Source organism: Sorex fumeus, unplaced genomic scaffold, assembly GCF_029834395.1.
Source record: "Sorex fumeus unplaced genomic scaffold, SorFum_2.1 ptg000030l, whole genome shotgun sequence".
NCBI classification, from domain to species: Eukaryota; Metazoa; Chordata; class Mammalia; order Eulipotyphla; family Soricidae; genus Sorex; species Sorex fumeus.
This window is the reverse complement of record NW_026606087.1, coordinates 7,062,893-7,184,788: the sequence shown is the minus strand read 5'-3', so window position 1 is coordinate 7,184,788 and position 121,896 is coordinate 7,062,893. Positions and strand designations below refer to the sequence as shown.

The window sequence follows — 121,896 nt, the reverse complement described above, 5'->3', positions numbered from 1 at the left end:
AGGCTCTAAAAATCGACCAGAGGTTCAGGAGTCCCCTCCAAAACTCTCCCCCACCACCCCACCCCCACCCTATTTATCCCACAACGGAATCGTGTCGGGAGCGCTCTAGGTGGGGGAGGATCGGCGCGCTTAGGCCGCTAGGCGCCGGGGGTTCCAGAGCCCGGGCAGCCGTGGGCGGAGCCTGCTGACAGGCGGGCCCGCCCCCCGGGAGTACTTCCGGGGCGGGGGCCGGGGTGGCGGAAGTGGTCAGACGCCGTCCGCGGTTCGTTGTCTCCGAGTGCAGCCGGATCGCCGGCGACTGTGTGAGGCGGGTCTCTCCAGAGCGGAGCCGCGGCCGCGAGCCTCTGAGGAGCCGGACGCCGAGAGCCGCGGCTGCGTGGCGGCGGGGCGCGTCGTCGCCCGCTCCCCGTTGGAGTTCACCATGTCGCGAGGCTCCATCGAGATCCCCCTCCGGGACACTGACGAGGTAAGTGTGGAGGAGGAGGAGGGCGGGGGCCCTTCAGGAACTTGCTCGGACCTGACCCCAACCCCCCCAACACACACACACACACCCCGACACTCACCTTCCTCCTCGCTCGCTTCCCACCGTTTGCGAAGCCCCAGCCCGCTGCAGACTTCCCGGGCACGGCGCGTCTCCACTGCCCCCCGCGGCCGCCGCTCGGTGGAAGACTTGGTGAAAGTTGCTCTCCGGGCGGTTGGGGTTTGACAGGATGGACACTTTTTTTTGCGGCTCCTTTTCCAGAACTGGCAGACGGGCGCGAGGATGCGGGCGAGCGCGCGCCCGTCTCGGGTTTAGAGGTTTCTGAGGAGCGCGGCACGGATCGCAGGTGGGCGCTCGCGCCCCTCCAGGCTGCATTCTCAAACAGCCTCTACCTGGGACGGCAGAAGATGCCGCCCCCCACCCCCTCCCCGACCGCCTTTCTCCCCTGCACCACCCCCCCCCCCGGGGCTGTCGTGCTGCATGCGCCGCGTTCATCGGTGCACTTGGGGACTCCTCTAGGATCAAAGGTTACCCGCGCGCCCCCTCTCCTTTCCCCACTTCTCCTTCCAGTTACTTTATGCATCAACCCGGTTTGGGTTGGGGTATTGGGGTCCGGGGTGCACCCGGCGGTGCTCGCGCTCGCGGCTTCCTCTTGGCTCTGCACTCGGGGATCACTCCTGGCAGGCTCCGGGAACCATCTGTGTGGTTCCCGGGATTGAACCCAGGTGCAAGAGCAAGCGCCCTGCTCGCTGTGCTCTCATCATCGTCCCGGTCCCGATATTAGTGTTTTCTTAAATAATGTTCGCGAAGCTTGTGTGTGTGTGTCTGAGAGACAGAGACCATCACCTCCCCTCTTTCTGCGACCTGGGTACGCACCCACGCGCCACGCGCCCACGTTCAGGGGTGTGGGTGACATGCAGGTACCGCCTCTTTGATGACATGCTGACGTTCAGCTTTAACATTGTCCCCGAGCCGCTTCTCCAAGTTGGGATCTAGGGCCACCACGCCAGATCCTCTCTGACACTTGTCTGCACTTCCCCTGCACAACAGGGCATCGTGGGTTTGAATCGCTGCTTTTGCGTGGGCCAGACTTTCATTATACCATTTCACAATTCCAGTATGTTGAGGGTGACTCTCAGGAGTTGTTTACTTCACAGTGCTTTTTTTTTTTCTTTTTTTTTTTTTCTTTTTGGGTCACACCCGGCGATGCTCAGGGGTTACTCCTGGCTCACGCACTCAGGAATCACTCCTGGCGGTGCTGGGGGCACCATATGGGATGCTGGGAATCAAACCTGTATCGGCCATGTTGCCTGCGTGCAAGGCAAACGCCCTACCCGCTATGCTATCACTCCAGCCCGTCACAGTGCTTTTTACTTCAGTAGGTTACCATCAAGCCTATTTGTCATGTGAACCATAGATGTTTCTTATCTTTCCGCCCGATTAAAACTCTGCATAGGCATAGTAATGTTCTTATTTCTTGTTTGTTTGTTTGTTTGTTTGGAGACCACACCTAGCAGTGCCCAGAACTTACTGCTGTGTGTGCACTCAGGGATCATTCCGGGCAGTGCTTGGGAAACCATATGGGGTGCGGGGGATCCAACTGGGCTTGACCCTGGCAAGGCAAGCGCCCTGCTCACTGTACTATCTCTCCAGACACTATGTTCCTATTTCAAGGACCACAACAACTAAATAAGACGTGTGAATATAAAAGTGAAGTATTTGGGGCCAGGAGGGGGCCGGGGACTGGGGACACTGGTGCTGGGACATGTACACCAGTGGAGGGATAGGTGTTGGAACACTGTATGACTGAAACCAAATTCTAAACAGCTTTGTAAAGATCTCTCTCACAGTGATTCGATAATAAAATCATAAAAAAACAAAAGTATTTAAAACCTCTGTTTTGTATTTCAGGTCATTGAACTTGACTTCGATCAGTTACCGGAGGGAGATGAAGTTATCAGCATTCTGAAACAAGAACACACACAACTGCACATATGGATTGCTTTGGCGGTCAGTATTAAAACAACAAATACTTTCTGTATATTGACCAGGAAAAATAGGCGGTTTCTGTTTTCAGTTACAGTCACAACCAACTTGGGTACATGGTAAACTACTCATTGTGAATACAAGTTGTAGTATCATTTATGGAGAAAAATGACTACTTTCCTATATGATGTGCTTCTCCACTGGCAAGTTAGTGTATGTTACTAAAGGCAAAATCAAGTAATATTTTGTAAGTCAGTATTTGATGATGATGACGATTATTATAAATAACAGTAAATACTAGATTATGATTTACAGATATGCTGAGAAGTAAAAACAAGCCACAGTGTAAATGTTGCTGCTCAGTATATTTCCATAACAATATTTTTCATAATATACTATAGAATATGATTAGCTGCCAGAATAACTCAAAATAACCCCTTTAGAATGAACTTTACCTCAAGCCTAAGTTTTTTGCTAGTTGATCCTTTCTATAACATGAATAGTAGTGGAGGTTCTTGGGAGGATCGGATCAACTCAGATACCTTAAAATTCCAAATCCTCCCCAGCATCCAGTTTCTCTGTGGTGCTTCTCTTTTATTCTTTGCTGGGGGAAGTGAGTTGGGCCCATACTCCATGGTTCTCAAGGGTTATTCTCGCTCTGTTCAGTGAACCATTTGTGCCCCATTTTAGGTGGAATGCATGATGGATGAACGTTTTCATTATTATTAATAAAATCAATAGGCCAAGAGATACAAAGAATTTTTTTATAAGCCTCACAGTGCTCATGACTTACTCATTCCTGACAGTGCTCAGGGACAATATGTGGTGCTGGAGATCAAGTCTGGGTCAGCTTTTGTGCAAAGATAAATGGTTTACCTGCTATGTTGTCTCTCCTTCCCCATCCCAATTTTTCTGTTTAAAATTCTACCTATCATGGTTGTTTTTCTTTCTTTGATTCTGAATTTTTTTGTTTATAATCAACAGTTAGTAAGATGAAAGTTGGAAGCATTTGTAGTGATTATAATTTATTAAAAGTCTTGTTAAGTAAAATTTCTCTACATTCAGTACACTTACATGAATTGTAAATGAGAAGTTCTAGCATATGTATGTGCCTCTGAAACAAACACTATATTCAAGATAATGAATATTGGGGCTGGAGAGACATTTGCCGTGCACATGCATGACCCCAGTTTGATCCCCAGGCATTGCATATGGTCCCTCCAGTCTCTCCAGTAGTGACTCCTGAGCACCCAGAAACCCAACTCTCTTCCACAAAAAAAAAGATGATACATTCATCAAAAACCCAAAACCTCCAAACTCTGCCCCACTCACTGCAGTGAGTAAACAGGCAACCCCTCATCTGCTTCTCTTACTAAAGATTTATTTGCATTCTAATTCTATATATGAATTTACACAGTATATGCTTTTTGATCTGACATTTTTCATTCAGCATTATTAGCTTAATATTTATTCATGTTATGATATATCTGAGTAGGTCCTTTTTTTTTTTTTAACTGCCTGAGTGGTAACATTGTGCAGAGGTAAAATAGCTTGTTTACACATTCACCTGTTGATTAGTATTTAAGGTATTCCAGCTTCTGTTACAAATAAGATTTCTATAAACATTTGTCTTAGACTTTTTTGTGAATATATGCTTTAGTAATTCTAACTTGATTCTTTGCCTTGTAGCTGGAATACTACAAGCAAGGAAAAACAGAAGAGTTTGTAAAGTTGCTGGAAGCAGCACGTATAGATGGCAATTTAGATTATAGAGACCATGAAAAAGATCAGATGACTTGCTTGGATACATTGGCAGCCTATTATGTACAACAGGCTCGGAAAGAAAAGAATAAGGACAATAAAAAGGATCTTATTACACAGGCGACTCTACTATATACAATGGCTGATAAAATTATCATGTATGATCAGGTAAAAATAAATCATTTGGCAGGGCTTGGGGTTCGGATGGAAATGTGGTGGGAAGGTGTAATGGTGGTGAGATTGATGTTCAAATATTAAATGTAATCAAATATTGTGAACAACTTTATAGAAGCACTGTAACACTGTCCTCCCGTTGTTCATCGATTTGCTCAAGCAAGCTCTGTAATATCTCCATTATGAGACTTGTTATTGTTTGGCATATCGAAGATGTCATGGGTAGCTTGCCAGGCTTTGCCATGTGGGCGAGATACTCTCGGTAGCTTGCTGGGCTCTCCAAGAGGGGCAGAAGAATCAAAGTTGGGTCGGCCGTGTTGGCTGCATGCAAGGCAAATGCCTTACCCACTGTGCTATCGCTCCAGCCCAACTTTATAGAAATGAGAAATAAATCACATCTCTTTGAACTTATGAAAGGGAAAAAGTAGTACACAAAAGACAATGTATATGATAGGGAATAGGTATTTTTCTATTTTCTTCTTCTTTTTTTTTTTTTTTTTTTTTTTGAGCCACACTGAGCAGAACACAGAGGCTGCTCAACGCCTGATGCTGGTGTGTGGGGGTTGCTCTGACAGTGTTTGGCAATGCTGGGGAAAACCTGGCCCTCCGACAAGCTCCAGCCCTTTGAGCTATTTTCCCAGCCTCTGAACAATATTTTTTTTTTCCTTAAAATAACAGAGACTGGATTTCTGGACTGGGGATGTAGCTCAGCGGTAGATACATTGTTTGAAGCCCTGAGTTCTATCTCTTTGAATAAATAGGCACATTTTTGAAAAGTGAGAATTGCTTAGGTTCTTGTACTGTTAAAATAATATGGGCAAATTTATCATATAAAAATGGTGAGTATGTTGTTGTAATTTTTCCAGGTAAATTGCAAGCATAATTTAAGGAATACTATTGTTACTCTACAAACTTGCATTTTTGAATGATTTTCAACTTGTAATTGCAGATTGCTTATTTTTAGGAACATTAGGGTGGTAGAGGGATGTGTATGGTTCCCCACCTATTGTTTTCACTTCAGAGTTACACATTTATGTTAAGCTGTTTGCTCTTGGCAAAGTCAACTCTAAGATGTTCCATTACTTTTCCAGAACCATCTTCTGGGAAGAGCCTGCTTCTGTCTACTTGAAGGTGACAAAATGGACCAGGCTGATGCACAGTTTCATTTTGTACTCAATCAATCTCCAAATAATATCCCAGCTCTTCTTGGTAAGTTACTTTTAGCAGTCATGGGAATTTTTTGTAGCATATGCATAGAGTTATTTTTTTGTAATAGCTCCTTAGGTATTGGACTAGAAATTTAAAAGAACTTTGCCTTACTAAAAATGAAACTTTGTAGGGGCTAGAGTGATAGTACAGCGAGTACAGCACTTGCCTTGCACATGGTTGACCCAGGTTCAACTGGCAACATCTAGTACCCTGACCCCTCCAGGAGTGATCCCACAGTGCAGAGCCCGGAGTAGACCCTGAGCATTGCTGGGTGTGGCCCCAAAACAAAAACTGTAGCAACAACAAATAAAACTATAAAGCATAATGATTTCTGTTGAAATTTTAGAAACAAAATATACCTATTAATAAGTTGCTATCCACTTCTAAAAAACTTCAATAAACAATCTATTCATATAACTACAAGCTATTTTAATAGTTTTTTTAACATTTAGCCAAGACTATCCTCTTTACAAGCACAAATTAGTATACCTTTACAGAAAACTGCTGTATCTTTTACAAAAAAAAATTTTATTAGAGCAATGTGATTTGCGTTTATTCATAGTTGGGGTTTAGACATAGGATGTTCCAGCATTGATCCCATCACCAGTGTCAGCTTCCCTTCACCAGTGGTCCCAGGTTCCCTCATATGCCCCTACCCCTACACACAGGTACTGTTTTTTAAGTTTGGTTGTTAAATTTTGGGTCTCATGATTTGTGTCGTTAGCTTTGTGGTTCCTAAATGCCCTTTACTTCTGTCCACCATTCCCATCTGTCTCTTCCCCGCCCCACCTCCCCTCCTCTCTCTTTCTTTCTTTCTCTTCCCTGTACTCTGGGGCCAAGGGTGATCTAGGTATCCCCCCTTTAAATCTAGGCATTCCCTTACCCAGTTAGTGTAACTTCCACATATAAGTGAGATCATCCTGTGTTTATCCTTTTTCTTCTGGCTTTACGATCATGATCATCCTATTGTTTGTCAATTGCCTCAAGCAGGCACCAGTAACGTCTCCTTCGCCCTAGCCCTGAGAATTTAAAAAGTGCCATATTCAAGGTTCTTTCAGGGCTAGGAGAATGAGACCCATCATTGTTACTGGTATTTGGCATATTGGGTACACCACGGGGAGTTTGCCAGACTCTGCTGTGTGGGCACGTTGCACTCGGTAGCCTGTCAGGTTGTCCAAAGTAAGAATGAGATAATAAGATAAACTCCGCTGCCTTTGGGAGCTGAGTTTTATAGTCTCTGGGTCTTTGCCATTGATGGGATTACCTGGGGGGGGGGGGGGGGGGCGGGCGCAGTTGGTGGGTGTGACCCTGCCTACTGGAACATGGAGGATCTGGGTGGAGGATGCTCAGCCCCAATCTGAGCAGCCTTGGAGATCTCCACCCCGGGACCTGCATGCCTTTTCTGGGGGTAGATACCCAAGAGTGGAATTGCCGGGTCGGATGGCACCTCAGTTTCTTCTGGCTTCATTTTAACATGATATCCTGTAGTTCCACCCATGTTACTGCGGATTGCATGATTTTATCATTCCTTACAACTGCTTAGTATTCCATTGTGTATACCACATCTTTTTAATCCACTTGTGGGCCATTGGACATCTAGATTGTCTCCAAATCTTAGCTTTGGTACTGAGTGCTACAGTGAATGATGGTAAACATATGTACTTTTGAATGAACAGTTTTCTTTTCTGGGGGTAGATACCCAAGAGTGGAATTACTGGGTCGGATGGCAGCTCAATTTTAAGATTACCGAGATCCTTCCATATTGTGGAAAACTACTTTAATATAAAGTAATTTTCACTATGTTCATATATTCCTGAGAGTTCAGTTTAATTAGTTCAGCTACTGTGTAGCATACAAAACTTGGGTTTTAAATTGGACCGTCTATAATTCTAAAAACTCATTGCAGGTAAAGCTTGCATTTCTTTCAACAAGAAGGATTACAGAGGAGCTCTCGCATACTATAAGAAAGCATTACGCACTAATCCAGGATGTCCAGGTAAGAGAAAAATCTTTTAAGTTCTAAGAAATGTATGATTTGGTTTTTGTTTGTTTGGGGGCCACACCCAGTGATGCTCAGGACTTACTCTTTCTCCATGCCCAGGGATAACTACTAGCATAGTTTGGGAGACCATATTTAGTGCTGGGGCTCAAACTGGGCAGACTATGTGCAAGACAGGTCTCTGTCACTTTAATTTGACAGGGCACTGTCAATTTATATAATGAGGGTCTGAGCCTGGAACATTAGTATAGGGAATCTTTACCTTCACATGGAAGACCCAGGTTCAATCCCAAGCACCCTATATGGCTCCCCAAACCTCCTGGGAGTGATCCCTGACTGCAGAGCCAAAAGTGAGCCCTTAGAACTGCTGGTTTTGACCCCCAAACCTGTCACTGTCACTGTCCTCCCGTTGTTCATCGATTTGCTCCAGCAGGCCCAGTAACGTCTCCATTGGAGACTTTATTGTTACTGTTTTTGGCATATTGAATACATCACCCGCACGGCAGAGCTTGGCAAGCTACCCGTGACCCCCAAACCAAAACAAATTAAAAAATTAAAATAAGAGGATTGTTTGGGCATAAGATTGAAAACGAGTATGGGGTCCAGAGGCAAGAGCAGGAGTAGGGACACCAAGTTGAAGATATTGCAGTTACACAGGCCAGAGGTAATTGTGTCTTTTGCCAGGGTGGTAATAGTAGATTTACAAGTGGTCAGATTTTATTCCTGCTTATATATTGGAAGATTCCTGGGGGTAAAAGAAGGCTCTCTAGGGATACTGGGGGCCACCAGAGCTATACCAGGTGGTGCTAGGGAGGCTCTACAGTGCCAAGCATGTGCTTCTGTCTCCTGAGCAATCTTCCTGACCTGTCTAAATATGTTTGGAAGGGAGAACTAATACAGTAGATACAATGTATATAACATCTGAATAGCTCAAGGTAACTCCTTTGGAAGAGTAGGGTTACATTTTACTGCATTTGGAAAATAGTCCAAGAAGAACTAAGATATTTAAGTTTGATGGGGCCAGAGTGATAGTATATCAGATTGGGCACTTACCTTGCACGCATCCAACCCGGGTTCAATACCCTGCACCCCATCCTGGTTCCCTGAGCCTGTCAGGAGTAAGCCCGGAGCATTTCTGGGTGTGGCAGAAGAAAAGATATTTAAAATTTGAAAAGCCTTTTAAAAACACAAGTGGAATTTCAGAAGGGCTGAGTTCAAGAAAAAGGTGTAGGCCAAAGTAACTAATTTGGAAACCATCCCCAGATAGATAATGTATAAGGCTATGAAAGTATGAGGAAGTCAGGAGTGAATGTAGAGAGAGAAGAGGCCCGTGCATGAATACTGTAGTCACAGTGATACATAGGGTTTGGGGAGATGAAGGAGAATCAGCAAAGGACTCAAAGGAGCAGCCAGAGATGTAGGAGAAAAAGAGAAAGTGCATGTCCTTAAAGACAAATGTAGGATGTCTCCTGGAGGAAGTATCCAGCCATGTCAAATTTGTTTTTAGGCCCGTAGAATAGGAGTGAAAACTGATCCATAGCTTTAGCAGCAAACAAATCATTAGTGACTTTGATTAAAGGTAGTTTTACAAGAATGATCAGGGTGAAATCCTCTATTGGGATGGTTTGAAAGCAAAGGAAAGGAATTAGTGAAACTAGTGTAGACAGATTTCACAAGGAATTTTTCTTCCAAAAGAAGAAAGTGAATGTGGTGGTAAGGGGACTAGAAATTAAAATCAAGAGGGATTTAAGATGGTAAATGAGGGGCTAGAGCGATAGTACAGTGGGCAGGGCATTTGCCTTGCACGCAGCCAACCCAGTTTTGATTCCCAGCATCCCATATGGTTCTCAAGCACCACCAGGAGTAATTCCTGAGTGCATGAGCCAGGAGTAACCCCTGTGCATCTCCAGGTGTGACCCAAAAAGCAAAAAAAAAAAAAAAAAAAAAAAAGAAAGAAAAAAAAGATAAATGGTCCTTTGTGGATGAGAATGAACTATTCCAAGAAAAATTTGATGCAGGAGGGTTGCTGAAGCAGTATCCTCAAAAAGTTGAAAAGGGTAGAATCTAGTAACCTCAGGAGAGCCTGGCCCTAGAATGTGAGAGGAACCTAGGTCTTAGATTGTATTTTGACATTGGATATGTGTAAGCATATATAAATTAATCTTTGGGGTTTTTTGGTTTTTTTGTTTGTTTTTATTTTTTTTGTTTGTTTTTTTGGTTTTGAAGCCACACTGAGTGGGTATTTGGGGCTTTCTTCTGGCAGTGCTTGGGGACCATGCAGGGTACCAGGGATTGAATCTGGGTTAGTTGCTTAGAAGGCAAGCACCCTACCCACAAGCACCTTGTCCAGCCCTATAAATAGATCTTTGAAGAAAATGATAGGGGCCGGAGTGATGTACATTGGGTAGGGCATTTGCCTTGCATGTGGCTGACCCAGGTTCGCATCTCCAACATCTCATATGATTCCCCCAGTACTACCAAGAGTAATGCCTTATTACAGAGCCAGGTGTAACCCCTAAGCATTGCTGGGGTGACCCAAAAAGAAAAAGAAAAAAAAAACGATAGTATGTGTATGTTGTTGGTCACAATATTTAGAGCCCCAGTGAAACTTTTTCTTCTGTTTTAAAATTGTTCTTCAAAAATTAGTGAAAATGCTTATAAGCAACAGTGTTGGAAGGCAACAAAAATGGGCTGGAGAATAACAAAGGGATATAGTGTTTGCCTATCCTATTTTGATCTGTGGGCACTGCATGGTCCCCCAAGCACCACTGGAAATGACTCCTGAGCTCAAAGCTGGGAAAAGCCCTTAAGCAACTCCCGGTGTGATCCAGCCCACAGTCCGCAAATAATGCCAGTAACTATCCATGAAAAAGGGTAAGGATGCAGGGATGGAGAAGTGGTATGATCTAACTTCAGCAAAACCAAGTTTGTGATATATAATCAAAAGATTTGGTATTATAGCTTAATATAGGGATTTTGCAAATCATAGAGAATGCTATAGCACACTGTAGCACTGTCTTCCCATTGTTCATTGATTTGCTCGAATGAGCCCAGTAATGTCTTTATCGTGAGACTCGTTCTTACTGTGTTTGGCATATTGAATACGTCATGGGTAGCTTGCCAGGCTTTGCCGTGCAGGCGAGATACTCCCGGTAGCTAGCCGGGCCGGCTGCACTCAAGGCAAATGCCCTACTGCTGTGCTATCGCTCCAGCCCTAGAGAATGTTATAGCATTTTTTAAAACTTGAACCTGAAAGTTTCTTAGTGTGACAGACTGAATGACTTGATTTTACTTTTTAGCTGAAGTTCGTTTAGGAATGGGCCATTGCTTTGTGAAACTTAACAAACTGGAAAAAGCTCGTCTGGCATTCAGCAGAGCCCTGGAACTCAATTCGAAATGCGTGGGAGCATTGGTTGGATTAGCTGTTCTAGAACTCAACAATAAAGAGGTATGTGAGTGAAAATTTTCTACTTCCTGACTGATTTGCCAGGTCCATAGTTCCTAATCTGAAATACTTAAGCCAGACTTTATAAAAAATCGGGATTTCAGATTATAACACCCCAGTTATTAGGATACTACTCCAAATGCAAATTTCTGTCTCTGTTACGAACAGTGAATGACTGTTCATACTAATAGGAGAGCCTTTTAATTAAGATATATGCTACCAATGGGTTACCCAAGTTTGCTTTTTTTAGTTAATTTTTTTAGTGAAGCAAAATAGTTTTTATTGAAACTATTTAGAAAGATATGAGGAAAGAAAGAAAGAATGAGAAATTTGTGTTCAAGAGAGAACAGAGACTTCTCTAGAGTGGAAAAAAATAAGCAAAGAAACAAAGAGGAGAGATAAGTGTTCAAGGGAAAACAAAGGCTTGAAGAGCAAAGCACTGTCTTTTCATAGGTATGTGAATTTTGCCAATGCAAATGAGTGATTACCGGCTGTATAGTTAGAAATATGTTCAGTTACAAGTAGCAGAAAGTAGTAAAACAGCAACTTTTAAACTTAAGAATTCTTTTTCTTTTTTTTTACAAATTAGATGCCTCCTCCTCCAACCCAGGTTTTCCCTTTTCTACTCATTATGTGGCCTTTCTTCCTATTATGAATGAGTCTGTCACCTTATGGTTCCTGCACCTCTAAACCACTGCCTCAGAAGGAAAGGTGAAAGAGACTAAAAGACTTTCTTTTAGGAACTGGAGTAATAGTATGGTTGGTAGAACACTTGCCTGACATGTGACAAACCCAGGTTCATTCCCCAGCACCCCACAGGGTCCCCCAAACCTGCCAGGAGTGCTCCTTGAACACAGAGGCAGAAGTGAGCCCTGAGCAGGGTGGTATGTGGATCCCACTTTTCCTACCCCCCCCCCCCCGCCGCAAGTCTTTCTTTAAGAGAAGTTCTTGGGGCCTGAGAATACAGGAGCCAAGGCACTTCTCTTATATGAAACCAACTCCTATTTAATCCCCAGCACTGCATATAATCCCCTAAGTTTCACCAGAAGTGATCCCTGAATACTGCCAGTTGTAGCCCCATAACAAAATACTAAAAAAATAGAGATGTTCTCCAGACTGAAGCATCCCAAATTGCTTCTTTTATTTTTATTTATTTATTTATTTATTTGCTTTTTGGGTCACACCCGGCAATGCACAGGGTTACTCCTGGCTCTGCACTCAGGAATTACTCCTGGCGGTGCTCAGGGGACCATATGGGATGCTGGGAATCGAACCCAGATCTGCTGCGTGCAAGGCAAACATCCTATCCGCTGTTCTATCGCTCCAGCCCCCCAAAGTGCTTCTTGTATGTAACTATCTAGAGAGTATTCCCATGTTTCTTAGACTCTGCATATTGCTATTTGGGAGCTAGGTAATTCTTTTTTTTTTTTTAATAACATTGTGATTTGTTCATAATGCAGTTGTCTCACGCATTCAATGTTCCAGGACCAATCCCACCACTAGAGTCCCCAGTTTCCCACCCACCACCCAGTCTGTCCCCTTATTAGACACAAACAAATTTATTTCATATTGTTTGTTACCACACCAAGGCAAATGAAATTTCAAAATTTAGATCAATAAAAGTTAATGTGTGATATTTGTTCTATCTGACAATGGTGTTACTGAAGTCATTGTTTAAGGTTTTACCGGTTTGGTTGGTGCTAATTGAATCTTCTGTTACTGTTTTTGCTCATTGAGTTTTGTGGTCTTCTCCACAACTTTCCCATCAGATTTGCTGTGATCCTGTTTGGTAGACAGTACCATGAAATTTAGAGGTGTTGCATTTGTAGCTGCACAATCCAGGTTGTGTGGCGCTGGAACAGTTTGGTGGTGGCTTTGCAGCTTGATGAAGTTCAGTTGTGGAGCTGGGCCCTTTCTATGTCCGAGGATGTCGGTTGTGGCTGTGGGCTTCTTTGCCTTCAGGCCGAAAGGGGACTCTGCCTACTCCCATTCCTAGAAGGCCCCACACCTCTATCTGGGAAGATTGAGTGGCATCATGTTCTTTTTGTGATTAGTTGTGGAACTGACCGATTTCTCTGACCGATTTCTCTGCTGGCAAGTTGGCAGGTAGATGTGGGGACTGCCACGTTTTCTGATGGTCGTGATGGGACTCTGCCTGCCCCCATTCCAAGAACCTTCCAGAGTTTTCAGGGCTGGGTAGTTCTTTATTGAAGAGAATTACCTCACTCACTGTAAGTTGTGTAGCAGTATCCCAATTCTGTCCACTACGTGCCAGCTCCTTCTCAGAGCTGTGATAAAAACATCTTATCTCACTTCTTCCCCAGTTGAGAATTTCTGCAGAAAAGGCAAGTAGATTATCTTCACTAGTTTAGCTCAGTTATGATTTATCCTGTAGGATTTGAAGTAAAGTAAAAGGGGAAGAGCTTTCCTTGCTGATATTAAAAGATCTTCAAGGGTACACAGTCTCAATTCTGTAAGCAGGATAAGGGTGGTTAAATATATCAACAACTGTTTTACATTGTACTATTTGAGGCTAAAGAGATAAAATACAATTCGGGGGGTACTCGCCTTGCTTGTGGCCAACCTGAGTCCAATTCTCAGCACCCATATGGTCCCCTGACCCTCACCAGAGCACCGAGCCAGGAGTAAGATCTGAGCACAATGAATATGTCCCCAAAACCAAAATAATAAAATGCATTGTTGGGGTCAGAGAGACAGTACAGGGGTTAAGGCAGTTGTCTTTTGCAGGGCCAGAGAGATTGTACAGGGGTTAAGGCAGTTGTCCTCAACACTGCATATGTTCCCTTAAACACCTCCAGGAATAATTCGTGGCATAGAGCCAAGTGTGCCACCCCCCCCCCCCCACAAAAAAAGTGCAATCATGGCAATTGAAGAATTCCTGGCAATATATGATCCCCAAAGCACCAGATGCTGCCTTAGAGAAGGCCCCTGATCCTCACCTGGTCCAAGCAGTGTCACATCTTCACGCCTTTACATTGAACTGCCACTTAGTTGACTAAGAATTACCAGGAGGAGCCACTGGAGCCTTCTGAGTACCGCCTGGGGTTCTCCTTCCACTCTGCCCCCAAAATAATAATGCAGTCTTAGGATGGGGATATGATTCAGTGTAGAGCTCATGTCTCATGTGAGGCTATGGGTTTGGTCTCACTAAGAATAAAAATACAGTCTTACAGGATAAAAAAAAACAACCCAAAGAATGAGAGAAATTATTTACCAACACTCATCTGATAAAGGGTTAATATCAAAGCTGTATAAGGCACTGGTAGAACTTTACAAGAAAAAACATCCAACCCATCAAGAGATGGGAACAGTTGAACAGAAACTTCTCAAAGAGGAAATACAAAAAGCACATGAAGAAATGCTCTATATCACTAGTTCTCAGGGAAATACAAGTCAAAACAACAATGAAATGTTGTCTCATGCCACTCAGACTGACATACATGACTCACATCAAAAAGAATAAAAACAACCAGTGCTGGTGCAGTCGTGGAGAAAAGGGACTCTCGTTCACTGCTGGTGGGAGTGTCAAAAGGTCCAGCCTTTCAGGAAACAACAAGGAGATTCACAAAAAAATCTAAGCATTGAGCTTTCGTTTGACCTAGCAACTCCACTTCTTGAAATATACTCCCAAGGGCCCAAAAAACAAAATGGAGAGAAGACACTAGCACGCCTGTGTTCCTTGCAGTACTATCTACAATAGCCAAAATCTGGAAACAACCCAAGTGTCTAAGAATAGATAACTGGATAAAGAAACTGTGGAATATTACTTGGCCATAAGAAAAGATAAAAGTCATGAAATTTGATGCTACATGGAGAGACCAGGAGAGTATCATGTTGAGTGAAGTTAGAGGGAGGGAGACCAACACAGAATGATCTCTCTTATAGGCAAGACTTAAACAGAATGGTGAGCTAATGAATACCCAAAGGCAGTGGGAACAAAAAAATATGAGAACTAGTATTCAGTAGGAAACATGCCACTGGAGCGGGCTGGGAACATGACAGGAAGTTGGCAGCATCTATGGTGGAGGGAAGCGCTCAACTGGGAGGAGGAGGTGGAGCTGGAAGATGATGTCAGCTGTTGTAGATGAAACCCTATCAGCAACAGTAGTATACATCTTTACTATAAATCACATTGCAAAGATGTATATATATATTTTTTTTCAAAGTGTTTCTTATGATAGAGCGGGAGGCAAATGGCAGGGGGGGGCGGCAGGCAGAAGGGCATTTGTGGAGGGAAGTGGGCACTGTTGAAGGGATGGGTTTTGCAACATTGTATCTGAAATTCAATCATGGATAACTCTAATTTCCATAGTGATTGAATAAAAAGAAACAAAACTCACCACTAGAAGTTCAACTAGAATTTAGAAAAAAAGACAATATTAAAAGTATTTTCTTTTATTTGGCTAAAGTATTAGCAGTAAATTAGGGGTCAGAGATTTTTTTTTATTTTACCTTTTTTAAAATAGGTGTCCAATATCAGAGGGCAAGAATAGGTTGCTTCTGCAATTGTTCGTTTAAAAAATAATAATAAATTATAACAGTTTGCCTCCAAATATTTTCTCTGTGGTGAAGGTTTATTAAAAATGAGTTATTCTGGAATATAAACTTCAATTTATATAACCTTATTTCTTGAGAATATGTAGAAAATCCTAGTTAAGTAATGTTTTCAATCAACCCTGCTATTGTCATTTTTCTTCTAGGCTGATTCCATCAAAAATGGTGTCCAACTTCTTTCCAGAGCCTATACTATCGACCCCAGCAACCCAATGGTATTGAACCACTTAGCAAATCACTTTTTCTTCAAAAAGGTAGGAAAGGTCACTTATCACTCTCATTTTTGTTTTTCTGTACTGCAGTTGATACTTTTTAACCTTGAAGAAATTTGAAAATGTCAAGTTGGGGTTTTTTTTAGTTTATCCTCTTTATCTTTTGGCAGGCACATTTTTTCATTCTTCTCATGTTCATTGACCCTTTAAATGCTACTCAGCACCTGGTTGGGTGCATGTAAATCAATAAGACCCAATATCTGCACTCAAGGAATTCAGTTTCATGGGAGAAAGAGATATGTAAACAAATGTCAGTATTTCATTGCTCTGAGGTAGAAAATGAAAGAGGAAGTGATCTAAAGTGAAAGAGGAAGGGTTTTCACCAAGTAGTAAAACCTCTTGTCTGGAGATATAGTACAAGGGCTAACGCATTTAAACCTTGTGTGGGGGGGGCTACTCTGGTTCAGTCCTGGCACTGCATATTCCCTTGAGCACCACCAGGCATGCCCCAGAAACAAAAAACAGTGAAAGCTCCTAAACTAAATTTTCAGGAGGAAAGTTGTTTACTTTTTTAAAACATGTACCAGTATAGGTAGTTGATACAGAAAGGCACAGATCTATAAAATCGTTTTAGTAGTTTGATTGATCTCTTTTGTTTATATTTTTCAGTAGCTTTGTTTATAAGATTATAGCATATGGTAGGCATTTATTAGCCAGTGGAATCTGGGTAATGGGCCATTTAAGTAACACAAAACACTCTTTTTTAAGTAATATAGAATACTCTTTTTGTAATGATTGGTTGATTAATATTTAGGCTAAAACTGTTAGCTTTCAGTATTGCAATTTAGTGAGAAATTGGAAATGTATCTTAAGAAAAATGAAATGTCATTGTATAAAATGAACACTACACAAGCTAATTTGATCTTTATAGGAAGGCAATAAGGGAATGAGGGAAGGAGGGAGAGAAAAGTCCTAAATCTAAATATTTGACTGTATACCAGTTTCCCTTGTATATAAGGAATGTTCCTTCTGATCTGGGGCACTGGGAGTACTAAGAAATTTGCCATATAAATAATGATAATGTCATTCTTAGAGGTAATCCTTCACTGCTTGTTTGTCTTTAAGATTTACAGAATATGTTCACATACATTTTCTCAGTTTATCATTACAGCAGCCTCACGATACTTTGATTTCCCTTTCTGTAGCTAGAAAAAGCTTAATATACTGATCACCATACTGCAGTGCCTTCCCTACAAAATAGTAATTTAACTGGACAGAAAAAGGTATTATTAACACCAAGACACTTTAGTAATTGAGCGTTAAAGTGTGTTTATGGATTGTAGCAATTATGATTCCTGGAGTATTTAGTACAGACCTCAAGAAAAAAGCTCAAATTAAAACTCGGTGTCTTAGGGGCCAGAATGATAGTATAGCGGTTAGGGTGTTTGCCATGTATTCAGCCAACCTGGTTTCTGTCCTCAGCATCCCATTATGGTCTCCTGAGCACTGCCAAGAGTAATTCCTCAGTGTAGAACCAGAAGTAATCTCTAAGCATTACTAGATATGCCCCAAAAACAAAAAATTGAATTAAAAAAAATAAAATTAAGTAATCTTTTGATGGAAAGAGAATTTAGAGTGGATTAAGAACAAGAAATGGTGGGTTGAAGTGGTGGGGAGTAGATTGAAAAGGAGAAATCTCGATTGTGCTGAAGAAGATAGAAGTAGTGAGGGTTTTGTTTTGCTTTTGGAACAACACCTGAGGGTGCCTGGGTGTTTCTTTTGGCAAGGTATGCAGGGAACCATGCAGGGAACCATTCATGCTCCTATGTGCAAATGTGCACTCCAGCCTATTATGTTATTCCCCAGTCCCTTGAATGAGATTTTTTTAAATAGAATCTAATCTTGAATACAGTGATAATTAAATTTCAAATAGAATTGTCTAAAAGATGTGCTGTGAATCAGGGACTAATAAAAATTGGGAAATAGTGTTCTTAGCAAAACAAACTGAACATTTTTCCTTTACTATTATTCCAATGAACAGTTACAGTTTTTTTGGTGAGGGAGAGGAATCACTCCTTACTGCACAGGACTTACTTATGGCTCTGCACTTAGGGATACTGTTGGCAGAGCTGAGGGGACCCTACAGGGTGCCTGGGATTGAAACCAGACCAGCCGCATGCAAGGCAAACACCCACTGTACTATCTCTGATCCCATAAATTACATTTTTAAAAATATTTATTTATTTATTTATTTTTCTTTTTGGGTCACACCCAGCGATTAACAGGGGTTACTCCTGGTTCATGCACTCAGGAATTACTCCTGGCCATTCTCAGGGGACCATATGGGATGCTGGGAATTGAACCCGGGTTCAGCCGCGTGCAAGGCAAATGCCCTACCTGCTGTGCTGTCAGTCCAGCCCCTAAATTAACATTTTTAACCAAAAAAAGTTTTTAATCGACTTCCTCCATCTTTCCCTTCAGATGTTGTTGTTGCTTGCGATGACCAGAGAACACACACGTGTTGCTTAAACATTTTAGTTGTAGTGCTCACTGGTTGTGGTGCTCATCAGGTTGCAGTTTGGGTTTTTGTAGATCACACCCAAATGATGCTCAGGATTTCCTCGCTCAGGAATCACATTTGGTAGGGCTCAGGGGGCCATATAATAGGTTGCCAGGGCTGGAAACACGCAAGGCACATGTACTACCCACTGTACTATTGCTCTGGCCCCAAGTTTTTGTTTGTTTTTAATAAAATTAGAACTGGGCTGGAACAATAGTACAGAGTAGGGTATTTGCATTGCACTTGTCCAACCCGGGTTCGATTCCCAGCATCCCATATGATCCTGTGAGCACCGCTAGGAGTGATTCCTGAGTGCAGAGCCAGGAGTAACCCCTATACATCGCCGGTGTGACCCAAAAGGAAAAAAAAAATTAGAACCACTAGAAGTGCCTTACCTAGAATAGTGCTTAGAACATGCTAGATCTCATTAAATTGCAGTTGCTATCATTGCAATCGATAATGAACTTAACCTCTTAGGTTACTCATCACAAAGTAGGGCTACGACCTTAAAACATTGTTGTGGGGTTTAAGTGAAATATATATGATAGGCATATGTTAAAAGCTGCATAAACGTTTACAATTTTTTTGCATTTACCAGCAGTAGAAATGAGAAAAAACTGTTAATTATTACTGTTGATTCAGTTAATGAAAGACTGTTAAGCCCATTTGCTTTCGGGTAATTGCTGTTTGAATGCTTGTCTGTTCAGGATTATAGCAAAGTGCAGCATTTGGCCCTCCATGCATTCCATAACACGGAGGTGGAAGCCATGCAAGCGGAAAGTTGCTATCAGCTGGCCAGATCATTCCACGTTCAGGTAAGGTAATTGTATACTTCTCTGAATACCTTATTCTTCTGTTTTATTTATAGTTTATTAAGTCTTCTACAAGTTTTTGTGCCTATTGTTGGTAGTTTTATTTTTCCTTTTTTTAGGAAGATTATGACCAAGCTTTCCAGTACTACTACCAAGCCACACAGTTTGCCTCATCGTCTTTTGTGCTGCCATTTTTTGGTTTGGGACAAATGTATATTTATCGAGGTGACAAAGAAAATGCATCACAGTGCTTTGAGAAAGTTTTAAAAGCTTATCCTAATAATTATGAAACTATGAAAATTCTTGGCTCTCTATATGCTGCTTCAGAAGATCAAGAAAAACGAGATATAGCCAAGGTACATTTTTTAAAAACCTTTGTGATTTTCTGTTAATTCGCTCTGGGCTCTTCTTGTTTCTTGTTATTGCTAGTAGAAACATGCTGGAAGCAATATTGATAGCCGAGCTTGTTCCAGTTGAGGCAACAACTTGGTTATTAAATATGTTTAGTGGTTTTCAACCTCTGGGTATATATTGATATACCCAGTGTATCAAACCCCACTATGCTTGAGTGTGAACATGTTAGAGGAGCCACTACTTTTAACTTTGACAGCCCATTAGTGTGATGTTTTACCTTCTAAACTATTTTACCCCAGGGACATTTGAAAAAGGTTACGGAACAATATCCTGATGATGTTGAGGCTTGGATTGAATTGGCACAAATCTTGGAACAGACGGATATACAGGTATTTTGGCAATGTGGTTATTCTCTCCCCAGTGTATGTTCTATAAACCTGGAGTAGACTTTCTCACATTTCACTCACTGCTATCCTGTCCACTGTGAAAATGCAGGGTGCCTTGTCAGCCTATGGAACAGCTACACGGATCCTACAGGAGAAAGTACAGGCTGATGTTCCCCCAGAGATTCTGAATAATGTGGGTGCTCTCCATTTTAGACTTGGGAATCTTGGCGAAGCAAAGGTAGGAAATAAGTCATAGTCCCATCTTTAATTCTTTAACTTGATTGCATGCCTTAGCTATATCAACTTTTTTTATTTTGAGATTCTGTAGTTTACAGTGCTATTAATGATGATGATTTCTCATGCATATAATTCAACTAAGTTATTTAATAATGTAATTTTCTTTCCTCATAGAAATATTTTTTGGCGTCATTGGATCGGGCAAAGGCAGAAGCTGAGCATGATGAACATTATTATAATGCCATTTCTGTTACAACATCATACAATTTAGCCAGGCTCTATGAAGCGATGTGTGAATTCCATGAGGCAGAAAAACTCTATAAAAACATCTTACGAGAACATCCCAATTATGTTGACTGTAAGAATTTTAAACTTTTATCTATAGGTGCCACACAGCTGTAAACATTTAGCCTAGAGATGCTGGAGAGTTGACTCAAAGGACTGGAGCACAGACTTTGCCTGTGGGAACCCCTGCGTCAATGCCCAGCACTGACTAGTTCCAAGGCACTACTGGGAGCCACACCCAACATTTACCCAAAGAAGCCCCCCAGGTCCACTGAGTGTGGCCCAAAAACGATAGAACATTTTTGCCTGGAGAAAAAAAATAATCTCTGAATAAATAGATTTTAAAATTTTAATTTTTTTTTTTTAAGGAAAATTTGTTGCCAGAGAGAGAGAGAGAGAGAGAGAGAGAGAGAGAGAGAGAGAGAGAGATAGTACAGGAGTTAAAGTGCTTGCCCTGGAGCAGGAGAGATAGCACAGCGGGTAGGGCGTTTGCCTTGCCTACCCTGGTTCGATTCCCAGCATCCCATATGATCCCCTGAGCACCGCCAGGAGTAACTCCTGAGTGCAGAGCCAGGAGTAACCCCTGAGCATAGCCAGGTGTGACCCAAAAAGAAAAAAATAAAAACGTACTTGCCCTTCTATGCAGCCAGCCCCTGAAAATCCCTGGCACTGTGTATTTTCCCCCAGATACTACCTGAGCATAGAACCAGGCACTGATGACCACTGCCAGGTGTGGTATAACCCTCACCCTTTTAAAAAATGTGTTTTTGGGGTTGGAGCGATAGTGCAGCAGGTAGGGCATTTGCCTTGAACGTGGCCGACCCAAGTTCGATTCCCAGCATCTCATATGGTCCCCAAGCACTGTCAGGAGTAATTCCTGAGTACATGAGCCAGGAGTAACACCTGTGCATCACCAGGTATGACCCAAAAATCAAAAAGAAAAAAGTGTTTTCACTTATTTATGCTAGAAATGTTATATATAGATAGATAGATACACACACATGCATACATATATGTATACATATATATGCATATGTGTGTGTGTATATATATATATGTACATATATATATATTGCTCAGAGAAATAGTACAGCAGTATGGCACTTCCCGTGCACATGGCTGACCCATGTTCGTTCAATTCCCCAGCACCCTATATGGTCCCTGAGCCCTGCCAGGAGTGACTCCTGAGCACAGAGCCCGGAGTAATTCCTGAGTACATGAGCCAGGAGTAACCCTGAGCATCACCAGGTTTGGCCCAAAAACCAAAAGCTAAAGTCCAGTTATTTCATATTTCATAAACTAGGCTTTTTTCAGTGAACATATGTTAGACTGCCTTTATTAGACTTAAAAATTTCTTGGTGTGTGGATTTGGTGATAGATTTCCTTTTATGATAGTCCTTCTTTGATTTCACATAAACATTTTTGTAATATTTATTATTGTGAGAAAAAGCATATTTTCCCTTGAAATAATTGTTATCGAAAATTGTTATTGAAAATAACCTTGGATTTTTGCAACATAGATGTTATAAATTGTGAAGTTTTTAATTAATTAAAATAAGTTTACAAACCATACTTCTCATAAAGGAATCTAAAGCTGAGGCCAGAAAGATAGTATAAGGGGTACGGTGCTTGCCTTGCATGTGACTGACCCAGCATTCAGTCCTTGGCACCCCAGATTGTCCCCTGAGCCTAACCAGTAGTGATCCCTAAACATAGCCAGGGAGCAAGTCTGAGAACTGCCAACTGTGGCACAAAAACAAAAAAACTAAAGCTGTGATGTTTTACTCTGATTAAGTCAGGAGCTATTAACTTGATGAGTCATATAGGTATATATGCTAATGTGATTTAAAATAAGTAAGATTTTTGTTGAGTGCCAGGCAGAATTCGAATCGATTTTGATAGGTAGTAATATTGGTTTCTTTGAGGAAAGTGATATTTTCTAGAAAAAACAACATATTTATGTGGTACTTACTATTCAAGTAGAAGAGTAACTTGAAATATTCCATATTTCAACTTGAAATATTCCATATTTCACGTTCTCAAGTCAGCAGTCCCTATACCGTGCTTTTGCTGTTTTCCATAGCTTAAGCAGCTTTTTAATTAAAAAAAAAAAAGAAAGAAAATGTCAGTGAGTACACAAGTGAAATTGAAATATAAAATTACAATTGTTTTTATCATTTAGCTTAAGACAAAGACTGGTACCAGGGTGCTAGCACTAGAAATGGAATAAAAGAGAAACCTGAAATTCCAAACAGTTAAAGTGTGATGGTAAAAGAGTTGCTCTCTACCTTGTAGACTATTAGTTATAATGATACTTGAGACTTTCCTCCATGGCACTTTTTCACCTAGTGTATGAATATTTTTCATTTGATATTTATTGTATGACTGTACCAAAGAGTTGTTTCGAAAGTCTGACTTGAAAAGTATGATCCTTTTTTCTGCTAATGTTGGAAACTAAAAATTTTGTGTATTTTCAGGCTATCTCCGCCTGGGAGCCATGGCTAGAGATAAAGGAAACTTTTATGAGGCTTCGGATTGGTTTAAGGAAGCTCTGCAGATTAATCAGGTTGGTATTTTAAGAATATTGAAAACTTAATTATTTTACACTTTCCCCTCACGAAATCAGTTACTCTTTCAATGGCTATCATTCTAACACCTTGGCATCTCCCTGTACTGTATATTTACTTATTATAGATGCCAAAGTGGTAGAGAACATATCTTGCATGTACAAGGCACTGAGGTTTTGCTCCCCCATACTTCATGGCCCCCAACATCACTGGGTTTGGTTCTTTTGTGACCCTGGCATGCCCCCTTCTTGGCATTGCCAGGAGCACCCTTTTTAGCAAAAAAGCAAAGAATTATATTTCATGGGACCTGCAAGATTCAATCATGTGGGCAAATGAAAAGATATCTTTTGCCTACAAATTGCTGTGGTCCTACAGAAACATGGAGGTCTCTGTCTGACTTAGAACAGCCTGCTAAGTCTGATCGTTCCCCTCCAGACAAGACAAAAGGGGAGGGAGGGAGGGAGAAAGGGAGGGAGAGAGGGACAGCAGGGAGAGAGAGACAGAGACAGAGAGGGAGGGAGAGGGAGGAGAGGAAGAGAGGAGAGAGAACGGGAGACAGAGGGAAAGAAAGAGGGAGAGAAGAGAGAGAGAGAGTGCGTACACTGTATTTCATATTATACCCTAGTACATACAACTGTGCATGCAAATAAATGAAAGTTTTCCAAATCTATTTGCTCCTGTAACTCCATTACCTCATTGATATTTTTATTGTATTCCATTATCTTGCATTTCTTATGTTGATAACAACTGATTTTTGTGTGTGTGTGGCAGGGGCGTAGCGGAAGTTGTTAAAGTTGTCTCCCAAGCAGTGGTCAGGGGGCTCTGGGACCACTATGGGTGATACTCAGCCCAGTATTGCTTGAAATCCACAGTGCTGAGGAGGCCACAAGGGCAACCTTGGTAATAGTGTTCAGAGGCCCTTCTAGTTCCGGCAACCAAATCCAGGGCTTCTGCATGCCAGGCACGTGCTCCAGCCTACTGAGTATCTCCCTTGGCCCTGTAAAATCTCACTAACTGATTTTATAATCCATCTCAGCTCAGTTTGGAAAACACTGTTGTCAGTGTAACTTGTCAAACCCTCCAGTGGGAGCCAGGGAGAAGTTTAAAGAGCTGAGTGCCTGATTTGCATGTGGGAGGTTAGGATCTGATCCCAGAACAAACACTGAACACCATGAAAGTAAAAACGAAACCTCTTAATTGTCAGCTATTGTAGAAAGATGATTGATATTTCCGATACAGATTTTGTTTCTTTTATTTTTGTTTCAGGACCATCCAGATGCTTGGTCATTGATTGGTAATCTTCATTTGGCTAAACAAGAATGGGGTCCTGGTCAGAAGAAATTTGAGAGAATTTTAAAACAGCCATCTACACAAAGTGACACTTACTCTATGCTGGCCCTTGGCAATGTCTGGCTCCAGACTTTGCATCAGCCCACCCGAGATCGAGAAAAGGTGATTCATTTTTGTTTCTTAAAACAAAAACCAGGGGCTAGAGCAGTAGCACAGAGGGTAGGCATTTGCCTTGCACGTGGCTGACCCGGGTTTGATTCCCAGCATTCCATATGGTCCCCTGAGTACCACCAGGAGTGATTCCTGAGTGCAGAGCCAGAAGTAACCCCTGTGCATCGCCAGGTATGACCCAAAAAGAAAACAAAACAAAACAAAACAAAAAATAAAGGACAGAGAGATAGTTCAGTGGGTAAAGATTTGCCTTGTTCAGTGGGTAAAGATTTGCCTTGCACATAGTTACCCCTGAGCCCATCAGGAATCCCTGAGCCCATCAGGAGTGATCCCTGAACACAGAGCTTGGAGTAAGCCCTGAGCACCATTGGTATAGACCCCAAAACATACAAGCAACAACAAAATGATAGTTATTTGATTCTTTTTTGAAATTTTAAAATATATTTTGTATCTTTTTATAGGAAAAACGTCATCAAGATCGTGCTCTGGCCATCTACAAACAAGTACTCAGAAATGATGCAAAGAATCTGTATGCTGCTAATGGCATAGGTGAATAAGAGTGGGATGTCCATAATGATTTGTGAAATAAATGCCTTGAAAGTAATCTTTGCTAATTATATTCTCTCTAACTATAATGAAACAAATTGCTTTCCAGGACATTTAGTTGTTTTAGTGACTCTAAAATTAGAAGTTTCTTTCATATAAACATTTTTTTATATATATATAAAACTTTAGGTGCTGTTTTGGCTCACAAAGGATATTTCCGTGAAGCTCGTGATGTATTTGCCCAAGTGAGAGAAGCAACAGCGGATATCAGTGATGTGTGGTTGAACCTAGCACACATCTATGTGGAACAAAAACAATATATTAGTGCCGTGCAAATGGTAATGTCTCAGGTTTCAAAATATTTTTATAACATGTTCTTTGTTGAGCAGATGTTTTCTTAACCAATCTGGCCCTATCGTGGATTTGCATGCTCTTGTAGTACTGTCTATTCAGAAGCCTATAGATATATAATCTTAAATCCAGTTTTTGGTATCCAAATAGAAATGTGAGTCCTGCTTCTGACTTTGATTTGCCTTGGGTAAAGGACATCTTCTCCTGGCCAGTTTCCTTTTCTATAAATGGAGATAATTGTACCTTAGTATAAAATTGAGTGAGGAGGGGCTGGGGAGCTAGCTCAAAGTGCAATGCCTGAAGGAGTGACTGATACTGAATGCAGAAGATCCAGCTTCAGTATCCTTAGTACTGCTTCTTGTGGCCCCAAAATAAAAAAATTCTGTGAGGATCCAGTTTGAAAAGTGTGTCAACATATGTTCTGTAGCATATGTGCCAGGTGTGGTGGAAAAAAACAAAAAGTTTTCTAACTTGTTTTCAGTCTTTTCAGTGTTGTTCCATGTTCCAGATGGAAAATTCACTTTTTTCTATCTCTGGGGTTTTTTTTTAACTTTTAAATTTAAAAAAAAATTTTTATTTATTGAATCACCGTGAGAACAGCCACAAAGCTTTCCAGTTTAAGTCTTGGTCCTGCAATGATCAAATACCCATCCTTTCACCAGTGCACATTTTCCACCACCAAGAACCCCAGTATACTCCCCCCACCCACCTCTCCCCCTGCCTGTATGGCAGAAGATTTCCACTTTACTCTCTCCACTTTGATCACATTCAGTATTATGACAAAAGACCCACCGTTATTATTTGGAATTTTCTTGAACAATCAGACTTGCCAAAAAGGCATCATTAGATAATTTGTTTTCTATTGCTGATTATGAAGAGCATATGATACTGCATGGTCGCAATAGCCGTGCGATTTTGGATTTCTGATTTTTTAGTAATAAGTCTGGAGGGATTTCTGCCAAAAGCTGCTGGGTTCTGAAATTGTGTGTGTGCCTCTGGGATCATGGCCGTTCAGGAGCCAGAGGTGTTTGTGGGCGGCAACTAGGGGCCTTGTCAGGGCAGGGAGCAGGGCCAGTTCCATCCCCTATCCCATGAAGTCCCATGTGCGTCGTCACTGCAGTTTCATACCTGGCTGTCCATTGGGCTCTGAAAGATGTTGACCACCATGCCGCTGCCATCAGGGGGAAGAGGCGGAGGGACAAACAGGGTTTCTTTAAATTTTTGGTCTGATTTTTGTGGGGGGGAGGTGAGGGGACATGCATTTTTGGTCACACCTGGCGATGCTTAGGGGATACTCTTGGCTCTGCATTCAGGAATTATTCCTGGCTGTGCTCAGGGGTCCATATGGGATGCCAGGGATCAAATACAGGTCGGCCACTTGCAAGGCTACCCGCTGTACTGTCACTCTGGCACCCTATTGATCAGATTTTTCTGAAAATATATCCTGGTGAATGCCAATAGTCATCCTTAAATTACTCTTTGCAATTAATCATTCAAAGGATAAAAATAACTTTTCGTGTAGCTTTAGAATCACTGAATTTTGTTTCAAAAAGATCATCATTTGAGGCTGGAGTGATAGTACAGTGGGTAGGGCGTTTGCCTTGCACGCGGCCGACCTGGGCCTTGAGCACCAGCAGGAGTAACTCCTGAGTGCAAAGCCGAAGCCAGGAGTCACCCCTGTGCATTGCCAGGTGTGTCCCTCCCCTCCCCCCCAAAAAATCATTTATTTCTTGTAACTAATTTTATTTTTGATTTTAGTATGAAAACTGCCTCAGAAAGTTCTATAAGCATCAGAACACCGAAGTTGTACTCTATTTGGCCCGAGCCCTCTTCAAGTGTGGCAAGTTACAGGAATGCAAACAGACTTTGCTAAAGGTAAAAAGAAAAATTTGTTATTCTGTGTTGCACTGTATTTTTTTTTAATTCTGTCTTATTTCTGCTCAAATACCTAACACTTTGACTAAAATTATTTTCGTATCATTAGATCAGATGAAAAATGTGTGTTGTTTTTTCATTTTTATAGGCTCGACACGTGGCACCCAATGATACAGTTCTTATGTTTAATGTGGCATTGGTCCTGCAAAGATTAGCTACCTCTGTCCTGAAAGATGAAAAGAGTAATCTGAAGGAAGTACTTAATGCTGTGAAAGAACTGGAGCTTGCACATAGGTAGGGGTTTTGTAGAAACAATTTTGGCTTTGTTGTTTTGAAGCTCTTTTCTCAAAGGTGCTGAAAATCAGATTATCCCAGAGAGGGAAGCCATTCTAGCAGTTTTTAAGCACTGAGAGCTACCACCAGGTGTCACCAAATCATCGCTAAGATCCTACCAGAATTTGGTCCCGTAGCTTGACCCCTCCTCCTGACTGGCTAGCATTGTAAGCTAGACCAAGATGACCCAGCATTTTACACTTTGGAAATGTTCCTATTCCACTCATGGTAGCACTGTAGCACTGTCCTCCCATTGTTCATCGATTTGCTCGAGAATAGCTTTACTTTTTATATCTTTGGGAGTATATTAATTTACATGAAGCTCTTCTATTTTGCTTAATAGGTTTATTTGGTTCAGCTCAAAATTTGTGTCACATTGTTGTGTTCACTATATTATGAATTTACTGTGGTCAAGTTAAAACCTGACATCTTAGATTTTATCTAACCTTACTTGAATTCTTTGGCATTTTAACCTTACCAAAATATCATTTAAGTTATTTTGAAGGCTTAGTCTCCTAATTCCAGGCTGACAAATTTGTTGATTTAATATTTAATAAATACTAATTGTTGGAATTGATTTTTTTGTGAATTTACTGATAATATTAAGTATCTTCAAAATTTATGTGTTTATTATATTTTATATTTCTAATATATATTTATTTTTATATTAACTGATATTACTTTAGTGAAAGTCTTTTTTAAGTGAATGGCATACATAAGTTTCTTAATGAAATGCCATCCTTTATGTATTAAATATCTTATATAATTGGATTTCAGTCATACAATGTTCCAGTACCCATCCCTTAACCAGTGTACATTTCCCACCAATTTCTCCAGTTTCCCTCCTACTACCCTCCCCACCTGAAACCTAATCATGAGCAACCTTGTAGCTGTGTATCTCATGGTTATTCGTTCAAAAAATTAATTTTTAAAAAAATTTTAATAGAATAGCACTCTAGCTGCAACTGTCCTCCTGTTGTTCATCAATTTGCTCGAGCAGGCCCAGGAACATCTCCATTGCAAGACTTGTTGTTACTGTGTTTGGCGTATCAAATACGTCACGGGTAGCTTGCCCGGCTTTGCTCTGTGGGTGAGATACTCTCGGTAGCTTGCTGGGCCCTCTAAGAGGGGCAGAGGAATTGAACCTGGGCCGACCAGGTCGGCCGCGTGCAAGGCAAACACCTTACCCACTATGCTATTACTCCAGCCCTTTAATAGAATCACAGTCACGGTCACGGTCACGGTCCTCCCGTTGTTCCTCGATTTGCTCTAGCGGGCCCAGTAACGTCTCCATCGTGAGACTTGTTGTTACTGTGTTTGGCCTATTGAATACATCACGGGTAGCTTGCCAGGCTTTGCCGTGCAGGCGAGATACTCTCGGTAGCTTGCCGGACTCTCCGAGAGGGATGGAAGAATCAAACCTGGCTCAGCCAGGCCGGCTGCGCGAGGCAAATGCCTTACCGCTGTGCTATTGCTCTAGCCCTTAATAGAATAAAGAAAAATATTATAAAATAAGTTAACATGTAAACTTTTCTTAGGTATTTTGTAGAACAAAATCTAAAAAATCTAAGAAACATGTTTCATTACTCTTTTCTAAGTAAAGTGTTTTGTTTTCTCATTCCTTGTAGATACTTCAGTTACTTGAGTAAAGTGGGAGATAAAATGAGATTCGATTTGGCCCTTGCTGCTACTGAAGCCAGGTACTACTGTTACTATTTATGGAGGTGATTTTGGGCAGCAGCATTACATTTCGGGCTGGGAGCGTGACAGGCATAGTAGTGAATGGGCTTCTGGCCTTCCAGGTGTCAGTCATTTCCATTCTTCTCAGGGACTCTCCTACCTGTCCCACTGGTGTTTCCTAAGGGTCCTTTCTAGAAATGTAACAAAACTGATTTTTAGTTTTATGGGAAAATCCTTTTCTCTCTGACTTCAAGATAGATTCCTAAATCAAGATTTAATTCTTGGCTCTTGAATTACTTGTGAAGATAAAGTTGGGAATCTTTTTAGTTGTGTTGGGGCCAAGAGGGGTTTTTCTCATTTAAAAACTTAACAACATAGCTGACAATATTGGTTTATGAGAAAATGAGTTAATTTTGTTAAGATTCCCCATAGATTATTGTGTATGTGTGTGTGTGTATATGTGTGTGTGCGCGCGCGCACGCTTTTTAAGTCACACCCAGCAATGTTCAGGGGTTACTCCTAGCTCTGAACTTAGGAATTATTCCTGGTGGTACTCGGGACCATACGGGATGCTGGGAATCAAACCCTAGTCGGTCACGCACAAGGCAAACGCTCTACCTGCTGTGCTATTGCTCCAGCCCAAGATTCCCCATAGTTATTAACTAATAGTTTATGTAAGGAGAACTGATGCTGAGTTGTTTTTTTTTTAAAAAAATTTATATATATATATGTATATATATAAATATATATATATATAAAATTTATATATATATATATATATGCTAGGTGCATTTACGTTTTTCTGAATCTGAAATATTCTAGGCAGTGCTCTGACTTACTGAGCCAGGCCCAATACCACGTGGCCAGGGCACGCAAACAGGATGAAGAAGAAAGAGAGCTTCGAGCCAAACAAGAGCAGGAGAAAGAACTACTAAGGCAGAAACTTCTTAAAGAACAGGTATTTGTTGTTCTCAATTATACTAGAGTTAAAGAATATATTTTGCATGTATATACTTTACATGTTTTGTTTGAGTTTTCGGGTTTTTTGTTTGTTTGGGCGGGTTTTATTTTCTTGGGGGAAGCACAATAAGATGTGCTCAGGGCTTACTCCTGGCATTACTTGCTTTGTGTATTAGATATAGTACCGGGGTTTGAACCAGGTTGGCAACATGCCAGGCAAGTATCCTACCCACTGTAGTATTTCTTTGGCCTCATGTTTTGTTTTTTAAAGCCCACCAGAGGCTCGATGTGGCTCCAAAACGAAAAATCCATCCAATGATACCCAGGAATTTTTTTTCACCACAGGTTTATTTTGATGGGGTTTTCTTCTACTCTTCTTTCTTCTTAGGAAGAAAAACGTCTCAGAGAAAAGGAAGAGCAAAAGAAACTTTTGGAACAGCGGGCTCAGTATGTGGAGAAAACCAAAAATATTCTTATGTTTACTGGAGAGACCGAAGCAACAAAAGAAAAGAAAAGAGGTGGTGGTGGGCGGGTAAGATACGATTCCTGGGCTGGGGATGGCTCATGGTAATGCACATGCCTCTCGAGTGTGAGGCTCTGGGTTTGATTCCCAGCACCACACACAAACAAAAGGATGGTTCCTACTAATACTAACGATGCCAGTCCTTGTCAGTTTTTTTCAGAAATGAGCATAATAGGAAATTCACTCAGTATTTTAGTTCTTAGCTATGACTTCATTCTTTGCTAAGAGATAAGGTTCCAAACTTAGCTAAATATATCCAGCCTTATACTAATCTTTTAAGTAATTGATCATTAAGTCTTTAAAAGATGGGCCTCTCAATCATCTCTTCCTTGTGACTTGGTAAGATGCTTCATTTGTTAAATGCTTGATAGTCCTCTTTCTATACCTTAGCATTCTAGCCACATTCTGCCTCCCGGGAAAGAACTGATTCTTTTTTTTTTTTTAATTTCTTTTATTAGTGAAACACCATGAGGTACAGTTGTAGATTTACAAATTTTTGTGCTTGGGTTTAGATTATACAATGATCAAGTACCCATCCCTCCACCAGTGCCCATTTTCCACCACCATGGATCCCAGTATCCCTCCCACACCCATCCCCCCCATCCCACCCTGCTACTGTGGCAGAGCATTTCCTTTTGTTCTTTCTTTCCTTTTGGGTGTTTTGGTCTGCAAAAGAGGCATTGAGTGGCAATCATGTTCAATCCATAGTCTACTTTCAACATGCATCTCCCCTCCTGGGAGGATCCTCCAAACACTCTTTATTTGGTGCTCCCTTCTCTATCTGAGCTACCCTTTTCCCTAGAATGCCCGGCTGGCCTCTAAGCTATGGAGTAATCCTCCTGGTACTGATCTCGGCTATTCTTGGGTATTAATCTCCTATTTTGTTACTTTATGTTCCCCAGATGAATGCAATCTTTCTTTGTCTATCCCTCTCTTTCTGACTCATTTCGCTTAGCATGATACTTTCCATGTAGTACCACTTGTATGTAAATTTCATGACTTCATCTTTTCTAACAGCTACATAGTACTCCATTGTGTAGATGTACCAAAGCTTCTTTAACCAGTCATCTGTTCTTGGGCACTCAGGTTTTTTCCAGATTCTGGCTATTGTAAAGAGTGCTGCAATGAACAAACAAGTGCAGATATCACTTCGACTATACATTTTTGCCTCTCTGGGATATATTCCCAGGAGTGGTATTGCTGGGTCAAATGGGAGCTCAATTTCTAGTTTTTTGAGAATCGTCCATACTGTTTTCCAAAAGGGCTGAACTAGTCGGCATTCCCACCAGCGGTGAAGGAGGGTCCCTTTCTCGCCACATCCACGCCAGCATCGGTTGCTTTTGTTCTTTTGGATGTGGGCCAGTCTCTGAGGTGTGAGATGGTATCTCATTGTGGTTTTGATCTGAAAAGAACTGATTCTAATGTTGTTTGGATTTCAGCGTTCCAAGAAGGGAGGAGAGTTTGATGAATTTGTCAATGATGATACTGATGATGACATGCCTATATCCAAAAAGAAGAAGAGAAGAAAGGGTAGTGGTAGTGAACCAGAAGGTGAAGAAGAGGAGGGTGGTGAGAGAAAGAAGAAAAAGAGGAGAAGGTATTGTCATCAGTATGCTTTCAATAACCTTATAGAAGTGTCAAAAGGCCATTCACCTCTGAATCACTTTCAGTATGTTAGAATACTCTGTGATCACTTGATCTTCTGATACAATGAGACCTTTTGTTCCCCTATTTCTTACTTCTATCCCAAGATGAGCCCCATTACAAAGTCTCCTGAGTACTTGGAATTTTCACAGATCTCCACAGCTTTCCCTCTGCGAGCTATGCATTATTTGTCATTACCTTTCTTATATCTTTAATATTGGAATATTTATGTAATATTTATTGGAAAGTGGTACACTTTAGAGGAAAATGGTTGTGTACACTTCAATGACTGTTAACAGCTTAGGAAGAAGATCCCTGCACCTTTATCCTCTCTGTGAATTGGGGACAGTGCTGGGTTCTGCTGTAGGCAGAAGATGAGGATTTCAGATCCTTTTCCAATTTGTAAGCATGATTAGGTGTTCAGGCATCTGTGTGATTTGTGCCTCCCTGAAATGTTGTTACTCTGTCCACACATCACCCATCTGACATTTAAAACAAACAAACAGAAAAAAAAAACGATGAGAATTTGTCCTCCCAGTGTCATCTGCTGTTAACATCAGTGGTGCTTGCTCAGCTAGCACCAGAAGGTCACTCCCATGGTGCCTCCAGGTACAGGGACCTCCAACTGGCCATCTCACTGTTCTTCCCAAGTTTTGGTTGACTTTGCATGGGATCCAACACAGACTGTGGAAGCTGTGAAAGCAGTGGCAGAAGGCTGGAATGAGTAGTTGGAAAGGAAAAAAAGATCGAAGGAAGATGTTGGGGTCTGAACCCAGGGTCTTACCTCATATCCTTTCCAACAAGTGCAAGATTCAAACTTATCTTAGATCATAAAAGGACTCAACTTTTTTTTCTGCTATTACCTAAAATATATTTTTATTAATTGTGTAGACCTATAGATAAAAGAGGTCGATTATGTTACAGTGTTGGAAAAACATCAGTACTACCATAGCTTTCAGAAACAGTTTGCAAATTCAGCTCAGATAAAATGTTTATAGGTTAGATTTCTTTTTCTACAGTTAAAATCTGAGGCAAGGGCTAGTTGTAGATTAATTAGTAGATACAGCATACAATTTTTGCTAACTCCTGAGCCATGTGTGGTAAGAGTGTGCCCCTCCCTTTGAGGAATTTACAGTGTGGTTGACAACAGTATTAACTCAAGAAGGATATTCCAAATGAGTATTTTATCAGCAAGGTCATCTTAGACTTCATAGACATGAGTGAATATTTGCAAACTCTCTTGTGTTCACTGTTTAAGACCTACAAAAGGAGAAGAAGGGTCTGATGATGATGAAACAGAAAATGGCCCCAAAACGAAAAAGCGCCGTCCTCCGAGATCAGAGAAGAAAAAGGCTGTAAGCTTGAATTTATTTCTTCCCTTTTCCTCACTTTCCTTTGTTGTTTCGATGACAAGGGCTCACACACTGGCCAAGGTACTCACCAAGGGTCACACTTCTGTAGTCGTTGTGCTTGCTAGGATCACAAACTTTAATTATACTCCCACATGTTCTGCTTATAGTGTACACAGGGATTGTACTTCCTGCCTGTGGTGTTCACACATCTTATAGTTGAGGTACTCACCAGAAGTCGCATCCCGTAAGTATTCTTGCTCACAGTACAGCTGGCTACAGTGTGGCTGGGAATTGCTTGAGTGACCTGGGCTCACAGGCAGCAAGGCTGCCAGAATTGTGCTCAGTGCATGTGGCAGCCTTGGTGCTAGGGAAGGTATGATCTTAAATTTGCCATGCAGGTGCTCTAAGCCATTGAAGTACACCAGGTACCTGCTGTAAATGGTTGTTGTTTTTTTTTTTTTTTTTTTTATGTAGGAGTACTGCTATTTATTCAGCCACTGATTAGCTGATTGATTTGGGCATGATCTCCACCTTGCTCTCTTTTTTTTTTTCCCCACAGTTTTATTTATTTATTTATTTATTGAATCACTGTGGGAAAAGTTACTTTTGGTTTTAGGCCACACCTGGCAGTGCTCAAAGGTCTGGGGAAGTAGGGAACTATGCCTGGAATTAAAGCTAGGTTTTGGCACAGAAAACATGTTCTAGCCTGTTAGCTAACTCTCCCTCTGGGCTGAATTTTTCTTTTTGTTTCATCTTTGTATTTGAGCCACACCCAGTGGTGCTCAGAGGCTACTCTCAGCTCCCTGCTCAGGAAATGCTCCCAGCAGTACACAGGGAATCAAGCAGGGCTAGGGGTTAAGCCCAGAACCACTCTGACCCTCTGGACTATCTCTCCAGCCCTTGTGAGATTTTTTATTTTTGGGAGCCGGTGGGCATTTTGGGTCACACCTGGTGCTGCTCACAGGTTACTCCTCTCCTGGCTCTGGAATTACTCCCGGCAGTGCTCGGGGGACCATATGGGATGCCAGGGATCAAACCCAGGTCGGCACATACAAGGCAAATGCCCTGCCCCCTGTGGCCTTCCTTGTGAGGCTTTAATACTTTATCTTTTCTATCTCCCAGGAGGCATAAAAGATTGCAGCTCATAGGTCTGAGTGATAGTACATCTCCTAAGGTATTTGCCTTGCACATGGCCAAGCTAGGTTCAGTCTCCTAATCCTGGTTCAATCTCCAGCATCCCATATGGTCGTTCCCCTCCCACCCCGACTGAGCCCCTTACCCTACCCCCTAGCATCACCAGGAGTGATCCTGAGCACAGAACCAAGAGTAAGTACCACCAGGAGTGATCCTGTGCACAGAACAAGAGTAAGCCCTGAGAACCAGTTTTGAAGCCAGTTGTGACTAAAAAAGAAAAAATAGAAAATGTAACTCATCAGAATACTTTTCTTCCTGCAGTTTTTTCAAGCATAAACTTGTTTTTGAAGTTTATTGGCTACCATTTGATTATACTAATGTAATAGAAAGCAAATTTAATAAGATGTCCTAATATAACAGATTTACAACTCTGTGTATTATGTTTTATATTCTTTCTTTAGCCCAAGCCAGAACGTCTGCCTCCTTCAATGAAAGGAAAAATAAAATCCAAAGCCATAATATCATCAAGTGATGATTCTTCAGATGAAGATAAACTTAAAATTGCTGATGAAGGGTAGGCATTTTACCATTAGTAAATTTTTTATGATGTAATTTGGTAAATTCTTTTTTTATTTGGTTGGAAAAATTTAAAAAGTAGAAAAAATTTAGAGAAAAAACTTAACTTTTTTTCTTTCTTTTTTTTTTTAAAAAAAGGGAAAACCAGACTTTTTAAAATTGGGAGGAAATCAAAAGCTGAGAGTAGTCACTGTACTAAATTATCTTTTCTCCCATTTTTTCATAGAATCCATAGAAGAAACCTCAGCATACATCTTTTTCTAATCTGTGACATTTCTTCCTCTAAGAGGACAATCTTAAAACCTCTTGTTTTCTTGTGTATGGTCCAAAATTTTCTGAATAACACTTTTCTAAATGAAAGGCATCACTTTGCTGCACTATTGTGGTTGAGAATTCTGTCATCCTCATCCTGGCATGTAGATAGAGTCTTCACTGTTTCCTCTCTTGGATGAACAGTCACCTGCCTTTTCTTGTTCAACATTCTAGCTTTATGGCCTATAGGATGGAACAACACTTGCTCTTTCTTTTTTGTTTTGTTTTTTGTTGACGCCCTACCTCTCTGCTTGTGTGACGTTATAGAGCTGGGGATAGAACCTGGGCCTCCTGCATGCAAAGCATATGCTCAGCCCATTGGGCTATCTCCACAACCTTCAGTTTTACTTTTCCTAAATTTGTCCCTCAATCTGAAGGTGCCACCACCAACCACCATTTGGACTGCTAGATAGGACTCTCAAATTCTGCTTCACCAAGGTCTCCTAATGGCCATTATTTCATTCATTTAGTAGACTTTTGGACAGTGTGCATGCAGAGTGCCAGGAGTACAGAAAGAAAATACACAGACTCTATCCTCAATAAATGGTTATGTTTGGGGGCTGGAGTGATAGCACAGCGGGGCACTCAGCTGACCTGGGTTCAATTCCCAGCATCCCATATGGTTCCCTGAGCACCGCCAGGAGTAACTCCTGAGTTCAGAACCAGGAATAACCCCTGAACCTCTGTACATCACCGGATGTGAACCAAAAATCAAAAAAAATAAATTGGGGGGGGGGGGCAGTGGAGAATAAACAGATAAACCTCCCTCAGAAAAATCACATTATAGTTGGATAAGTTGCACTAATGTTTCACATTTTTCACTCTCCTACTCTGGAGTTATGATACTAGGGGTGAGTTGTAAGAAACTTTCTTTTGATAAAGGAAAGGCTGTTTGAGTTGAACTTTAGAAAAACAACTCTGCTGGATTAGAAGTGAGGCAGAGGTGAGAGAGGTTAGCATGTGGAGGGGTGTGAAGATGCTCACTTCTCAGGATAGAAATCTGTATTTATAATCATCTTTAAACAAATATTTTCAGTTCCCTTTTTCTCTGGAGACATTGAGTTCACAAATTTGGATTGCTTTATCCAAAATCACTGTTTGGTCCTTGACCACAGAATTTCTCTTATCTGTTGGTTAGGGTATTTGTGATCAGTGTTTAACAGTGATTTCCAAAGATTGAGCACTGTTCAGAAGTATAGACAGAAAGATCTACTGTGATAGTAGGAAAATAACTAACACCCAAAGACAATAGACACAAAGAGCAGGAGACTTCGTCCTTAGAAAGAAATCTGGAGCAGAAGATGGTATTGGTCAGGAAAGGGACCTCTATGATAATGATAGAGGGAAGTAGTCACTCTGGACCAGGACTAGTTGCTGAAATGAGGTAAAGTGACATGCAGGATACCCTGTAAGTAACAGTGTTGTAAACCATAGTGCCTAAAAGGAGGGAAAGGTAAAAAGAAAAATGTGTTTCCAAAAATGAGAGAGATCGAGAACATTAGTGGAGGGAAGTAGACACAGGTGAAGGGATTGGTGTTAAAAGGATATACCTGAAACAGTTACGAATAACTGTAACCCACAGTGATTCAACTTAATAAGTTACCCCCCAAAAAAGAAAATAAAGGTCTAATATGAGAAGCTGGCCTGCCAAACCTATACCTGAGGTCAAGAGCAAGTTGATTTGAGCTGCTCGGTGACTTAAACTGTCCTGACTGTTGAGAACTGTTTGCTTATTTGGCCAGAGCAAGGGAGTGATTTGGATCTCAGGGTTCCCCCTGGCCTTGCTGAGTTAAATCCCAAATACAGTATCCTCTTCTTAGTTACTCTTCATATTCTCTGAGTGGCCAAAGTACTGGTAGGGGTCCAGATCTTTCACGGTTCATCTGAAAGAGTCTTTGTTCAAAAAGAGAAGACAGTGATACATTTCTCTTCCCTCACCCTTGTAAACTGACCCTGTAGGATACATTGTTCTTCAAGTCAGAGAAGTAGACCCCACTCTTCGAAGCTCTGGGGGTGTGACAGCCAGCAGGAGGTCCTCCTACCCCCTGCTGCCTTTCCTCCAGGTCCTCCATGAGATCAAGATTCCATGGGTGCCACCACCATTTCAGTCATCAAATGCAAGTCCCCTTCCCTTCAGACATTTAGTGATAAGTCAGGGGAACTTGGAACGAAAGTGGAGAAGTTGTACAACCCCTTTAGCTCTGTCATAGAAGGCACTCTTACCTGTGGCAGATCCTGGGACAGAAATGGCAACTTTGCGCTCAGGTATCTGATAGGACAGGGTAGTGTCCTGCTAAGCCCAAAGACGGGTAATTCTTTCCATCTAAACCAAATGAAATTTCTTTTGTTTGTTTTTAAATTAAGGTACCACCATGATGTACAAAGTTATTATACTCATAATTGTGTTTCAGGCATGCAATGTTCTAACATCCACCATCTATGCCAATTTCCCTCCACCAATATCCCCAGGTATCCTATTCCCCCCAGCCACTTTAAGTTTCTTTTTTTTTGCTTTTTTTTGGGGGTCACACCTGGCGATGCACAGGGGTTACTCCTGGCTCTGCACTCAGGAATTACCCCTGGCAGTGCTCAGAGGATCATATGGGATGCTGGGAACTGAACCCGGGTTGGCCGCGTGCAAGCGCTATTGCTCCAGCCCCTTAAGTTTCATTTTTGCTGCAGTAAATTTGTTATAAAGGTGCATCTGTTTTCATGATTTTGTGTATGGAATAAGGAAGTGCTTCCTTCTGATAGAGGTATCTTATACATAAGGAATGAGTGAAAAAAAGGAATGAGTGTTCCTTCACTGTGGATATTCTGTCATATAGTTCAAGTGGGGGTGTATTTTTTTTTGTTGGTTTTTTAAATTTTAATTCTTTTGTGCATATGTGGAATAGATCACATTTACAAAAAAAATTAATAACCAATCATGAAGTAAATAAGTATCACCTATGCTAACATGATAGGGGTCAAGAAATGCAACATAAAATGTCCCTTCACCCTATTTAAATTTGTGTATTATTTTTCTATTGGGAATAGCTTCATGTTAAAAACATTATAGAAGTTTCAGGTTCAGATACCTAAATGCCCGTTTTTTGTTATAAAGGTGTCATAATTATTTACAAAATTGTTCGTTATAGAGTTTGTTTCAGGCACACAGTGTTCCAACTCCAGTCCCACCACCAGGGCCAACTTCCCTCCACCATGTCGACCCCAGATTCCCTTTCATCCCCCAACCTGAGTCCTTGACAAAATGCCTTTCTTTGGGGAAAGCACATTCTCTGTTTGCCAGAGCCCAGCGGGCCATAGTCCCATGGTCTAACCAGTGTTTGTCTTTGCCAGACATCCCCGAAACAGCAACAGCAACAGCGACTCCGACGAGGGTGACCATGACCGTGAGCGGCGGAAGAGACAAGACTCTTCAGAGAGTGATTCTGATGAGAACCAGAACAAGTCTGGCAGTGAGGCAGGCAGTCCCCGGAGGGTCCGAAGAGCTCGGTCAGATGAGGATTCAGACAGTGACCAGCCACCCAGAAAGAGGAGGCCCTCGGGTTCTGAACAGTCTGATAATGAGTCTGTGCAATCGGGGAGAAGCCGCTCCGGAGGCTCCGAGGTCGACTCTCGCCCCGCTTCTCCCAGTGCCGAGTCAGATCACGATTCAGAGAGAGCCTCTGATAATGAGGGTTCCGGCCGAGGCTCTGGCAATGAGTCAGAACCAGAGGGATCCAACCATGAGGCCTCGGATCGGGGCTCAGAACATGGGTCAGATGATAGCGACTAGGTTTTAGTTGATAAATTAAGCCTCCTGTCTGGAGGCAACTTTTTTAATATATGAAAGCTGTGATTTAAAAATGTATCAGATGTTTAGTCAAATGATTGTGAAATTTTTCCTAAGGTAATGTTTTTTTTTTCTATCTTTATATATTACCAAGCCCCCAGAAACATTTCCTGTGCTAGAGTCCAATATTTGAGTCTCTTCTGCAAGTGAAGAATATGACTATTCTTCATTATGGTATAATTCCACCAATCATATGTGAAAATTGCAGTGAAATAAACCCAGATGCTAAATCATTCCTTCAAAGATTTGACTGAAACTGTGGGAGTTTGCTCTCTTTGTATGTAAAGCAGCAGACTGTTTTGATTTTTATTGCAATCTTTTACCAAGTGGTGCAAGAAACTTGGTGTTATGACTTTGTTCTGTTTTAAGTTTAGATTGAGGATATTTTTTATTTTCTGGAGGAAAAATTATCTACTGTATACTTGCACCAAAGTACAAATGAAACATTTTCTTCAGTAGTGTAAACACTGCAGCCATGTAGATAAAATCACAAATACATCATTTGTTAGGTTGAAGAAGATGTGGGAAAATCCTTTTCTCTTAGTAGAATGCGAAGATCTACCTAAGCCACAAAATAAAATTCTTTTGCCAACTTTTATGGGTGTCTTTTTTTTTTAACTTGATACATTTGTGTATAAATATTTGGCAGTTAGCATAAATAAAGTGCGGACATCTGTAAGAACTTGAGTTAAGCTAGAAGTTATTCAAAATGTAATAGTCATATACATGACTAATTATTAAACTGACTATAGTTATTAAATTAGTCATATGTGTGTATACATGCATACATACATCCCTGGGTACAACCCCCTGTACCATGTAATTTTGGGACTGTAGTGTAGGACCCCAAACTTAAACCCTAGTGCCACATGGTCCCCTGAGCACCTAAGCCAGATAAAAGCCCCGATCACTACTGACTGTGGTCTAAAATCAAACCCCCCCAAATTCAATTCTTTAGGTTTGTGGTATATTTTTAAAAGATTGATGGGGGCTGGAGTGATAGCACAGTGGGTAGGGCATTTGCCTTGCATGTGGCCGACCCAGGTTTGATCCCCAGCATCCCATATGGTCCCCTGAGCACTTCCAGGAGTAATTCCTGAGAGCAGAGCCAGGAGCAACCCCTGTGCATCTATCTCCAGGTGTGACCCGAAAAGCAAAAAATAAAAGATTAATGAAACTTAATGTAAAATATGTGATTTTAATTTTAATTAGTGGCTTAATTCAAGAGTAATATTTTTATGTAGCACTGTATATAATTTCAAATATTAAATGTTAGATGTTGCGAATACAGAGACAAATCTTTCCTCAAAAATTTAATGAAGATACTTGGTTTGATAAAAGGGGTATATGTACAGGTTGTATGAGCCTAGGGGGTGAGTTCAAATCACTTTTGGTTGGGGGAAGCATCAAGAACAAGATTTCCTAAAGGATAGAAGATGGGAGATGATACAAAGGACCTGCCACATGGAGAACTCAGGGAGTGTTAGAGCAGGGAAAGCCCCAGTGCACCTCGCAGGATATCTGAGCTAAAAGGCAGGCCAAGTGGATATCCACTCAAATCCCCTTGGCAAAGGTAACAGCCTAAAATTGAGAAGTTCCTATAGCAGGTAAAGGTGAGGGTCAAACTAGAATCCAGTTCTCTCTCTCCTCTTTTCCTTCCCCTAAGTGTCACACAGAACTTGAGTTGATTTGGTTAAAAATTCCAAACAAGGGCTCAGAGAGACAGTACATATTGGGTAGGGTGCTTGCTTTGCATGTAGTTAACCCAGATTCAATCCTTGGAACTCTATATAGTCTCCCAAGCCTCCCAGGAGTGATCCCTGATCACAGATCCAGGAGCACTGAGTACTTAACTCTTGAGTCTTTTGAGTTGAGTGTGGCCCCAAAACAAAAATCTCATAAGGCCAGAGAGATGGTACAACAAGTAAGGCACTGCCTTGCATGTGTCTAACCCAGGTTTAGTCCCCAGCACCACATATGGTTCCCCTAAGTGCTGCCAGGACTAATGATCCCTGAGTATAGAGCCAGGAGTAATCCCTGAGTACTGCCAGATATGGCGCTCCAAAATAGACATAGTTGAAAAGTACTTGCCACAAGTCAAAACAATGAGACATCGTCTCATACCAGTGAGACTGAAACAAAGAACAAAAACAACCAGTGTTTCCGTGGGGGAAAGGAAACCCAGTCACTACAGGTGGGAGTGTAGTTGCCCAACCTTTTTTTTTTTTTTTTAAACTATATGAACACTATTCAGAAAACTAGGAATCGAACTTCTATGTGACTCAACAATTCTACTTCTCGACAACTACCCCAAGGGTCCAAAAACTCAATTTAGAAAAGACATCTGTACTCCTATGTTCATTGCAGTACTAATCACCATAGTCAAAATCTAGAAACAACCTAACTGTCCAAGTTCAGATGACTAGATAAGAAAACCGTGCTACATATATACAATGGAATACTACTACTCAGCTGTAAGATTAAATGAAACCAGGAAATTTGCTGCCATATGGTTGGAACTACAGAGTATCACACTGAGTGAAGTTAGAAGGAAAGGGACAGACACAGAATGATCTCTTATGTGCAACATGAAGAACCATAATAGAGGAATAACAAATGCTCAAAGGCAACAGAAACAGAATTTGTCTTTTATAGGAAGCTTAACACGGAGGTGGGGAGGATGGTGAAGGCCCCTGGGACAGTTGTGGAAGGAAGTAGACAGCTGGGAAGAAGGTGTGAGAGTGTGGTTCGGGAATAGTTCATGTATGAAATCTTAACAGTTTGTAAAACACGGTACCCAGAAAAAAAAAAAAAGAAGTAAAAAAGCATGTCCCAACTAATGGCTCACTTCACTCTTACCTGTCACTGAACAAAATGGTATTGCTAGTATCTTGAAGAGTCGAGGAATTCACCAGAGCAGTGTGGGTTGGGGTGGCTGAGGTTTGTGGCTTGTCAGTAGCCATGGGTGTGGAGCGGGGCACACCCTCCACTCTAAACCACAGTCATCTTGCTGGCTATTACTGGACAGCTGGTTCAACACTGGGCACCAGACTCAGGTAAGAGCTCCCCTCTCAGAGCAAGAGGGTGAGCCTTGTACCTGCCCTCCTAAGGGTCCCCAATTCCCCAGTGTCTCAGGCAGATTTACTGTCAGCCATTGAGTGTGTTATCTGGGAGGGTTTGAGTCACAGCAGTGCTCAGGGATTACTCCTGGCTCTGTTCTCAGGGACTGGGGGCCATATATGTTGGGGATCTAACCAGGGTAAGCTACTTGCAAGGCAAATACCTTAACCCTTGCACTGCTTCTCTGGTGCTTATATTACTAGACAGTAATAGGGCCAGAGAGAGCTCAGCAGACTGTGTGCTTTGCAGGTAGGAGTTTTAATCCTAGCACTGCATGATTTCCCAAATACCAAACTGGGGGTACTGCCTAAGCACCACCAGGTGTGTGTGGCCCCCAAACCAAATAGAAGTTACCATTATAGTTATTATTGATGATGCTAAGCTAATAGTCAATAGCTAATAGCTAATAGAAAGACTGAGTCCTTGAGTCAGCTGCCTCTGGCAGTGTCCTAGGGTAGATATGTTCGGGGATCAAGATCTGGGTCCATTACCAAGAATGGTTGGTGGGTTTCACCAGGGCTGGGGCAGAACCCCCACCCCAGCCTGGTGTTCTAAGAGATCAGATGGGTGAATGGTCTGAGGTGAGGTTGCTTATGATTAAATGCTTTGTGTGTGTGTGTGTGTGTGTGTGTGTGTGTGTGTGTGTGTGTGTGTTTTGCAGTGATGGGGACTGGCACACACCAGACATGCTGTAGCACCGAGCCCTATTCTGGGCCCTGTATTGATTCCTTAGTTCATTTGTCTCTGATGTGTGCACAAATATCTTCAAACAGAAGGACACAGGGTGAGGTCTGTCATGATCGGCAGATAATCTCGTTTTTTTCCTTCTCACTGAATGGCTTGAGTCAGGCTGTTTCATTTTCACCCACATGTCTCAACATCACAGCAATTTAGAGACATGCTATTTGAGTCTGTTTTGTTTCTAAATTATTCTGCAGTTACAGTCCCGTGGGGTCTTCAGGAGAAGCCCCTTTGGACACCAGAGCCAAACCATCTTGAGCTGTGTCCTAAAGTAACCACAAAAATCAGGGCCACAGACAAGGGGATCCAACCTCTTTGGAAAGATAGCAGAGAACTGGCAGAGGGAGGGGGCAAAGATTATGTCTACTGACTTCTGTTCCCTAAGAACCAAAAGCTGCTCCTCAGTTCAAAGCTCCCAGACAAGCAGATACATTAAGTCCTCACTTCATGTCCCCAAATAGTCACAGCTCATTGGAACTTGTGATTAAAACAAATAATATATAAAGAAACCAGGACCGGAGAGAAGACTAGGGCTGAGGGCCTCCTGGTTTTCAGAGCTGGACAGTTTGGTGACTCATCCAGGTGCAAATCTCTTACCTGGGGGTGCCTGATGTGGGAACAAATCCTCCAGAAGGGGAGTTCTATTTTGAGTTCCCCACCACTCTCCCTTCATTTAGGGTGGTGTCCCGGGCTTTCTTACCTCTCAGAAGTTACTTTTTCTCTATGAAGGACTTGGTGGATGAGGGACCCGGGGTACTAAACTTTCCATGTCATCACCTTTAACCAGCAACTCAGTCTCCATTTCCTGTTTCATTCCGTTTTAGGGCCACAGCCTGTGGTACTCAGGGTACTATGCAGTGCCAGGGATCAAACTGGGTTGGGCCTCATGCAAGGTAAGTGCTTTAACCCTTGTACACTCTCTCTCTCTCTCTCTCTCTCTCTCTCTCTCTGGCCCCATGGCCTCCATTTCTTAATACAGTGTTTGTCAGTGAGAAGAGTAAGAAATAATTAATTAAAAATGGATATATTGGGGGGGGGAAGAGTAAAAGTACAAGATAGATATTTTTATAAAGAAAAAAAAAGAATAGATATATTAGGGTCAAAGAGTATCAGGTAAGGCACTTGCTAGCACAGGACTGACCTAGATTTGATCCCTGGCACCACATACAGTTCTCTGAGCAGCTCCAGGAGTGATCCCTGAGCTCAGAATCAAGAGTAAGTCCTGAGCACTGCCAGGCGAGACACCCCCAAACTCCCCAGAGTGGAAGAGGACATATACTAGATCCCAGGCACTCAGGAACAGAATCTCTTTATGACACTGTTAAACTGTCACCTTGAGGAATTCCTCTCTTAATCAGACCTCCCTAAGTACTAATAGGCCCAACAGGAACTGTCATAATTAGAGAATGTGATTTGCATGGGCTATTAAATTTTAAAATAACTTTAAACTTGGGAAACTAAGCCTGCTTTATTATTGTAACTCTGAAACAAAACCACTTCCTGCCTTGAAATGGCTATTTTTATAACCTGAGGCTCCGAAGTGGCATCTCTTCCCTGAGAGCAGAAGAGGATTCCCAGCTCCCCAGAGCCCTGTGAGGATTAGGAAGGCCTAATCAGCGCTCAAAGTCTGCCTCTTAAGCCTCTGGTTCTGAATGGCCGAACACCCACAAGCTCACAGATAGACGAGAGGAGACAGGATAGGGTACTCTTTTATAGGTCAACCTTTCTTAAACATTCTTGCTTCTTCCTCGTTTCTCTTGAGAAAAATATTTTCAGTCTCCAGGAAATATGATTTTCCTGGAGCTTTTAAAGTTTTTCTTGTTTTGATTCCACTAACGCTCAATTTCTTCTCTGGGAGAGGGAAGAGCCAATATTAGCAAAAACACCTTTTAGGGTCAGAGAGATAGTCCAGTGAGTAAGGCACTTGCCTTACATACAGCTGACCTGAGTTTTATTCCTAGTACCACATAGTCCTGAGTCACCGGGAACGATCCCAGAGCACAGACCAGAGTAAGTCTGGAGCAGAGGCCAGGTATACCCAGCATGGGGAAACAAAGGAGGGGTAGGGAAGGGGTGAAAAGAAGACTTTTAAATTTTTTTTATTTTAATTTATTTTTTGGTTTTGAGGCCACATCTGGTGGTACTCAGGGGTTATTACTCCTGGCTCTGCACTCAGGAATCCCTCCCAGGGGGTTCAGGGAATCATACGGGATGCTGGGGATAGAACCCAGGTCAGCCACTTGCAGGGAAAGTGCCCTACCCTCTGTACTTTCTCTCCAGCTGGTATTATGAGCTGAGGATTTCTCCTAACTCAGTGCTCAGAAGGTTGCTCCTGGCAGTGCTTAAGGGACCCTGCAGTACTGGGAATCAAACCAGGGCCTCCTGTACACAAATCCAGCCCTACCTAATTCTCTGAGCTGTTTTTCCAGTTCCAGAAACTTTTCCTTAAAGCCAGTTTCAATGCTGTGGTCTGCAGAGTGCATTCACGCATCAGAGACATGGACAGGGTTCATCCCTACCTCAACACCTCCTGTTTGGGGAGCCAGTTGGCAGACAGCAGTTCAGCCAGAGTTTCAGCATGAGGCCTGGGGAGCTGCAGTGACCTCTAGCCCAACTCTGCCGCTCACTCGGCCATGACAAAATGCTTCACTTCTCCGCTCAATATCCCCGGCTCTGAAATAAGATCATTCCACATCCTTTAAAGTTTTCACATTCCAGTATCATTCCAGAGAACTTTAAACAAGTGTCTAGGCTACCTCCACTGCCTTAGTTACTTGAAGTGTTACTGTTTCAAGCAAGGGAAAACTAAGTCTATTTCAGACCCTAATTTTTTTTTCTACAGATACAGATCATACACATATATTGCTTTTTTGGGTCACACCCAGCAATGCACAGGGTTTACTACTGGCTCTGCACTCAGGAATCACCCCTGGCGGTGCTCAGGGACCATATGGGATGCTGGGAATTGAACCCGGGTCGGGCGCTTGCAAGGCAAATGCCCTGACCTGTTGTGCTATTGCTCCAGCCCCAGATCATTTATATTTTTGTTTATGAAATGTGTGTACTTGCTTTAGCACTTTAAAACTGAGCTTACTGCAGCAAAAAAAAAAATTATAACATTTTACTTTGAAAATGGAATTGTGGAATATATTTTAACTTTTGTGTGTGTGTGCCAGAGATCAAACCTATGGAAGGCACATGTTTTCCGCTGAGCTGCCATCCCCATGGCTCAAAATATAACTCAACTTCTAATATAGATTAACATAGCTCATTCATTCTAGATTGTCACTACCGCTAAATTCTGAGCTAAAACTGTATTTGTTCATGTATCTTACTGCTAAGCATTAAAGAGAACTCTAATTAGATATAAGGTAGTAGGGCTAGATTTCAAGTGTCTTATGCAGAAGTGACCTCAGTTGTGAATTCCCATTCTTGTCAACCCTATCTCCTAAGCAAACTTCTAATTTAGTTTATTTTTATTGTGTTTTTCATTAACCCATAGTCTCAAATGCCTTAAGAAAGAGTTCCAGGGCTTGGGGGGTATGGCTAAGCACTAGAATCCATACCTTGTATGTGTGAAGCCCTGGATTTGATCCATGACTACAAAAGAGAGACAGAGAGAGAAATAGCTGGGCTGGGGTGGGGGAGGAGAGAAAGAGAGAGAGAGAATTCCATGACAAATAAGTCAACTTAGCTTTTGATGACAAATCACAAAGACCCAATTTCAAACTTCACTTAACAACAAGAAAGATTATTATATACTGTACAAGACATGTGGAGGACTGGGAAAGGTGGGAAAATTTAGTTCTAAGACTGTTGTCAAAACCTGCTTCGGGGCTGGAGTGATAGCACAGCGGGTAGGGTGTTTGCCTTACATATAGTCGACCCAGGTTTGATTCCCAGCATCCCATATGGTCTCCCCAGCACTTCCAGAAGTAATTCCTGAATGCATGAGCCAGGAGTACCCCTGTGCATCGCCAGTGTGAACCGCACCCCCCCAAAAAAAACAACTATTTAATTCATTCTTTTTCTCATGCATGGCATAATATGCAATGTATTAAAATATGGAAATAAAGTATGAAAATAGAGGCAAAGATAGTTGCCTTAACAGGGGTTAAGGTACTTGTCTTACACACACCCAAGTGTGGGTCTGTTCCCCAGTACCCCATATAGTCCCCTAGCACATCAGAAGTGATCTCTGAGCACAGAGCCGGAGTAAACCCTGAGAAAAGTCAGACCTGGCCCCCAAATCCAAAAATTAATAAATATATATGTATAAATAGTTCCCCCTGAGTTTTCCTGTGTATTCTTTCTCAATTTCACTGTTCCACGTGATACTTGTGAGATATTTAACCCTCTTTAGATGACTCAGGGTCATAAATTTATTTATTTTTTGCTTCTGGGGTCACACCCACTGGCTCAGCACTTACTCCTGGCTCTGCACTCACGAATCATTCCTGGCAAGCTCAGGGGACCATATGGGGTGCTGGAGATTGAACCTGAGTCAAGCGAGTGCAAGGCAAGTGCCCTTCCCACTGTACTATCATCTCTCTGGTCCCAAGGGGTCGTAATTTAAACACTAATTATTTTTGTGTATTCCTGAAGAAAGTATTTGGCGTGTCAGGCTCCTCCCCTCTGCCCTACATGATCCCGGACTAGTGCTAAATGATTCATGTCTGTGTCCCCACCAGACAGTGAGACTGAGGAAAAGAACGATACCATTTCCATCTATTTCCCATTGGCCATTATATACAAGTTGGTGCCAGCAACCAGAGAAATGGTACAGTGGGTAGGGTGCTTACCTTGCACACTGCCAAGCCTGGTTTGATCTCTGGCATCCTATATGATCCCAGAGTTCACAGACAGTGATTCCGGAATGGAGCCAGGAGTAACCCGAGCACCACTGGTGTGGCCCAAACACAAACCAAAAAAGAAGTTGGTGCTAATTTCTATCTTTTCCTTTTTTCTTTTTGGGTCACACCCAACGATGCACAGGGGTTACTCCTGGCTCTTATCAGGAATTACTCCTGGCAGTGCTCAGGGGACCTTATGGGATGCTGGGAATCTAACCTGGGTAGCTGCGTGCAAGGTAAACGCCCTGCTAATCACTCCAAGGTAAATGCTATGCTATCACTCCAGCCCCTATATCTTATTCTTAAAACCAATTTCCCTATCTGAAAACAGGGATTGGGTGGGGTGGGGTGGCGGTCGTTGGATGGCCTGAGGTCCCCGGAAGCTCCATTACCTATGCCCACAGTGGGTTCTAGCATACTGTACACACTGGGACTGTCTATAGCAACCTGCCAAGCTGGTGCCCCTTAGCAGAACTGGTAGCCATCAGAGATGCACCACCCTTGCCGAGTAAGGCTGCTGAAAACTGTCCCTGTTTCAATTACTCACCAGATTTTGCTCTTATTTGGACATCTGTGAAGACACTCGGTGTTAGTCAACTTAAAACACAGATGAAGGAGGCCTCCTCTGTCCTACACCTGTGCAGGATCTTAAGAAAACGGCTGCACGAAGTTGGTTTTTCTTTCCATCCAGGCGAGCTTCATCTGAGTGGGGTGGAGGGGCTAAGATACATCTTCTCTCCAGAGGGATCAAGACCAAGACCTTTGTTCTCTCCTAGATTGTTTTGTTCTTTGAAAAAATACTGCTTTGATTTCTCCCATAGGAGCTGGTGCTCCAGTTTCCTTCACTGGAAAGAAGTGGAGACTCTTATTTCCTGCGTCAGCTGCAAGATTGTCCTGAGCTGCCTGTGTGTGCGCACAGAGTCTGAGTGCAGAAACACTGCTCACTTCCCTCTCTCCTGCTGTTGCAGACTGGCAGTGTAAAGCAGCACCCTGGGGCTGTGAAATGCAAGAAGGGAGAACTGCCATGTTCCTTGCCCCAAGCAATGCACAAGGAGCAAAGGTTGGGAATACTCCTTTTTGCCAACGTTCTTGCAACCATATCTGCAAACCCTTTTATCTCTCTATACAATCCTCCGGCTTTGTAATTAGGTATGCTCTTTGTTTGCAAGGTCCAACAAAATCACAGAACTCATGTTTTCACTCTTCTGATCATCAGAGAAGATGCAGGACTTTTTCTGCTGGAATCTCACATTGCAAGCAGCTGATCTTGTTCAGATGTCCTCTTCGTGGTAGTGTTGAAGTTCTCCACCATCACGGGGGCTGGCACTGTTTTTCACTGGCAATTGAGCTGCATCCAGTGGCCTCTTGTTCCTGGTAGTGGGGGCAGCAAATGTCCTACACTTGTTTTTCTTCTGGAAAGGGGTTATGAATTAGGAGAGGCATTGGCCCTGTGGAAAGAGCTAGGACCTTCAGCAGTAAAAGGAGGGGAGTTAGTAAGTGGGCTGTTTGGAAGGCAGCTACGGAGGATCAAACCGCTTCTGAAATAGAAACTGACCTGATCATTGTGGCAGGAGGCACAAGAGCAATTCTAGGTGGTCAGCAAGGGGGCCTGGATAAGGGTGTATATCAGGGTTAATCAAAATTTAATGGCTAAGAAATTACCTATGGATTCTGATCTAGTAGGTCTGAAAGGTGGTAGTTAGCATTTCCAATAAGATCCCTGTCGATACCTTCCTAAGGCCACACTTGGAGTAACAAAGTCACTATCATTACAAGGATGGTGCCCTCGCCGGAGAAACACTCAGTTTTATTCTCTTCTGGGGCTGAAAGACCTGGAGTGGCAATTTCATCAGCTGGTGTTGGGGTGGAAGTGTGGGGAGGAAGAAGAAGCAAGGAAAGAGTCAGTGAAAGCACAGGGAAAGAGAACATAGGCACTAATGATTTAGAAGATACTGGGACGAGCAGGAAGTGTGGGGGTCTCGGGCAGGAGGGTAAATGCTAGTGAAGCAGAACAGATGCTGGCCTGTCACAGCCCTTGGTTAAGAGGCAAGATAGGAGAGGTGAGCGCATTGGGGCACAAATCTCACTTCCTTCAGAGCAAGTTTGCAAGAATGTTCAGAGAAGAGGCTGAAGCAGTCAAGTTGGCTGGTGATGGACTGTGGGACCCATATCGTGGGGAGGGAGGATCTGAGAGCAGGGGGTTGGGGCAACAGGGTCCAACCAGTAGACATGGAGAAGTGCTGGAAGGTGTCAGGATGGATGACACCGGGCTGCTGGTGGGCTGAGGTGGGCATGAGGCATGATGGGAAGCGAGGTAGGAAACCAGTTCACGCCACAGTGGGTGGGGCCGCTGGGAGCACTGTCTCTGCAGCTCTGGCACTGCACACCCTTCGCTTACGGGAGAGAACAGAAGAAATACAGCACGGGGACGTAAAAGGTCTTGTATTTGAGACACACAGCTTCCATCCAACACCACATGGTTGCTAAAATGAGCCCCAGGAGCCATGCTGGGAGTAGCCCCTATGCACTGGAGAGAGGAGAGACAGAGGGGAGGGGGGGGGGAGAGAGAGAGAGAGAGAGAGAGAGAGACAGAGAGAGAGAGAGAGAGAGAGCACACTGCAGGAACAGTGGCACTCCTGGAACAAGGGCTGAGATGCTCTTTTCTAGAGTCTTGTATCTGTCTTGGAGATGGGGATGCATGCAGCAGACATCTCTCTCTGCAGCCTGCTGGTGCTATGCTTCATGTGGTCAGACGTAAGGTGTCTACATGATGACACTTTTTAGGTGTCCACATAACTTCATAGTCACTGCTCAGCATTTTGGAAGTCATTTTGTTTTGAGCCCCCAATATTGTATATGTCTCAGTAGAAGGTGGTCTAGGCTCAGTTCCCTGCAAATGTGTCCCAAGCACCTCTAGCACACATCCAAAATGGCCTTTTCTCCACTCACATTATAAAATAGCACTGTATAGCACTGTTGTCCCGTTGTTCATCAATTTGCTTGAGGGGGCCCCCGTAATGTCTCCATTGTGAGACTTGTTACTGTGTTTGGCATATCAAATACACCATGGGGAGCTTGCCAGGCTCTCTCATGCAGGCGGGATACTCTCGGTAGCTTGCCAGGCTCTCCGAGAAGGGTGGAGGAATTGAACCTGGGTAGGCCGGGCCAGCAGCGTGCAAGGTAAATGCCCTACCGCTGTGCTATCGCTCTAGACCATTATAAAGGTAAAGGTAAAGGTAAAGGCCCTCCCGTTGATCGTCGATTTGCTCGAGCGGGCCCAGTAACGTCTCCATTGGAGACTTTGTTTTACTGTGTCTGGCATATCGAATACTCTCGGTAGCTTGCCGGGCTCTCCGAGAGGGGCGGAGGAATCGAACTCGAGTCGGCCATGTTGGCCGCTTGTAAGGCGAACGCCCTACCGCTGTGCTATCGCTAGACCATTATAAAAGACTTTTATTCAAATTCATCACAATTTTTTTTTTAGGTATGGGGGCCACTCTTCTAGATTGGGGGATGAGATGATGTACCTGGATTGAATCACAATCAGTCATTAAGAAAGTCAAGTGCCTAAACCCTGTCTTACCAGTCCTTCATACTATTTTTTTATAATGTAGAAAGAAGTACTATTTATTTAGCCATTGATTAAGCTGAATGAATTGGGCATGAACTCTACCCTTTATACAATTTCGGATCAGTGTCTTGGTACAGTATTGCTTTCTGAATCATCTCACATGTTTTTAAGAGAAGTCACCTCTTCCAGCATTTGAGATCCAAACCTCAGAATCTCTCTGCCTTGTTGGGAAACAAAACTGGAACTACAAATGCTCATCTTCACATGTGCACGTATGGCCTTTGCACTGGGCCAGCGTATGGGCATTTCTACCTCCCCTTAACATAGACTTTGAAATGGAGCCTTCATATGCTTCAGCCAGTTAACTGTGGCTGATTGTGGGACTGTCTAGTTTTTCACACTGGGGCCATCAGGGGCTTTCATAAACTTTGACAACTTGTAAGCTGGTACCTTTGCAGGTTCATGTGTCTTCCCAAATAGCACATGGCTGTGCATGAAGGGGTTGTGTGCAATTGGAAATATGCTTGAGCTAAAATACTAGGCTCAGATATATTTAGCTTTAATACTAAAATACTACCTCTTTCTGAGGGGCAATGAGATGGGCAACCTGTGTTGAGTTTTACGCAGGGGCTTCCCATCTTTGGAAATCAGATCTGATTTTGACCATGTAAAACAGAAATCGTGGGCTTGAGTTACTTGAACTCTGCATCTTAGCTCTCCTATTGATAAAACTATGTAACTCTGGTGATGTCTTCCATCACCCCTACCCCAACTTCTTACTGCTAAATTGGAGTAAGAACATGTACCTTTGTAACTGTGTTGACAACCAAGTGTACTGAAGGACAGCATGGGCTTCAAATACTAAAGTGCTTTTTCTTATGGGGGTGGGAATGGGGGAGTCACACCTGGTAATGTTCAGGAATCATCCCCGTATGCTCCAGGGACCATGTAGCGCAAGTTCCTTCCAAAGCCCATGACTTTTATAAAAAACTCTCTGTGCTTAAACCTTGATTGTGTTAACAAATAATTTTAGTTTGTCCTTTATCTTGATCCAGTACATTACTGGGCAAAACCATCAATATATTCCTTCATGGTTTCTGTGTTTTTTCTACCCCCAGGCAGAGGTGATCAAGGCAGGCTTTCTCTGTACCTAATGGCTGTGTAATTTTGTATTTTTAAAAAATTTTTAAATCACTGATAGTTACAGATTTACGAACTTTCCTGATTATGTTTGTCTATATTCTTAAAGGGATCCTCAGATTTTATAAACTTCAGGACCCATAAAATCAACAACTCACCCAGACATCACGCTTTAGAAAGGTTATCTTGTTCTAATTTACTGGTTTTCACTTTTGATGGTTATTTTCCAATTTTCAGGGTTAGGGAGGGTCCCTAGTAAAGTTCTCAAAGAATTGTTCTCAGAACTCTGACCCAAACCTTCCCTTTAGGGGAGTAACTTAAAACATTCCCCCCCCCCCCATACTAAGTTATTGCACGACTGGGGGTCAGTCACAGAATTAAAGAACTTAGGGGAAGTGGAAAACTTTGGTTGAAGTGCTCCCTGGGGCACTCACATTTAGTCAGGTGCTCTCAGAAACACTAGGCTGACAGTCTGACAATTATGCCCCCCATCTGAAAGGCAGGAGGTACTCCATCACAGAGCTGATGACTGAAAGGGGAATGCCTGGGAGGCTGTGTTGGGTTCATGGGTTAGGGAGATGCTGGAGCAGTGTATTAGGTCTTAGGACAGCTACCACCAAGTACCTTAAGCTGGGAGGGTGGAAACATCCAGTTTAGGGGCCAGTTATAGTACAGCAAGTGGGGCACTTGCCTTACACACAGCTTATCTGAGTTTAATGTCCAACACCCTGAGCACACCAGGAGTGACCCTTGAGCGCAGAGCCAGGACAAAACCCTGAAAACTGCCCCCCTCCCCCCCAGCAGGACACTGCCTAGGGAAGACTGTTCTTTGCCCTTCTCTTTTCATTCCTCAGTCATCACACTGCCATTATAGAATGGTTTGGTCGTCCCTGGCCCCACCATCGCCCCTTTGTGCCTGGGAAGATTCTTGTAAAATCAGATGTCAGATTAGGGACCACCTTGGTCATCTTAACCTGGTTCCATCTACAAACCCGGTTTTCAAATTAAGGTCAGTCTACAAGGACCTTGAGTTAGGATGCCAACTGTCTCCTGAGGCAGAGGGAATCACAACTCCTTTATAGTGGGATTGGAGGCTGATTATTCAACCTAAGAACTTAAAAAGGGGAAGAATCAGTTATGGAATTACCCCATGGAAGCAAGAACAGAAAAATCTCCAAAGTTTGGTGTGACTCAGGAACTTCTAGCAAGGTGGCATGGAATAATGCCAGAATGAGCAAGGGCTGGTAGCAGAAAAACTAAAAGTGTGGAGGGGCGAGGTGGGGTGGTATTAGGCCAAATTTGTAATTTGGTGAAAATAATGTACAGGTAGAAAGTAATTTTGTAGGAATTTTTAACCAAGTGGCTTTTTTTGGTTGCTCTCTCAGAGGATCCCTTTCTCTGGCTGCTGTGTTGAAACTAAGGACTAAGCAGAAGGGAACACTTTTTCAGCACTATCTAGTTAAAATGGTACTGGAATTGAAGATAACAGTTGGAACGAGCTTTTCAACTTGTTTTGAAGGCAAAGTACTTGAGAAATGATAAGGTTGGACCGGACAACTAAGCAACTAAGTTTTTAACTTGGGGGGAGGAGGGGCAGGAAAGTCCATGAGGGTGGGAGTGGATACCAGGCCACTCCTGGCATGTCTGGCCCCTATGGGACAGGACAATGTGGTATCAGAATCAGGCTCCAACATGCACACAAGCACTGACTCCTGAGTCATCTACCAAGCACCCAAAGTGTTAAAAACAGATCAGTTATTTGCTACCGGAAACTGGGAGGTAAAAAGAAAACCAGGCACCCCAACTATATAATGCAGGCACGTCTTTGTATATATACAGAAATATCCATACATATAGTACAGATGGTAAGGGCTGAATAAAGTTGTATTACCAGCACCACATATCCTCCATTACTCCCCACAAGCAACACCAGAAGCAAACCCTGAGCTCCACTGTGTGTGGCCCAAACCCCAAAATAAATAAAAGCAAACTAAATGAAACATCCTGGGTAAAAGTGAATAGTCGCAAGGAAAATTTTATGTCAAATACTGCTTGCTGGTTCAGAGCAGAAATTTCCAAGATGTTCGGTCACTGAAGGACACTATCTTTGCGCTGGCCCAGCCAGGTATGCAGAACCTTTAACCTCAAGCAGTGGTCAGGGCCTATGCACCACCATGCTTCAGGAAAGGGGAATGTGACCAAGGGCCTGCACAGGGCCAACTTCAAGGTTCTGTTGTCATAAGAACCAGTCAGTACAAAGGCTACCTACTACCCCCTGGGAGTACAGAAGACATCAAAAGGAGGTTCAGCAATGTGGTTTAAAACTGCTCTAAGTATAAAGACTGCTCTGAGGTGCTAAGATTGCCAAGATACCACTGGCACTTCCTCCAGAGTTCGCATCCAAGCTGAATGCCAAGATTACATTCCAAGGGCTGGTGAGAAAAGAGCTGGGTGTAATGAAATGATTACACAGCTTCTGTTCAGTAATTAAATTGCCAACTGCAGAGCTTCAGTTGGATTAAATCATTGACTGCATTCCTATAGGCTCTCAAGAAGGAACTTTTCAGGCAGAAGCAGCTACTGGGAATAATGCCTACAAGTTGACTGTACTTATCTTTGCAGTGACAGTGATTAGCCTTTTCAGTCTGCCAAGTATTTTAAGATGACAATGAAAAGATGTTACCAAGGAGTTTATTGTTATACATTCCAAATTTCCCCCTCAGCACTCCCTTTCATTGTGAAAACTGTTGATAGGTTACTTCCAGTCACGTTGCCTAACCACCTTAAATTCATCTGACAAAGGATTAAGAATTTAAATTTACAGTTAACAAATCTTCAAACTGAGCTGTGTCACATCCCTACCTCAAAATATCCTCCACGATTTTGTGGAGGATGAAGTCACACACAATTACATCAAGTATCACAATGTTTATTGATAGATACAAGTATATAAAATCAGGGCATGAACATGACTTGATAAATTAAGTAGACTTAATTTCAATACTATAATAAGAGGGACCAATTCAAATTCTCACCATTTGTTTCACACCCACAAAAACCACTTCAAGGGCATTAACGATCTCTCAAAACTGATCAGTTTTGTGCAAGTAAACCATGTTTCTTTTAGAAAGACTTGTGCACTTGCCCAGGCTCAAGGATATTAAAATCTAGCACATAAAGCCCATTACTAGAGGTAGAAATACAGGCAATATACTATTACGGCAACAACCATCAATTACAGTTAAGAATTTTTTTTTCTGTAACAACCAATGGATAATCAAATATTGCAACAACTCAAGTATTACTGAGCAAAGTGCATTTCTACAGTATTCAGTGTTGCTATTCAGTTTTCTAACTTAAAACAGCCTATGATAACTGGCAGCAAAGAAGGTCCTTGCAATAGACTGCCTCTGCTTGAGAACTTATGATGTAATTATTGCATGCTGCTAATATACTATCTAAACATTAAAGATACTCCTAAAATATTTGATGGTAGACTATGATTAAGACATTACACTACAAAAAAACCTTATGCAGAAGAAAATCCTAACTGACGTGCTTCTGCTTTAAATATTGTGAAAACATTACAGCGGAATGAATTTTCGCAGTGGTTAGGTCAAATGCAGTTACATCATAGCAACAGTATGTTTTGCACAATTTAAGGCTTTGGCTGGTTCTTTAGTCAGCTTCTTCCTCTGATTCTTCTTCTTCAGCAGTTTCTAGCCAGGTTAGCCACTGATTCACCTATAAATTTAATTTGTAGTTTGACAAATTAAGTACTACTTAGGAGAAATGTACTCAAAAGCAGAAGTTTTGACTCAGGATAGAACTAACAACCTTGACATAAACTTAAGTTCCACAGCAGCACTCATTTTATAACTACAAACCACCTTCACAACAGACTGCATAGGAGGCTTAATTTGGACTTGGGATAGCATAAAAAGCTGGTTTTTTTTTGCCAGACATAATTCTTAAGGCACTCTTCCAATTATATCTAGAATCATTTTAGTATCAGACTGTGCCTCTTGCAAACTCTCAAAGCACAATCACAGCTTCATTATATACCACATGTATCATATGTATCTGCCATATTAGAAACTGCTCATCAGATTTTAGAATTACTCAACATTCTAGAACCCTTTAATATGTAAATTCTTCCATTAGAGTTATAGACAATAAAAAAGGCTACTTCTGGTTTTACACTGAATTTTCCAACATTAAAAAAAAAGTTCTACCTTCCATAATCATACACCCTTCTCATAGTAAACACTGCTCGACTGTGTCAATATCCAACAACTGCACTAAGACTATATATAGCCTTTCAAATGTCAGAGTTCTACTTTTTTGCCACAACTTAGCTCAATTCATAACTGCAAAATGGCATACATAAGCCCAAACTATTTCCTTCAGCTTTGAGACTCTATAGAAAATAGACGACTTTCTGTAATGTAACATTTACCTGGAACAAAGCCTTGCCTTTCCCTGGAAACTCTTGGGTTATGTCTTCTTTCCAAGCCAAGAAAGCTTCTTCCTCAATAATTTCCATGTCATAGAAGTGAACAAAAAAGCGAAGTAACATGCCTAAAAAAAACAAAATCTCATCATTTGGTTCTCACTCAGTGTGTCCATGAGTGCCACTATTTTAATAGTGATCCTCTTACCTTTTGGGAAGTTGCTGTTGTAGCAGTGCACCTGAAGAGCATATAGGGCACTGACTTGTAGATCAACATGATCATGAAGAAATTTCTGCATCACTGGCTTAAAAGAAAGAAGCAATTGTTTTTCCTGCTCTAGCTGTTCTTTGGAAGGAGCAGAGGAAGAATCTGTTTCATCACTGGGTGGGTTTACTTCACTAGAAATGTACTGTAAGAAGCTGCACCGGAAAGAATAAAAGGAGTCAGTCACGACTGAAAAAAAACTTTCTCCTATAACTAATAAAGCATTTAGTCACGTAACTGACCAGAATTTTCATCGTACCTAGTCATTAAGATGTTCACAAATCCTTTATCTACATGAAGTTTGGGAGAGATGTTGTCTTTAATCCATTTATATATGGTTTGAGGGGATGGATCCAACTTTATTTGCTTCAAAAGCTCCTTCTCCAACTTCAGGAGTGGGAATAAGAAACTCAGTCCCTTTCCTTCCAAGATCTCCAACATGCGGTCCTTATTCTGATCAATTTCTGTATAGACAAAAAAATCATTCCCATCAGGTTATCATTTCACCAAGATTAGCTACCTAGAATACAACTTTATACAATGTTCCCCAAATGTGCAAAATTTGGCAAGTTAAACATTTCAAATACTGAATTAGTTTTAGAAAAGTGGTTATGTCTCTGTGCTAATAATATACCACAGGGATATGTGGCTTAGATATAATCGTTTTGGTTCCATATATCTATATAAAATCTACTCAGAAATCCAAGGAACTTATAGTTGTAGGATTTTAAGGAAACACAAATTACCAGTATTCTCTTACCTGGGAGCATTTTCTGCATATTGACCTTGCTTTGTTGAAAAAGTTCTGTTAACCATTCTCGATCTTGTAATTTAGCTAACTGCTGAAGACAAAGTAAGAAGAGAGGAAAATGGGTGCCACTCTCCAGTGGTTGAGCTAGTTCCGAAATGCTCACCAGCTCTGAAATGATGGCACGAGCTGCAAACTGTGCTAAGTATGATTTCACCAAGGGGATGTCAACCTCCAATTTGGGGCACTGGTCCAATACATTCAGGAAAGCCTTGAGATTAAAAAGAAAAAAAAAGTCAGTTAGCAAGATGACTTACAATTTTAATGGAAAGGTCCCACAGAATCAGAAGAGATTTTACCTGCATAAAGTTGTCACTTGTGGCAATTCCTTCCTGTTTGAGTAAACTAATCAAAGAACTTGCTTTTTCTTTATCTTCATCACTTCGATCTAATGACAGGATGATTACTTTGCTTAGCATCTCAGGAAGAAAGTGTTTAGGAGCCCTCATTTCTCTTACACCATTGACAGCTTCATTTGCATTTCCACTATTGAGATATTCGGTGACAACAGTTTCCTGAAAAGAACACAATTCAAATATCTTTAGTGCCTTCCTACACCAGACACTCCATGAATCAATACACTGAAATTGAAGCTTACATACAGTTAGTTTAAGTAGTTCTTCCTTCGATGGTGGTGGCTTTTTAGTGGTCTTGGCAGGCTTTTCCTGGATAAGTGGTGGATTCGTTTTTAGACCAAGCTGAGGTGTCTTTAATAAAAAAAAAAAAAAGGAAGCAATAGGCATACATTTGAATTTTCATAAAATTCTTAAAATCAGCAGACATACAAAGGCACCCCAACCCCACAAAGGCTAAAAGGTGCTCAAATGATAAATGCCAATACCTGTCCCAGAGGTGGTGTTTGAGTGCGTGGTGGTTGTGCACTAGGAGGAATCATAGTTATCTGGGGCTGAAGCTTTGGCACTTGATTTTTATTCATCAGGAATGACTGAGCAGGTCTCAGGCTAATCTGTAATTAAAAAAAAAATCAAAACAGCAATGCATTGATATCAGCCAGAATATCATACAACACCCCAACATTCTAGAATTAATTCTACCAACAGAATTGAGGGCAGAAACAGAAATGTCTCTACCACTTAAAAAAATAAGAGTTGTTCTATGCAATTAACAGATTTACTTTCTGGCAAAAAGGTTCAAAGTCACACTAATAAAAGATTTGATCCATGCAGTAAGATACTACTATAATAAAAACCAGAAAACTTGATGGTCATTCTGTTTACAGAATGAATTTTACTCTATTCAAAATAAATTTTGAAAACCATTTTCCTTGGTCTAAACTAAAGATTTCAAGATGCTTGCCCTGAACTTTGGCAGTAGCGAGTAACTGTGTTCCAAGATCAGAAATGTCAACGATTGCAAACACATCACCTTAACTATAAAAAAGAAAAAAAAAGATGCTTGCCCTCATATCTCATAATCGTCGCTCATAGGACGCTGGACTCCAAAGAAAGAAATAGAAGTACAGAAAAGAGAGAAAGAAGGTTAAAGAATTCCAGCATTAAGTCCTCTTAATAACGCGTCTTTTTATAATCATCGGGCAACAGATTTCTGAATCGACAAACTATGGTATAGAAGTAACATAGGCAAATGTACCTCATCTGCATTAAGCTGTCCTTTCTTAGAAAACCGAGGTGGCATATCCTTCGACTGTCCTTGCAGCTGGGATAAGAGTCCCTGACTCTGGTTATGGTAGAGCTGGCTTAGCCCCTATTTCAGAAAGGGAGAAAGAAAGTCTAGATAAAAAGGGGTCCACAAATTATGGTAATCAAGTACCAAAGGAACGAGCCAAGTCAAAAAAGAAAGCTTAACTGAATTTGCCCAGAGAAAAGCAAAAAGATGAAACAGAGAAGAATTTAAAAAAAAAACCCAAAAAAACTAACCTAACTGCAAAGTGATTTTACTAATACTAATTCTCAGGATAGGCAGTTTGCACCCAGTTTTACTATCTATCCCAATGCAAGTTTTCAGTTTAAACAAATAGGATCCTAAATATTTGCGTTTTTACAAAGGCAAAAACACTAAGTCACATACTTGAGGGATAATACTTGTTTCTAATGTTCCTTACCTGGCTTTTCATAAACTTGCCTCCCATCTCTCCAAACTGCGACTGTGTGGGAGGCATGATGTGTCCCCCATGGCCATTGAAGAGTTGATTTGAACGATGACGCCCCATGGTGGGTGAAAATCTATCCTGAATAACTCCTGGACCAGTACCAATTCCGCTACCTTAAAAGATGGACAAAGTCTCTTAAAAACCCAAGATTAAATCACTAGAACCTTTGTTTTGGTTAATCAAAACTTTTTGTTCAAAATCACCTGGCATTTGTCCAAACATATCAGCAAGTCCTCCAAGTGGGTCCCTATCCATTTTCATCCTTGGTGGCATGAACGGTCCCTCCAGAAAGAAGTCACTTCTCATCCCTTGAGCCATAGGAGCAGGAATAAACACTCCTAGATCCTTTAGAAATAAAGGATGGAAAAAACCACTTGCTTCTCCATACTAGTTTTGTACAAAAATAAAATTGTTGGGAAAAACTACTGAAACTGTTAACTTCTGACTTGTAACTTCCCCAAATATTATTCAAGAATTTAAGTTCCACCAGTTTAAATAGGAACCTCAAGCATTCTCATGCCACTATAAATCTTAAACTCTTAATTAGGTGGGGGAAGAGAGGGAAGCTTACTTTTACTGCATCTTGACGGATTTGATTGATCGTCTTTGGTCCATTGTCAAGAAAAGCCTTGCGAGGAACCCAATGGTGTTCTCGCAACTCTACGGTATCCTTGAATAAAAAATAGTTTCACTAAGTTTCATTGTTCCTAAACAGAAAAGGTCAAGTAGCCAATATATTTAAAGAAACCAGTTCTACCTGCAGCAGGAAGCGAATCCTCGCTGGCAATTCCTTACTTAACATCAAGGAACACATTCGGGCAAAGTACTGATCCATTAAGGACTAAATAAAGAAAAATACATTGTTATAAAAGCGTACTGCAAGTTCTTCAAAATTTCTAGAGTAAAATCAAGGTCATTAACATCTAAAAAAGGGCAAGCCTACTACAAATACATTATTTTGATTTGTTAAAATTTAACCAATTACAATCTGATTAGAAACAACTGTACCTTGGCTCGTTCATGGTCTAGTCTAGGTCCCACTGTCCTCATTATCTGACAGAGGCACTCCAAATCCTCTCCCATATCTTTGAGTTGGACTCTCTTCTTCTTTTCCAAAAGCTACGAAAAGAAACATCCCACATTAACAAACATCTTACCTTGGTACAATTCTTTCCCATTATCTTCCTATAGTATCTAATTATGCTTTCTATTTTAAAATTCCTACAGGTTAAGCCATTTATATTTGTCCTGATATTTTTATTTTGCTCTTTTAGGGAGGAAGTGGGGGTAAGGGGATCTACACTTGGTAGTGCTGGAATATACTCCACTCCAATTTATTAATCACCTTCCTGTCCCAGATTAAGCAATTTTAGCAAAAGATAGAACCACCCTTCTTACAATTCACAGTACAATTCTTTCATATAAAAAATTTTACATGTGGTTTTTCTAGACACCCCCAAAATTTTACAAAAATCCAGATAATTTTATTTGATAAATCTCCAAATGATGATGTACCCAGTGATCAATACAAATCCCCAATTACTTACTGTTTTGATGCACTTATGAAGGATAGATTCATGAATAAGATCAAGCTTTCCAAGCTCTCCAATGAATTTGATGTTACCCAACATCTTGATCTTAGCAATGGCTCTCTGTTCCTCCTCCTCGGGGAGGAGGGGATTTTCACGCTTATCGTAGACTGGAAAAAAACAAGAAAGTAAACATTCAGAATTAAATTGAAAACATACAAAGTACTACTTATTATCAAACATAAACTCTCACCATCAACATTTCTGGTTCGATTTTCAAATTCATCTTGCAATTTGGAAATTAGGAGGCGTCTGAATGTCTGTTGTAAACAAAAAAGAAGACATCATTTTACTTTTACATATTTAAAAATCTCTTAAAAGAATCAACTTCAAAACATGAAAGTAGATACTACCACTTACTGTGCTTTGCTTCTGTCCTGGTTGACCCTCTGCTGCTGGGCCATCAAAGTTTGGTGCATCTTCTGCCAATCGCAGACATAGTTGAGCATACAATGAGCTATACTTTGGCTCTTCTAGGGCTTTGTCCACAATCTATAAAAAAAATAAAGGTCAGTTTAAAAAAAAAAAAAAGTAAAGGCCTCCCCCAACACAATTCTTCTCTGCTACCTTAACTTTTAATCTAATACAAATTCTGCCAAACCTCTTATGCCTCACCATACTTTGGAAGTTAAGTGTTCATCTTTGGGAGAGCTTATAATGAATACATACTAGATGTTTGTAAACAAAGGATAGTTTTTAAAAAATTAGCAATTAAACATTAACTTTTACACCATACCAAAAGTGTCCACCAATACAGATTTCTCACAGCACACCCCCCAAATGTAAAAATACCCTATAGTTAAAATTCATCTTAAAATAACATGAATGTAAACTTAAATGCACTTAACATTTTTACATAGGTATTTAAAGCCACCATAATTATCCCATCAGTTTTGACACAGAAGTTCTCGAGCTTCTTAAGTAATGATGTGCCAAATTGTGTTTCATGAGTTGCAACATATTGCATTTTTCAACATCAACTTACCAGCAGTATGACCCCTTTAAGGATGAGTTTAGACTCTACACCCACATTGAGGAGCTCAAGGCATAGCTTGTCAAACTTTTCAGGAGTAAGCTTATTTAGTATGCTGGAGAAAAAGAAATCACAATGAGCAATGAATTACTGAGATGAAAGCTTTTAAAGTGCATTTACTTTTTTCTTCTACCACCTTGTTACTACCTCTTATCCACTTTACCAAAGGGATGCCAAAATGAACTTCTAAGTGCATCACACATTGTAAAACATCTACTAGATTGGCTCCAACCACCCCTAACTCCCTATCAGATGATTAAGAAATCATTCTCACACCCTCAAACTGTAGAGTCAGAGCTTTTTATGACCATCACCAGACACAGGAACCAAAACCATTAAGTCCCATGCATCACTGGAATGTCAGTCCAGGAGGCTTGTGAATAAGATTAAGTCGCCAAATAAAGGTTGCCACTCAATTTAAGACTCAACTTTAAACTTTAGCATTCAATAGAGAATATACCCTAAAAAGTCAACACCCCCTCCCCCGGCACCATTTTTGGGGGGCCATACCCGGGCTTGGCCTTGTGCAAGGCAAGTTCCCCATACCAGCTGTACTATTGCTCTAGCCCCCAAACTCTTCTCTGTGCTTTAAGGAAAAGAACTTGTCTACATCAACTTACCCTCTTACTTTCCTGAAGATTGCATCATGTCGTTCTTTTTCATTTGCGGAGTTGTTTGCTGCGGAGTTGTCATCTCGTCTAGTGCTTCGTGCAGGAATCCATTTCTGAGCGTTTTGCCCTGGGGTTTTCCCCAGGAACTCGCTAGTGAAAATTAGTGAAGGTAGCTTTAACATCAAGACAATTTTAGCATCCAGTCAGATTAAAAAAAAAAAAAACCCACAACTTGGGTTTTTAACAACCCTGAAGCAACTCAAAATCATTGACTTATAAGTGATGTTCCAGGACCAGAAGAATAATATAGCTATGTACGGCATTTGCCTTGAATGTGGCCACCTTGGAGCTGATTCCTGTCACTTTATATGGTCCCCCAATCCCATAAAGGAGTGATCCCAGAGCCACCATTGTTACGTTCTCTGAGCACTACCAGGAGTGGCCCAAAACAGTGATGTGCCAGCAGAAAAGCCTAATTCTAGTATAAGACAAGACTGCTGAGATCACTCAAGTTTGTTTTAGTCAGGCCTGGGATATGGACCACTAGCTTGCATTTTTAATAATGCTCCCAGATGATACTAAAGCCTTATGACAAATACTGCAGTTTACTACTTACTACTAATTAGTAGGCATAACTGATTTCAGAAATAACACCAGTGAAAATAGCCCAAATAAAAAGAACAAACGAGCAGTTGGAGTGTTTCAACTCAGATGATCAGGCTATGGAATAATCTTAGCTGATATTCTAAATTTAGACTATGAAGAAACCATGCCTATAAGCTTAGAATTCCTGATGTCTAATATAGTTAGCACGGATGAGAAGACTAATAGTCTAAATCTGTTACTAAAAAAACCCTCAGATTACCATACCTGTTGCCAGCAGTCTTGGGATAGTGCTGAGGTGCACCCCTACTTCCTCCTCCGCCCGAAGAAGCACTATTTAAAAGAAAAACATTTTTAAACTATACCCCAATTATGTTTCACTCAAAAGGGAAAACAGTCATCTTAATTTTGTTATTTTCCCAGTCAAATGATCACACTTAATAGACGACTGCTAACAAAAGACAGGACTTTAAATTTTTGCACATCAATTATTTGGTGGCAGTCTTTGGTTTTATGATTGGTCTCTTTGTAACAGCTTAAAAAATACACCTACTCTTACCTGAAACGAGAAGCACCCCCTTCTGCAATCGCACTCTCCACTTTGGCGGCTTGACAACGAAGAATCTTCAAAAGAATAATATTAATGGATGGGGTGGGGAGGGAAGGGGACTGGAGAAATGAAAAACCTAGAACGACAAAGAGTTCCAAAATTAGACACCAGCTCCCTACCCCACAGCTCCACAAAGTGTCCTTCAACCGTAACTTTTTTTCCAGATCCTTAGCACTGCAGTTGATCGAACTTCCACTGCATTGCAGATCGCCGAAGACCAAAATAGAACGTGCTCAAACACCAACAGGCAGTGGCATTATTTGGCTTAGCCACCGCCTGGAAACGGCCCTGTGTTCAAGGATGCAAAAAAAGAAAAAAAAAAAGGAAAAAAAAAAAAGAGGGGTGGGGGGAGACTCCAAAATCGGCCAAAACGGCTCAAATGCTAAGCAAACCATTGGACACGGTGCCGTAAAAGACCACCTTGAAAAGTGAGCGCCGAGATCGAGTCCAGGAAACCCTCATTACCGACCATTATTATATATAAGCACCCCACGGGCAGAGAGGGAAAAAAAATTTCATTCGACCAGCTCAACAGGGCGAGCGAGGAGGCTCACCGAGCGGCCTTCTTCAAGACTGGCCCATCCTGAGACCCGGGCCCGCGGGGCCGACGCGAAGCGGGCGCAAGGTCGGGGCCACCAACATGGCAGCAGGAGGCACCTCGCCCCGTTCTCCGCGCCCCTTTCCCGGGAAACAAAAGAAAGAGCAGCGGCTTCCTCCCACCCCGGCTGGCGCTGGGGAAGTGCAGCCGGCAGCCTCCCCGCGAAGCCCGCCCCCGCCGGGCCCGCGCCCCGCTCTTTGTTCTCCAGGCAGGAAGGCGGCCGCCGTCCCAGCCGCCGCGGCGAGCGGGGCCCCCTCCCGCCGGCCCGTCCCGCGGGAGCCCCCGGCGCCCTCCCCGCCGCGGCCCGCCGGGGAGGCCCTTCGCTCCCCACAGACCTCCCCGCCGGGAGGCCGGACTCCTGCGCCTCGGCTGGTCCCGCGCCAACGGCCGGGCCCTCCCGCCGGCCCGCGTCCCTCCCCGACGTGGCACACGCGGCCCCGCCACGCGAGCGCGCGCGCGCGCGCCCCGGCCGAGCACACCCGCACTTTGGCCCGCTCCGGCCTCCCGACGTCCCGCCGCCGCCGGCCGCCGACAGCCAAGGCGACGGGCGGAGGCCGCCGGGCCCGCCGGTTCCCTCCGAATTCGCCGCCGACGGCCGAGAAGAACAAAAGGCCAAGGATTTCCAGGTGCCCGGAGTACCGTGGAAACGAGGGGGGGAAAAAAAGGCCGCCCCGCCCGGCTCCGCCCGCGGCCGCCATTTTGTGCCGCTCGAGAAGAAGCGGCCAAGGGACGGCGGCCATTTTAGAGCGTTCCACTCGGCGGCGGCGGCGGCGGCAGCAGCGGCGGCTCCACTCACCTTCTCCGAGAACTCAGCAGCTGCCAACGCAGCTGCCTCCTCAGGATCCGGTCGTCGGGGACGGGGAAGGGAAGGGGAAGGGGAACGGAAAACAAAAAAGGGGGAGGGAAGGGGGAGGAAGGAGTCGGGAACGGCTTGAAACTCTCAGCTCAGAGGAGTCGCTGCTGCAGCCACCACCCGATACTCGCCGCCACCTCCATAGAGCTCCAACTCGCTGCTGGCGCTGAGGCGTGTCTGAGGCCGAACTTATCACTCTGGGGCAGCCGAACCCACCAGAGCCGCCCCGAATGGCTCCTTCGCCGCCCAATCAGCAGCCCGGTTGCTGCCCACCACCAATCCGCGCAGGGCGGCGGGGAGGAGCCAGCGAGCCAAGCTCGGTTGCAGCGCAGCACCGCCGCAGTGCGCAAAGCCGTATTCGCGAAGCCTTTGAGGCCAAGCAAGTGGCGTAAGGGGGGCCGAGTGCTGGGGAGATGCGGGCCGTTTGCGTAAAGTCGGAGGGCCCGTCTGCGTCTGCGTTGGTGTGGCTGTCTACCCTGCCACCCGTCTCTTTGTTCCTCGAGTCTGCACCCCATGCGCTCGTTACACAACCCGGTTTCCCCCCACCCTCGCTCCTGTGTTCTCACTGGCAATAAGGGAAGAAAACAGGGCCTCGTGCGCTTCCCGATTCCTGCCCTTGGCATGTCTGAGTATTGGTTTTCGGGGGCACCCTCCCACGGGGCCGTGATTGCCCCCTTCCTGGCCGGGCCTCCCCGGAGCTGGCTACAGAGCTCAAGGCCCGGCGGCCCCGGGGCGCAGCGCCGAGAATCCCGCCCGGGCTCCAAAGTGCTGGGCGGTCTCGGGTTGGAAGAGCCGAGAGCCGGGAGCCCCGGGACCGGACGGCGCTCACACTTGCGTCGGGTGGGCTCCCTTCAGCTCCGCGTTCAGCCTCCCTCGGCCTCGGGAATGAGAACCGGGAAGGAAAGGAATATTGTCTCGGTGCTTCGCACCGAAGCGGCTTTCTTCGGGGGCTGCGTTCTGTTAGTGCTCCCGGAGGTACACCTCGAACACACCCGGGTTCTCCGTGAAATGTGTTTGCAGGGCGCCGGCGTGGGGGGTGGGGTGGGGGTGGGGGTGTTCGTTGCTTCAGGTTTTTGTTGTATATTCTGGTTGATTGGCGGGGGAGGGGGGCGCTGGAAATACACCACCCAAATAGGATCAGGCTTCTCGAAGCTGGAATGTTGAATTACTTCCATCCCACAGGTACTGGTTTCCAAGTACTGGTACTGTATAAATAAAACGAAGCGTGCCCATCGTCTGCGACCTTTCGGCTGTACAGAAATGGAGGCTTTTTCCAACAGAAATTGCCCATCTAATTTTGAATACACAGTTTTTTGGTAGAATGTGTGATCCTATCAGTGAGACAGAGAGAGAGAGAGAGAGAGAGAGAGAGAGAGAGAGAGAGAGAGAGAGAGTGTGTGTGTGTGTGTGTGTGTGTGTGTGTGTGTGTACTTGCCTGAGTTCTCAAGAAACGGGTCAATAAAGGGTAGGGTTTTCAAAGAGAGAGAGAGAGAGAGAGAGAGAGTGTGTGTGTGTGTGTGTGTGTGTGTACTTGCCTGAGTTCTCAAGAAACGGGTCAATAAAGGGTAGGGTTTTCAAAAAACCCAAACTCGAGTTTGACATGTCAAAACAGCTCTTGGTGTTGGGAGCACTTCGTCCATAATACAATTTTCTTTCTTTCCTGTCCCCGGAGTTCAGAGGAAGATCTTAAGAGAGAGGGAAGAAAAGGGAAAGGACAGGAAGCCTCTCAATGTGGGAGGGGGTCCCTGAGCAAATTTCAGCCATATTTCCAGGAGAGGTTCAGTGTTTTCAGTGTTTTAAACCTGATAAATGCTGTTACGTGGCCCAGAGGGCTTCCAATAGTTCCAACATCTTTACATCTTTGCCATGTCATAGTCACCTCTTATTTTACTAGTTAATTGTGTTAAGTCACTTTGAAAAAAAATTTTAATATTTATTTGGTTTGGGGACCACATCTGGTGGTGTTCAGGCCTTACTTCTAACTCTATGCTCAGGGATCAGGGATCACTCCTGGAAGGCTCCGGGACCATATGGGGTGCCAGGGTTTGAACCCTGGTTGGCCGTGTGCAAGGCACGTGCTCTACCCCCTTGTATTAGCGTTCCTTCCCTGTGTTAGGTCACTCTCACTTGAATTTTATCCTCAGCAAAAGAAAATTATTCTTTTCTCTTGGAATTAGTTACATTAAAAAAAACAACTTATTGGGGCTGGAGAGATAGCACAGCGGGTAGGGCGTTTGCCTTGCACGCGGCCAACCCAGGTTGGATTCCCAGCATCCCATATGGTCCCCTGAGCACCGCCAGGAGTAACTTCTGAGTGCAGGGCCAGGAGTAACCCCTGTGCATCGCCAGGTGTGACCCAAAAAGCAAAACAAACAAACAAAAACTTATTTTGCAAAAAGGTAAAAATTGTGCTTCAGATCTAATACCTTTCACTTTGTAATTTCAATACCCTCTAATTTAAAAATTACACTAGACTAATAATTTCTGCAGGGCTTTATAGTTAACAAAAATGCCTTCATAAGTGTGATCCTTTATTTTTGACAGAACAGTCATTCTTTATTACTGATAATATTAGTCTGATAGAAAAGTGTTCAAAAATAGTCGACCTCAAAGAGACAATTCACTGAGCCCTTAAACTTGGTCTCATTTGTTTTAATTTGTTTTGGGGGTCTCACCCTGCAGTGCTCAAGAGACTATATTTAGTGCCAGAGATTGAGCCAGAGTCCTCCATGATTTTATTTCATTTTTTGCCCATAGTGCCAAGGTTGGAACCCAGGGGCAATGCATTCTACCACTGAGCCACATTCTTGGCCCCTCATAATCTTTTAATTAATGAACTTGGAACCTAATAAAAATTGTAGGAAAGGTGTTATTTAATCGTTTATTTAACCTTTGCTAATTGTGTATCCTACAGCAGTGGGTTTATGTGAAAAACTGGACTGGGACACCAAGGTAGAAAAACTGAAAATACGGATAAAACACAATATTTTTATGTTGCAGTGTTGTAAATGGGACACATATTAGCAATTTGGTGTTTTTTTTTTTTTTGGAGACCACACTGAGCAGTGCTCTGTGGTCACTCCTGGCAGTGCTCAGAGGCTCATGCAGTACTAGGGATCAAACCTGGGCCTTCAAAACACATGTGCTCAGTTCACTAAACTCTCTCTCTCTCTCTGTGGATTGACAATTTTGAAATGTTTCCATCATATGATGAATGTATGAAAATTCAGGCACTTGTCTGGAATTTAGAAAACTGAATTTTATTATTACATTTTGCAGTGCTGGCGAGTGAGCTGGCTTTAATCATGTCATTTACTACTGAGCCTACTTCACAGGCCCTGAAAATTGCATATTAAATACACCTACTTCAATTTGCTAGTTTTGACGCTATATGTCAATTTCTTCTATAAACTCTGGAAAACTCTCAGAGCTCTGGTTGATTTGGTAGCATTGACTCACTTATTTTTCATTATTTTAATGAGTCATGTTAAATACTTTTTTTTTTGGTGAAGTTTTGGGTCATCCCTGATGGTATTCCAGGGCCTACTTTTGGTTTTGTGGTTGAAGGTCACTCCTGGTAGTGCTCTATGGATCATACTGTGCCAGGCATTGAGATGGAGTTGGCTGTGTGCAAGGCAAGCACCTTAACTTCTCTACTGTTTCTCTCACTTCTTATTAAAAAAATGTTTTAGGGGCCACACTTCGAAGTATTGGAGTTCCGGGAGCTATCAGTTCTACATCTGACATTGTTCAGGGGGTTAAGTGGTGCTAGAGCTAAATTCTCATGTCTCAAAGATGCGATGCAATGTACTTGAGCCATTCCCCAGCCCTAAATGCTCCTTATGTTTCTCAAACTAACAACTCCTTGAGTGTCAGTTATGTTCTTTGTGCTTATGGATTCCCTAATCATGTATCTCTAGCCCAGATTTCTCATAAACTCTAACCCTAAATTTCTAAATTTCTAATGATCAGAATGAAAACTTGCAGCCTATTTAGTTTGTACCGTAGAGTAATTGACAGAAATTTTAGGATATTTTTTACATATAATCCCAGATTTTTATTTTTTGTGTGTAAAAAAACACAAAACATTTTGAAATATGGCAATATTTTAAGCTACCAAGAGTTTCTCGCCCGAATGGCAAAGACTGGGAAGCTACCAGTGACTATTTGTGCCAAAAACAGTAACAACAAGTCTCACAATTTGTTGTGAGACATTACTGGAGCTGGCTTGAGCAAATTGATGAACAATGGGAAGACAGTGCTACAGTGCTACAGTGGCAATATTTGACCTGGAGTTGGAACAAAGTAACACTAAAGTACAGCAAAGTGACACTGTCCTATCTAGACAGTTTCTTTTCATTCCACCATGGTTAAATCTGACTTGAGTCACTCTTTTATATTCCTGTCTGGCCTCAATAAACATGCTCATTTGAATTATTTTTTCAGATTAAACATTTAGTATGGTAATTCATCTTCCTCTGAAAAAGGACTCAGTAATTAGTAACAATATCTTCTCAGCAGTGTGCAATGTACAGTGTAAATTTAGAGCAAGTTATTTTTCTTAGGGAGAGTGGGGGTGTTGCACCTAATGGTGCTTGGGGCAGCTCGTGATGTGGTACTCAGGGTTCTCCTGAGGTACTACAATGTGCCAGGCTTGGAACTCAAGAGTTCCTGAATGCAAGCATGCAGGCAGCTGTTTGAACTATTTCTCTGAATACATTTTTAAAAGTGCTTTCTCTTACCAGTTTCTGAACTGAAAATGGGAAATAATAAGATTTAGGAATATCTGTAAACATTGGATTGAAGAGACAGTACAATGGGTTGCACTTGCCTTGCATCCAGCTGACCCATGTTCAATCCCTTGCATCCCATGTGGTCCCCTAAGCGCCTCCAGGAATAGTTCCTTAGAGCAAGCAGAGGCAGGAATAACCCTTGAACATTACTTGGTGTGGTAAAACTTTTTTTTGGTAAAGATTAAATTGGATAATGTATTAAAGCACATAGCATAGTCACTAACATTATAATTAATGCCAGTTACTATATTATCAATATCAATTAACTGTGCTTTCACATCTACTTTAGTCTTGCTAAGGATCACACTGTTCAGCACTAGATACTTGACTCTATGTTTTCTCTTTTGACCAAGTTTAACATTCAGTTACTAAGTCCTGTGTTCCTTTCCTATAAATTGTGTTTTTCTTTTTTGTTGTTTTGGGACTATTTTTGGTCTAGGGACTGTTCCTGATGATCATGGACTGTTCCTTGGGGGACCAAGCAGTGCTGCGAATATAAACCAGGCCTTTATATTCATGTGCTCTGCAAAGCATGTGCGCTAGCCTTTTTGAGTCATCTCCTTACCTCTAAATCATGTTTTTCTCCTACATTCTTTTCCCCAATGGAGACACTGCATGCATTTATGATAATATAAACGTCAGTAAATTTTTCTTCTCTAGCCTTTTGCCTCTATAATGTATACTCACTTCGTTTCCTCTAATATGTCATTTCTGTGCTTAAGAATCTTAGTGTGCTGGAAAAAAAAAAGAATCTTAGTGTGCTGGAGCTAGAGAGATAGTTCAAAGGGCTGAAGGCTCAGGTTTTTGTTTATTTTTGCTTTTTTAAAAAAAATATTTTTCTTTCGTGGCTGTGCTCAGAGCTTACTCCTGGATCTGTGCTCAGGGGTTACTCCTAAGCACCATATGCAGTGCCAGGGATTGAAGCAGAGTCAACTGCATGCAAGGTTTAACCAAAGTTTAGGTTTGATCCTGAGCACCACATAATTTCATGAGCACAAAGACTAGAGGATTCTCCCTGTAGTCTCTGAGCATATCTAGGTGTGGTAAAATAAAAAAACTAAAATTAAAAAGAATGTTGGCATTTTTATATGTTCTATACCAACTGATCTCAATGTTGGCTATTTAGTAGAGTCAGAAGGACCTTTTAAAACTCAGTTTTCAGTGGTCAGAATGATATTATGGCAGGTAGGGCACTTGTCTTGCATGCAGCTGACCCGGGTTTGATCCCCGGCATTCCATATACTTCACTTCCAGACTGCCTCAAAGTCCAAATAAATCTAAATTTCTTGGAGTCCGATATCAGCATCAGTATCTTTTTGTTTTGTTTTGAGAGGCCACACTTGGAAGTCCTCAGAGCTTATTCCTGGTTCTGTGCACAGGAAAGATGCCTGGTTTGGATCTGGGGACCACTTGGGGTGCTGGAATGGAAATCAGGTTCACCACTTGCAAGGCAAGTGCCCTACTATCTCTCCAACCCCTAGCACCAATATCTTTAAAATAATTGAAATGTCAAGTGTCTTAAGCAATCAAGATTTAAAAATGATTATAATGGGAGAGAGCATTGTGAAAGTTATATTTACAGCTCTAGAAACCCTAAGAAAAGAAAATAGGTTTGTGAGCTCAGAGGAATGGAGAACTAGTTCAATCCCTGGCACTGCATGGTTCCTCAAGAACCACCAGGAATGACTCCTAAGAACTCTGCCATGAGTAGCCCCCAAATATCAGAGGGATAGCCCCCCAAAAGAAAGAGAACAGGGACCAGAGCAATAGTACAGCAGGTAGAGCATGTAAAGCATTGTGTGTGGTCAACCCAGGTTCCATCTCTGACATCCCATATGATCCCCCCGAGCCCACCATTCCTGAGTGCAGGGCCAGGAGTAACCCCTGACCATTGCTTGGTAGCCCAAATGCCCCACCACCACCACCACGAGAGAGAGAGAGAGAGCAGAGAGGGAGAGAGAGATAGAGAGAGAAAGAGAGAGACCCTTAAGGTTTCAGAATATATAATTGTTTAAATTCTTTTTAATTTTTTTTGGCTTTTTTGGGGTCACACCTGGCAATACACAGGGGTTACTCCTGGCTTTGCACTCAGGAATAATTCTTGGTGGTGCTCAGGGGACCATATGGGATGCTGGGAATTGAATCCACATCGGCTGCGTGCAAGGCACATGCCCTACCTACTGAACTGTTGCTCCAGCCCCAATTAAATTCTTTTCTACAGTGAACAAAGACCATAACATTTTAGACACATAATACAGAAAATAGGTGTTTCAATGGAGAAAAATTTGAGCATCATCATGGGCTAGGGAGATGATTTAAAGGGCTGGCATATAGGAACCCTAAATTCAATCCCTACCTCTGGCACCACATGGTCCCTGAACACAACTGAGAGTGGTCCCCCAAGAACCACCCCCACACCCCAAAAAAGTTTTGAGCATCATAAAACTATATTAAGGGATACTAGTAATGGAGGATAGATGTAGCTAGGACCCCAGAAGTAGTTTGAAAGCAAATCACCAAGGATCTTTTGTGACAAACTAAGGAGTTTAGATGCTGTTCTATTACTCTCTTTTGAGGTCTGTGAGCTTCAGGTATAAATCAGTAGAAAGAAATAAGAATGGTCTCAAAATCACAAGCAGTGGAACATTAGTGGGAGTGGATTTTTTGAGGTAGCAATACCAGCTTGACTGGCTCTGGGAGTGGTGATAAATAAGGTCAGCTGAAGATGTGGGGCGGGGCAACAATATGAAAGGCTTGAAAGCCAGGCAAAAGCATAGGAACTGGGTTCTAATTAATGTGTTTCTCTACCTCGGGAAAGTTTTTTTTTTTTATCTTTTCTAAAACCCAGTTCTGTGCTCAAGGGGTTGCTCCAGTGGTGTCTGGAGGACCATGTTGTGCCAAGGTTTGAACCGACTTAGCTGTGTTCAAGGCAGGTGGCTCAACCCCTGTAGTATTTCTCCAAACCACACTGTATCATTTTTATAGAGTTTATTTTTATTTCCTTCCAGTATCAGAATGTCCTTGAGATTGAAAATACATCTCTTGCATTTTCAGTAGAGTTCTTGCACTATAGCAGGGGCTTAGAAAATATTTAGAAATATTAGAAAATATTTATGCATATTACCTTGTTGATGTTTACTTATCCACTTTTCTCTTGCCTTTCTCATGATTATATACTTTCCCGGATTTCTGCCTATCTCATCGTCTCCTTTATGAATTCAGCTATCTTTGCTGGTTTTGCCTCCTCTGCTTGACCACTAAATAGGATTTATTCTGGGCTATCTTCTTTTTCCCTCTGAATACTTTCTCCCTAGGATATCAAAGTCACACTTATCATATGACTTTAAATACCATTTATGTGATTTGCAAATTCCTCTCTTTAATTTATCTCTGTGAAGCAAGCTATAGATTTGTATCAAATTGCCTACTAAAACTTCTCCTTAGGTATCTAATAGGCATTTCAAATTTAGCATGTTCAGAACAGTTTTTCCTCTATTTTTTACCATCTTCCAGTTGGTAAGTCCAAAAGTCTATGAGTCATTTTTTAATTCCTCTGTCTTATCTCCATGTCCAATCCATTGCAAGTCTCCTTAGCTCTCCTTTTAAAATATACCTTAAGTTGGTCCACTTTTCTTGGTACACACTTTCACTTTAATTTAACAATAATTATTTCTCACCTAAATTACTTCCTAACTGATCTCTTACCTTCAACTTTTTCTTCTAATATTGTTCCTATTTAGAATTCTATCATCAATAAGAAATGTATATCAGTCATTTCTATTGTTTAAAGTCATTTGATTGGGGGCTGGAGCAATAATACAGTGTGTAGGGTGCCCTGCCTTGCATTTATCCTAACTAGGTTAGGTCCCTGGTATCCTATCCCTGAGTACCATCAGAAATAATTCCTGAGTGCAGGGCCAGGAGTAGCCCTTGAGCAGCACCAAGTGTGATCCTAAAACAAACCAAAAAATCAGAACCAAAAAACAACAAAAAGTTCTCTGATCAAGATATATAGTATATACATAATGAAAATCAAACTTCTTCTGTGGTCTACATGACCTTATATGGTCTAGACCTTGAATTTCACCCTGATTTTATTTACCATATTCCTTCTTGACCCTATACTTCACTCACACTGTCCTTTTTAAAAAAAAAAATTCTTTAATATACCAAGTTCATGCAGAGTTTTCTATTCCTCAAACTCACAAAGGCCATTACTGCTTTCTCAAGTAAACTACTGCCCCAAAGCACTACTGAAAAAAATGACTCACTATTTTTTTTAATTGTTTTAGCTTAATGAGCATACTATTGTCACCTTTTTAAAGAACCTTCCTTAATTGTTTGATAAATGTTTTTTTATATAGGCGCTCTTTTTTTAAATTTTAGTTTTTAGTTTTTCAGTTTTCAGCCATACCCAGTGGTGCTTAGGGGGCAGTAGTATTGCTTGGCGCAAAACATGCATGGATCAGGTCCTGAGTCTGATCCATGATCCCAGGGAGCAGGGAAGAGGAATAAGTAGAGGAGGAGGAGGGTGAATTCTGGGTCTGGGTGGTGTTTTTCCCTTGAGAATTTTTTAAATGGGAGTACATTTGAACATTCAGTAGAGAATTTTTTCAGAGTCATTGCCCTAAGAACCGTACTTTAAATTTATAGTAAATCTATCTACTAGAGTATAAGTCTAACTCTATTATCTACTAATGTCTTAAAAAACTTAAGTAACTTATTTTGTACATTTTACTTACAAAATATTTCTAGATATATGCCATATGAATATACATGTTTCTCTTTTTTTAATTTTTTTTACATGTTTCTCTTGATAAATCTTTTGAGTTTTTCAGTTACTCAGTAGCATTAATAAGTACTAATAATATTAGTATAGCAATAATAATGGTAATGAAAGTAATGACTCTTCCAGGCTATATAACATCATTTTTCTGAGTAGTAAAATCACTTTCCATGTCAAATCATGGTATCTTTGAGCAGGTATACTAGGTAACAATCATAATTGGACAGATGATACAGCTGATGAACTGACATCTGTATTTTGTGTCTTGTCCTTAAAGTTGCAGAAACAGGGTACAGAAACCAGTATAACTAGTTCCCTTGCCAAATACTTTGCCTTCTTTAAACTTGTTGCCTCTTATGTTTTCTGGGCTAGATATTCAGGATCCTTGGTTCTATTCCAGATTTAAGCAGAATGACAGAATTGTATTTACTGTAAATACAGATATTCTGTATTTCCAGTAATTTTTCATATATTGCAATATGATCATGAAAAACCTCTTTAATGATGAAATTTTAAAAGATTTATAAATACTGTCAAGATTTTCAGCACTTCTGGACCTACGCACTCTAGAATTTATCAGGACTTTATCATAACTTCATAAATTATCATGAATTTATCATAAGTTCACTTATTCAATAATATACTCCCCACCTTTCCTTTCTTTTATTAGTTGTTTCTCCATAGTTTTATACTGAAAATATTGGTGAAAATGGGAAATATATGAGAAAAATGGGAAATGGGAAGGCTTCTAGGTGAAGGACTTTTGGATCTTAAATTTTGGTAGTGACATTGAAAAAAAACATTTCGTTTTACCCATCAAATTACAAATTCACTAAATGTGATTGCTCTGGGGATACTGGGGATAACTCAGTGGCAAAAATGCCTGCCTTGAAAACCTGAGTTAGGAGAGGACTTGAGTTCAGTCTCTGGTATCATTCCACATACAATAAGTGTGATCTAGTGCTCTGCTGCTCAGGATCCTCAGCATCACAACAAAGTATGTGGTCTCTGGTGTCTTGTAAGAAGATATGTGTGAACACTGCAACTAAAGTATGAAACCCCAGTGAGCACCACAACCAGGTTTGTATGACCTCTAGTCATCACAGCCCCCACCACCACAAAGGAAGAGAAGTGAATAAAAATAAATTGGGTAAAACTACTAATAAAAAAACTTGCGATTGCTCTGGGTCTCATAAAAACTGCCCAAATATAATCATAGAATTCTAACAATCTTGGTAGGAAGATTTTTTTATCTTCTTACACATTTTTAAAATATTAATGATTTAATAAAAACAACATTCTTACTGATTGAATAATGACTGGATTTATATATGGAACAAATGAAACCAGTGCTAAGAGAGAAAGAAATTTGAAGTTGGTTGGCAGATTTATTACATAATAGTGAATTTTGGTTACTCTTGCACCAAATACTTTTTCTTGGCTATAAATTCACTTTCTCGGGACGGGGATATAGCTTAATGGTAGAGTACTTGCTTTGCTGTGAGAGACTCTGGGTTCTTCAGTAGAAAACACATTCACTTTCTCTGGGTGAGTTACATTTTACTGTAGCTGATTAGATAAAGGGCAAAACAAGAGATCATTTGTGAATCCACTGAAAAACTCAAAACAAAAAGCCATGGTGAACTAATGCTGGCCCATAGTTACCCACCATGGTCTCAGACTTTTTCATCTTTGTCCCAAGAACACTGCTTGTTAACATTTTCATAGCCCAGTTGTTGAGCTCAAACATCATAACCTCTTCTTTCTCTTAGGAGAGAAATGCCTATAGGAGTATACAAATCAACAAAATACATTGATTTTGGACACAGAACAAAAAAACAGAACAAAGAATTGTCCTTTAATATCAGTTAATTCTCTGTAGGTTTTTCTAAATCTGTTTCTCCTCTTAAGCATATTTTATACTATAACTTTGTATTTTTATTTTTTGTCCACTTCCATTAGTGCTCAGAGGTTACTCCCAGTGGCGCTGAGGATCAAACCAGGGTTTTCTGCATGAAAAGATTGCACTCCAGTCCTATGTCTTTGGCCCAAACTTTTGGATAGGGTTATTTTTATCTTCTGGACGAACATTTTTTAAAAGTTGTCTTCTTTCACTGTGATTGAAAATCAGAGATAAAATACAGTTGGATCTGGGAAACAACTGGTGATAGAGACTCAAGAACATATATTTAGGGGCTGGAGCGGTAGCACAGCGGGGAGGGCGTTTGCCTTGCAAGCAGCCAACATTGCCAACACAGGTTCGATTTCCAGCACCCCATATGGTTCCCTGAGCACCGCCAGGAGCAATTTCTGAGTGCATGAGCCAGGAGTAACCCCTGAGCATCGCTGGGTGTGACGCAAAAAAAAATATTTAATTGTCATTTCACTCATATCCTTTTGAATATAGCACACTTTTCCATACTTTACCATACTAAAGGACAAACACATTTATACTGATAAACTACCAAATCGAAGGAGGTCAAGGAGACTGTAATCATTTCAAGGTCCAAAGTTAGGACTTCTGAACACTTAGATGATTGTGAAGTAGGAAGAGACCAAGTATTTTTAAGCTGGGAAAGTAGTTCAGGGGTAAAGCATCTGGGTTCAGTTCCTGGTATAGAAAAAAACCAATAACAGCAACAATAAATAAAGTAGTTTACTTTTTTTAATTATAGGGAAATAAGGAAAGACATTGTTTTGACAATCACTGGCATATTTAAGCAAGAGACATGGGGATTATGATTTATGATCACAAAAATGTGTTCCTAATCTTTTAAAGAAAACAATATAATGTCTATTAAAATCAAAAGTGAATGCTTTATCATTTTTGTTTTTGTTTTAGGGTCACACTGGTGGTACTCAGGACTTACTCCTTCCTTTGTGCTTAGAGAACAATCCTGGCAGTACTTTGGGGATCATATGGGGTGCTGGGGATTGATCCTGGGTTGGTCGCTTGGCACCCTATCTGCTGTACCATCCTTTAGCTCCCAACTCCTTCTCTTTTCTTGAATTTCTGTACCATACCCAGTTGTGCTCAAAGATCACCCCTGGTGTTGCATAAGGGACCATATGTGATGCTGGAGATCCAACCCAGGTTGGTCTCATACAAGGCAAGCACCTTAACCACTGGTTGTATCTCTCTGACCCCATATGGTAAACCATTTTTGTTACATTTAAAGAGTCAAAGGAGAGGGCTGGATTAGAGGGGGTAGGATAGGGTAGGGGGCTTGCTTTGCACTTAGTATACCATATGGTCCCTCAAGCCCTCCAGGAGTGATCCCTGAATCCAGAGCCAGAAGTAAGTTTTGAGCTGGGTGTAGCCCAAACACAAAATCAAACAAAAGTCAAAGGAGGGACCAAAGAGATTGTACAATGGGTAGGTGTTTGTTTGACTTTTATGAAGCTGACTCAGGCCACAAATGTCCCTCTGATTTCTGTCAAGAGTAATCCCTGAGCACAGAGTCAGGAGTAGGCCCTGAGCATAGCTGGCTTTCATACCCCCAAGTGAAACAAAATTAAAAACAAATGAAGGGCTAGCTAGATAAATATCTACTCCTTTGCCATCATTACTAATATCTATAGGCCAGAAGAAAGTTATAACAAAAGGAAGTATAACACTAGATTTGGAAACTTGTATAGACCTTAGAATGTGGCTAGTAGTAAGGCACTGGAATCATGAAGGGTCTCAGCTAACCTGTAAGAGTGGGGCAAACACATTCACTCATATCTATAGCCTGGTTAGAGTTTGAAAAGACCATGACCAGCCCCTTGTATGTGGATACTTTATGTTGTGTAAAAATTGCAATAGGGCAGAAAGGGAGAAGGCAAAAGCTGGTATATGGGGAAGAGCAGGCCAATCCATGAGATCAAAACACAGATGCAGGGCTGGATCCATAGTATAGTGGGTAGGGTGCTTGACTTGCACAGGGTTGACTGGGGTTCAATTCTCAGGACCCCGTATGCTCTCCTGAGCCTGCCAGGAGTGATGCCTGAGTTCAGAGCCAGAAATAATGCCCTCAGCACAATCCAAAAACAAAACAAAAATACCCAGAAGCTGAAGAATCCATTGTAGAGGTAGGTAGCATGCTTGAATTCTGGGAGTATTAAAGCTTTTCCTTAATTCCATATGTCAATTCCGTGTGCTCCTAATATTATTTATTTTTTAAAATCAAAAGAACAGTATAAATACAAAAAAAAGAACAGTAAGCACACACACATTTTTTTCCTCTTCCCTTTTAATGTTGCAACGAGGAATTGCACATTCTAGTTGTTGCTTACTGGGAGTGGTTGTGATACTCACACTTTTTGTCCACCAGGGATCACAAACCTGGCTGAGGTACTCACACATCTTTCAGTTTCTGTGCTCACTGCTGGGACCATGCTTGGTACATATGGGTGGTCCTGGGGATTGAACTTGTGACCTCAGTTTAAAAGGTAGTCACCTTTTGCAAAAGAGTGAGTCATCCCCTCAGACTCCCATGAATTTTTTGGTTTGTTTTTGCTTTTGTTTATAATCTCAAGTAAATCTCTCATAATGAGACTACAAGGATCGTATACAGGATTTAGCTTGCGTTTTAAAAAATTTTTATGTGACATAACATCTTTTCTGAGGGAGACAATTAGGAAGAAATGGTGCTGAGTAGATAAGAGATAACAATGAAAAAAGAAATTCAGATGTGATTGAAGAAGCCTGCCATCACCTCACATCCAGTTACTACACATAGATGTACACATACTCTTGATAGTCTCCTCCTGAAGAGTAAATGTAACAGTTAATCCAAAGGTCTGTATCCCTCTCATGTGCAATTTTCCCCAGGGCTTACACATTTTAGACCTTTAGAAATGAGCAGGACATAGGAGGTAACTCTCTCCTAAAAGTCACTCTAGGTGAGTGACTTCTATAGTAGTGCATGGAACAGATTCTTATGAACTTGGGCATCAAACAGCCAGTGACAGAAGAGATTAATATATTTTCTAAATTTAAACTTCTTTGGGGCCATATGTGATGGTGCTCAGGGCTTACTCTTGGTTCTATGCTCAGGGGTCCTGCTGGTGGGAGGGTGGGAATCACATGGAATGCCAAGGACCAAACCCAGGTGTGTTGTGTGCAACACAAATACTCTATACATGATACTATCTCTCCAAGCCCCTATATTTGAATTTATATATTTAAATTTTTTCTTTGTTGGCTTTTCTTTTGGAATCCATTATTATTATTTTTTAAAAATAAGTCATTTTCAGAGAAGGGTCCAGTATGACAATAAGAGTTGGAAATGATAACGCTGGATAAGAACTGAGTATAGAAAGTAGGTAAAGAGATATACATGATAATCTTTCAGTATCTGCATTGCAAGCCACAAAGCTGAAAAGGAGAGAGAGTGTGTGTGAGAGAGCGAGCAAGTGAGTGAAAGAGAGAGAGAGAGAGAGAGAGATGAAGAAAAGTGCCTGACATGGAGACAGGCTGTGAGGTGTGGGAGGGAGGAAAAATTGGAAACTGGGGACACGGGTGCTGGGAAATGTACACTGGTGGTGGAGGGATGGGTGTTGGAACACTGTATGACTGAAACCCAATCATGAACAGCTTTGTAATGGGATATCTGATGTGACTCAATAAAAACAAACAAACCAACCAACAACCTCAATTTTAATAACAAAAGGGAAATCACCTAGTATGTGCCAGGTCCTGTGCTGAGGTTTTAGATCATAGTGATGAAGATGGCCAAAATAACTGCCTTTATATAGCTAAACATCTTTTGTGAAAGATAAACAACGAAAAAAGAAATTCAAATGTGATTGATATGAAAGGTATAAAGCTCTAGGGTATTAGTAGAACAGTTAGACATAGCGAATGAAATTCTCAGAGGAACTAAATTAAAACAAGATAAAATAAAAACAAGAATTGGAGCTGGAGAATGAACTAAAGAGCTGAGCGCCTACATGTTTTGTCTGTAGGAGGCCTGGGCACAGTTTTTGGTGCTGCATGGTCCCCTAAGCACTGCTGGAGGATCCCCAGTACAGAGCCAGAAATAGCTGTCCAGAAGTACTTATGTGTCCCCAAAACCAAACCAAATAATTCTCCCAAACTAATAATTCTCAAAAATAGATGGGCATAGATGAAGATCCCTGAAACCAAGAAGTTAAATTTTTTTAAAAAAAATAATTATTTCTGAACCTTTTTCCAAGGAGTGGGTACATTCTGAAAGATTAGACATTCATTTTCTTTTAATTTTTATTATTTATTTTTGTCATGCTAGTTATCAAACTTGGCCTCATTCATGCAAGGCATACACTCTACTGTTGTACTACCTCCATGGTCCTCTGAATGATCTGGTCTGAATTCAAGGCTTTTAAAAGTAATTTTTTGGACTTGAGCTTCAAGCCATCTTCTCCCTTGAACACAAATCTTTCTTATCTTGATGGGTTTTTTGCTTGCTTTTTTCCGCTCCGGAGAAGCTCACATTCTCTCTTGAATGCATATTCCTCTCTTTCACTTCTCTCACATCTTTCTAAATAAGTTCCATTCAATAAAACTACCTAGCTTCACTAACTAAATTAATTAATAAAAATAAAAAATTCTTGGACCAAATAAGACTGTTATATGTTATAGGGCTAAAGAATATAGGTGATCAATGCCATCTTGCAGCACACAACAACGAAGAAAAAGACCAGCTGGAGGGCCCTACAGCTCCCGGAGAATGCTCCGGGCCCCGTCCAGAGCCGATATCACCGGGAGGTCCTAGATGGGGTAGGTGCTGTCTCCCCGCCTTCCCCAGATGGAATCCCAGTGACCATGGGCTTCTACAAATATGGCTCTGGCATGCGGGTACTAGGACTTTTATCTGAACCGCGTGGCCGCATAAGCGGCCACACAACACTTCCTGATATGCAAAGTGATCAATGGAAAGCAAATGATCTAGCATTTGTCCTTGAAAACCAGACTTGAATGGTGATAGGAAATTCTGAGCAAAAGATAATGCCCAACTGAAACACATCTGGACTTTGTATTTAACTATGGTGCTATGCCGCCCTGGGAGGGAGTGTGTCTGTCCCTTGCCTGTCCCCCTTTGTAGTGGCAGCATTGTAGCCTGCGTCTTTTAGAGCCTAATGAACATCCAGGTATGAGACTGCATTGATGAGGCACGTGGGGCTTCATGGGATGGGGGTGGAATCGGCCCTGCTCCCTGCCACAACAATGCTCTCGGTTGCCACCCTCAAATGCCTCATCCGGCTTCTGACTGACTATGATCCCAGAGGCACACATACCAATCTCAGAACCAAGGGGCTTCTGGCAGTAATCCCTCTAGGTTTATTACTAAAATGTCATAAATCCAAATTTGCGTGGCTGCTATTGTGGCCATACTACATCATATGCTCTTCATAATCAGCAATAGAAAACAAATTTTCTAATTATGTCTTTGTGGCAGGTCTGAATGTTGGGGAAAATTCCAAATAGCAATGTTGGGTCTTTTTTTGTAATATTGAATGTGATCAATGGAGAGAGAGAGAGAGAGAGAGAGAGAGAGAGAGAGAGAGAGAGAGAGATAGAGAGAGAGAGAGAGAGAGTTAAGTGAAAATCTGCCACACAGGCAGGGGGTAGGTGGGAAGAGGGTACACTGGGGTTCTTGGTGGTGGAAAATGTGCATTGGTGAAGGGACAGGTGTTTGATCATTGTATGACTGACCAAGACTTGAACTAAAAGGCTTTGTGACTGTTCTCACGGTGATTCAATAAATAAAAAATTTAAAAAAAAGAATATGGGTGATGGAACTATTGTTGTGACAAGCTCATCCCCCAGTTAGGGAGACAACACATAAACATTAAAGGGGGCGGCTGTTAGACTGCAATAAAGATTATAGAAGGGAAAAGTTGTTATGAATAGGTATGTTAAGAGATTATATTACGATGGAGATGTCCTTGTTTAGAATTTATTCGTGAGTCACATCATTTTAAGACAAAGGTGAGTGTGTAAACTAGGACCTAAAACTAGACCAGAATTTATGAATCTTGACATTATCAACATTTGGAGCCATATAATTGCACTGTAGGATGCTTAGCACAATCAGCACCCCAAGATCCAGTGGCAGCATGTTTACCCCAACCCCCACTCCAACTAGTCAGTCAAAAAATGTCTCCTGGAGGTAACAATCATTCTTTTGTTGAGAATCGCTGCCTTAGACTCTGCTTCCATGTTGAACTTGACTGATGACAAAGGAAAGTTCAACAATACAGGGAACAGATTCAATAGCCAAAGATAAAAGAGTATCTATAGATTTATAACAAGACACCTAGTTGGCATCAAAATTATACATTCTGGGTCAGGATTGCTGCTCAGTGGTAGAACATATGTTTTGACTATATATGCCTCTGGGTTCTATCTCTGGCACACATATATACAAAAAGTAAGAAAGATGATATATTCTGGTATCTAAAAAGGAGATATTAGATTCCAGAATTCTAGGCAAGAAAAAAAAAGTCCCCTCGCAAAGTGAGACATATGGAATCATTGAGACAAAACATCTGATCCGAACTAGATAGCTATTTCTACACTTCTATATCAATTGTTGAGGGAAGATAATACATAATTAAGACTCACTTAAAGAGATGAAAATCTACTCAATTGGGGAACATGAAAGAGATCTGCATGTTAACCTATGAACCTGGGTGGAAAATAACAGATATGAAACTCTTTGCTTTAACTTTGAGTTTAGTTCATGGGTATTAGATAGTTGGATTATGTGACTCTTACTTTACCTTCAGCCTCAGAGTTATATGAACATGGTAGCACTGTAGCACTGTCCTCCCATTGTTCATTGATTTGCTCGAGTGGTCACCAGTAATGTCTCCATTATAAGACTTGTTGCTGTGTTTGGCATGTCGAATATGTCCCAGATAACTTGCCAGGCTTTGCCATGTGGGCAGGATACTCTCAGCCATTTTCACATATATTATATCACTTAATTTGTACAATTGTTTTGTATTACAATCATAATTGTATAGAAAAGAGTAAGAGGAATTAATGAATTCAATGTTATTGAAATTGCAGAGAAATGAATGTTATATAGATAATAAGTGGATAGGTCAAAATTCAAACCCAAGTTTATCTGATATCCAAAATCATTTTTTCTTTTTTTTCCCTTTTTTTTGGTTTTTGGGTCACTCCTAGCAATGCTTAGGGGTTACCTCAGGCTCTGCAATTCAGGAATTACTTCTGGTAGTGCTCAGGGGGACCACGTGGGATGCCAGGGATCAAATCTGGGGCAGCTACGTGCAAGGCAAATGCTCTGCCTTATGCACTAGTGCTCTGGTGCCTAAATCTTTCTCTTTCCAATCATTATGCTGTTCTCTATGATGTAATATGAGAGGAAATGATGTGAATTTATTTAACTAAGGGATACAGGCGGAGGAAATGAGTATTGAAAGAGGGATTGTGTAAGGAAAAATATTCACACAAACAAAAGATTTTAATGCTGGAGCAATAGCACAGCAGGTAGGGCGTTTGCCTTGCATGTGGCCGACTCTGGTTCAATTCTTCTGTCCCTCTTGGAGAGCCCGGCAAGCTACTGAGAGTATCCTGCCCGCACGGCAGAGCCTGGCAAACTCCCCATGGCGTGTTTGATATGCCAAAAACAGTAACAAGTCTCACAATGGAGACATTACTGGTATCGACTCGAGCAAATCGATGAATAATGGGAGGACAGTGCTTCAAAAGATTTTAGCAAGGCCCTGGAGATATTGCAGGGGTTAAGAAACTTGCCTTGCATGCAGCTGATCCCTGGCACCACATGGTCCTCCCAGAACAGTTGGGAGTGATCCTAAATCACCACCATATGTAGCCCAATCCCTCCACATTAACTTTTTGAAAATGTTAAGGTAAAGGTAAAGGTAAAGGCCGTCCCGTTGTTCATCAATTTGCTCGAGTGGGCCCTGTAACGTCTCCATTGGAGACTTTGTTGTTACTGTGTCTGGCATAATGAATAGTGCTTATTTTCATTATAATAGTCTTCATATTTTAATAATATAAAATTATATTTTGTTAGGTGCTTTTTTTAAAGCACTGAGCACTGTTCTCCTATTGTTCATCAATTTGCTCAAGTGGGCCCAGTAACGTCTCCATTGTGAGACTTCTTGTTACTGTGTTTGGCATATCGAATACATCACGGGGAGCATGCCAGACTTTGCTGTGCGGGCGAGATACTCTCGGTAGCTTGCCGGGCTCTCCGAGAGGGGCGGAGGAATCTAACTCGGGTCAGCCATGTTGGCTTCGTGCAAGGCAAACGCCCTACCACTGTGCTATCACTTGAAGCTTTCAACATAATACTGAATTTAATTATGAACTCAATTTGATAGAGGAACATATGAATGTTGGGTATCCTATATATAATTTATTTTGGGAACCACACTTGGCCTGCTTGGGTGCTCCTGGCTTTGTGCTAGAAGGTTACCCCTGGTAGTGGTGAAGGTCACCCCTGGTAGTGGTTGGAGGATCGTGTGGTGCTGGGAATCAAATCAGGATTGGCTGCATGTAAGACAAATATCATCAACCCTAAACTCTCTCTCCCGCCCTTTGAATATAAATTTTTATCTTTGTTCTTTTTTTTTCCTTTTGGGTTACTCCTGGCTCATGCACTCAGGAATTACTCCTGGTGGTGTTTGGGGGACTTTATGGGATGTTGTGAATCGAACCCGGGTCGGCCGCGTGTAAGGCAAATGCCCTACCCACTGTGCTATCGCTCCAGACCCTATTTTTGTTATTAAAGGTCTCTCAATCTAGCATAAAAGATACAACAAACAATTCTACAGAATAATAATAGTATTTCATGTAAACAAAATACTCTGAGTATTGTGGGTTGATATTTGACCTCTCTCTAAACTGAAAAATCTGGAAAGCAGTGACATTTCCCAAATCCCTTTTCAACTAGAATTCCAGATAAGATTCAGATCCACGTATCTCCAGAGAAGTGAAATGGAATGAACCATGTGAGGAGAGTGGAAATAAACATGGAGATTAATTTGCTTGTGAGGATTTGGCAGAGGCAATGCATGTGATTCTAGAACTAGCAGTTTCCTATAATGGCAACAGCAGCAAAAATGATGCATATAGTGAAAATCGTATATACAGTTCTTTGGTAAGCAATAATGGTAAGGTTCCTTCAGCGATGATAGGAATATTTCTATTTCAGGGAAGAAACTTAGAGGTTGTGAGGATGGTTTATTATTCCAAAGAACTGGATCTAGAGTTTGCTCCTCTAATTCTTTGTATTTAAATTCTTTGTACTCAATTCCATTTAAATCTCTTTTTGTCTAAAGTAGACCAGAGTCTATGCTTTGCAGCTGAAGATGAATTAATGTGTTAATAAATAAATCTGTAAACAATTGGCTTTCCAGGAAATTAAAATGGGTGAATTATGTGATCAAAATTATTATCTTGGGTCATTTGAAAAGAAGACTAAAAAGGTAAGTGTTGGTGGACCAAGCAGCTGCTGTGATTGACCTTTATGGAAGGCATAATGATAGGGCTGTACTTATGCATAAAGAAAATTACAGGCTTAAGTCTTCAAAATCTGTTTACATTATATTTTCTAATATTGTCCTAAAATATACTTCTGTATCTCTTGTAACCAAAGATCTAACAACATAAAAAGTTAGAAGCTGAGAGAAAGAGAGAGAGAGAAAGAGAGAGAGAGAGAGAGAGAGAGAGAGAGAGAGAGAGAGAGAGAGAGAGATAGCTAAAAGCCCCTGCTATAAAGGCAGGGGAAGTGGGAGGGAGGGAACCTGGGGACACTGGTACAGTGGAAATGTACACTGGTAGAGGGATGGGTGTTGGAACTGAAACCTAATCATGAACAGCTTTGTAAGGGTCTATCTCATAGTGATTCAATTAAAAAAAAAAGCAGAGAAGTTAAAAAATAGAGCAGAAAAGTAAAAAAAAAAATCAGAAGCAGAATCTTCATTAAGATGCCAAATTACCACAGAAGAGGCATTAATAGCCTCATTTGGTTTCTGGTATAAAAGTTAAAGTACTAACTATAAAAGAGTGAAACTATTTACTGTTTTCCCAAGCTTCAGTGAGTGCCCTGGCTGCAGAAGTAGTTTATCTCTTCTCAGAAGGAAAGATGGTCTGAACTTTCTTGAAAGTCCTGTAGAGACCTATTGTAAAGGGTCTCCAAGAGAGCTCCAATGATTCATAAGTTCTAATAATAATAAATACCCTCCATGTTATAAGTTCTAATAATAATAAATACCCCTCCAATGAATGAGGCAGACCCATGAAACCTAAAAGGTATTGCTGAAGTAATGGAAGGTGATTTTTGAGACTAGGTTATAGCAGAGATTACATTATGCACTTTGTTCTCTCTTCGTTCTGGGGAAAGCCTGATGCAATGTTGTGAGGATACTCAAGCAGTGTGGTGAGGAACTGAAGTCACCTGCCAACAATCAGCAATGTGTCTTTAGCTTACATCTTGACACCAACCTAATAAGAGAACTTTAACCAGAACCACTGAGACATACCATTTCCAGATCCCTGATAATATGTGAAATACCGGAAATTTTTAGTTGCTAAATACTGGATAATTTATTAGCAATAAAAGTGCAGACCTCAATATTTAGGCATATCATTTTTACCTCACTTACTACCTTTACTTCCTCTAACTCTAAACCTGTACATCAAGTCAGATCCTACCAGGTTTTCAAGGATCAATTAAAAACAATAAACCTGGGAAGTGAAGGATAACATGCAAAAATTATTATACATGGCATTAGCAAAATTTCTGGTGAATATGTGTAAGAATAGTTCTGAAGGTGTAATTTATTGATAAGAGAACATTTACCAGAGCTTTTGGAGTCATGTTTTAGTTGAATTTCCTAGGTATGAGCGGTTCTATTTTTTGGGGGGGAGGGATGACGCCTGGAGATGCACACAGGTTACTCCTGGCTCTGCACTCAGGAACTACTCCTGGTGATGGTTGGGAGTCCATACGGGAGGCTGGGGATTGAACCCAGGTCAGCCACGTGCAAGGCAAACCTTTTACCCGCTGTGCTGCTATTGCTCCAGCCCCATGAGCAGTTCTATTTATATTTTTCAGTTAATTAAAAACTAGGTCTCTCTGAGGTCAGAGATATAACACAGCAGGTAAGCTTGCATGTGGTCAACCCAGGTTTAATCCCTGGCACCCATAAAACAAAAACTAAACTCATCTGATGGTCAAAACTAAAGTTGGGCTGCCATAAATTTCTTCTTAGTTTTTTTGATAATTATTTTGTTCAGATTTAAATATTTAAATTTTTTTATTGCAGTTGTGGTAGAGACATGGTTATACGAGTGTTAAAAGTTATGGTTTTGAGATGTACAGTTATTGAAACTGGATCCCAACAAAGTGTCCAAGAGCCTTGACCACACAGTCCTTACATTACTTCTAGTCTGCCATTTTATCTTTGCCACCCTCCCAATCATCTCTCCCCACACTAGTTGGTAATTTCAGTTTTGTAATACAGGGCCAAATTATTGTTATTGTTGCATGTAGACAGGTGGGAGGGAGAGGGTTGGTAGTGTATTTTTGGGAAATAATAATAACAACTTAAGAAGAGATTTCCTAGCCCTGAAATAGCAAGAGGCATGAATATTACATTACTTTAGCATGCAAATCCTGAGTTCTTTGGAGAGGAGAAACTGAGGTACCACCCAGATGCAGAAATCCTCATCCAGAGAAGGATGGACCCCTCAGAAAAGGTGAGGATACAGAAGTATCTATGAAATTATGAAGAGAACATCAACAGTGAAAGGAATGAGATTATGAAAAGAACATCAATAGTGCAAGAACATTCTGTGACAAAGCCCAGATTAATGTGTGCATGCAAAACCCCAGAAAAAAAATGTTGGAAGAACTGTATAAAATTCTCTCCCAAAAGTCCTTCAGAGCTTTCTCTTCAAGTCTGTTCTTCCATGAACACATATCTCACTTGCTTATCTCTGTTTCTTTGCTTGCTTTTTCTACTCTGGAGAAGCCTGTGTTTTTCTCTTGAGTACATTTCCCCTCTTTCTCTCCTCATATCTTCCTATGCAAATTTTGTTCAATAAAAATGACCTTGCTTCACTATTTTGCCTCCTCCTGAAATTCTTTTTCTATGAGGGAAAGGCGACTGACCCAGAATGCCTGGGCCAAGTTTAGGACTGAGTTTCCTTTCCTGCAAACTGCTATTCCTTCCTCCAGCCTAGTCCATGAGTGGCATGGATTGCCTTTTATTCCTTGCAGATCAAGTGGACTCCAGGTGCAGCCTGACAGCTGCCTTGTGGAGCTGGTGTGGCACAAATATCCCTGCCAGCTAGTTGCTCAAGGTAAAAGCCTTTACTATTTCTGATCCAAGCCAGGCATTTCCCTGAGCACACTGGTGGCTGAGATGGGTAGAGCAGAGATGTGGAAACACTCTCTGCTTGAGTAAATCTCCTTTGCTTCTCAGTCTACTGAGTCTCCGGTAACATTAGTCAATATTGTCTATTCCCTTCTTTAGATAGCATACATGAATGAGATCATATGGCACTTATTCTCCTTATGATTTCAGTTGCCTAATATGCTATCCTCCAATTCCATCTAGGTCACAGAAAACTCCATAACCTCATTGTTTTTCTTTTCGTTTTTAATTTTTTTGTTTTGGGGTCACACCTAGTAGTGCTCAGAGCTTACTCCTGGTTATATAATCAGGGATCACTCCTGGTAGGCTCAGGGGACCATATGGGATGCCAGAGCTTGAAACTGGTCAGCAAAACAAGCATTCTACCCACATTGTACTATTGCTCTGGCCACATAAACTAATTTTTTTCTTATAGCTTCATAGTATTCCATTGTGATAAGTATGCCATAACTTCTTTATTTATTCAGTCATCATTGGACAGTTAGTCTATAATTCTTAGCAAAGCAGTGAACAGAGGTGCGCATATATCTTTTGAAATTAATGTTTTTATATTTGGGGAGTAGATGCTAGAAAAGCTGACTTTTTAAAAAAGACATCTCTGTATTTTTTTCATAGAACTTGAACAAGATGACATCCCTACCAACAGTGTATGAGCATTCCTTTTCCACTGTATCCATGAAAAAAAGATTGTTTTTAGTTCTTTTTGTTGTTTTGGTTTGGAGTCACATGTGAGCATTTCTGACTCAGTGCTCAAGAATCACTCCTGGTGGGGCTCAGAGAACCAGTTGGGGTGCCAAGTGTTAAACCTGGGTCGGCTACTTGCAAGGCAAACACCTTACCTGCTGTACTATCTCTATGATCTGTTTCCACTTTTTTAATTTTTTTTTTTGCTTTTTGGGTCATGCCCAGCGATGCTCAGGGATTACTCCTGGCTTTGCACTCAGGAATCACTCCTGGCAGTGCTCAGGGGACCATATGGGATGCTGGGAATCGAACCTGGGTTGGCCGCATGCAAGGCAAATGCCCTACCCGCTGTGCTATTGCTCCAGCCCGTTTCCACATTTTTTAATGTATGAATTCTCTCTGTTTTTAATATATCATCTGACAGTTGAGATAACTCAGATATTTATTTTATAGTAAAATTATGTTAGAAAATATCCAATGTTGTCTCTATTTATTGTAATCATGTATTTAAAGTAAACTGATTTCTAACAAGAACAAATGTTACAAATATGATATTGAATATCAAGCCAGTTCCCTCAGTGATAACTTTAGTGCTTTAAGCAATTTTCTGTTTTTTCCACTGTATCCACAAAAAAAAGATTGTTTTTAGTTCTTTTTGTTGTTTTTGTTTGGGGTCACATGTGAGCACTTCTGACTCAGTGCTCAAGAAAACCCTTTCAGGGGAGAGGGTTTGGGCCACAACCGCTGTGCTCAGGCCTTCCCCATTGTACTAGCTCTCCAGTCCCTAGGGAGAAACATCTCTTTTGTTTGTTTGGGGCCACACCTGACTCTGTGCTCAGAGATCACTCCTAGTGGTACTCAGGATACCACATGGAGGGCCAGGATCAAACCCTGCTTGGCTGTGTGCAAGGCAAACACCCACCCCGCTGTACTATCACTTTGGACCCAAAACATCTTAATCTTTAAAGGATTACGTACAATGGGGTTCATACCAGGTGACCTAGAATACTGTATACTGACTGATATTGCTATATTTTATATATCTGTCACTGTCCTCCCATTGTTCATTGATTTGCTCGAGCAGGCCCAGTAACATCTCCATTGGAGACTTTGTTGTTACTGTGTTTGGCATATCGAATACATCACAGGTAGCTTGCCAGGCTCTGACGTGTGGGCGAGATACTCTCGGTAGCTTGCCGGGCTCTCCGAGAGGGGCAGAGAAATCGAACTCCAGTCGGCCATGTTGGCTGTGTGCAAGGCAAACGCCCTACCGCTGTGCTATTGCTCCAGCCCTTATTTTATATATAAAATATAAATATTTAAAAAATAGTTTTTAAGGCCATCTTGACAGCATTTAGCCGAAGAGAAGAACTACATGGAGGGCGGGATCCACAGATCCCGAAGGAAAAAAAAAAAAAACAGGTTCCAAAAAGAGCCGAGATCATCGGGAAGTCCCAGATGGGGTAGGTACCGCATCCTGCCTCCCCCAGATGGAACCCCGGTGACCAGAAACCTCTACAAGCACAGCTCGAGTATGCGGGAACTAGGACTTTTCCTCAAAACCGCGCGGCCGCTTATGCGGCCGCACGACATCTCTATATACAAAGTGATCCATGGGAAGTAAACCACCTAACATTTCTCTCTGAAAATCATAGTTAAGCTTTGAGCATGGCCACAGCCCCAGAAACACAAGTACTTAATGCATAACCCAGCAGCTTGGAGCAGAAAAGTGAACGGGTTATGTGTTAACCCAGGCCATCAAGGCTGCCAGAGGGGAAAGGGTGTTGGTCTCTTCCGCCCTCCTCCCTCTGGAAAGAAAGGTGGTGGCCACATGGGAGCCTTGTGGACAGCAGGTATGAGCCGGGGGTGTGGGGGCGACTAAAACCTCATGGGAAGGGGGGCGTTCCGGTCCGTCCTTCACGCCCTACCGAGGTCTCCAGTTGCCCCCCGCGAGCGGCTCTCCAGCACGGCCACAGCCCCAGAAGCACAGGGACTTAATGCAGAACCCGGCAGCTTGGAGCAGAAAAGTGAAAGGACTATGCGTTAATCCAGGCCATCATGTCTGCCCGGAGGGGAAAGGGTGTTGGTCCCTTCCGCCCTCCTCCCTCTGGAAAGAAAGGTGGTGGCCACATGGGAGCCTTGTGGACAGCAGGTATGAGCCGGGGGTGTGGGGGCGACTAAAACCTCATGGGAAGGGGGGCGTTCCGGTCCGTCCTTCACGCCCTACCGTGGCCACCAGTTGCCCCCCACGAGCGGCTCTCCAGCACGGCCACAGCCCCAGAAACACAAGGATTTAATGCAGAACCCAACAGCTTGGAGCAGAAAAGTGAACGGACTATGCGTTAATCCAGGCCATCAAATCTGCTGGAGGGGAAAGGGTGTTGCCCCATTCGCCCTCTCCTCTCTGGAAAGAAAGATGGCGGCCACATGGGAGCCTTGTGGACAGCAGGCATGAGCCGGGGGAGCGGGGGCGACTAAAACCTCATGGGAAGGGGGGCGTTCCGGTCCGTCCTTCACGCCCTACCGAGGCCACCAGTTGCCCCCCACGAGCGGCTCTCCAGCACGGCCACAGCCCCAGAAGCACAGGGACTTAATGCAGAACCCGGCAGCTTGGAGCAGAAAAGTGAAAGGACTATGCGTTAATCCAGGCCATCATGTCTGCCCGGAGGGGAAAGGGTGTTGGTCCCTTCCGCCCTCCTCCCTCTGGAAAGAAAGGTGGTGGCCACATGGGAGCCTTGTGGACAGCAGGTATGAGCCGGGGGTGTGGGGGCGACTAAAACCTCATGGGAAGGGGGGCGTTCCGGTCCGTCCTTCACGCCCTACCGTGGCCACCAGTTGCCCCCCAGGAGCGGCTCTCCAGCACGGCCACAGCCCCAGAAACACAAGGATTTAATGCAGAACCCAACAGCTTGGAGCAGAAAAGTGAACGGACTATGCGTTAATCCAGGCCATCAAATCTGCTGGAGGGGAAAGGGTGTTGCCCCATTCGCCCTCTCCTCTCTGGAAAGAAAGATGGCGGCCACATGGGAGCCTTGTGGACAGCAGGCATGAGCCGGGGGAGCGGGGGCGACTAAAACCTCATGGGAAGGGGGGCGTTCCGGTCCGTCCTTCACGCCCTACCGAGGCCACCAGTTGCCCCCCACGAGCGGCTCTCCAGCAAGGCCACAGCCCCAGAAGCACAAGGACTTAATGCAGAACCCAGCAGCTTGGAGCAGAAAAGTGAACGGACTATGCGTTAATCCAGGCCATCAAGTCTGCCAGAGGGGAAAGGGTGTTGCCCCATTCGCCCTCTCTTCTCTGGAAAGAAGGATGGCGGCCGCATGGGAGCCTTGTGGACAGCAGGTATGAGCCGGGGGTGTGGGGGCGACTAAAACCTCATGGGAAGGGGGGCGTTCCGGTCCGTCCTTCACGCCCTACCGAGGTCTCCAGTTGCCCCCCACGAGCGGCTCTCCAGCACGGCCACAGCCCCAGAAGCACAGGAACTTAATGCAGAACCTGGCAGCTTGGAGCAGAAAAGTGAAAGGACTATGCGTTAATCCAGGCCATCATGTCTGCCCGTGGGGGAAAGGGTGTTGCCCCAGTCGCCTTCTCCTCCCTGGAAAGAAAGATGGCGGCCGCATGGGAGCCTTGTGGACAGCAGGTATGAGCCGGGGGAGTGGGGGCGACTAAAACCTTATGGGAAGGGGGCGTTTCGGTCCGCCCTTCACGCCCTACCGAGGCCACCAGTTGCCCCCCACTAGCGGCTCTCCAGCACGGCCACGACTCCAGAGCACAGAAACCAATCTCTTAACTATCTGACTTTCAGTATAAATACTTCCAGGGTCAATAAGTAAAATAGCAGAAATCCAAAACCAACATTTAATTCTTAAACCCAGCTGTAGAAAGCAAATCACGTCACAATGCTTTTTCAGCATGTCTGATTTGGGGGGGGGGTAAACTCTAAATAATAGTGGTGAATCTTTTATTGAAACAATGAATCTAATCAAAGCAGATAGAGTGTTAACTAGAATTCATCTGCCCCACAGGGACTGGGAGGGGTGGGGGGTGGGGTTTCATTGGGGTTCTTCATGGTAAAAAAAAAGTATTGGTAAAGGGAAATGTGTTTGATATTTGCATGACTGAGACCTAAACCTGAAAGCTTTGTAACCTTTCCCAAGGTGATTCAATAAATAAAAAATAAATAAATAAATAAATAAAAAATAAAAAAAAGTTTTTAAATTTTTTTAAAAAATTTAAAATATTTAACTGTAATGATATAGATATTTATACAGAAAGCTAGTTGAAGGGAATTTGTAGTATTTATTTTGCCCTATAAGAAATTACAGTCTGAGGACCAAATGTGGCTGGCATCCTATTTTTGTACAGCTTTTAGAAATGACTTTTACATTTTTTGGAAGGTTGTAAACAAAAGAAGGAACATGAACAGATGCTGTATGTGATTAAAGTCCAAAATATTTATTATCTGGCCCTTTACAGGCAAAAGTATGCCAGCTCCTATTCTAAAGCATTGCAGGAAGTTAAATGGTGACCTATATCAGCATTGTTTCAATCTTATTTATAATACATACTCTGGAAAACCCAGAAGAAAGACAGATGACTGTCTTTCCTATGACTACACTTACTGATCCACTTTCCAGAACCACAACTTTGAGCTTTGCTTATTTAAGGGTCTTAGTACCCAAGAAAAGAATGCTCTCTCCAGAACCCCCATGTCTATTGGTTTCACTTAGCTGGATGTTTATATTATAGATTGATGAATATAGGCTCTCTGTGACATTGGAATAATAGAAGATTGAAGTGGGGAGAGAAGTTACAGTGTAGGCTGCAATGTATTATCTTTATTATCAAACAAGAAATCTGATTGCTGCCAAGTAATGAGAGCCAGGATGAGAATATCTTGAGTCCAGCGACAATTTGGGTTAGCTCCTAGTATTAGCATGTACATAGGAGATGACAGCAATGAATTCAAGCAGAACCACCAAAAACTCATTCTTCAGGAATGAAAATTACCACATCATGTGAAAACTTCAACCAGCTGTAGATGCTGGCGAAATGAATGTGGAATATTTGATGGATTTTGTAAACAGAGACTTAAGACCAGTTGCAGGAATGAAGATATAGTATCACCCATCTCCTTTGTTCTGTATATATGTATATATATGTATATGTATATATGTATATGTATATATATGTACATACATATATATGTATATACACATATATGTATATACACATATATGTATATATATGTATATGTATATATATGTATATATACACATATGTATTATGGGGCTGGAGCGATAGCACAGCGGGTAGGGCGTTCGCCTTACAAGCGGCCAACATGGCCGACCCGAGTTTGATTCCTCTGCCCCTCTCGGAGAGCCCAGCAAGCTACCGAGGGTATTCGATATGCCAGACACAGTAACAACAAAGTCTCCAATGGAGACGTTACTGGACCGGCTCGAGCAAATCGACGATCAACGGGAGGGCCTTTACCTTTACCTTATGTATTATATATAATATATGTATAAAATTATTCTCTCTATATACAGTATATTATAGCTATGTATATTAATTGTTGCTATTAACATGCTTTCTCCTATTTATATAAGGTGTTGTTTGTAGGTTAGTGGTAATGTATTAAAGTTGATTAATTTTTAAAAATATACTATAGTTATATAAATGTTTATATAGTAGCTAGTTGAAGGGCATTTGTAGTATTTCACTTATTTATTTTTTATTGAAGCAAGAAAGTAGACTATAGACCAAATATGATTGCCACTCAATGCCTCTTTTGAAAACCATAGCACCCAAAAGGAGAGAGAGAACAAAAGGGAATGCCCTGCCACAGAGGCAGGGTGGGAGGGGGTTGGGGGGTGGGCGGGATACTGGGATCAGTGGTGGTGGAAAATGGGCACTGGTGGAGGGATAGGTACTCAATTATTGTATAACTGAAACCCAAGCACAAAAATTTGTAAGTCTACAACTGTACCTCATGGTGTTTCACTAATAAAAATTTTAAAAGAAGATCATTATTGAAGGAAATTTAGAAAGATGTGAGGGAAGAGAAATAGAGGAAATACATGCTTAAGAGAGCAAGAGCTTCTCCAGAGTGAAAAAAAAGCAAGCAAAGAGGAATAGAGACAAGCAAACGTGCGATATGTGTTCAAGGGAGAACAGGGCTAATAGAGTAAGCATGCACAGATAAGATACAGAGACAAGTAAGATAACTTGTTCAAGAGAGAATAGAGGCCTGAGAGAGCAAGTCAGCAAGCAAACAAGTCATGTGAAATAGGGAGATAGATGTTGAAAGGAGAGCATGAGTTTGAAGAGCAAGCCTTTAAATGTGTTTTCTTTTCTCATCAACTGAAATTCTGTGACTTACAATATGATTAATGATGGACATCATTCCAACACCACATCCCTCACCACAACCCTCACTTCTCTCTCCAAGGATTTAAACATCCCTCCCTTTCAACTCCGCCTTTCCCAGGTTCTGTTGTGTGGACCACTCACATTGTGTAACTTTTGGCCCTTTGTTGCTACCTTGTCGTGTACTTTTAAGTCTCACACATGAGAAAGATCATTTTGTATTTATCCCTTACCTTCTGACTTCACTCAACATAATTTCCTCTAGTTTATTCATGTTGCAGCACATTGCATGATTTTTTCCTTTCTTAGAGCTGTATGGTATTCCATGCTGTATATATATTACAACTTTATAATCTGTTCATCCTTATCTGGAATTTGGGCTGTTTCCATATGTTGGTTATTGTACTACAATAAAGAATAGTCAAGATATGGAACATTGTGCTTCAATGAACATAGGTGTGTACATATCCTTTTGAATAATCTTTTTCATTGTGGATACATCTATAGTACTTTAGCAACTTTTGTCTAAATTTATTTCAAAATTAAAAAAAGCACAATCACCATGAAAACATATAAAAATACATATAATAGGACCACAGAGATGGTATATAAGATAAAGTGCTTGCCTTGGATGCTACCAACTTTGCATGGTTCAAATCCCTGGCACTACATATAGTTCCCCCAAGTACTGGTAGGGGTCACTCTTAGCATAGAACTAGGACTGTCCCCTGAATACCACTGGGTATCGTCTAAGAACAAAATACACAGATAAAAAAGTGACAAAATTCCATCTCTTTATTGAGATGCAACCTCTCAATAAAAAATATAAAATGTAATTATATAAAGTTTGACTATTATCACTATGGTCATTTTTTGTCATTGTTGTGGTGTCCAGCATTGCACATTTGGTTGCAGTGTATCAGAAATTGCACTTATTGTGGCACCAATCATATTAGGCAATGTCAAAGATCACGTGTGTTGATATGACAGTGGGGCTGAGAATCAAACTTGCCACTCTCCTCTTGCTTTACAATTCACTCTCCCACTGAACCACATTCCTGACACAATCGTATATATAATTTACATACTGTGATTTTAAAAAGTTGTTCATAATACAGTTTTTTCAGTCATTCAATGTTCCAACACCAGTCCCAACACCAGTGCACTATCAAATACTTTGGTCTTTGACTATAAAACTGAGGTTACCAAGCAGGGGAAGGGAGAGGAGTCTTTGAGGAATATGGGAAGAGGTGACATGAAACAGGAGAGTAGTGGAAGGCTGTGGGCACCAATATCCCCAGTTCCACCCCATCCCAAATCTGTTTCCTTAGCAGACACAAATTTTCTTCATATTGCTTGTTACAACAAAAAGGCAAATGGAATTATCAGAAAACAGATCAATACAAGTCCAGTTTGTTATAATTGCTGTATCTCACAATTGTGTTACTTAAGTCATTGAAGATTTACTGAGCTGGTTGGTACTGGTTGACCCTCCTGTGTTATTGTTTTTGCTCATTGAGCTTGATGGGTTTCTAGGCAACTTTTCCATCAAATCAGTTCTCCTACTAATTATCAGTTCTGTGAAATTTGGAGGTGTTGTGTTGCAACAATCTCCAGGAGTTGTGGACCAGGAATGATTTGGTGGCTTGGTGGCTTCATGAGGCTCAGTTGTGGAGCTGGGTCACTTATATCCTAGAGGTTGTTGGGTGTGGTGTTGGGTGTGGGTGTGGGCTTCTGGGGCTTCTGGCAGAGAGGAGAATCTTCCCGACCCCATTCTGAGAAGGCCACAAAGATTTCAGCCCAGAGATTGATATATCTGGAACATTGACACAATCACTATATTTTTAAAAATACAAATAACAGTGAGAGGGGCTGGAGTGATATTGCAGTAGGTAGGGTGTTTGCCTTACATAGGGTTAACCCGGGTTCAATTTCTGGCATCTCATATAGTTCCCTGAGGAACACCAAGAGTAATTCCTGAGCGCAAAGCCAGGAGTAACCTCTGAGCATCACTGAGTGTGTACCAAAAAAACAAAAACAAAAACCCAAAACCCTACAAATGAGAATGAGACCTGATGGTACGAGCATGAAAGATCAAGTACATCATTGGTCTGACTGAGGCAAGAAGGCATCAATCACATCATGCCATTTTCAACACTGGAGAAGAACTTTTCCTCAGAGCATGTGACAAAAGAGGCGTCAGTGGTGTCGGTGTCCTTTTCAACACGAACTTGGCCATAAGCACTGATTCATTCAAATGCCTAACAACCCAAATCGGACGATTACACTTGAATAGATGTGGCTCACAGCCGGCAATTTCTATCTTCATTGTCTATGCACCAACATCTAATTATGATGAAGGAGAAATTGAGAAGTTCTACACGGAGCTGGAGAAGTTCTATAAAGAAGATCACACCTTCTACAAGATCATTGTTGGCGATTTTAATGCCAAGATAGGGCCGAGAAGATCAGCTGAAGAACTCCACATAGGGACCCATGACCTAGAATGGAACAAACAGGGTGAGAGACTGTCTGAGTTCATCATGTCGACCAAGACTGTCCATGGTAACTCACAATTCCAGAAGGCTGAATATAAACATTGGGCATGGGAGTCTCCGGGTGGATGGTGACAATGAAATTGACCACATCATATTCAATTGACGGTTTTGCCTGACCGATGTCGCTGTTGTCCCAAAATTCCAAACGGGGTCGAACCATCATCTCATTCATGGAAAATTCTACTTCATGGAGCAGGGAGAAAGGGCTGCAAAGTTTAAGAAGAGAATTCCCAGAATGACCACCAACTGGGAGCTCTTTGGCACTATTGCCGCGACATGGGAAGATGCCATCCTTGACAACATTGACGAGGAATACGATCGACTGGTTCAGCATCTCCAATATTGTGCGAGGAACGCTGAGAGATGTTGTGTCTTCGAAAACTGTCAAGCTCATTTGCCAACAAGGCTTGGCGCAAGCCTCAGGCAACCACAAGCGAACGTCCGAGTTCACAAAACAGTGCAGAGAAGCAATCAAGGAAGACCTCAAAGAGAGAAGAACAGCAGTACTGGAAGATGTGACAGAAGCCGGGAAAAGTATTCCCAACACCCACCTGTCCTTTGCCAACTACAAGACCAAGATGACTTCCCTCCAATGTCCTGATGGATCTATCATATCTTCCAGAAGGGCAATGGAGAAGATTATCCATGACTTCTACTCGGATCTCTTTGATAGCCATGTCCACCTGCCCACATACCAAATTCCGCAGGATGGATATATCGTTTCCAATGTTCTCCCTTCCGAAATCTGACACGCCATTTCAACGGTAAAGAAACGAATGGCACCTGGCCCTTACAAGGTCAGACCTGAACACCTGAAGAACCTGCTGTCAGTACTCATCAAGACACTGACTCGGGTCTTCACATGCTATCTGTTTTAATACAAGGTTCCATTCCAGTAGAAAACCAGCAGGACTGTACTACTGTACAAGACGGGAGACATCCACGACATTGGCAACTATTGCCCGATCTGCCTATTGTCTGTTGTCTATAAGCTGTTCGCTCGAGTCATCCTGAATAGGATTGGCAGAACACTGGTTGAAGGACAACCATGTGAGCAAGACAGGATTCAAAAAGGATTCAGCACGATCAACCATATCCACACAATAACCAAGCTCTTTGAGGTTTCTCAGGAGTTCAAGATGCCACTCTGTCTAATGTTCATTGATTTAAAGAAGGCCTTTGATTCTGTTGAGTGAAGCTGTCATCGAAGTCCTAGCCAAACAGGGCGTTCAAACTCAATACATCAGGATCCTCCATGAGCTGTATTCACTACTAGGATTCACTACCAGGATCTCGCCATTCTACAAGGAAGTGCTCATCCATGTCAAAAGAGGGGTTCGGCAGGTTGATACCATTTCACCGAAACTCTTCAGTGCCACCCTTGAGAACATCCTGCGACAACTGGAATGGGAAGGATTGGGAGTGAAGATAGACGGTCGGCAACTACACCACCTCCACTTCGCTGATCACATAGTTCTAATAACACCAAACATTAGCCAAGTGGCACAAATGCTGGCCGACTTCGACCATGAGTGTGGAAAGGTCGGACTACAGCTGAATCCCACAAGGACAATGTTTATGAGAAATGGTCTCATTCTTGATGTTCCATTCGCTCTCAATGGAACGAACATCTCCGAATGTAACAGTTATGTGTACCTAGATCGAGAAGTCAACATGACGAATGACCTGGCACCTGAGTTGTGCAGGAGGAAGAGAGCAGCTTGGAACACCTTCAAGAGCATTGAAGAAATAGCTAATAGGACAAAGAACCTCTGCCTCTGGGTACATCTCTTCTATTCTACCGTTCTTCCTGCATTAACATACGCCTCAGAGACCTGGGCCCTACGAAAACAGGATGAGAACGTTATTCAGGTCTTCCAAAGAGGAATTGAAAGAGTTATGCTTGGAGTATCATGCTTCACTCAAATGAGAGAAAGAATCCCAAGTTCCGCCCTCTGTCGACGATCAAGAATCGGGACACTGTCTCATTTGCCAAGGCGTCAAAAATCAAATGGGCTGGACATGTAATGAGATTTGGACACGACCACTGGACTAGAACACACATATATATATATATATGTATATATATATAACACACACAATAACACTAACACACACATATGTGTGTGTGTATGCACACAGGGCTCAACCTTTAACGACATGTTAATAATCTTTTCTAGAAGGACTTATTGGCCCCTGGGTGAAATACAACTATCTTCACACACTTTCCTCTAAAACCTTTTTTGTCTCACTTTTAGCAGATTTTTTATAACAAGCAATGCAAAATAAATAATTTTGATTCTGCTTGGGGGGCAGGGTTTTGGGTTTGGGATGGAAATATGGTGGCAGGAAGGTGTAATGGTGGTGGGATTGATATTTGAATATTAAATATAATCAAATATTGTGAACTGTAGCACTGTATCACTGTCCTCCCATTGTTCATCGATTTGCTCGAGCAGACCCAGTAACATCATTGTGAGACTTTGTTGTTACTGTGTTTGGCTTATCAGATACATCATGGGTAGCTTGCCAGGCTTTGCTGTTCAAGTGAGATACTCTCTCTAGCTAGCTGGGCTCTCAGAGAGGGGTGGAGGAATCAAACTCGGGTTTATAAAAATAAAATGAAATAAAAACGCACGGCAGAGCCTGGCAAGCTATCCGTTGTGTATTCGATATACCAAAACCAGTAATTACAATGAGTCTCATTCACCTGACCCTGAAGGCTTCACCAACATGGCAGCACTGAGAAGGATGAGAAAGAAGAGGCCGATAAAATCTCAAGGCCGAACTAGGCTGCCACAATGAAGGAATGATCGTCTGTACTTTCAATGCACGTATGCTGGCATCAGATTCATCCATCGAGAACCTGATGGTACAAGCGCGAAAGATCAAGTACGACATCATTGGTCTGACCGAGACAAGAAGGCATGAATCTCACCATGACGCTTTTGACACTGGAGAAGAATTGTTCCTCGGAACATGCGATAAAAGAGGTGTCGGAGGCGTCGGTGTCCTTGTCAACACAAACTTGGCCATGAGCACTGATTCACAGACCAAGACCATTCATGGTAACTCACAGTTCCAGAAGGCCGAATCTAAATGTTGGACATGGGAGTTTCCCGGTGGACGATTCAACAACGAAATAGACCACATCATATTCAATCGACGGTTTTGCCTGACTGATGTCCCAAAATTCCAAACGGGATCGGACCACCGTCTCCTTCGTGCAAAATTCTACTTCACAGAGCAGGGAGAAAGGGCTGCAAAGTTTAAAAAGAGAACTCCCAGAACGACCACCAACTGGGAGCTCTTTGGCACTATTGTGGCAACATGGGAAGATGCCATTGTTGACAACATTGACGAGGAATATGATCGACTGGTTCAGCACCTCCATGATTGTGCAAGGAACGCCAAGAGAGAGATAGCCACAAAAAAGCGCCTGTCTTCGAAAACTCTTGAGCTTATTAGCCAGCATGGTTTGGCACATGCCTCAGGCAACCGCAAGCTAACGTCCGAGCTCGCAAAGCAGTGCAGAGATGCGATCAAGGAAGACCTCAAAGAGAGAAGAGCAGAAGTGCTGGTAGATGCGGCAGAAGCCAGGAAAAGTATTCGCAAGGCCCGCCTGTCCGCCAACTACAAGACCAAGATGACTGCCCTCCGATGTCCTGATGGATCTATCACATCCTCCAGAATGGCAATGGAGAAGATTATCCATGACTTCTACTCAAATCTCTTTGATAGCCATGTCCACTTGCCGACATACCAAATTCCACAGTATGGATATGTCGTTCCCAATGTTCTCCCTTCCGAAATCTGACCCGCCATTTCGTCGATAAAGAAACGAACAGCACCCGGCCCAGACAAGGTCAGACCTGAACACCTGAAGAATTTGCCGTCAAGTACTCATCAATACACTGGCTCGGCTCTTCACTCGCTACCTGTCTGAATGCAAGGTTCCGTCCCAATGGAAAACCAGCAGGACCATACTACCGTTCAAGAAGGGAGACATCCATGACATTGGCAACTATCGCCCGATCTGCCTATTGTCTGTCATCTACAAGTTGTTCACTCGAGTCATCCTAAATAGGATTGGCACAACACTAGATGAAGGACAACCATGTGAGCAAGCCAGGTTCCGCAAAGGATTCAGCACCATCAGCCATATCCACACGATAACCAAGCTCATTGAGATTTCTCGGGAGTTCAAGATGCTGCTCTGTCTAACGTTCATTGATTTAAAGAAGGCCTTTGATTCTGTTGAGATGGAAGCGGTCATTGAAGCCCTAGCCAATCAGGGCATTCAAGCTCAATACATCAAGATCCTCCGTGAGCTGTATTGCGGATTCACTACCAGGATCTCACCATTCTACAAAGAAGTAATCATTGATGTCAAGAGAGGGGCTTGGCAGGGTGATACCATTTCACTGAAAATCTTCAGTGCCACCCTCGAGAACATCATGCGATGACTGGAATGGGAAGGAATGGGAGTGAAGATAGATGGTCGGCAACTACACCACCTCCGCTTTGCTGATGACATTGTTTTAATAACACCAAACATCAGCCAAGCGGCACAAATGCTGGCCGACTTCGACCGTGAGTGTGGAAAGGTCGGACTGCAGCTGAATCTTACATTGAAGACAATGTTTATGAGAAACAGCCTCGTTCCTGATGCCCCATTCGCTCTCAACGGAACGACCATCTCCGAATGCAACATCTATGTGTACCTAGGTTGAGAAGTCAACATGACAAATGACCTGGCACCCGAGCTGTGCAGGAGGAAGAGAGCGGCTTGGAATGCCTTCAAGAGCATCAAAGAAATAGCTAAGAGGACGAAGAACCTCCGGCTCCGGGCACATCTCTTTGATTCCACTGTTCTTCCTGCATTAACATATGCCTCAGAAACCTGGGCCCTACGTAAACGGATGAGAACGCTATTCAGGTCTCCCAAAGAAGAATAGAAAGAGCTATGCTTGGAATATCACGTTTCACTCAAATGAGAGAAAGAATCTGGAGTTCTGACATCCGTCGACGATCAAGAATCAGGGACGCTGTCTCATTTGCCAAGGTGTCAAAATCAGATGGGCTGGTCACGTAATGAGATTTAAAGATGACCACTGGACTAGAGCTGTTACCGACTGGATTCCACGGGATGTCAAAAGACCACATGGTCGCCCACCTACCAGATGGTCAGACTTCTTCATCAAGATCATGAACGATCAGTTTGAGGCTCTTCATGTTCCTAGAGCGAAGATACGCCATTGGGCTACACTAGCACTCAACAGGGACAAATGGAAACGTTACTGGCGCCCGCTCGAGCAAATCGACGAGTAATGGGAAGTCAAGTGATCAAGTGATCAAGTGAAAAACGTAGCTAGGAACAGTGACTGCCCAAATATTTCTTTCTATAGTATCACTGTGAAGTTTGCTTTTCAATTTGAGATTAATTCTCTTTGTTAATGTAACTTCACAGAAGATGATAGAGCATCATCTATGTGTGACTTGCACATGGTAGTTAAAGACCTTTAAATATAATGTGCATTGATGCCTTGAACATTTGCTCTCACTGGTGATTTCCAATTTTTCTATATCAAATGGTGACCTTAACATCTAACTCATGAATGTATCCAGTAAAATTAAGCTGACATGATAAATTACTATTCTTAGCATCCAGGTTATATTTTTATTTCTCAGAAACTTACTTAATGTCAGTTATTTCCACTTTTTAAAGTTTCTTCTTCACTGTCATCCCATTGTTTGTCGATTTACTCGAGTGGACGCCAGTAACGTCTCTATTCCTCCCAGCCCTGAGATTTTAGCAGCCTCTTCCTACTCGTCTTTTCCCAACTCTTTCAGGGTCAGGGGAATGAGACCTGGAGTCATTACTGGTTTAGGCATATCGAATACACCACGTGTAGCTTGCCAGGCTCTGCCCATGGGGGCTGGATACTCTCAGTAGCTTGCTGGGCTCTCCGAGAGGCATATAATTGATATATTTCTATTATTTGTTGCCTACTGTCTAAACACCATCAAATATGGTGTGGTAATTATGGAAAATGGGTAAAAAGTGTTTTATAAACTGACTCCACTGTAAACCAACATGGTACTGCATATGGATCCCTAAGCAACATCAAGGGTATTCCCTGAGTACAGAATCAGGAATAAGTCCTGAATGTGGCCTCCAAAATTAGGGACGAAGGAAAATATTCAGAAATTTCATTAACAACTGCAATCTATATATTTCATGGTTTGATATTGTTCATCAGCATTTTGAATATTTTCAATATTTATAAACAGTATATGCAACTGTTCTACTGATAATTACCTAAAAACTTGTCAAGAATTGCAAATTTTATCATTTACCATATCCTACTCATTTCACAGTTCTTAGAACTGTCAGGTATTTTTAAAATACTCATAACTTTGGTATCAAAATTTTCTCTTGGTCTCATAAAGATAATTTTCAGTATTTTTAAAAAAATTTTTATTAGTGAAATTCCATGTGGTGCAGTTGTTGACCTTACAAATTTTTGTGCTTGGGTTTCAGTTATACAATGATTGAGTACCAATCCCTCCACTGGTGCCCATTCCCCACCTCCAGTGCTCCCAGCATCCCTCTCACCCCCAGACCCCCCATCCCACCCCACCCCTGTGGCAGGGCATTCCCTTTTGTTTTCTCTCTCCTTTTGGGTGCTGTGGTTGCAAAAGAGGCATTGAGTGGCTATCATGTTTGGTCTATAATCTATTTTCAGCATGCATCTCTCTTCCTGGGAAGGTCCTCCCAAACCCTTTCCTTGGTGCTCCCCTCTCTATCTGAGCTGCCTTCTCCCTCAGCATGTGTGGCTGGCCTCCAAGCCATGGAGTGAACCTCCTGGTACTTATCTCGGCTATTCTTGGGTATTAGTCTCCCAGTTTGTTACTTTATATTCCCCAGATGAATGCAATGTCTGTCCCTCTCTTTCTGACTCATTTCGCTTAGCATGATACTTTCCATGTAGTATCACTTGTATGCAAATTTCATGACTTCATCTTTTCTAACAGCTGCATAGTACTCCATTGTGTAGATATACCAAAGTTTCTTTAACCAGTCATCTGTTCTCGGGCACTCGGGTTTTTTCCAGGTTTTGGCTATTGTGAATAGTGCAGCAATGAACATAGAAGTGCAGATTTATTTCGACTGTACCTTTTTGCCTCGCTGGGATATATTCCCAGGAGTGAGTGGTATTGCTGGATCAAATGGCAGCTCAATTTCTAATTTTTTTTTTTACTTTGGTAAGTCATTTTATTTACAAATGTCCTAGGGCACATAAAATACTGTTGTTTAAAATATAGTCTGTCAAGGGGAATATCTATTTTTATGAAAAGATAATAAACAATAATATATTAACAAAAATATGCTGTGACCAGTATTGAATTCTACTAAGTTTCAGACATGATACAAGTGACCTTACTTCATCTTAATCTTCATGGCAGGCAAGTTTCGAGATAACCATTTGAATATGAAGAAATTAAGTAAAAAGTAAAGTAAAGGCCCTCCCGTTGATCATCGATTTGCTCGAGCGGGCTCAGTAATGTCTCCATTGGAAACTTTGTTGTTACTGTGTTTGGCATATCGAATACGTCATGGGGAGCTTGCCAGGCTCTGCTGTGCAGGCGAGATACTCTCGGTAGCTTGCCGGGCTCTCCGAGAGGGGCGGAGGAATCGAACTCGGGTCGGCCATGTTGGCTGCGTGCAAGGCAAATGCCCTATTGCTGTGCTATCGCTCCAGCCCATGAAGAAATTAAGAATAAAATATCATAGAGAGCATGTTCAAGGGGTGACACAATTAGTATTTGGTAGAATTAAGCATGCTTTCTATTCTATCACAAACATAATTTGAAAAGTTTGGTCAAACATTTTGAGCTGCAAAGAAATATTTTATGCTAAATTTTTGGCAATGTGCAAAGAGAATGCATGTTTTTTTAATTTTTTTTTTATTAGTGAAACACCAAGAGGTACAGTTGGAGACTTACAAGTTGTTGTGCTTGGGTTTCAGTTATGCAATGATCGAGTACCCATCCCCCCACCGATGCCCATTCTCCACCCCCACCAATTCCAGTATCCCTCCCACCTCCCCATCCCCCATTCCACCCTGCCTCTGTGGCAGGGCACTCCCTTTTGTTCTATCTCTCCTTTTGGGTGCTATGGTCTGCAGAAGAGACACTGAGTGGTAATCATGTTCGGTCCACAGATTACTTTCAGCAGGCATCTCCCATCCTGGGCAGATCTTCCCACCACCCTTTATTTGGTGCTCCCTTTTCTAACTGAGCTGCCTTTACCCCTAGAGTGGCTGGCCTCTAAGCCATGGAGTGAACAACCTGGTATTTATCACAGCTGTTCTCGGGTGTTAGTCTCTTAACTTTGTTGCTTTATGTTACCCAGATGAATGCAATCTTTCTATGTCTGTCCTTCTCTTTCTGACTCATTTCGCTTAGCATAATATTTTCCATGTAGTACCACTTGTATGTAAATTTCATGACTTCATTTTTTCTAACTGCTACATAGTACTCCATTGTGTAGATGTACCAAAGTTTCTTTAACCAGTCATCTGTTCTTGGGCACTCAGGTTTTTTCCATATTCTAGCTATTATAAACAGTGTTGCAATGAACAAACAAGTTCAGATGTCACTTGGACTATACTTTTTGGCTTCTCCGGGGTATATTCCCAGGAGTGGTATTGCTGGGTCAAATGGGAGCTCAATTTCTAATTTTTTGAGAGTCGTCCATACAGTTTTCCAAAAAGACTGAGCCAGTCGGTATTCCCACCAGCAGTGAAGGAGAGTCCCTTTCTTGCCACATTCATGCCAACACCGGTTGCTTTTGTTCTTTTGGATGTGGGCCAGTCTCTGTGGTGTGAGATGATATCTCATTGTTGTTTTGATCTGCATCTCCCTGATGATTAGTGATGTAGAGCATTTTCTCATGTGCCTTTTAGCCATTCGGATTTCTTCTTGAGAAAGTTTCTGTTCATTTCATCACCCCATTTTTTGTTGGGGTTTGATGTTTTCTTCTTGTAAAGTTCAACCAGTGCTTTGTATGTCCTTGATATTAACCCTTTATCACGTGGGTATTGGGTAAATATTCTTTCGCATTCTGTAGATTGTCTTTGTATTCTGATTATTGTATCTTTTGAGGTGCAGAAGCTTCTTAATTTAAGATAGTCCCATTTTTTTTAAATCTCTGTTTCCACTTGGTTGGTCAGTGGAGTGTCGTCTTTGAAGATACCATTAGCCTCAATATCCTGGAGGGTTTTTCCGACCTTGTCTTCAATGTATCTTATGAATTTTGGCCTGATGTTTAGATCTTTAATCCATTTTGATCTGACTTTTGTGCATGATGTTAGGTCGAGGTCTAAGCCCATTTTTTTTGCATGTGGTTGTCCAGTTATGCCAGCACCATTTGTTAAAGAGGCTTTCCTTGTTCCACTTCACATTTCTTGCTTCCTTATCAAAGATTAGATGTTCATACATTTGGGGTTGTGTGTATGGATATTCCAACCTGTTCCATTGGTCTGCAGCCCTGGCTTTTTTCCAGTACCATGCTGTTAATTTTCAGTATTTTGATTCCCTTATCATATTTATATTCTTGCCATCCAAAACTAAATATGATTAAATTTGTATCTCTTAGCATTTATTTTTTTCCAAACTCTCTTTGATTATCACCAATGCAGCGTATGTTGCAACTTAACAGCAAATTCTTATAAAATTAAATTGGTTATTACTCATCCTTCAGTTATGTTCATATAAATCATAAATACACACCTGAAAGATAATTTTCATTTTCCAGGATTTTAGAACTCCAGCATTTAATGTTTGGTCTAGATATACATAAACTTGACTACTGCACTTGTAATGGAACACTTACCTAAATAAACTTAATCCATAACCTCAAGATAGACTTGAGTTCTTAAATGTTCCTAAGAATTTTATTGATATAAAATATTATCTCCATTACTTAAATACTAAAAAGCTAAATGTTATAGTAAAAAATTTAGCTAAGCTATTTCCTGAATGACTAATGTTTTCACTTATGTGTAATTCTTAGAACATTTTATAATCTAAAGCAATTAATTGTTGTATGATGGTTTCATTTTTATTAAAAAGTAAAAACTGTTTCTAAATATCTAATACCCATCCAAAAATTGCTCTATAATTTGACAAAATACAGAGCAACACATATTTAGTGTTTTGAAAATAGGTAAAGGTAAGGTAAAGGCCCTCCCGTTGATCGTCGATTTGCTCGAGCGTGCCCAGTAACGTCTCCATTGGAGACTTTGTTGTTACTGTGTCTGGCATATCCAATACTCTCGGTAGCTTGCCGGGCTCTCCGAGAGGGGCGGAGGAATCGAACTCGGGTCGGCCATGTTGGCCGCTTGTAAGGCAAACGCCCTACCCGCTGTGCTATCGCTCCAGCCCTAAGGTAAAGACCCTCCCGTTGATCATCGATTTGCTCGAGCGGGCCCAGTAACGTCTCCATTGGCGACTTTGTTGTCACTGTGTCTGGCATATCGAATACGTCACGGGGAGCTTGCCAGGCTCTGCCGTGCGGGCTGGAGCGATAGCACAGCAGTAGGGCGTTTGCCTTGCACGCAGCCAACATGGCCGACCCGAGTTCGATTCCTCCACCCCTCTCCGAGAGCCTGGCAAGCTACCGAGAGGATCTCGCCCGCACGTGTTTTGAAAATAATGAGAAAAATCTTATTAAGAGCTGTTTTCTCTCTCTTTTTTGTTATATTTATTTATTGAATCACTGTGAGAAAAATTACAAAGCTTTCAAGTTTAAGTCTCAGTCATACAATGACCAAACACCTTTCCCTTCACAAGTACTTATTTTTCACCACCAAGAACCCCAATATACCCCCCTCTCACCCCTCCCAATGCCTGTGAGGCAGATGATTTCTACTTAACTCTCTCTCTACTTTGATTACATTCATTATTTCGACAAAAGATGCACCATTATTGTTTAGAATTTCCCCCAATCAGAACTGCTGAAAAGGCATCGTGAAATACTTTGTTTTCTAGCTGGTTTTAAGAACCATATGTCATGCGGCCGCTATTGTGGCCACGTGATTTTGGATTTTTGATATTTTACTAATTATGTCTGGAGGGATTTCTGCCAAGAGCCAGATAATTACGAGATTGGTTTCTGTGCATCTGGTGCTATGGCTGTGCCGGAGAGCCACTCGTGGGGGGCAACTCATGATCTCGGTAGGGTGTGAAGGACAAGCCAGTACCGCTCCCCTTCCCATGAGGCTGCAGTTGCCCTGTCACTGCTGGATCATACCTGGCTTTCCTATAAGCTCTGAGGTGGTAACCACCTTGCTGTCGGGCGGGGGTGGTGGGGGAGGAAAGGCGGAAGGGAGAGACAACCTTTCCCTCCTGGGGAGGCATGGCACCTTAGTTTAATGCATAGTCCATTCACTTTTCTGCCACAAGCTGCCAGGCTCTGAATTAAGTCCTTGTGCCTCTGGATCCATGGCCGTGCCAGAGGAAGAAAACAAGTTTTCACAGGGAGACAGTTGAGAAGTGGAAGTAGGATTCTCCCATCTGGACCTCCCGGTGATACTGGCTCAGTATGGGGCCCAGAAAATTCTCCAGGAGTTGTGGAGCTCACCTCCCGGTTTTCTTCACTGCTGTGTGCTGTAAGATATCCAAGAGCTGTTTTCTCTTGTGAGGTGTGTTGAATAGCAATTTAGGGCAAGTTAGAGAAAATGTAATTTCACATTTCCCTTGTTAGTTTCTCTGACCTACAAGTTTGGATGTCTCAGCAACACCTTGGAACTTTGTCAAGAGGATAAAGTAATATTGCTAAGACTTAGCCAAAAGCTTCTCTAATTTGCTGTTATATTCTACTTGTACTTTGTTCAAGTATTTATTTTATTCTCTCCTTATTTCCACGAAGAGAAAAATATTATAAATACATACGTACTATATATAATTATGTATACATTCATAAATATTGCTGTATATTTAAATTATTGTGTATTCATGTTTTATATTTTTGTTTTTTCACATTAATTATCTTAGCTAAATTTAATTTAAACTTAATTTTTTATCACATGATAGTCTCAAAATTAATTTTGCACAATGGTTCTATGTGTTTGATTAATTACTTTGTCTACTGGTGTCTCCTGGCTTTCAACCATCTAGAACAGTCTCCTTCCACTGTTGTGAACATTCCTGTAGTATTCATTCTCTTTCAATCTTAGCAATTCAACCGAGAGGATAAATTCATATAAATACATTTTTTAACTTTAAACATTTTATTACTCAAGGAAGGCTGTCACATGATTAGATATACTTCTATTTTTCACACAGCTCTTGTTCTCCACAGAAAGGCTGCTTCTTAGCTTCCTATCTGGTGATGGCAAGCACTAAAATCCTGAGTTTAACAGAAAAATTGTAAAAAATGCTTTATGATTTAATGTGAAACATGGCTTTGTATGTATTGGTACATGGCTTTTGCACTCAGCAGTCACAAGAAATGTAAAAATATCTTTTTATTTAAAAAGACAAAATATCTCCCTAGTGATTAGTGATGTAGAGAATTTTTTTATGTGCCTTTTGTCCATTTTGTATTCCTTTTTTGAGGAAGTTTCTGTTCATTTCTTTTCCCCACTTTTTGATGGGGGTTGGAGGTTTTTTTCTTGTACAATTCTACTAATGTCTTGTATATACTGGATATCAACTCTTTATCTGAGGGGTACTGGGTATTCCGTGGGCTCTCTCTCTATTTGGTCACTCTTTCTTTTGAGGTGCAGAAACTTCTTAGTTTAATGTAATCCCATTTGTTTGTGTTTTTTCCCACTTGCTCAGTGGTATTTCATCCTTAAAGATACCTTTAGCTTCAATGTCATGTACCTTATGGATTCAAGTAGGATATTCTTACACCACAGAGACTGGCACACATCAAAAAGAACAAGAACAACCAGTGCTAGCACGTATGTGGAGAGAAAGAGAATCTTTCATTGTAGGTGGGAATGCCAACTGGTCCAGCCTTTTTGGAAGACAATATGGGCATTCCTCAAAAAACTAGAAATTGAGCTTTCATATGACCCAGCAATACCACTTCTGGGGATATATCTCAGGGTGCAAAAAAGCACAGTAGAAATGACATCTGCACCTGTATATTCATTACAGCACTGTCCACAATTGCCAGAATCTTGAAACAACCCGAGAGCCCAAGAACAGACAACTGGTTAAAGAAACTTTGGTACATCTACACAATGGAATACTATTCAGCTGTTAGGAAATATGAAGTAATAAAATTTACTTATAAATGCACGGACATAAAGAGTATCATTCTAGATGAAATGAGTCAGAAAAAGAGAAATAGACATAGAATGAATATAAAGTAACATAATATGAGACAGTGGAGACAAGGGTCAGGAAGATTGCCTCATGAATGGAAGCCTGTCTCATGAGCTGGGGGAGAAGGCAGCTGCAATAGAGAAATGATTACTAAATCAATGATGATTGGAGGGATCGCTCAGAACGGGAGATGTGTGCTGAAAGTAGATAAAGGACCAAACATGCTGGCTTCTTGTTTTGCAAACCATAATGCCTCAAATTAGAGAGAGAGTAAGAGGGAAACTGTCCGCCGTAGAGACAGGGGAGGAATGGGATTGGGTGGGGAAGGAAACTGGGAATATAAGTGGTGAAAAATGTGTACTGGTAGAGGGATGAGTGTTCAACTGAAACACAAAAATGAAAGCTTTAACTATCTCACAGTGAAAGTTTTGTAACTATATCACAGTGATTCAATAAAAAAAGAGAAAGAAAAAATAAATTAAAAGACAAAATAAATTATCTTTAGACATGGACAATGACAACAATAAACCAGTGTATGTTGTCAACTGAAACCAATAACTTATGATTAATGATAGTGATTTTCAGAAATATCAGCCACTGTTTTCTTTAGTTCTTGCCTTCAAGTGACTGACATTATAGATGAGGAGCACCTGCCTTGAGCTTCTATTTCCTGAAAGCACACTTTTTAGATGCCGTGTGGACTGGAGTGATAGCACAGTGGGTAGGGTGTTTGCGTTGCACTCTGCCAACCCAGGTTCGATTCCTCTGTCCCTCTCAGAGAGCCTGGCAAGCTACCGAAAGTATCCCGCCCACAAGGCAGAGCCTGGCAAGCTCCCCGTGGAATATTCAATATGCCAAAAACAGTAACAAGTCTCACAATGGAGATGTTACTGGTGACCGCTTGAGCAAATTGATGAACAACAGGAGGACAGTGCTACAGTGCTACACTTTTTAGGAAATCAAATAAATGTCTATTAGAAATAGCATATGTGAAGTAAACAAATTAATTATATTTTAGGGCTTCTCTGAATATTTCTTATGTTCTAGGTTTACATGTAAATGCGTAATTTCTCAATTGTGTCCCAAAGTTAAATCAGTGCAAATTTTTAGTAATAGAGTGGTTAAGTTGACAAAGTCAGTCTATGGTGTGGGCTTAAATCTACCACTAGCCAAATTTGTGAATTCTGATAATCCCTGACATTTCTTGAATGTAACTTTCCTTTTTATAACCTGAAATGTTTGGATTAAATTATCTGAAATTTCCTACTTTCTGAAAACCCTACGATTAAAAACATTTTTAACAGAATTTAGAAAAGGTGTTTCACTTCAGTAAATTTCCATCTTCTTCTTTTAGAACTACAGTTTTTCCCCTTATGAGACACATTCATGCTGTCCAAGGTCGTCACAGCATGGAAATTCTTTCACTCAAATATAGAATATTTTTTAATTCTCTTCTACTCCTTGATCTCCTCACTAGTGGAGGAATGAAACAATGTACTACTAAAAGTTTCATTAGCAGATACCCTAATATCTTTTAATAGAGAAACTGTTTTAATAATCTTTGATGATAGTTTAAATTAGAAAAATGTTTATAAGAGTAAATTATAAGTAAACAATTGGTTTTATGATTTTTTAATAATATAAGACTATAAAATTCAGCTTTTAGAGATGCTCTCAAGAAGTATGTGGGAGTACATTACATGCATATACATAGTGATATGAGAGTGATTTATCTATTAGAATATATGGCTATTCTTATATTCTAAACCTCAACATTTTATATATATATCACTATATAGTATTCTTTATGAAAGGAAGAGGGCAAGTTTCAGAACAATGAAATGTCCAAAATAAAATTTGTACTAGATAATTTATAAGAATCTATATAATGGCATATTATCTATTACCATTGTGGTTTAATGTACATAACATATTTATTTATTTATTTGCTTTTTGGGTCACATCCGGCAATGCACAGGGATTATTCCTGGCTCTGCACTCAGGAATTACACCTGGAGGTGCTCAGGGGACCACATGAGATGCTGGGAATCGAACTTAGGTCAGCTGCGTGCAAGGCAAATGCCCTACCTGCTGTGCTATTGCTCCAGCCCCAGTACATAACATATTTAAAAGGTGCCTAATTAATATCAAATTAAAAAGTATGCAAAGCTGAGTAAGCCATATGCTTTATAGTTAAATATATTGGGAAAGAGAACAGAAATATAAATATCTAGATAGCCATCCTCGTATATTTTGTACACAATTCTAAGACTCTTACATCTATTTTAAATCCCATCCCCCCAAAAAAAAATTTACTTCATTTTAAAGAATTGGTTTCTGTCTATGATCAAATACTAAAAAGACTTCAATATGCGTGTCATATATATGTGAGTACTAGGGCAGCAAACTATGGATATCAATTCACAGAAACAGTTTGTCAGCATTTAAGTGTGAAAATCACATTGTCATATTGAACCTTCCAATCAAACTGTAGCTTTGCCCTCATATGCCCTCATATATAAAATGGTTCCTCATATACATTGCTAATAAGATTTTTAACAGATAACCTTTTTTGTGGGGGATTCTCAGAATCTGTAGCAAAATTTCTGGCCTCTCAGTAGATGCTAGCACTATCAATTACTTTCTAAATTCTTGACAACCAAAATAATATCTCCAAATACTCCCAGATTTTTTTTGGGCTGGTGATATGGGACAATATTTCTCATTGAGAACCACTACTCTTCACTACTCTTAAGCTTCCTTCACCCAAGTAATAATTTTGTATATTTGTTATATTTTTGTTAGTTTGGTACCATTTATAAGACCACATATCATTTAGGAGTACAATTTTACACCTCTTCAAAATTCCTCTGCCACTGTTCTTTGGACCCTCTCTTCCTTTGACCTACTTCACTCCTCCTTCCCTGGTAACTTTAGTTCTGTGTATACTGTGTCTTAAATAGAAAATCAGAGATGCTATTGGATTGTGTAGTTGGAAAAAAGTGGAGAAACCAGAGAAAAGAAACTGTGAGAAAAATACAGTGTGCCTTTAAAGATTCCCCTCATGCATTTTTATATGTTTTCAAACATGAAGCTAGTTTTGTACATTTTCTTATGACATGAATATTTTTTTGCGGAAGGTGGGGCAGTAAAGCTCAGAAATGCCTCAGACCTGATAAAGCACACGTCATCTTAAAAATATTTTTCTTTCAATCTCTGGGTCACATTTTCCAGGCAACAGCTCTGCTTATTCTAGGGTAGAATGTGATGTTACATAGAGGTATCACCATGCATCTTGACCCGTAGCATCTACAATATGAATACTAATATCAAAACTCATATTGTCCACTACAATCCTCTTTGTTATCTAGAAGTTAATTACAAAATAATATTCTCCCCCCACTCACATTTCTTTCTACTGTGACTCAAACCCAGGACAGGGCCTCATATATTTAAGGTAAGTTTTCTACCACTGAGCCATATTCCCAGCCATAAATATAATTAATCTTTTTTTTTTTTAAAAAAGCACCATGATTTACAATATTGTTAATAATAAGGTTTCATGCATATAATGTTACAACACCACACCCTCTAACAGTTGTCTCTGGGTTCCTTCCCAATCCTCCACCCTTTGTCCTTGATAAATCTAGTTCTATGAATTACTTCTCAGGTTCTATTTTCTTTGGCCATTTGTCATTCCCATAATCAGTTTTTTATATCCCACATTAAGAGAACTTATTCTGTGTCTCTTTCTTTGACTTCACGCAATATGATATACCCAGTTCCATTTACATAGCAGCACACTGTATAATTTCATTTTGATCTTATAAGTGAGTATACCATTCTTCTTATAATCACTCATCTTTCTTGGGCACTCCTTTTGTTTTTCAGACCTTGGCTACTGTGAATTGTAATGCCAGAAACATAGACAAGCAAATGGATTTTTCAAACATTGTTTTTGGACCTTTCGTTGTGATGTTGAACAGTGGAATTGCTGGATCATATAGAAGTTTGATTATTAGTGGTTTTTTTGGTAAGTTTACTTATCTTTATGAGGAAAAAAGTTTTAAAAATAAGAACCCATACACTTCAGAGTTTTCACAGACAACATTGCCACAGTTGTTATCTTTCTCTAACTCATCAAAAGCACATTTTACCCCTCAAGAAACAATGCAAAAAAAAAAAAAAGAAAGAATGCAGTAGGAGATAGCCACATGCCTCAAAATAATTACAAAACAAAACAATAATGAGAGTTTAAGGAAATCAGTAAAATAAGAAACCGTCTTTAAATAAAATTTTTCTGGTACATTGGAAATCTTTCCCCAAATTTTATTTTAGGAGAGCATTTGAAAAATGTTTTAAATCCTATAAACTTAAAGATTGTTCTGAATTTGTTTTAGCTAAAACAAACCCTTGGTTAGCTAAAATCACCCTACTGGAGATACACTATCCAAATAAAATTTCAGCAAAACCAAGCACTTAACAGCATAAAGTTTTTAAGGTAACGTTCGTATTCTCACTTCCATTGTCATGAATATTTTAGACAGATCTTCAAAAAAGAAAGTAAAATAATAAATCACTTAATCACTTCACTTAATCACTTAATCCCCGTTATTCATCGATTTATTCGAGCGGGTGCCAGTAACGTCTCCATTCATCCCGGTTGCGTGCTAGCGTAGCCCAATGGTATCTGTTCATTTTAGGAACATGTAGAGCCTCAAACCGATCATTTAGGGTCTTGACGAAGAAGTCTGACCATCTTATAGGTGGGCGTCCACGTGATCTTTTGATGTCTCGTGGAATCCAATCAGTAATGGCTCTAGTCCAGCGGTTGTCTGTAAACCTCATTACATGTCCAGCCCATCTGATTTTTGATGTCTTGGCAAATCAGACAGCGTCTCTGATTCTTGAGCGTTGACGAAGATCAGAACTCCGGATTCTATCTCTCATTTGAGTGAATCGTGATATTCCAAGCATAGTTCTTTCGATTCCTCTTTGAGAGACCCGAATAGTGTTCTCATCCTGTTTTCGTAGGGTCCAGGTCTCTGAGGCATATGTTAATGCAGGAAGAATAGTGGAATCAAAGAGATGTGCTCGTAGTTGGAGGTTTTTTGTCCTTTTAGTTATTTCTTCAATGCTCTTGAAGGCATTCCAAGCCGCTCTCTTCCTCCTGCGTAACTCAGGTGCCAGGTCATTCATCATGTTGATTTCTCGACCTAAGTATATATAACTGTTGCATTCGGAGATGGTGGTTCCGTTGAGAGCGAATGGAGCGTCAGGAACAAGGCTGTTTCTCATAAACATTGTCTTCGTAAGATTCAGCTGTAGTCCGACCTTTCCACACTCACGGTCAAAGTCGGCCAGCATTTGTGCTGCTTGGCTGATGTTTGGTGTTATTAGAACGATGTCATCAGCAAAGCGGAGGTGGTGTAGTTGCCGACCATCTATCTTCACTCCCATGTTTTCCCATTCTAGTCGTCGCATGATGTTCTCGAGGGTGGCACTGAAGAGTTTTGGTGAAATGGTATCACCCTGCCGAACCCCTCTCTTGATATGGATGATTACTTCTTTGTAGAATGGTGAGATCTTGGTAGTGAATCCGCAATAGAGCTCACGAAGGATCCTGATGTATTGAGTTTGTACGCCCTGATTGGCTAGGGCTTCCATGACCGCTTCCGTCTCAACAGAATCAAAGGCCTTCTTTAAATCAATGAACGTTAGACAGAGCGGCATCTTGAACTCCCGAGATACCTCAATGAGCTTGGTTATTGTGTGGATATGGTCGATGGTACTGAATCCTTTTCGGAATCCAGCTTGTTCACATGGTTGTCCTTCATCTAGTGTTCTGCTAATCCTATTCAGGATGACTCGAGTGAATAGTTTGTAGATGACAGACAATAGGCAGATTGGGCGATAGTTGCCAATGTCGTGGATGTCTCCTTTCTTGTATAGTAGTACAGTCTTGCTGGTTTTCCATTGGGATGGAACCTTGCATTCAGACAGGTAGCGTGTGAAGAGTCGAGCTAATGTATTGATGAGTACTGATGGTAAGTTCTTCAGGTGTTCAGGTCTGATCTTGTCTGGGCCAGGTGCTTTTTGTTTCTTTACCGACGAGATGGCATGTTGGATTTCGGAAGGGAGAACATTGGGAACGACATATCCATCATGTGGTATGTGGTATGTGGGCAAGTGGATGTGGCTATTAAAGAGATCTGAGTAGAAGTCATGAATAATCTTCTCCATTGCCCTTCTGGAAGATGTGATAGATCCATCATGATGTCGGAGGGCAGTCATCTTGGTTTTGTAGTTGGTGAAGGACAGGCGGGCATTACGAATGTTTTTCCCAGCTTCTGCTGCATCTATCAGTACTGCTGCTCTCCTGTTTTTGAGGTCATCCTTGATGGCTTTTCTGCACTGTTTTGCCAGTTCGGACGTTTGCTTGTGGTTGCCTGAGGCACGTGCCACGCCACGTTGGCGAATAAGTTCAAGAGTGTTCGAAGAAAGACGGTTTTTTGTGGTTATCTCTCTCTTGGCATTCCTTGCACAATCATGGAGGTGCTGAATCATTCGATCGTATTCCTCATCAATGTTGTCAATGACGGCATCTTCCCATGTTGCTGCAACAGAGCCAAAGAGTTCCCAGTTGGTGGTTGTTCTGGGAGTCTTCTTCTTAAACCTTGCATTCTTTTCTCCTCGTTCTGTGAGGTAGAATTTTGCACGAAGAAGACGGTGGTCTGATCCCGTTTGGAATTTTGGGACAACAGCAACATCGGTTAGGCAAAACCGCCGATTGAATATGATGTGGTCTATTTCATTGTGGAACCGTCCATCGGGAGACTCCCATGTCCAACGTTTAGATTCAGCCTTTTGGAATTGTGAGTTACCATGGAAGGTTTTGGTTGACATGATGAACTCAGACAGTCTGTCACCTTGTTCGTTCCATTCCAGGCCATGGGTTCCAATGTGGAGTTCATCGACTGATCTTCTTGGTCCTATCTTGGCATTAAAATCACCGACAATGATCTTGTAGAAGGTGTGATCTTCTTTATAGAATTTCTCCAGCTCCATGTAGAATTTCTCAGTTTCTTTTTCACCATAACTGGATGTTGGTGCGTAGACAACAAAGATAGAAACTGCCGGTAGTGAGCCACATTTATTCAAGTGTAATCGTCCGATTCGGGTTGTTAGGCATTCAAATGAATCAATGCTTGTGACTAAGTTTGTGTTGACAAGGATACCGACACCACCGACGCCTCTTTTATCACATGTTCCAAGGAACAGTTCTTCTCCAGTGTCGAAAACAGCATGATGGGATTGATGTCTTCTCGTTTCGGTCAGACCAATGATGTCGTACTTGATCTTTCGTGCTTGTACCATAAGGTCTTCAATGGATGCAGTAGATGCCAGCGTACGAGCATTAAAAGTACAGACAATCATTTTTGTTTTTCTGCGTTTTGGCAGCCCATGTCTGCCTTGGTGTTTTATCAGCTTCTCCTTCCATATCCTTCTCGACTCTGCATAATCAGGGTTAGGGAAATGAGATCCATTTATTACTGGATTTGGCATATCAATTTGGTCTATTTGGCATAGATCACGGATAGCTTGCCAGGCTCTGCCGTGTGGGTTGGATATTTAAGGATATTTAAGGTATCCTGAAAATTATTAAATAAATAGTCGCGCGGCCGCATTCGCTCCCGGGAGCTTGTTGTGATAATCTTTGGATTAAAATAATAAATAATGTAAGTTAATAATTACCCTCCAATATCCCTTTTTTATCTTCCCAAACAAGAACAATTTACTTCTTCGACTCAATAAATAACCAACATTCTCCTAGTTTCAGATCCCTTAATAATTTTAGTACTATTTTTTATCTTTTGCCTCTAGGTAAAGTTATAATATTGTACCTATACCCCTGAGAATTTCTTCATTGATTTTGAAATCTATTCATGTTGATCCATTTAACTACTATGTCTTATTCCCCGTTAATACACACTCCCATGAGTATACACTCCCGTAAGCAAACTCTCTGGTGAGAAAACACTCCCGTGAGCAAACACTCCCATGAGCACACACTCCTGTGAGCACACACTCCCATGATTACACACTCCTGTGGGTACACACTTCTGTAAGTACATACTTCCATGAGTAAACACTACTATGAGTACACATTCCCGTTGTTGACTACCAGTTGAGGTGGTATTTTGCATGTGTTGGATTAAATAGACTCTATTGTCAAATGATTTCCACCAGCATTTACTTGTGGGCCAATGTGGCAACCATCACATTTTATGTCATATGTGGTTGGAATCTATTTCACTTGCAGTTTCTGCCGAGCACAAA

At 41.6% G+C, this 121,896-nt stretch overlaps 2 protein-coding genes and 3 non-coding genes across 5 annotated transcripts; 3 read left to right on the top strand and 2 right to left on the bottom strand.

Moving 5' to 3' along the window:
• The first annotated feature begins 254 nt into the window (after window positions 1-254).
• On the top strand, window positions 255-40,224 carry CTR9 (CTR9 homolog, Paf1/RNA polymerase II complex component). Its single transcript, XM_056116050.1, has 25 exons — window positions 255-466; window positions 2,393-2,491; window positions 4,157-4,396; window positions 5,494-5,611; window positions 7,518-7,607; window positions 10,910-11,058; window positions 15,777-15,884; window positions 19,110-19,217; window positions 19,334-19,570; window positions 19,868-19,957; window positions 20,064-20,192; window positions 20,366-20,549; window positions 22,954-23,042; window positions 24,310-24,495; window positions 24,966-25,053; window positions 25,240-25,388; window positions 27,160-27,276; window positions 27,425-27,570; window positions 29,238-29,309; window positions 30,112-30,247; window positions 30,638-30,781; window positions 32,212-32,369; window positions 33,675-33,771; window positions 35,364-35,476; window positions 39,133-40,224. The coding sequence occupies exons 1-25, from the start codon at window positions 422-424 to the stop codon at window positions 39,569-39,571; spliced, it is 3,531 nt and encodes a 1,176-aa protein (XP_055972025.1). The 5' UTR covers window positions 255-421; the 3' UTR covers window positions 39,572-40,224.
• On the top strand, window positions 23,343-23,483 carry LOC130025649 (small Cajal body-specific RNA 3). The gene has a single exon (XR_008792774.1). It is a non-coding gene; the product is annotated as a small Cajal body-specific RNA 3 (non-coding RNA).
• Window positions 32,804-32,904, top strand: LOC130025653 (small nucleolar RNA U13). Its single transcript, XR_008792776.1, has one exon. It is a non-coding gene; the product is annotated as a small nucleolar RNA U13 (small nucleolar RNA).
• Window positions 40,225-55,966: 15,742 nt separating the features above from the next.
• EIF4G2 (eukaryotic translation initiation factor 4 gamma 2) lies at window positions 55,967-65,618 on the bottom strand. The gene is made up of 22 exons (XM_056116334.1): window positions 65,549-65,618; window positions 65,106-65,232; window positions 64,814-64,879; window positions 63,953-64,093; window positions 63,285-63,387; window positions 62,660-62,791; window positions 62,493-62,559; window positions 62,258-62,409; window positions 61,719-61,829; window positions 61,468-61,551; window positions 61,282-61,380; window positions 60,914-61,055; window positions 60,663-60,823; window positions 60,191-60,304; window positions 59,421-59,546; window positions 59,182-59,286; window positions 58,879-59,094; window positions 58,532-58,790; window positions 58,031-58,235; window positions 57,715-57,926; window positions 57,513-57,634; window positions 55,967-56,797 (listed from the first exon to the last, which is right to left on the bottom strand). Exons 1-22 carry the CDS (start codon window positions 65,616-65,618, stop codon window positions 56,732-56,734), a joined length of 2,880 nt encoding a protein of 959 aa, XP_055972309.1. The 3' UTR covers window positions 55,967-56,731.
• LOC130025657 (small nucleolar RNA SNORD97) lies at window positions 59,996-60,138 on the bottom strand. Its single transcript, XR_008792778.1, has one exon. It is a non-coding gene; the product is annotated as a small nucleolar RNA SNORD97 (small nucleolar RNA).
• Window positions 65,619-121,896: the final 56,278 nt, after the last annotated feature.

What these genes read in the sequence shown, in the direction of transcription:
- CTR9 (XM_056116050.1), top strand. Translation starts at nt 422, where the DNA reads ATGTCGCGAGGCTCCATCGAGATCCCCCTCCGGGACACTGACGAG. An exon ending in CTTGCTGCTACTGAAGCCAG is followed by an intron (nt 29,310 to 30,111) that starts GTACTACTGTTA and finishes GAAATATTCTAG; the next exon opens with GCAGTGCTCTGACTTACTGA. An exon ending in AGAAACTTCTTAAAGAACAG is followed by an intron (nt 30,248 to 30,637) that starts GTATTTGTTGTT and finishes CTTTCTTCTTAG; the next exon opens with GAAGAAAAACGTCTCAGAGA.
- EIF4G2 (XM_056116334.1), bottom strand. Translation starts at nt 65,618, where the DNA reads ATGAGGGTTTCCTGGACTCGATCTCGGCGCTCACTTTTCAAGGTGGTC. An exon ending in TCGAACCAGAAATGTTGATG is followed by an intron (nt 62,410 to 62,492) that starts GTGAGAGTTTAT and finishes GTTTTTTTCCAG; the next exon opens with TCTACGATAAGCGTGAAAAT. An exon ending in GGATTCGCTTCCTGCTGCAG is followed by an intron (nt 61,381 to 61,467) that starts GTAGAACTGGTT and finishes TTTTTATTCAAG; the next exon opens with GATACCGTAGAGTTGCGAGA.